This window comes from Chrysemys picta, chromosome 25 (genome assembly GCF_011386835.1).
Source record: "Chrysemys picta bellii isolate R12L10 chromosome 25, ASM1138683v2, whole genome shotgun sequence".
Lineage (NCBI taxonomy): Eukaryota > Metazoa > Chordata > Testudines > Emydidae > Chrysemys > Chrysemys picta.
Genome location: NC_088815.1, coordinates 11,057,997 through 11,173,927, shown reverse-complemented (window position 1 = coordinate 11,173,927; position 115,931 = coordinate 11,057,997). Strand labels below are relative to the sequence as shown.

General features: G+C 54.6%; 2 protein-coding genes across 3 annotated transcripts; both read right to left on the bottom strand.

Annotated features, from left to right (window-relative positions):
- Positions 1 to 14,678: 14,678 nt before the first annotated feature.
- HCN2 (hyperpolarization activated cyclic nucleotide gated potassium and sodium channel 2) lies at positions 14,679 to 55,930 on the bottom strand. Its single transcript, XM_065578248.1, has 8 exons — positions 55,390 to 55,930; positions 44,315 to 44,738; positions 30,339 to 30,500; positions 23,618 to 23,836; positions 19,234 to 19,380; positions 18,820 to 19,060; positions 17,755 to 17,919; positions 14,679 to 16,099 (listed from the first exon to the last, which is right to left on the bottom strand). The coding sequence occupies exons 1-8, from the start codon at positions 55,845 to 55,847 to the stop codon at positions 15,216 to 15,218; spliced, it is 2,700 nt and encodes an 899-aa protein (XP_065434320.1). The 5' UTR covers positions 55,848 to 55,930; the 3' UTR covers positions 14,679 to 15,215.
- A 22,863-nt stretch (positions 55,931 to 78,793) lies between these two features.
- BSG (basigin (Ok blood group)) lies at positions 78,794 to 100,389 on the bottom strand. 2 transcript variants are annotated; one of them, XM_065578319.1, is made up of 9 exons: positions 100,220 to 100,348; positions 90,340 to 90,687; positions 88,491 to 88,650; positions 85,626 to 85,714; positions 85,007 to 85,143; positions 84,534 to 84,807; positions 82,364 to 82,388; positions 81,541 to 81,612; positions 78,794 to 79,986 (listed from the first exon to the last, which is right to left on the bottom strand). In XM_065578319.1, the coding sequence occupies exons 1-8, from the start codon at positions 100,293 to 100,295 to the stop codon at positions 81,555 to 81,557; spliced, it is 1,167 nt and encodes a 388-aa protein (XP_065434391.1). In that variant the 5' UTR covers positions 100,296 to 100,348; the 3' UTR covers positions 78,794 to 79,986; positions 81,541 to 81,554. The 2 variants fall into 2 exon arrangements, with proteins under 2 accessions (XP_065434391.1, XP_065434392.1); XM_065578320.1 differs by lacking the exon at positions 90,340 to 90,687 and having other exon boundaries at positions 100,220 to 100,389.
- Between the last annotated feature and the right edge of the window lie 15,542 nt (positions 100,390 to 115,931).

Sequence of the window (115,931 nt, the reverse complement as noted above, 5' to 3'; positions counted from 1 at the left end):
CCCCCCTCCCCCCCCCCCCCCGGATCTACTGCAGGGTGTGTATCCATAGGGGCTGCCTTTACCAAGCAGTGCGGGTACAGAGACACTGCACTAGGCCCGGACCCGAAGCCTCTTGCAATTAGAGCAGTGACTTACTCAGCGGGGGTAAGGAAGCCAGCCGAGGCTGCTCTCTGCTACGGTGCAAGGTACCTGGGCGCCCTCGTGACTAGACGTGAATCCGGGCTTTGGGCCTGATTCTCAGTTACACCCAGGCCTCTTCCCCCTTCCCCCCCACCAGCAACCTCAGGGGGCCTTAAAGCGTCATTACACCCACAGCCCGAGTGGCTTTAGACTCGCTGAGATTGAGGCCTGTGTCTGCCGATGGTTTGGGGCATCCGTTCAGCACAAACCAGAGGGGAAGGCGCCACCTCCCATGGCACCTGGCTTTTCCCTGGAGGTCTCCCATCCAGTCCCCTCCCCGCCCCCATCCCGTGGAGGTTGAGCTCAGCGCAATCTGACTGCAGCATGACCAGCCTTCGCTTTCAACCCGTCCCTCTGCCAGGCCTCTGATGAGCTGAGAGTAGGTCAGTGACGTTTGACATGGCCGCACTCTTCACATGTCCCTTTTCCAGGCACACCCTGCCCTTGTCACCTCTGTTCCGGTGCAGGCAGCTCGCTGACAGAGAATGATTGCACACCCCATGGCTTGGCTGCTGGTTAATTTCCCTTGCTCTTAATCGACCTGGAGTTGCTTTGTTTTTTCCTTTTCCTCCAAAAGACACAAGCCATCTGCCATTTAACGCCCTTCGAGTCTGTCTTTACAAGTGTGCAGTTTTGCGCTAATTAAGAGATTTGCACCTGTGGCTAATAACACCAGCGGCTCCGCTTCCAATTGGCCTTAGATACTGCCTAGGCTTCTAGGTGGGTTAATGAGAGATGAGTCCTGCTTCTTGGGATTCGAAAAAGGGATCCGACCCTGAGAGAACAAGACTATGCACAGAGACAATAGTGAGCATTCTGGAAGGGGATCTACATACTCATGCTTCAGGGCTTAAACCTACCTCTAATAGTGGGGGTCAGGAGGAAATGTTTCCCGGGAGCAGATTATTCCGTAACTGGCTACTACGAGGTTTCTGGAATCTGCCTCTGAATCAGCTAATATTGGCCATTATTGGCTCGATGGATTCCTGGTCTGATCCAGAGGACAGTTCCTCTCTCCTAATCAGCGGGTTAACCCCTCCCATCATGACCAGCAGTGGGCGCACTGAGTCTGCAGGCGTGTCAGAAACGGGTTAGGAGAGGCTGGTTAGAAACCGAGCTGTAGGATGCGGCTGCTTCTTGCCCTTGCCCGGGGAGGGCAGCCTGCCAGCTCGGTGCTTACAGACGAGAAGCTGAGTGCCTGAGAATCACGGTCTGCTCCTCAGCTGTGCAAGCAGCCGTGCGTGTGTTCCAGCCGCGGCAGCCGGGTGCATGGAGATCTGAGTGATGGAGGCTGTTGTTCCATTTGTTCTTTTGCTGGAGTGTTTGAGTGCGGGGGGGGGGGGGGTGCTGCAGATGCCAGCCAGGAGCCGGAGCTCGGCATCTCAGCAGGCTGCACTGAAATGGGAGCCGCGGATGACTGTGCTGGATGCAATCAGCGTGAATCTTGGGGGCGGAGGGGGATGCATGAAGAAATTAAGGGAAAGCACAGCTGTCGGCATGGAGGTGGTAGGAGAAGCCGGCTGGAGGGTAGTCGTGGGCCTCTCCCTTTCCGTTCTATGGAGAAAGGTTAAAGATAGTGGTGGGGGACCAGCTCCCAAATCCCCCCCCCCGAAGGGTGTGTGACTGAGCACATCTCCTCCCCCAAGGGTATTTATGCATCTGGCTGACCGCCCTCCCCAGCTGAGTGACGCAAGCCCTTCGCCGCCCGCAGCCCTGCTTGGGCACGTTCGCGGCTGGCACGGATCCCTCCCTCCTCTGCCCTGGGGCCATGGTAGCGGGATGCAGAGTTATCGCTTCTCAGCCAGCCGCTTGAACCTGGCCGGGGGCAGTCGTGGCCGCTGTGGGATGCGGCTTCGATGCTCTGGGTTGCAGCGAGCTGGGGGGCTCTTTAGGCCGTGGGGATCTATGTCGCACCCCCTAGCTTGGTTAGCAGCCTCAGCAGCGGGGACTAAACATCCCCAGTCAAGAGCGACCAGGGGTTAGGCCCCAAAGCCCTTGGAAGTCATTGGAAAGTCTCCAGCCGATCAGGCCCGTAGGCAGGAAGCTGTATGGGGCGAGGGGAGCGCCTGCTGCGGGGGCGGCGAAGACTTTCTCACGCTCTCCCTCCTAGCGTAGCAGCCTCGTTGCTCTTTGCACCTTGGAAATGGGCCTTTTCCAGGGCTGATCCCAAAGCCAAGCCAAGGGACCGGGATCTGCCAGGAACCCATTGTGAGGGGTTTTTTTTCCTTGAAACAGTCAGCTCTGATTCCATGCCCAGCAGCCCTTATCGTGTGGCTGTGAATTGTACGGGCTGGGGAGGGGAAGGCACAGGCTTGGGTTTAATTGTATCCATTTGGGGACCCTCACACCGCCTGGGCTCCAGCCCAATCCCCTGGACGTGTGCCCTGCAATGAAACAGCCCCTTAGTCTTCAGCAGCAGTGGAGACATGCCCTCCATGTCACTTTGGGTCCCACAGGGCCCTACCAAATTCACAGGCCTTTGTGGTCAATTTCATGGCCATAGGATTTTAAAAGTCATAAATTTCATGATTTCAGCTATTTAAATCTGAAATGTCGCGGTGTTGTAATTATAGGGGTCCGGACCCAATACAGAATTGTGGGGGAGCAGGGGGTCGCAAGGTGATTGTGTGGGGGGGTCACAGTACTGCTACCCTTACTTCTGCGGCGCTGCCTTCAGAGCTGGGCTCCCAGCCAGCCGCCCAGCTTTGAAGTCGGCCCAGAAGTAAGGGTGGCAATACTGCAGCCCCCCTAAAATAACCTTGTGACCCCCCCCTCGCAACTCCCTTTTGGGTCAGGACCCCCAATTTGAGTAACGCTGGTCTCCCCTGTGAACTCTGCATAGTAGAGGGTAAAAGCACACAAAAGACCAGATTTCATGGTCGTGACTTTGGTAGGGCCCTGCCCATAACATCTCCCTTCTTCCCAGGGGGGGTTGCGAGGCGAAAACCCATTGCTGACGGTGCGCAGCTCACTCCTGTGATGCTAGGGGCCAGATCAGCACCTCGGTAAGCAGCAGAAGCAAAGGCCTCTTGGAACAAGCTCTGTGTTTGGCAAGGGCGGTGCCCTTCCAACCCCCATGTATTACCCTGCTGGGTACATGACTGGCTCTCTAGCGCCTCCTTTCTCTGCAGCAGCCCCTGGCGGGGCAGGATCTGGTGTCAATGACTGAACCTGTGAGTTGATGAGACAATGCAAGCAAGGTCGTCGCCTTCCTGAAATGCTCCTTGTTCGTGTATCTGACAAACAAAGTGAAGTGTTAATTATTTACGGTGCTTCGGCATCTCCCGGCAAGCGTTTTGTAGCCTGTTTTGTCACAGGAAGGGAGATGAAACCTCCCTGTCGTGCGCTCTTGTTCAGTCGTAGCGCACACAGGTGGAGGGAGGCAGCTGATGAACTGAGCAAGATTCTGCTGCAGTGGGAAGGAAAGCGACTAGTGAAACTCCGTCTGTCTTCTGTCCCCGCTCCCCAGGGATGGGGTGCTGAAGGGAGACAAGTTTTGGGTGTAGTGATGATTAGGACTCTAAATTGTGGTTAATTACCCTGTGGGCCCCCCCCGAGAATTGTTCCCTTGCCACACAAGTCAGTATCACTGTCTCCATATTACAGGTGGGGAAACTGAGGCACAGCAGCCCCGTGCCTTGCCCAAGGAGTCAGTACTAGAGTGGGGAATTGACCCTGGATCCTCTGAATGCTGGCTCAGTGCCTTAACCGCACAGCCATCTTGCCTCTCCGTAGCTGGCGGCTTTCATTCAAAGCTGATTGTTCGAGCTGCAAACTCCAGCTGGGATCTGACAGTCCGGCTGTGGCCCGGTCATGTTCTGCTTCTAAGAGCTGCAGCCAGGCCGGAGCTCTGAGCGGCGTGAGCTCTGCGCCGCTAGCGGGAGGCAGGGGGATGGGCGTATCAGTACAGCCGGCTGGATAGGAGGTGAGGAGGTGGAGTAAGACGGTGAGATGGTTTATATATTTGTCACTTTTCTGGCTGGAACTGCCTCTTGAAAGGAAAACGCCCCCGGTGAAATCTCTTCTGAGCTGAGCTGGTACCTGTGAGTCACACCGGTCCACCTACCCACCCAGGCTCAGCGCCGCAGTGCTACTGAGTCATGCTTTTCCCTGCCACGCTCCTGCGCTGGGAGCGACTCCCCATCCATAACAAGAGCCTCTCGGTACCAGGTACCAATGAATCTTTTCTCTCCCCCCCCCCCGCTGCCCTCTGGGAGGCAGAGTAGAACCTTGCTAATCCCTGCGCCCCCTAATTCCCACACAGACTGACCAGCAACCAGGAGTGTGTGTGTTCTCCATTACAGCCCCTTTGGCATTGCTCTGGGCCCTTAAAGTGGGTGGAAATGACCCCCTGAGATGATCCCATGCCCAGAAGGCATCCCCAGCTGACCCAGAACAGGTGCCGGCCCTACGCCTAGGCTCTGGTGTAGCGGGTGTGTTGGGGACACGGGCAGAGGCTGTGGGCTGTGGTTATTCTCTGCTTCCCAGGGGAACATAGGCCGTAGATTGCAGCAGCCCCAAGGCTGCTCTGGTTTACGCTAGGGGCTGGGTAGAGACCTGCCCAGCTCCAGAAGATGGGGAGCACAAAGGAGGCTTAAAGATATCGAACCGTCCCCCAGCTCCTGTTCAGGGAATGGGTCACTGAGACTAGGCCGTAGGCCTCCACTGCTCTTGGGGGAGACTGGATTTGTCAGGTCTCAGCTCGCAGTGGCCAGAGCCGAGCCCACAGTGCCTGATCCACTACCCAGGAGACAGGTTGTTTGCTCGGGATGTGGGGAAGAGTCATGACATGAATAATTGAAACGAACCTGCGCTTGCCAAATAACTGAACAAAGTACATTCCAGGCTGCATTAGTCGGCTGTTCTTATTCTAATGGCTCGCTTGTTCTAGCCCGTCGATCGCAGTGGTGTGTCTGTTCGGTAGCAGGCGCTAGCCATGGTTTTCTGTTTGTTTTTTCCCAAATCCCCAGACGGTGTTAGCTGTCGAGCCCTGCTGCTGCTCTGAAGTGATACCCCTGCCCTCGCTAGCGCCTCACGGGCTGGGATGCGGAGCTGGGGGGCTTTGGACGCGATGCCCCCGCCCTCGTTAGCGACTCACGGGCTGGGATGCGGAGCTGGGGGGCTTTGGACGCGATGCCCCTGCCCTCGCTAGCGCCTCACGGGCTGGGATGCGGAGCTGGGGGGCTTTTGGACGCGATGCCCCTGCCCTCGCTAGCGCCTCACGGGCTGGGATGCGGAGCTGGGGGGCTTTGGACGCGATGCCCCTGCCCTCGCTAGCGCCTCACGGGCTGGGATGCGGAGCTGGGGGGCTTTGGACGCGATGCCCTGCCCTCGCTAGCGCCTCACGGGCTGGGATGCAGAGCTGGGGGGCTTTGGAAGTTCCCAGCTCAAATGTGTTTGCTGAAAAGCATCTCACCATGACGCCTTACAGAGATGGGCCTAGAGCCTCAAAGGTTCTTTAGGTGCCTAACCCACATTTATGTCCCTGGGAGCTGGGCACCTAAATACTTAATTGCTTCACCTAGTGCAAAGGGGGAGGATCTCAGAGCTGATCACTCAGCGCTGGGGTTTGAAGGTAGAGTCCAGGCCAGGTGGATCAGCTGCAGCCGAGGATGGCTTGTGGCTGTATCTTCGAGGGGGGAGATTAGCAGCAGGTGCTGACCATTCTAACAGGCCTAGCCTGGCTATGCAATCTTAAGCGGCTCTGAGAGACCCTCGGGGGGGGGGGGCGGGGTGGCCAGGGTTTTTTTTGTTACTCGCTGACCAAGTTCACAGACAATTTCTGTTTGTTCTCTTCCGAGGAGAGACTGTTGTGGGGGTCGCAGAGCTCATGTGAGCGGAATCCTTTGCACGGCCAGAAGGGAACGTCTCTCATGCAGCGTTCACCGGGCCTGAGCACAGAGACGGAGACCTGAGTAAGGGCTTTGTGTGGGGCTGGGGCCCAACCTTTCCACCTCCTCCTATGGGCTACAGAGCGACATCTTGTTCAGCAAGAGCCCCTTGCTCTCCTTCACACAGGATGAATGGGTTTGTACAGCACCTAGCGCGATCCTAGTCCAGGACAGGGGCACCACCGTGCTACTGCAATACACATTATAAACTGCATTCCTGCTGCCGGCATCGCCGGTGCTGCTCCCCCCTGCCCGCCTCTGCAGCCTCGCCAGCTTATCTGCATGTTTGCATGGGTGGGCAGGGGGGATTCGCCTTGGCACTTCAGCACCCCTCCTGCTGCGGGAAAATGTGTGTGGCCTGGGGGTGGGGAACCAAGACTGGAAATAAATGTTTAAGGGTGAGAGTAATTAACCCCTGGGACCAGGGGGCGGGGTGGATTTGCCGTCTCTGCTGCTTTTCAGCTCAAGATTGGCTGGTTTTCTAAAAGCTCTGCTCCAGGCGTTGTGTGTGGGCCGGTCTCTGGTCTGGGCCATGCAGGGGGTCAGACTAGATGAGCACAATGTCCCTTCTGCCCTTGGATGCTATGTGGCACCCTCTGCCATATTTGGGAGCAGGGGTGTGGTCTACTAGGAAAGGGGGAGAAGTGGGAGTCAGGACTCCTGGGTTCTGTTCCTGACACTGAGGGTGCGGGGGAATGGGAGCTGGTTTATCTATTCCCAGCTGCGTGTCCTAATTTAGAGACCTTGAGCAAGATATGTCCCCTTCTTCGTCCTGCCTTGATGCAGGGGACTGGCCTAGATGACCTAGGGAGGTGCCTTCCACGCCTACATTTCTGTGAGGCTCTTTGCCTCCGTTTCTCCATCTGCAACATGGGGATAAAAACCTTGTGAACTGTCATTAACCCTGGGGAAACATGTTGGCCTTCTATGGCAGGTGCTGGAGAAGGGGCGGACGTTGTGTGACAGGCAACAGGATGGCTGGGGGGCTACAGTGAGACACCCTTGGCTGGGGCCACCCCAGCATGGAACAGCCTGGTCTGCTTCACCATTGGGGGGGGGCAGGAAGCTGTGAGATAGTCTCTCTTCTGCAGCCCGGGAGGATGGCGACTCATCGGCCAGGGTGTGGCTGGCCCTTCAGGTGATCAACCAAAGGCCTGAATAGCTTCTGAAGAGGGGGTCCCATTTCCCAGCACTCCGTGAGGAAAATGGTGGGGTGGCTTGTTCCACAGCGCTGTCGTCTCCCTGGCTGCGTGCCCCATGCGGCAGGAGAGGCGTTAGCATTCTGCTGCCCTTGGAACGACCTTGCAGCTGAGCCGCATGGAGGCCGCTGCGGCCTCTGACACGTTCTGCGCACTGATGCGGCTCCTGCAGCTGGCTGGACTCGGCTGAGGGAGGGGGAATATTCAAACACAGAACTGCATGGATCCCGCGGGCTGGGAGGAGGGGGGAGAGCCGAGTGCTGGGACAGGATTGGATATTAATTACCTTCCCGGGCAGAGATAACACAGCCTGCTAAAAGCTTGGGTGAGCAGAAATGGGGGGGGGGGGGGGGGATAAAGGACCCACCAAAGCAAGTGGGTGTTAATAAGCCCGAGAAGCCATTAGGAACAAGAGCCCCGTTAATCACCTTTCGCTTCCTCAGGCTAGAGATTGCAGCTGCTGCTTTGCGATGTTTTTTTCCTGTCCTGCTGGAAGAACCAAATTGAACAAGCTGGGAGGAGGGTCAGACTAGTCCCTCAGCTTTTCTTAAGGGGGGCGGACGGGGGGAAAGGGGCTCGCGTCGCTGGGCTCCCCGCTGGAGACGGGGGCATTTGTCTTCGGAGAGCCACGCCCAGGAGTTAAGGCTCAACTTTCCTTTGCACTGGCGAGGCCATGGCCTCCCCCCGCCAACTGACTGCTGCCTTTGCGCTGGTTGGTGTTACCCTGCGGGGAGTCTGCCCAACAGGGCGCCGGGAGGAGGGTGGCGAGCCCGGCCGCAGCCCTGCTCTCCCCGGGTGAGCGCCGCCCCCCTCCAGATGCCGCCCCAACCACATGCTTGGAGGGCTGGTGCCTGGAGCCGGCCCTGCTGCCCAACCTCCCAAGAGGCTGCTGGAAGGAGGGGGGTGGCTGCCATTCTAGACAGGGTTTAGTTTGGTTCAGTGGCTCTCAGCACCCCCATGCTACAAATAGTTCCTGCCCCCCCTGGGACATAGGTGCCCAGGTCATAGGATCTGAGGCAAGACTTGGCAGGGAAGCGTGTCTGGCCTGGGCTTTGGAGGAGGTCAGACTAGGCATTGCATCTGGCCTTGGCATCTAGGAGCCGCGGTCTATAGGAGGGGTGAGACTGGCCTGCATAGCATGGAGTTGTGTGCCGGGGGGGTAGAGGGGGGCAGTGCCCCCCTGTGCGGGAGGAGGCTAAAGATGGTCTTGGACCAGTGGGGACTAAAACAAATGACACGTTGGAATGGGCTGGGCGGCTCGGTCACGTACCACGGCTGCACGAGCCGCCCTGGGGCTTTCTTTAGCTACAAAAATCCTCAACATGAGTCTGTTTAACATCTCCACCTGGCAACAGAGCTGGAGAGAAATGCAGAGGGACAGGCCCAGCTGCCCCTGGCTTCTGACAGCAGGCCCTACCGTGCCGGTGCCAGGACTGGAGTAGCTAGGAGCTCCTTCCCTGCCCCCTACAGCACCTCCTGCTGGGAAAGACGGCTCCTCTCCAGAGCCAGCACCCCCTGGGGGGAGAGGACCCACTGTGAGCACCCTACCAGGCTGGGAGTGATAGCCTTGATTTTTCTGAGCTGCACTTGGAGGTGGGTGGGGTGGGGACGTGATCATTCCTCTCTATTTGACATTGGTGAGGCTCACCTGGAGTACTGTGTCCAGTTTTGGGCCCCACACTACAAGAAGGATGTGGAAAAATTGGAAAGAGTCCAGCAGAGGGCAACAAAAATTATTAGGGGGCTGGAGCACATGATTTATGAGGAGAGGCTGAGGGAACTGGGATTGTTTAATCTGCAGAAGAGAAGAATGAGGGGGGATTTGATAGCTGCTTTCAACTACCTGAAGGGGGGGCTCCAAAGAGGATGGATCTAGACTGTTCTCAGTGGTGGCAGATGACAGAACAAGGAGCAATGGTTTCAAGTTGCAGTGCGGGAGGTCAAGGTTGGATATTAGGAAACACTATTTCACTAGGAGGGTGGTGAAGCACTGGAATGGGTTCCCTAGGGAGGTGGTGGGATCTCCTTCCTTAGAGGTTTTTAAGGTCAGGCTTGACAAAGCCCTGGCTGGGATGATTAAGTTGGGGTTGGTCCTGCTTTGGTCCTGAGATTCTATGAACCGTTGCAGCAAGCCTGGGGTGAGGAGAGGAAGTAGAAGATAGAAAGAAGCCGGGGCAGGCAGCCGGAGTGGAGACAAGGCGAGGCAGGGGAGGAGAAGGCCCATGAGAACGTGACAGGCGGCAGTGAAAAGAGACGGACGCCGGCGTAGCTCTGCCAGGGCTGCCATGTTTATTGCACAGGATGGTCTGGATGAAAAAAAGGTGGATTCTCCGACGGAAACAGCCGCCAGTGACACAATCCCGCCGTCTCCATAGCGCCGGGGCGCTTTGATTAGCTTGTGTCACCCCGCGTTCCGTTATCGGTTATACATTCAACATGAAAGGCGCAAGGATGCTAGGAATACAGGCGTTAGCACACACAGCTCACCTGCCTCTGCCTTAGAAAAGGTACCGGTTACACGTTAGCGTAATAAGGAGATTAGTAAGTAGTATCGATAATAAACACGTTGACCGTTTGCCCGCTCCTTGCCTTGTCCGCGGTGGATAGACGGCGAGGATTAAAGCAAGAACGCCTCATCGCCGGCCAGGCGTGACACAAATACTACTCACCAGGCCAAGGGGTTGTGCTGCCCCCCCCCCCAGCTTTTCTCTCCCTGTCCCCCATCTCATCAGTGCCAGGACAGGGCTGGCTTTCCAACAAGCCTCTGCCAGGAGGTCACAGCCCCCGCGGGCTGGAGCCTGCCGCACGAGCTTTTGCCTTTAAAAACGCTTACGAATGGCCGCCAGTGCCCCCCGCCCCAGGGAACCGTGCATAAAAAATTCACGCACGAAGCACTAACGCACCCGTGCGACAAACTCAAATCGAAGGCGAGAAAAGCACTAAAAGGAGCGTCCCCTTCCTAAAAGCTCCACTCCTGCTGGACTAGAAAAACAGACGCTCTTCCTACAACGCCAAAGTCAGTCCCAGCACGTTGCCCCGGACGTTAAGAAACCTCCCGGGACTGTGCTCTTCAGATCCCCTTTAAGGGGAGAAAAATGATCACCTGCTTCTGCTCAGGTGAACCAACCTGAGTCTGAGATTCCAGGGAACATGTACCGTAGGGAACCGTCACAAAATGCAGGAGGATGGGGACCCCCGGCTCTTTCCGGTCTCTCGAAAGCTTATGCTCAAATAAATTTGTTAGTCTCTAAGGTGCCACAAGGACTCCTGTTCTTCTTAAGGAGGGGAATGGGCTGGTTACTGGGCAACCCGGCTGCAAGTCCAAGTGCAACTGCACCAAGCAGTGTTTGCTCCCCTCCCCACAGCGTCTTACCTGGGAGGAATCCAGGTAACACAAGAGATTGGGGGGCAGGATCCCTTTCGCCCCTAGGCTCAGCTGGCTTTGGCAGTCTGGCCCCTACCTCAGCGGTGCTGTTTAGACCCGCATCAGGGTGGCAGAACACGTTTAGGGGCCCTCGCAGCAGGGGAGCGGGTGGGGCAAGGGCTGATGCCTGCACTGTTGGGAGCCAGATATAGGCTGATCGATCACACACCTCTGTGAGTGGCACCTTCAGTCAGTTCTGCCTCTGCTAGGGAGGCCAGGCTGGAGAAAGGAGCAGTCCTGATACCTCTCAGGGTGGGAAATCAGTGAGCGTGAGACCTTCCCCCTACCAGCCCCGAGCTGGGGCAGCTGAATTCCAGCCCTGTACATGGAAAGCAGGAGGGAGAGACACCCCCCTTCACACGCCCAGGGCTAATTCTCCCCCCCCCCAGCCCTCAAGCAGCTTCTTCCCCCCCCCACAACAAGCCCTGTCTTCCAGATGCGGACAATGCGGCACCTCCCCACATAGGCAGACGCACACAGGACGAAAGACGCACACAGCAGGCCCAACGGCGAGACAGACACACACATGCAGACACCACAGACGCTGGGGGGGCGCTAAACACTGCGAGGCGGCTGGAAGGGTTGGGGCAGCCGGTCCTGGCAAGACGTGGCAACCCCCCCGCCCTACACTCCTGGCGCTTCAGCTACAGCGATAGGCCCAAGCTGCCAAGTTCAGACCCCAAGCTCTCCCCAGTTGGGCATTTGGCTGTGGAGGGAAGGAGGGCGGGGTCATTTGACCCGGCCTCTAATGCTGTCCCCTTGGCTGGTGTAGCCCCCAAATCGAGGGGCTGATGGGAAGTGGGGCCCCACTGCCAACCCGCTCTGGATTCATCAATCACAAAGCCCTCGCCCCATTTCTTTTCTTACTAAGCTAATGGGGATTTTGCCCCCCCCCCCCCCAGCACGACAGAAGCTCGCTTAGGAATTAGCTTTTGTAGGACAAAACAGGAGCCCCCGGGGAAAGGGGCTTTGCTCCTGCACCCCACATACAGCCCCGGCAGCCTGCAGGCCAGGGGCCGGGCTAGAGGCGGAGTAGTCTCTGTGTCCGCTGGCTTATTGCAGTGATGAGGGTGGCAGGAGGGAATGGACGACGCTCGCCGAGCCCAGCGCTTTCCGTTTCAATATTGCACTTGAAAACCGAACAGCCGTCCAGGTTGCAAAGTGCCAATGTCAAGAGGGGGCAGCCACCCCCGGAGACGGTGCCCAGCCGCCTCCTGGAGCCTGCCTGCTCTGCCGGGAGTCCCCAAAGCCAACCCTCTCCTCGTCGCATCCCCGACCCCCTCATCCCCGACACTTACCTTCAGTGTCACCTAGCAGCCTCTCGCAGAGGCTGGTATGTGAATTGATGGCACTGCAGGGACGGCAGGGAAGGGATCCAGATGCAGGTTCTGCCAGGGGCTGAGCACACGACTCTCCCGCCAATGAGAGCTGTTGTGCCAGCATCCCGGAGGGGGCGTGTGGGGCCCACCGACAGAGAGAGATCAGAGCAAGTTTTCCCTAGGACCCTGGACCCTCCCATGGGAGAGGGGGTGTCAGTGCCCACGAGGGCTGGCTCCAGGCTTTCAAATGTTCTCAGTGCGCGTCCTGGTGTCTGCAGGCGCCCGCTGGGATGGGGTGCCAGGCAGCTGTGCCCTGGGAAGGTGAGGAGACGGGACAGCAGAGCGCAGGGATGCTAATAATAATAATCATAATAATACTTTGCCCATCTCTGTTGCAAGGCTCGCAAAGCACTTTGGTTCCCAACCCCTCATGCTGTCACGTAGGTAAGTATTATTATCCCCATTTTACAGATGGGAAAACCGAGGCACAGAGAGGTGAGGCGACTTGCCCAAAGCCACACAGCGAGTCGGGCCAGAGCCAGGAACTAGACCGCCGGGTCCCTTGCTCTGCCCGTTAAACTATGTGGGGGGAGGATGGGAGAAGAGGAGGATGGGGGGGTGGGTGTTGAGCAGCTTGACATTGATTTTTCTATTTAAAACATAGAAAACATTCAGCAAGCGAGATGGGAACTGGGGCCTCCTGGCCCGGGCCCCCCTCCCCAGGCCCCCGGGCCAGGCAGCAGGGGCTGGAGGCCGCTCCTTGGAACAGAGCGAGGGAGGTGTACGCCAAGGCAATTGGGGGGGGGGGCAGGCTGGAAGTGGGGCTAGGGATTGCACTAGCCCCTGGGGGAAGAGATCCCCTCCTCTCTGCCTCTGATGCCAAGGGGGTGGGGATGAGGCGACGCGCTGAGGGGGAGCAGAGAGCGGGGGGAGGGGGACGAGACGAGGCGGTGGGGGGAGCAAAGAGCGGGGGGAGGGGGACGAGGCAAGGCGCTGGGGGGAGCAGAGAGCGTGGGGAGGGGGACGAGACGAGGCGAGGCAGTGGGGGGAGCAAAGAGCGGGGGGAGGGGGACGAGGCAAGGCGCTGGGGGGAGCAGAGAGCGGGGGAGGGGGCAGGCAAGGCGCTGGGGGGAGCGGAGAGTGAGGGTGGGGATGAGGCGACACGCTGGAGGGGAGGGGGATGAGGTGACGCGCTGGGGGGAGCAGAGAGCGGGGCGGGAGGGGGACGAGGCGAGGCGCTGGGGGGGAGCAGAGAGCGGGGGGAGGGGGGAGGCAAGGCGTTGGGGGGAGCGGAGAGCGGGGGGATGAGGCGAGGTGCTGGGGGGAGCAGAGAGCGGGGGAGGGGGCAGGCAAGGCGCTGGGGGGAGCGGAGAGTGAGGGTGGGGATGAGGCGACACGCTGGAGGGGAGGGGGATGAGGTGACGCGCTGGGGGGAGCAGAGAGCGGGGCGGGAGGGGGACGAGGCGAGGCGCTGGGGGGGAGCAGAGAGCGGGGGGAGGGGGGAGGCAAGGCGCTGGGGGGAGCGGAGAGCGGGGGGATGAGGCGAGGCGCTGGGGGGGAGCAGAGAGCGAGGGTGGGGACGAGGCGACACGCTGGAGGGGAGGGGGATGAGGTGACGCGCTGGGGGGAGCAGAGAGCGGGGGGAAGGGGGACGAGGCGAGGTGCTGGGGGGAGCGGAGAGACGAGGCGAGGCGCTGGGGGGGAGCAGAGAGCGGGGGGAGGGGGACGAGGCGACGCGCTGGGGAGAGCAGAGAGCGGGGGGAGAGGGGAGGCAAGGCGTTGGGGGGAGCGGAGAGCGGGGGGATGAGGCGAGGTGCTGGGGGGGAGCGGAGAGATGAGGTGAGGCGCTGGGGGGGAGCAGAGAGCGGGGGGAGGGAAGGGAGGCGACGCGCTGGAGGGGAGGGGGATGAGGTGACGTGCTGGAGGGAGCAGAGAGCGGGGGGGAGGGGGACGAGGCGAGGTGCTGGGGGGGAGCGGAGAGATGAGGTGAGGCGCTGGGGGGGAGCAGAGAGCAGGGGGAGGGGAGGGAGGCGACGCGCTGGAGGGGAGGGGGATGAGGTGACGTGCTGGGGGGAGCAGAGAGCGGGGGGGAGGGGGACGAGGCGAGGTGCTGGGGGGGAGCGGAGAGATGAGGTGAGGCGCTGGGGGGGAGCAGAGAGCGGGAGGAGGGGGGGGAGGCGACGCGCTAGGGGGGAGAGGGGGAGGCGATGCGCTGGGGAGAGCAGAGAGGAGCCAGGGCACGAGGCAGGGGCAGCATGAGGTTTGGGGGGGGGGGCAGAAGCGTCCAGCCCCAAAGGCTAGCCCAGCAAGGGCAGAGGAAGTGGCAGCCCCAGGAAGCACCTGTCCTCAGGGGCCTTTGCAGACAGAACCACTCGGCCAAGGCGCCCGTCCCCTTCCAAATCCCCCCCCCCAAACACATCCCCACATGTGGCACAGGGCTCGGGTTGCGCACAGGCCAGTGCCAGGAGGCAGAACACGTTGGGTGGGGAACTTGGCAGGGCCTGGCAGGGGCTCAGCCCCCTCTGGCTACTCCTCCCTCTCCCGCCAGGCCCCGGGGTGGGCGACCCGTTCCACAGAGCCCTGCGCTGTCGCGGTGCCTGGCTATACGGTGCGTGTGGGCTCCCATGGGCGGCCCTACGAGGGGGGCCCTGCGCACACAGCTATAGTCATAGATATATATATAATATACAGATTTCATAATCAAGAGATTAACTAGTTATGGCTTCTATGGTGCAGTCAGTGGGTTCGGATGGACGATGCTCTTCACACGGGCGGTGGCAGCGGGCGATGGGGCTGGACTTTGGTCATAGATGATTCATCGGGGCGCGTGTGGGAGGCTCGACTGGACCTCCCCCGGCCCAGGGAACGGCAGGGGCCTCTGTCCACGCCCCTCCTACCCTGGCCTCTCCGGGCAAAGCGTGTGGAAGCGATGCCCGGCTGCTGTGCTCTGTACAGAAGGGGACAGGCCCCCGCTGGGTCACAAGCCCCTGTCGCAGGTTTAGAGTCAGGTGGTGGCGACCCCCACGGTCGGCTCTGGGGCTCATTAACCCTTTGATTTCCACTCCCCTAGGGAGCGGGCCAGGGTGAGGCCTTCGCCAGTTGGAAACAAGCAGGCGGGAGCGTGGAGACGGTGGAAATTGCTGCTGCTTGGCAGCCCCACCGTTACCCCCCCTGCCCGGGATCAGCGGGCAAGAAGCAAAGGTCACAAGTTGGAAGAGAGCCTGGATTTGGCTGGGTCCGTGTCGGGGGCACTGACCACCGAATCCTTCCGGGCGCCGCTCGAGTCCTGCTGGCTGCCGGCTGCCCCCGCGTAGACAGAGCCCGTGGACATCTGGTGGGATAGGGCCATGCGGGGCGGCACCGCCCCTCTGAGCCCGGCCTGGGGGCCCGAGCCAGGGGAGGCCGAAGCCTGGACCCCGGCGACGGAGGTGCTGGACTCGTGGGCCGAGGGCGGTGGGCTCTGGGTCATGGTCTGCGAGATCCCGTGTGGCAGGGAGGGCTGCGAGGCTGACAAAGGCCTCGACTCCTCGCTCAGGCTGCTCGTGTGCAGGGCCTGTGTGCTTTTGTGGACGGCCAGCCGCTGGGGCGAGCCAGGAGCCGTCTGCTGAGTCAGGGACAGCTGGGAGCCCGACTGACCCTGGGCGGCGTAAGGGAACGTCCGGCTGGCTCGGGGGCTTTGGGTCGGAGGGCTGGACACCACCGAGGCGAAGGTGCCGGCGGAGGTGGGCCGGGGCGGCGGCTGCTGCTGGAGCAGCACCGGGGAGACGGAGAAGGGGCCAGGGACGCCCTGGGCGTACTGCAGGCGCCGCATCATCCTGGGCGAACCGAGGGCCACGGAGCTCACCAGGGGGCTGGCCATCTGGGGGCAGAAGCTCATGGCGACGGCCTGCTGCAGGGTGGCGATGGCCGAGGTCACCTGGGGCTGGACGGGCGCGTATATGGCCGTGTGGTGCCGCAACTCCGCCTGCTGCACCATCTCCCGGTCGTACTTGACGATCTCCTGGATGATCTCGTTCTCCTGGTTGTTGAAGACCCCGGAGTTCAGGTCGTGCTGGACCTTGTGCAGCAGGATGGAATTCTTCTTCCCTGGGGGGTGGGGAAGGGGAAAAAAAGGGGAGGGGGTTAGTCACAGCCCCATCATTGTCCTCCTGCATGCGGCCCCCCAGCCCGGCTCTTTATCCCGCCCTGGCACAGCACCGACCCCCCTCCATGCCTCGCGCGTGCCTCCCTGTGTCCAGACCTTCTCCCCGTGACGTGTTTGACCGTTGTAGCTGGGTAACTTTAGCACCTCCCCGGCCACGGCAGACGCCGGAGTCCTGGCACCCGACGCGGCACGCTATTTTTCAGACAGTTTATTCGATGAAAAGTGCGGTTTGGGTCGACCCCAAACTGGTCGCGAATTTGCTGTGAATAGTTCGGCCGATGACAAAAGGGAGGAGTGGAGAGGGTGCGGCTGTGGCTGCTTCCCCCCTCATACCCTTTAGCCCAGGGAACCCATCGGGGATGTGCGAGAGCCAGGTTCAAATCCCTGCTCTGGGCACAGACCCAAAACGAACCTTTTCGATGGACCGAAACGTCTGGAAAATGGCAGAAGTGTCACCGAACAAAAGAATCGTTATTGACCCAGCTCTGGCCTATACATGGTCGGCTCGTCCTCCCCGGGCTGTTCCTTACCGCCTAGGTTTTAAATGCCCCAGTGACCATAAATCAGCCTTCACTGACAGCCCCTCTCGCATCCTCTGGCTCCCTCGCTAGCTGATGGGCACTCCGCCCCCGGCAAAGGGAAAATGCCCCACTCTCTCCTCCTGCTCCTCAGATTGGCAGCAGCTGGCTGCAGGGAAGGGGCCCCCCGTGCGATGGAGCATGGGGGAGTCTCGGCGAGCCAGGACTCCCCCAGGAAGGGCGGGACAGCGAGGACTGGGGCAGGCGGTGAGATTGAAGAGGGATTTGTGGGAGCGAAAAGGAAACTGATGAGCAGGTGTGCATGGCTGTAGCTAGGCCTCTCCCTGCCTCCTTAGTGCTCGGGTACCAAGGGCTGCCAATGCCCGAGTTGCCAGCTCTGCAGGAGGATGCGGGGCTGCCCCTGGGGTCCCAAAGAGGGGAAGGAGGCGGCAGGGGAGGAGGGAAATTGGAGGCAGGCAGAGGAGGCTCTCCAAGCCCAGCCTCTGCGAGGAGCTGACCGACCCCATCTCAGCACACAGGGGAGGGAGCGAATCTAACTGGCCATTCCCAGCAGGATTTGTGGGGCACGTGGGAAACCTCGTGGGGCGCTTTTAAAGAGGGGACAAGGCCCCGAGGTCCAACGCCTGACTGAGATCCAGAGAGGTAACCACCCGTCCCCTGTCCCGGGGAGAGAACCCGGCACAGATAGCAAGGACTGCCCCCTGCAGCCCACACGCTACACTCTCCCTATTAACCTCTAGTGTCCTCTATCCATCCCCCTCGCCTCTTATCTTTGCTCCTCTGATGCTATCACCGCTTCTTCCCACTTCAACTGCTGCCCGGGACATTCTGGTTACGGGGCAGCCAAACTTCTGCAGAGCTCCTGAAACTCAGCTCCTCAGCAGCAACTGGACCTCAGGAGTCAGCCCAGAGGCTGTCCCCCAGGTGGGTCCCCTTTCCATCGGAGGCCTGAGCCCAGGAATGCTTGCAGGGGGCCTGTGCGAGCCAGCGTGAGAGGGGATGGGCCCCGGGAGTGTCCCCAGCTCGTGGATCGGACCAGCGTCCCCGCCCCCCGGTACCTATGCGGTCGAGGCGGTCGATGGCGACGGTCTCGAAGGCCCGTCTCATCATGGGGTGCTCCTCCAGCACTTCGTTGAAGTTATCCACCGAGAGCGAGTAGAGGCGGCAGTAGGTATCGGCCCGGACGCTGGCCGTGCGGCGACCCCTCGTCAGCAAACAGATTTCTGGTGGGTGGGGGAAGAGAGGGACCCAGATGTTACAATAAAACGGTGCCCACGCTAGTGCCCGCCATCAGGAGACGTCACACACTAACCCAGCCAGCCTCACAACCCTCCCGGGAGACACGGAACAAGCACAGAGAAGGAGCGACCTGGCCAAGTCTATGGCCCAGCCAGGAATAGAAGCCAGGAGTTTTGGCTCCTGGTCACAGCTTTAAACACTAGCCCACAGCCCCCTCCCGTGGGAACCAAGCGCTGTCCTAGTGGGACTTGCACAGAAGGTGTCACAGAGTGTGGGGAGACAAGGCCCTGCACCCCCGGCTTCCTGGGATTGACCATGACTCTCAGCCAGCCAGTAAAGCGGCAGGTTTATTTAGAAGACAGGAACACAGTCCAAGACAGGTCTTGCAGGTACAGACAACAGGACTCCCCCAGTTAGGTCCATCTTGGGGTCCCAGGGGCACCACAGCCCCATTGGGGGGGTCAGAACCCCATCTGGGCTCCCCTCCATTACACCAGCCAGCTCCTGAAACCCTCACTCTCTCCAGCGTCTCTCACCCAGCCTCTCCCCGGCTCCTCCCCCAGCTTTTGTCCAGTTTCCCCGGGCAGAGGTGTCACCTGGCCTCCAACCCCCTCCCTGGGTTCTCACGTTACATGCTCAGGTATCTTCCCTCAAAGCCAGTCTCCCATCCCCCCAATGCAGACCGTCCCAGCCAACCTCCCCACTCAGCATTCAAAGGCCACATTAAGAACAGTCCCAGTTCGTCACAGAAGGTCGCTCCCACTTACCAGGGACGCAGCATCCAACCTGGAGAACGGCAGGGCCAGCCCGACGCTTACCATCCCCCCGCAGCCATATCCACGGAATAAGGCCAGCGAGCACGGGGGCCTCCCGCGGGCACTCACCTCCGAAGTAGGAGCCATCCGAGAGCTTCATCTCCTTGTTGCCCTTGGTGAGGACGCTCACCACGCCGTGCTGGATGAAGTACATCTTCTTGCCGATGGTGCCTTCGCGGATGATGTAGTCGCCCGGCTGGAAGACCTCGAACTTCAGCTTGGTGAGCATGGCCGTGACGAAGTTGGGGTCCGCGTTGGCGAAGAGGGGCATGGAGGCCACCAACTTGCGGCAATTGAAGTTCACAATCTCCTACGGGGGAGGAGGGGAAGGGGGTGAGCGGGGGAAGAGGCAGGCGGACAGGAGGCGGGGAGAAGGGGGACCCTCGTTTCCCTCGGGCTCCTCCCCCCAGCCTGGCTCTTGGGGTAGGGCAGCCCCTGCCTCACTGTAGGGGTGACACCTGCACCCCGGGGAGGGCTCCTCACCTCCCGCAGGGGCTCGTTCAGCTCGCCCAGGATGCTGTCCTCGTCGAACATCTTGCCCTGGTAGCGGTGTTCGTAGTAGTCGTGGATCTTCTGCCGGAAGTCGGCGGGCAGCTTGTGGAAGGACATGTACTGCTCCACTTGCTTGTACTGTCAGGGGGTGGGGGGGGGGACAAAACCAATCACAGGCGTTAGCTGCAGACCAGCCAGAGCCCAAACGTCCCAAGCGTTTGGGTCGGCCCATCGCAGAGAGCGGGGCTATAGCGGGATGTCCCAGCAGCCTGGCGGTGTCTGGAGATGGGGCTCGGGGTCAGGGCCTCTCAGTTATTCAAACAGTGTGGGTGGGAGCACTGTCATCTGGGGCCTTTAATAGAGATTGGTGCGATCTCAGATCCCCCCCCCCCCCCCCGCTGCCCCTGCCCCGCAAACCCAGGTGTAGCTCAGGCCGATCCCTACCTGCGCCTGCATCGCTGCGTCACCCATGGGCGCCAAACCACTGGCACCCGGGGAGCTCTGTGTGCACTGCTGGGGCCCTCATCCCTTTGCTGTCAGCTCCAGCCCCGAGCCCCATCCCAACAGCCACGCTCAGACCTCCCCCTCCCCAGAGAGGGCCACAAACAGAGCTGCTCGTCTTTGCCCAGCCGCGCTCACTCCCAGCCAGTGACAGGCTCCCGCTCCAAGGACTCCAGCCAGCCGTTGGCAGGTCTCTCTGCCCGCCTGACATTCTCCGCGGCTGTCTGGCTCCTCCACCCCCCACGACCTGTCAAAGTCCCCAGCACATGAGTTCTCAGCCCAGTGGCGGGGGGAAGTTGCTGCTTTTCACCAGTTCACCTTCATCAGAGACACAGCGACCTGATGAACAGCATCGAAGGGGATCATAGATAGCTGGAAAGCTACGGATGCAGGAAAGCGAGGGGCGGGCAGCTGAGGAAGGGAAAGGCCAGGGGAGCAGGGTCCGCTCGGAGAATCAAGGGGTCTTGATCGAGGCTGAGGTGCTCAATCAGCCGGTCATTCTGGCTCTAGAGCAGCGGATCGTTCTAGCTCAGCGAGATGTTTTACTTCTAGAGCAGCAGGTCGTTCTGGATCAGGGAGGTGGTTCTGGGGGTTCCAGCCGGGTAAGGCTCTGATCAGGGCTTCATTTGCAAGGAAAGAGGGGCCAGGGCTCAAGCAACTTTTTTTACTTTCACATCCTATGTGGCAAACAGAGGTGCCGGAGCTACGAACGGCCAGGCCTGGAGGCGCCGGGGCTCTGAACGGCCAGGCCCGGAGGCGCCGGGGCTACGAACGGCCAGGCCCGGAGGCGCCGGGGCTACGAACGGCCAGGCCCGGAGGCGCCGGGGCTCAGCCTTGGCCAGCTTTAGCACAAATCAAGCCTGGGCTGTGATAAAGCAGGAGGTCTCAGCTGCTGGGTGCCAATTTTTTTGACTCTTTCCCACCTCAGCACCAGAGCAGGGCTCACTTTCAGCAAGAATCTGATTGTTTGCCCAACATCAGGGTCCCAACGAGCTGGGAATACAAGGCCTGATCTCACCTCCCCCCATTTCTGAATATCTCCCCCCGGGCTTTTGGGGGTTTGAATCCCAACTTGGAGCTGCACCCCAATCTTCCAGCTTGGCCCCTCTTTCTGTTATGGGCTGTGACCCCCATTGTAGAGATGGGGGAAATGAAGGCACAGAGAGCCCCACGGTTAGACAGTGGGTCAGTGGCACAGCCAGGAACGGAACCCAGGCGTCCTGCCTCCCGCTGGTGAGGAGGGGTGAGAATATGGGGGGAAGGAAGGTGGATGGATGTGGGGAGTAGGAGATGGGGCAACTGCTTGGGGAGTGCAAGGGAGCATGGGGGGAAGATAGGGGGGTGATAGGAGGAGTTTGTATCCACAGCGGAGCTCTGTCGCCGTCACACGCTGCAGGTCTCTAACTGCTGCCCGTGAATTCACTCCCCTCCCTGCCACGTTCCGGCCAGGCCCCTTGGCTGCTCCCTGGCGCTTGGCACAGCTCCCTGGGCAGCCTCACTCCATTGCAGCAATTTGCCAGTGTCACTTTCCCAGCTCGAGGGGTGGAGCGGGGAGGTCACCTTGCAGGGAAGAGCACAGCAGCACCCAACCACACCGGCCTTGCAGCCCGCTCCCTTTGGCAGCTACTCCAATCACTAGCATCCCCGGACCTCCCGTCTCTCTCAACAGCAGACACCCATGCAGCGAGGGAGCTTGGTCAGGATGGCGACAAAAGGATCGAGTGAGCTGGAAACACCCTCTGGCAGAGGGTTCAGAAGAGGTGCTCTCTGTGGGCAAGATCCTGGAGTCCTCACTAAGGAGCTCAGGCTCTGGCCCTTTCTAAAGGGCGCTCTGCCTATGGTGCAAGGCTCCTGGGGCGCTCGCCATACAAATGCCAGCCCTCCCAACGAGGGAGGGGTCTGAGCCGTGAGCAGGGCGGTCCGTCTGCTTGAGCAATGGGGGCTGGGCAGGCTCCTCCGACGAGAATCTCTCCCCCACCCCAGGACCCGAGAAGCAGCTGCAGCCCTGGCTGGTGGAGGAGCGATTGCCACGCGCGCACAACCCCACGGGAGCCCTCGGGATTCCAGGCCTGTCTTGATGAGCTCCCCGAATGCTCCCCGGGGAGGCGCATATGGAGCAGGCCGCGTTCCGGCAGCGCAGGCTCCCCCGGGACACCGGCTAATGGAGGGAAACGGCAATCTGGTGAGGATGTAAACTCCGGGGTTGCAGCTCACAGACCTTCTGCCTCTCCTGCCAGGATGGGCCAGTCCCCTGCTACAGCCGGAGCCAAGGGGGATGCAAGTTTCCAAAGCCAAGCTCCGTCCCCCAAAATGCCATGCAGCCAAAATTCTCCTGCCTGAACCATGGGCCCGTTTGCCTAAATCTTAGGCCCTGGTAATCCCTCTCTCTAACACCAGGCCGCCTTCAGCCCGGCACACAGCCTGCCCCACCCACCCCTGCAATACGACAGTGCAGCTCACAGACCCCATGCTTGCCCTGGTTCATCTTGTGTGGCCCTGGCTTTGATCAGGATGCCCCATTGCACACTGGGATCTGAAGTCTCCAGGGGTTATGCCCGTGTTTTAAAGATAACGGGAGATGCACCTGCTCTGTGTTATTTAAGAGAGTGGCGTCCCTCGGGGGTCTGGTCAATTGCACTGTTCCAACAGGCCTCTTGGTTCCCCCTTAATAGAACAGCTCAGTTCCTGCACTCGGGGGCTGTGACGAAGTGGGACTGTTCTTAATGTTTTCCTCAGTTTCCCCTATGCAGTTCTTAAGTATCTAGGGGGTGGGATAAGGGTGTATGGTTGCTGCAGAGCAAAGGGCCAGGGTACATAAATGCCCAACACTTTGTTTCCTAGCAACTAATGGCCTGGGCCCCTCCTCTGCAAAGGTGCCAACTGAAGGTGTTGGAGACAAAGGGATCAGGTGATGAGCAGTTCCAGAGCATTGCCCGGGGACTCCGTGACAGGGTCATGAATCTGAAGATGGCTGGGGCTTGCGTCTCCGTGTGCAGGTCTGAATCCCCCTTGAGTGCTTGAACCTAGACTGTCCATGGTCCTGGACTCACCGCTATTAAGTGGAGGTGATTTGAAAGTCTCCCTGTCCAAAGTTCTCAGTTCTACCTCAGACAGAGTGTTGTCCAAGTGTCATGAAAACCCTCGCTTGGCACATTCTCCGAAGACAAGGGTCGCTCATTTACAGGGGACTTGAACAGAGTCAAAGTCTATCCACAGCGCAGTAGGACCAAGCCCCAGTTTGCGTCCATGCCCAGATTGCTGTCACAGCAATAAAATACATAATATCCTGTCTCCCGAAATGGTGAACAAAGGACACCTAGGGATTCAGTTCGCCTCCCCATGCAATGCAGCCACCTCTGGGGTGGAATGGGGCAGCTGTTTAACATCTGCTTAGGTCAGGGCTGGAAATGACGGAAAAAACCCTGTACCCAGCTGAAACTGCAGAGGGGGATTTCAGGGGGCAGAAGGTAATCATCCAAGCACATGGGCTAATATCCCTGCTCGCTCAGAATTCCCAGGACCTGGGATCAAGTGAGCAGGGCCTCGATGGGACATTTCCATGTGTAGATAGTGCCCCCAGGGCACAGCATCCCCCACTCCCCAACATGTGCTTTTGGGGCCAATGCTGAACAACCTGGACTCCCCTTGAAGCCAGCTCAGGGGGTGCTCACAGGATCGGGCCCAGCAGAGCACTCGTTCTGCAATCAACACGTCCTCCTCCCATGATCCCAGTACCCCCCAAACAAAGCGCCCCGCTCAGTCACGCAGCTTCCCAGCAGCCCTGCACCATCTCCAGGGTCAAAAATCTTCCAGGCTTCCCCCTCGAACGCAAGCCACAACCCCCGCCTCGGCGTGACACGCTGCTCCTCCCTACCTTTTCCTGGTACTGGCGCCGGGAGGAGTCCAGCGACTGGATGAGGGCGGTGGCGTGGCCAATGAACATGGCATAGCAGGTAGCGCCGACGATCATGCTGAGCATGGTGAGCCAGATATCCGTCATGCTCTCGGGGGCCTGCTTCCCGTACCCGATGCAGAGCATATGGCTCATCGACATGAACAGGGCAAAGGAGTACAGCTCGCTCCACGAGTCGTTCTGCAAAGACAACATCAGCAGCGACGAACAACTCGCATCACATGCATCACTCAGGGTGTGCGCGCACCTGCGTGGAAGGAGCTGCCCACACCCACCTCGCAGCTTCCTGGAGAGCGTGTGTGTGAGAGAGAGAGGGAGAGAGAGACCTGGAGAGCAGCTGATAAAAGACAACTGGTGTGTGTGTGTGTGTGTGTGTGTGTGTGTGTGTGTGTGTGTGTGAGAGAGACCTGGAGAGCAGCTGATAAAAGACAACTGGTGTATGTGTGTGTGAGAGAGACCTGGAGAGCAGCTGATAAAAGACAACTGGTGTGTGTGTGTGTGTGAGTGAGAGAGAGAGACCTGGAGAGCAGCTGATAAAAGACAACTGGTGTGTGTGTGTGTGTGTGTGTGAGACCTGGAGAGCAGCTGATAAAAGACAACTGGTGTGTGTGTGTGTGTGTGTGTGTGTGTGTGTGTGTGTGTGTGTGTGTGTGTGAGAGTGAGAGAGAGAGACCTGGAGAGCAGCTAATAAAAGACAACTGGTGTGTGTGTGTGTGTGTGTGTGAGCGAGAGACCTGGAGAGCAGCTGATAAAAGACAACTGGTGTGTGTGTGAGAGAGAGACACCTGGAGAGCAGCTGATAAAAGACAACTGGTGTGTGTGTGTGTGTGTGTGTGTGTGTGTGTGTGTGTGTGTGTGTGTGTGTGTGTGAGAGAGAGAGAGAGACCTGGAGAGCAGCTAATAAAAGACAACTGGGGTGTGTGTGTGTGTGTGTGTGTGTGTGAGAGAGAGAGACCTGGAGACCAGCTGATAAAAGACAACTGGTGTGTGTGTGTGTGTGTGTGTGTGTGTGTGTGTGTGTGTGTGTGTGTGTGTGTGTGTGAGCGAGAGACCTGGAGAGCAGCTGATAAAAGACAACTGGTGTGTGTGTGAGAGAGAGACACCTGGAGAGCAGCTGATAAAAGACAACTGGTGTGTGTGTGTGTGTGTGTGTGTGTGTGTGTGTGTGTGTGTGTGTGTGAGAGAGAGAGAGAGAGAGAGAGAGAGACCTGGAGAGCAGCTGATAAAAGACAACTGGTGTGTGTGTGTGTGTGTGTGTGTGTGTGAGAGAGAGAGAGAGACCTGGAGAGCAGCTAATAAAAGACAACTGGTGTGTGTGTGTGTGAGCGAGAGACCTGGAGAGCAGCTGATAAAAGACAACTGGGGTGTGTGTGTGTGTGTGTGTGAGAGAGAGAGACCTGGAGAGCAGCTAATAAAAGACAACTGGGGTGTGTGTGTGTGTGAGCGAGAGACCTGGAGAGCAGCTGATAAAAGACAACTGGTGTGTGTGTGAGAGAGAGACACCTGGAGAGCAGCTGATAAAAGACAACTGGTGTGTGTGTGTGTGTGTGTGTGTGTGTGTGTGTGTGTGTGTGTGTGAGAGAGAGAGAGAGAGAGAGAGAGAGAGAGAGAGAGACCTGGAGACCAGCTGATAAAAGACAACTGGTGTGTGTGTGTGTGTGTGTGTGGCTGCTCAGATCCAGCTCTGATCTTCCTCGGGACCAGCTTTTAAAACACAACCACTCTGCTAGAGTTTGGCTGGGGCGCCGGGAGACATGATTTTTGACACAGCATCATGAAGAAATAAACACAAGGCAGCTGAAGGTGTATTTCCAACGGTGCCCATAGAAATGCTGCCTCTCTACACGTCTTTCCTAGTATCAATGGAAACAAAGCACAAGCAGTCCTGCCCTCCCCCACCCCGTTTGAGTTATTTGGTTGTTTTTACGGGTTGATGAAAACGCCTGGATCCCCGAGCGCATTTTACAAAAATTAAAATATTATCCATAATTGATTAACGACCCGTCATCACCGCTTGATAGCAAACACTAGCTTTTGGCAAATGACGCTTCAGCCTAGAATACCACAATTCCGCGTCATCAGCCAAACAGATGGGGCCTTATCCTATTCTGGGTGACCGAGGAACGGAACAGAGCATAGAGAGGAGGGCTGGGCAGAGAGGGTGAGCAGCCCAAGGTCTAGGCACCACTACGAGGGGGATCCACAAAGGTAGTTAGGGGCCTAAGGCCCACTGATCTCAATGCGATTTAAGCACTGAAATACCTTTGTGAATTCCACCCCAAGTCCCAGTTACGCCCCACAGAGTAGCATCTTCCCTTCCACGCCAAGGGCCTGATCCTGCAGCCCTGTCTCAGGCACGACTCTCCTGAAGAGCATCTCGCGAGATGGCAGGATCGGGCCCAAGGCGCTAACCCAAGTCCCAGCTGCATGGGAGGGGCGGGAGTCTCCTCCTCTGATGGCTGGAAATGGGAGGGGGCACCAAGCCATGAGCCATAAACTCCAGGGCTGCCCAGCTTAAAAGAAGGAGAAAAAAGAACCCGTCTGTGTGTAGATTCAAATAAACCGGCTGGGTTGAAATCAAAGGGAAGCGGCAACCCCGTGGGCCGGGGTGGGAGGGGAGAGGGCAGCAGTTAGAGGCACCGTGCTGCGGGTGCTGTTGATTGAATAACACACCGATCATTCCTGACTCTTCCAGATTGGCTGGGGAACGCACACACCCGCACAGACACCAGTCACACCCGCACCGCCCTCACAACTCTCACACACTCACCATCAGCAGCTTGAACCCCCACTATTACCCCCCCCAGTATCTATACACAGATTGCAATAACAACTCTCCCACAATTAGCATTGGCATACACAGCTTAGTCACCACACACGTACACAACCATTACCACATGCACACACAGACACCCCCAAATTACCACGCACATGCTCTACCATACACCCGCCTCCCCCAGGGCAAGGCGGCATCTCTACACACGCCCCAGTGTTTGTGTCCGAGCAGCAGGGGGGAATCCTATGAGCACCCACATTCACGTGCAGACAGATCTGTGCATCACATTACCACGCACGCATCCCTGATAGTAACGGGGCCAATGGGGGGCACTGCTTTGCATCGGCAGCTGTCGGAGCTCCATCTTAGCCAGGGGCAGTGCTCTAAATGGGCAGGCAGCCTGCTCCAAACGCATAGGCCAGCTTGCAAAAGAACTGCTCAGTACATTTTTCCAGAGATTGTCCAGTTCCCAATCTCCGGTCTCCCTCTCTCCCTCACATAGATCCACCCCTGGCTTGGGAGCGTTTTGTCTTGACTCTGCCTGTCACTTGGCTCCCAGAACCAGGCCGACGTGACAAGGGCAGGTTTAGATCATCTGTCAGTCAGCTGGGACCCTGCCAAATCCTCCTGATGGATGAGGAGCTAACAGAAGCCAGTTTGGTTGGGAGGGAGGAGTGAACGAAATGAACTCAGACAGTCTGGAAAGCACCGAGTTTATTAAAGTACTTGTGCTGGGATACTCAGCTTGTGTGGCAGGAGAGAGAGGGAAGGCAAGAAATGAAAAGCTACCGGTGTGTAAGGAAAGGGGGGTGTACAGGGACACCCGTAAGCGGACACCAGTAATGCTGCTCTGGGGAAGGTGTGTTGTAATGGTCGGAGCACAGGTTTGGGAGGCAGCAATTCCTGAGTTCCATGCCCAGCTCTGTGCCTCAGTTTCCCTCTCTGTAAAACAGGCAGAACACCTGACCTGCTTCACAGAACAGTGTGATGCTCAATTAGTGCACTCCTCTACGAGGAGACGTACGTGGAATTAAAGCTTTGCACCAAACTATTGCTGCCGGTAGCGACATCTGTGATGGGTCCGTGAAGGATAGAGAGATCCCCTCGAAGACGGGAAAGCGTTATATTCCTTTTCTCTGTGATTACACAGTGCCACAGAGAGGACAAGCGACTTGCCCAAGGTGACACAGCAAGTCAGTGACAGAGCTAGAAAAAGAACCCAGGAGTCCTGACTCCCAGCCCTCAGACTGCATGCACTTCATCCCATTCACTGTAATGGAACCCGGAACCCGGAGCCTGAGAGCAACCCACACCTGCCAGCCTTACCTTGCCTTGCATATTCTATTCTGTTCTCACTAAAGTCTTATCTTGTGCCCATGAACGTAGTATCTGAGTCCCTTCCAATGGGGCATTAAGCTACTGGGCTAGCATCTGTCCCATGTGGTTTGTTCTCTCATCCTCTCCCGCGGGGGAGCAGTGTGCATGGGAGCGTCTTGGTTTGGATATTTTAATCCACAGGTTGTTCCATGTTGAGGTGAGAGAAGGCAGGTCAAAGAACACTTGGAGTAGAAGGTGGGGAGGTTTGGGATGGTCCTCGTTTCTTGGAGGAGTTCGCCCCACAGTCTCAAACCAGACCCCAGACAGCTCCGTCCTCCGCACAGTTGCACTTTCCCCTTATGGCAGGAAGTTGAGCTTTCCCCTTATGGCAGCCACTAAAGCCCTAACCTTCACCCCATGATGACCTGGCATTATCTTGCTGCTGATCGCTGGACTTTCCTAACCCCACAAATGCATCAGAGGCAACGGCAAAACTACCCTCGACCAACTGGGCCCCTATCTCGGTTGGGCCTCTTGTTAATTCTCACGCTGTCATGGACAGTGTAGGGGCCACCGACCGTGTTATGTGCCTCCATGATGTTCTGTCCTACGCCCAGTCTGGCACGTGACGAGGTAGGATGACTGTGATGGACAGGCATCTATCAACACCATCCAGCCATTGTGTTTCAGGTCTTCCGCGGGGGCTTCTCCATCCTTCTTGCATTAGGTAAAAGTCCAAGGTGGTTCTCGCCGGGAAGTTGATAGGCATTCGGAGAAACGGCCATACCACCTGAGAGTGCTGGGTGACCATTGGAGAGAGCGGGAGCTGTTTAGTTAGAAGCTGGATCTTTTCATTTGACTTGAATTCGAACCATTAGATGTTTTTGATCCTTCGGCGACGCTTCCCTTGGACGGTGTTCAACTTCTTTCCAATCTAGGCGCTACAGTAATTCATCTAACAACCGCTCCTTGCATTGGCCAGCCAGCATCTCTGCACACGCCCAAACGTTTGTCTCCGGGCAGCGGGGTGGGATCCTATGTGCACCCACATTCATGTGCGGAAACTTACGTGCATCACAATCCTACTGCACAACTCACACACACACACAGAGGCATGTACCCCCCCATCAATAACACAGACAGGGCATGACACTCACATACGTGATACGCCCCAAGACACACACAGGGCTTGTTGCGCTATTGGGTTTCGGTTTCAGGTCGATCCTCAAGGTCATGGGTCCTGCTAAGGAAATACCTTCCCCTCCCTCGAATTCCTGCTTGGGTTGGAAAAGCTTTACTTGTCTCTCAGTCATTGCAAGGAACAGGGGGTGGAGGGGAGAGGGAAGGAAACAGAAAGACACGGAGGAATGAAAGAGGAGGAGGTAAACAGAGAGGGGAGGAAGAGAGGGAAGGAAACAGTCAGAAAAAGAGGAAGGCAAGCGAGGACAGGGGAGAAAGACCTAGATGGAGAGAGGAAAACACAAGGAGAGAGAGAGGAGGAGCTGCAGACCGGAGAAAGCGGGTAGATGGAAAGAGAGGAAGGAAATTGTGAGGCGGGAGGGGGAGCTCTGTTAATGACGCTGCTGCAGGGCCGAGGTAGTGCAATTAAAAGCACGTCCCATTATTTATTAATAGCAGTTTTGTTGCTAAATGAGAAATGGAGGAGAAAGTGGGGGGGGGAGGGGAGGAAGCAGAGAGATGCCACAACATCTCTGCTCTGCCTGCTGTTGCTCCGAGGAGGGAGGGGGCCGTGTACTTCCAAGCCAGAGCTCTCTGCCAGCGGGACAGGGCCCGGCCTCATGCCATGGATTTGGCTTCCAGCCCCTTTGGCGAATGACGCACCCGAAAGAGAGAGGAACAAGCCCTGCTCCTGTGTCCATGACCGAGATGTATCCTCCTGCCTCCCTTAGCCAGGAGACTGGCTCTGCTCCCCGCTGCACCTGCTGGCTGGGGGGGGCGGGAGGGGGGTCCCGGCAGATTACAGCCAGGACTCCGGGAGCTGCCCCCACAGCAGTGGGGAGGGAGCGTCCTCCAGGAGGTTTGAGACTGCCTTATAGGGTTGCCGGAAGGGGGCAGGGATGGCAGAAGGCGAGCCTCTGCCCATCGCCTTAGCAGGGAGGAGAGGGGTTCTGAATGGGTCTTGGCTTCGGGAGATCCAGCTCCCAGCACCCCTTGGAGCCGATGCGACTCCACCCAGGGCTGCCTAACGGAGCCCGAGAGCACCCAGATGCCTGTGCGCAGCGCCCCTCGGGGATGAAACCGGAGGGAGCTCAGGATAAAAAGGCTTCGGACACAATGAAGAGGTTTGCAGGGTCTGTAGGACTGGACAGACCGAGGCTGGCTAAGCGAGGGGGACAGGACATACCCATCTACACACATGGGCGGGGTTAGGAGCCACTGGGGGGCGCTGGCCAGAAGTCCCGGGATGAAACCGACCAAAGGAAATTTTAGGCTGAAGGCATAAGGCTGGGGGAAAACCCAGCCCCAGGGGAACCGGCCTGCCCTGGCCGGGGAAGGGACCAGCACCGTGTTCTAGCTCTGTTTGCTCACCCCCCCCGGAGCAGTAGACGGCTCTCCCCCGGCACTCACCACCATGCCGTTGATGGAGACCCAGCAGTTGCTGGGGAAGTCCTGGAGCATGGGCACGAGGAACTGGAGGCAGCCGTCCCAGTGACACAGCAGCAGCATCATGCCGATGAGGTTAATGATCCTCATCACCGCGCTGGCCAGGTCGTAGGTCATGTGGAAGATCTGCCGGGGGGGGAAACAAACGGCGTTAGACCGCGGGTGCCCAGGACCAGCCAGTCCTCCCGCTGCTGTGCCAGCCTGCACCGGCCCACCTCCAGGGGAGCTGAAAAGCATTGCCCTGTATCGGGCGCACGGTAGCAGCTTCCCTAGCGGAGGGGAGTTGCAGGGTTTGATTGCGGCCTTTCACTCCACTCTGACCTGGGAGATTTGCAATCCCCGTCCCTGAGTGTCCTGCTCATCACCCTCGTGTGTCACCGGATTCCAAGCCAAACCTTGTGTTCTCCAAGGGTTCCCAAACCTGGGCTGAGCTGGGAGCTTGCAACCGAACCCGGGCGAGCTCCGCAGGGCACCGGCCGCACGGCTCCAGGCCCAGCTGTCCGGCATTAGGGAATCACCTGCTGCATGTTAACAGAGAGGGCTGCTTTCCTTCTGCCCCTTCTCCCTCCCCCCTCACATGCAGGACCAGAATCAGGGGGTCACACACCATGGGCAAACTGGTGCCTTGCGAGCCTGCAGCCACCCGGCTAAAGCGCTAGGGACATTTAGCTGCTCTCAGTGACGATCTGTACTGTCTCCATACGCCCGATAGCAATGCTGGGTCTCTGTCACTCACTCTCTCTCTCTCTCACACACACACCTCTTGCTTGTTATTTCCCCGGCACAAAGAAAGCCATTTCACGTGGGTTCTGATTCACAGCTGCTCGTGATGCTAACGAGCCAAGACGGCTGCTAAGCCAAAGAAGCATCCGCTTTGAAATGACTAGATGCTCAGGAACCGTGGGTTCAAATCCCAGCTGGGCACATTTTGAAGGGGAATACATTGACTTCAGCACAGTATGCCGTGAGTGAATCTTGAGAAGGAGACTTTAAAGCGCAGAGTTTCCGCATGGACATTAAAGACACCAGAGCCCTTTCTTTATGGGGATATTGGCGAACCGCTTGGGCCAACGGGGCAACAGATTCCTTTGACATGAGCGGCACTGTTTATATACAGGACGGGCCCGGCGCTGGACTATTCTTCTTTTCATGAATAAGAGCAGTAACTCTCCAGCCACCGGCCGTTGTGGGAGGCCCATCTTTTCACTGACATCTGTTCGTCTGAAAACAGTCTCTATTCCCGGCAGGAGCCTGCAGTTATTTTAAGGACCTGGGCTTCCCCTGCCTCCTTTGTCTACACTGCCACAGTCTGGCGACACGTTCTTTGCGTTTATTCTTCCTGCTCTTGGGTTCCGATCCAGCGAAGCTTTAATAACAACGATCCCTAGCTCTCCTCGGCAGACCTCAAAGTGCGGGCGGTATCATTACCCCCATTTTACAGATGGGGAAACCGAGGCACGGAGCAGGAAGGGACTTGCCCAAGGCCACCCAGAGCCTGAAACAGAGCCCAGGTGTCCTGAGTCTCAGCCACTGGGCCACCCTGCCTCTCTCTCCAGCCTGTAACGCGGCTGCCTAGAAGGGATGATTGGCAGGGTTTATGGAAGAAGTGCTCTCTTGTGGCCACTTCCCCTTCCGGTAACCTGGGCTCCTGATGGATTAAAGGTGTGCGGGCAGCACAGGATTAAATACATCGGTCTCTCAGCACTTTACAAAGGAGGGTCGTTACTCCCATTGTATGGATGGAGAAACTGAGGCACGGGGAGACGGGACTTGCCAAAGGTCAGCCAGCAGGAACAGAATCCAGGTGCCCCAGTCCAGGGAGTCACATCGCTGCTCTACTACTAACAACCACTCTAATGACTCCATTTGAGTTACGCTAGGGATGGATTTACCCCCCCCATGACCACCCAGAACTCCCCCAAACTGAACAGTACACAAAGTACTTGGATGTCCCCCCAATTCCAACCCCATTTTACCGCGCTTTTCACCCCTTAGGCCTGGCAGCAGGCGGCGTCAGTCTTGGCCCTCCCCAAATCAGAGGAGCCCATCCACCAAAACACCAGACCGACCCTTTCCTCTCCGTCCCCCACCCCCGCGGCCAGGTAACGGTGCTCACAGCCACCCTGAAATCAGGGCATGGGGGAGGGGGAGGGGAGAAAATGATACCATCCGAGTACCAGCCTCATTGACAGCAGAGATGGTGCAAAATTCAGAGCCAGATTTCCACCCTCAGGGCGGTTAGGAGCCTATTTGGCCTGTTAGACACACAGGGCTGAAAGACGAGCGGCCTGTCTGGCTCCGGGTTCGAATCCTGAAAGCCCCAAAGCACAGGGATGTTTGGTTTGGAGGGTGGCGACTGGGGAAGCTCTAACAGAACAGGCCAGCAGGGGACACGGACATGGAGGCGGGTTCTCAGCGCTGAGCTAGAGTCATTCCTGGTGTCGCTCCTGGAACATAACCAGGTGTGACCTATTCGGCATTGGTAAGGCCTCCTCCGGAGTACTGTGTCCAGTTTTGGGCCCCTCACTACAAGAAGGAGGTGGAAAAATTGGAGAGAGTTCAACGGAGGGCAACAAAAATGATTAGGGGTCTGGAGCACATGACTTATGAGGAGAGGCTGAGGGAACTGGGATTGTTTAGTCTGCAGAAGAGAAGAATGAGGGGGGATTTGATAGCTGCTTTCAACTACCTGAAGGGGGGTTCCAAAGAGGATGGATCTAGACTGTTCTCAGTGGTGGCAGATGACAGAACAAGGAGTAATGGTCTCAAGTTGCAGTGGGGGAGGTTTAGGTTGGATATTAGGAAAAACTTTTTCACTAGGAGGGTGGTGAAGCACTGGAATGGGTTCCCTAGGGAGGTGGTGGAATCTACTTCCTTGGGGGTTTTTAAGGTCCGGCTTGACAATGCCCTGATTTAGTTGGGGGTTGGTCCTGCTTTGAGCGGGGGCTGGACTAGATACCTCCTGAGGTCCCTTCCAACCCTGATATTCTATGATTCTATGACGGGGACCAAGAAGGAATCAGGCCTCTGGCGTGGAAATCCAACTGGTTAATTTCGGTCCTGGGGGGAAAACAGGGCTGGTGATGAGAATGTCCAAGTCTCCCACCCCCAGGACCTCTGCTAGGAGCCCCCACGGGCTGCGGTTAGCAAGCTGCTGTGGGTACAAGTCCCAGCAAGTTAATCCCACACCAAAGCTCCCCCTGCCAGATCATTGGAACAGGGGGGGAAAAGCCAGGAGGCCAAATTTCCCCTCCCACACCAGATGAGCCAGAAGGCGGGGGGCTGGGAACTGGGGGAGGGGGCTCATTGTAGCAGGTCTCAGGAGACAAGGAAGCAGTTCTTTGCAATGCTGGCATAACCCAGTAGTGTAGACGCAACCGATAGTGATAAAGGAGGTCGTGCTATAACCACACAACCTCCCCGAGCGATGGATTTTTCTCACCCCAGAGCGCCGTAACTATCAACCTAACCTGAGACCAGCCGAAATCTGCACCTTCCACAGACAGATCTTATGTTACTGCCCCGTTAGGGATGGTTAATGCAGAGCCCACAGCATTACCGGACACCCTCGGCTGCGCACAATTTTTAACCTGAGCGCGAGGCAGGAGCCAACGGTGTGAGCAGACCAGGGGTGCTGGGATCCTCCGTTGTAACGCAACAGCGCCCCCCCCACTTTGGAGACCTGGGGCACAGCATTTCAGCCACCGCTTTCCACCGCTGCCTTCCACTTTGGAATCCAGGCCGAGCGAGGGCCCGATTTTAAGGCATTGCGCTGAGCTGCCCCGGAAGTCGCCGGGAGTTGCAGGCGCACTGAAAATCAGCCCCTCAAGTTGGGCACTAAAAACATATATCACTTTCCGGAGTGTGGCCACTAGCCTGCCTCAGTTTCCCCCCCCCCCACACACACACACAGGGATAACAGCATCTCCTGCCTTGCCAGGGCTCTGCGAGAATGAGGTCGCATTTGCCAAGCACGTGGAGAGGTAATTAGCACAATTTTATCAATGAGGGCGACAAACAGAGCCACGCCCATGAATGGGCATCCTTGGGCTTCCCGGGTGCCCAAACCTGCGTTGGCTAAAGAGCAGTTGTGAGCAGGTTGATGGGGCAGCAGCCAGACATGCATCCGAAGAAGTGGGTATTCGCCCACGAAAGCTCATGCTCCTATACGTCTGTTAGTCTATAAGGTGCCACAGGACTCTTTGCCACATGGCGAGTCACTTTGGGAGGAGAGCTGAGCAGACTAGAAGAGGAAAGGAGGGGACCAACCTTGCGCACAGTGCAGGGACAGAGCCTGCATCCTGCAGAGCTCAAAGGATAAATCCTAGCCCAGGCTGACTGGGGGATCACTGGGTAGGACCGAGGCCCCCAGCCGGCTCCACACAGGTGCCTGACCACATGGATCAGGACCTCAGACTGACTGGGGGTCTCACACCCAAGGGCTGCATCTAGGGTGCAGCTCACAGGTGTTAACGCATTGATCGGCACAGCAGCCCCGGGAGTAGGGAAGGGCTGTTAACCCCATTTCACAGATGGGGGCTCCGACCTGCAAAGGGATTTAGGCGCCTAGCGATTTTGGAGCACTCGGCCTTCAGTGACTTGCCCAAGGAAGCCTGGGGCAGAGCAGAGAATTGGACCCGGGTCTCCCAGGGGCTAGCCTGAGCCGCCCTTCCTCTCTCATGCCCATACCTAGGTTTAAGACGTGATGCATCACAGAGGGTTTTAGCCTCTCGTCTGAGCCACTCAAACGAACAGATCTGTGGCTCTCTCAGCCAAACTGCTTTGCGTTTCACTCTCAGGAGCCGCTCGGCTTCCCCCCCCTATCAAACACCAGGGGCCGGGCCGGGCGACTCCCTCTGGACAGCGGATCCAGCCATCGCCAGGTCGGGCAGCAGCCCTTTCCCACTGGTGGCCGGACTCCCTCCTCCCGAGTGGAGCGGACGGGACAGAGACGCATTGGGGATGCCACTCCGAGGGGCGCAGGGATCTGCAGCTCACCCGTCGCCCAGAGCACCCCAGCAAAGTGAAAACTCAAAGCAGCTGCCTGGCTCCTAAATCCCACAGGGCTTCTGTTTCCAATGCCAATGAGACACGCTCCTCTCCTGCCTGGGGCTTTTCTAACACGGGACACTTTGTACACCACCGCCCGGCTGAGGAGCTCAAAGCAATTGACCAACAGGGCGCAATTAAGCTTCCCAATACCCCTCCCCCAGTTTTAGCCCTGTTCCACAGATCGGGAAACTGAGGCACAGAGCAAGGACGTGCCCAAGGTCACATAGTGAGTCAGTGGCAACTGGCAGAAAGTCAGCTGGGAATGGAACCCAGGAGTCCTGCCTACCAGCCTTGTGCTGTAGTCACCAGACCATCCTCTTCCTCCTTCTCATACTACAGAGGGGGTGCAGAGCAGGGGATACAACGCATCTGAGATCACGCAGCACGTCAGGGGCTGAGCTGAGAATCGAAGCCAGACTCTTGGGCTGGTGCTGTGAACACTTACCCCTGTTCCTCCCCAGCATTAGGTGCATCCTAGCAATTCCTACATGCTTCCTCTGCTGGATCAAGCACTGCCCCTGCCTGAATCAGGATACGGGACAGGACTGTCCATAGCCACACGACAATACACAGTGCATGAAAACATGCATGTCAATAAACTCGGAAGATAGGAGCCAGAAGGCAACAAAGGGGCAGGAACACACGTGTGTGTGGGGAGGGGGGGTTATGGGTGTTTCATAGCACTGTCTCCCCGAAGCTTGAGGGTAAAACTCCCCCGTCTCCAGGATCTGCAAGGAGGATCCCGCAGCTGAGATCTAAGATTGGGCTTTTCCATAGCACGCCCAGATGCAGGGGATTTTTGCATCACTTCCCAGCCCAGCTGTGCCCTGCACCCAGGATCTTCCACTGTTTCAAAGACCCCAGGAGGGAGATATTATTAAACGTGCTTCAAATCCTCTCACTCGCCTCTACCTAGTTTAATGCCCAGACCAAGGCAGCCCTTTTACACACACACACACACACACACACACACACGACATCGCTAGTGATATCTGGCACCCCCATCTCACTGCTGCAGGGCTGGACTCTGGAGCCATCCCCTCCTCAGCTGGCCCTGCGATCTCTCATCAGCTGCTTGCTACAGGCTTTTAACAGCCACGTATGAAATATTAACAGCGGGAGACGCCAGCCTCCAGGGCAGCCGCCTGGCGGGCCTGGGCACAGCCGGGCACTGGGGTACACGGACCACTCTGAAACCGGTGCCGGCCATGCCCCCACAAGGGCACCTCTGGGAGAAGCCAGAGGAAACACATTTTCTATCTAGCTTCTTATACCACCGCCCATCACTGTGGTATCTGAGCCCGCCCACACGCTGGCAGGACTGGCGGGAGCTGCACTGTGAGATGAGACCATCCAGGGGGTCTTTGACAACATGGGATGCAGATATACCTCTGAGTGTCCAAAGCAGGGCCTGGGGTAGGCCAGCATGTCCTAATGGGGGGGTGTTTAAACGGGAGGGCGGGGGGCAAGGACAAACCTCTCAATTGTTGGCCATCATCCAAACTTTCAGTAAAAAAACCCAAGTCTCTACCGGTTACAGCAAACCTTGCAAACACGAGCCACGGGGGACCAATGCAGCAGCATCTGCCTGAGTCTGCAGAGAGCCTGAAACAATTGCTCTGAAGTGGGAACGGTCCTATGTGTTTCCAGGGGTGACGACGATACTGTAAACGTCAACACGTCATGACGACACTGGGTCATCCAAGGAGAGGAAGGAGGAGTCCGGGCGGGGAGAGAGACAGGAGGGGAGAGGGATGAATGAAGACCTTGAACACAACACGGGGCGGGGAGGGGTCATTCTCCGGTTGTCGAGGCTCAGCTTTCAGAACGGTGGGACGGACACACTTGGTCACACAGCGCGCAGGGGATTGACTTCCCTGCCGAAGGACATAGGTACACTGCAGGTAACGTCCCCCCCCCCCCCCACACACACACACACGGCAGCGTGTCTCTGAGCCTGGGAACGCCTCCCAGCACAAACTACATTACTTGACCCTCAGCTCTGAGACTTGCTGCCCCAGGGTGGGGTTTGGTTTTTTTTTTTGCAGTGCAGACATCCCCTCCCTTTTCCATGCAATGTCCCTGGCCGCCCACAGGACGGGGCCAGGCCAGCACTCGCCCATCCGGCACATTCCCGCCTCCCCCTTTGTAGGGATGGCGTTATTCCAGCAGGCCCGTTCTGCAGAAGGAAGCAGGCGGCACGAAATTAAACCGTTTATTCCGAATGGCCGCCGTGGTTATTAATAGGAGCTATTTGCCGGGGAGGGAGCTGGCCACAGGCAGGGCTGCTCCGTCCACGCACGGCCCTGACAGGAGCGGAAGGAATTACAGATGGAAGAGATGGAAAAGAGCGAGCGGAGCAGCGAGTCCTGCCGGCCGAGGTTGGTTTCCTGCTGTCATGCTCCTGGCAGGTGAAGGAACGGGGATCCAGGAGGTGGGGATTCGTTCCCAGCTCGGACACCAACTCCCTTGGGCCAGTCACTTTCTCTCTCTGGGCTTCAGCTGTAAGCAGAGATAACGAGTCTTCCTTTCTCCCATTTCAGCTCGTTAGCTGGGAGCTTGAAGTAGGGGAAAGCCCCACTTGAGGGCTCCCAAACTAGTGAAAGGGATATTACCCAATTCCTATGTACTACCCCGTGGTTCTCAACCAGGGTACGCAAACCCCAGGCGGTGCGCACAGATCTTCCAGAGGGTACATCCACTCAGCTAGAGATTTGTCTAGTCTTGCAACAGGCTACATAAAAAGCACCCACAAAGTCAGCACCAATTAAAATGTCAACCAATGACTTGTTCACACTGCTCTGTAGCCTGTACACAGAAATGGAAGTACGGGATTTATATTCCAGATCCAAGTCGGCCATGGTTCAGTAACAATTTGCTGTGACGCTTTTGTATTTTTATGGTGGATTTTGTCAGCGAGTCGTTTTGCAGTGAGGTGAAAGACGAATCGGGCTCCTGAAAGGGGGACGGGAGTCTGGGAAGGTTGAGAGCCCCTGTACTACACCCCCCTGAGCCCCCACGCAGGGACTCAGGCGGAGGGGCAGGATGGGAGAGACAGGGGATGGTGACACAAAAGTGAGGCCCAAAGCAAGAATCTGAATCTTATGCCGAAGGAGCCTCCCGCATCCAGCGGAGCCAAGGGAACGACAGCGCTGTGCTCTCCCCCTCCTGAGTTGGGTCACGGCGCAGGGCCACGCTCCTCGCTGACGGCTCCACGGCGGTGAGCGGCTGTCAGCTCTGATCCAGTGTGAGCGGCGCTTCCCTGGCGCGATTCCTCACAGCATGGGGCAGCTTCTTGCCGGGGCAGCACGGGCTTTTTGGGGTCCCCTGCCGAGCGTTCCAGCAGCAACCCGACTCAGGGCCCCGCGTGTGGGCCAGGTTCAGCGGGAAACAAACCCAGAAGCCCATGCTGCCCTCAAAGCTGGGTGTGACCCCCAAATCCCAACCTCCCCTTAGGGATCCCAATCCCTGCCCAGCCCCAGCAAGGAATCACCAGGGGAAACACCAGGAGTGTGCCAGTGACCTCCCTCGGGCAAGGGTCGGGTGAGACTGCCCCTGCTCCTGACATTGTCACACCCACAGCCGGTGACGTCACGCTTGTGACATCAGAGGAAGATGGTCTCTGCAGCCCCAATCACTCCAAAGTTCCCTTGAATTCAAAGGCCCCAGAGTGCTGACGTCTCAGCCTCTGCTCTGCAATGTGTCGGGGAAGGAATCTAAGTGCCCGATCCCTTGTCCCCATCGACACCCAGAGAGGGTTTAAGGATTAGGTAAATGCCACCCCTATATTACAGGTGGGGAAACTGAGGCACAGAAACGTGGCGCAACTGATGCAGTTTGGCCCAGGAGTTGGGTCAGAGTCAGGTTTAGAACCTGGCAGCTCCTCGCTCTGGTCTCTGACCATCGGCCCCCCACTGGCCCCCGTTCCAACTCCCTTTAGACCCTCATCCCATTGCCAGGAAATCCCCAGTTCAGATGCCACTGTGAGCATGGAGCATAAGCACCGACCCTGGTGAGAGGCAGACGGATGTGCGTGAAAACACGACTGGATGTGCACAGATGTGCACAGACACATCCGCTGCTCTGATGGAGTTTAAATGCCTGGGCCAGTCTAATCAGCCACTGACAGCCAGTCTCAGTGAGGCTGGGGGGGGGTCACGTGTGTGTGGGGGGGTCCACGGGTGTGTGTGGGGGAGCATTTGGGGTCACCTAGGCAGAAGACAGCCAGGCATAGCATAGGTGGCACCATCCGTAGGACTTTGCCAAGGCTCCCTTCCCAGAGCCAAGCGTCGAGTGTCCGTGGAGCGGGTGGCAGGCTCTGGGTCATGGGAAAACTCCTCCTAAAGTCTGGGATGAGGCCCGGCGAACCTGTCTCTCCACAAGGCGATCAGGAGCCGGGCAGGGAGCCCGGAAGAGAACGGAGAGTCAGGGGCGACAGAGGCAGGCCCCCGTCGAGGAGCCCGGGTCGCTCGCTCCCCTTCCTGCTAGCGGCGAGGCAGCTGGGGATGGTTTTGAGAGGCCATCTTCAGACGGGAGGAGACGAGGGAATTTAGGGACAAAGCAGCCGCCTCTCACGGCCTCTCCCAGGCCCCCCGCCCACCCCGTGCACGGAGATTTGAGGGGTGAAGCAAGGGGGCTGGGCTCAGCAGCTGGAGGGCTTCAGAAATCAGCCCCAAGAACCAGGAACTCCCAAGTCCAAACCGTTTATTAGCACCCCCTCCCCCTGCCAAAACAACCACCCAGCAGGGGCAGAGATAAGGGCACCCACCGGGTGGCACTACCCCATCAGTTGGCCCCTGTTTAGATAGGCCGAGGCTGGTGGTTGACAGCCCTGGATGGCCGTGACCTTCAAAACTCAGTCTGGTCGGCTTCTCTGTGCTAGACGCAGCCTCAGGCCCTGGAGTTTCCAGCTGCAAACCGCCAGCCCAGAGCCCCCCGAGCTCGCCAGGCTGGACTGCGGAGGAGAGAGAGCGGCCGGCGGGGAGAGCCCAGAGACCTCCCGGGCTGATGTCGCCGTGCTCAGCCTCCGCACTGCAGACCGTCTCAGCGCTGCCTGGGCGGCAGAGCCATTACTCAATCCCATCCCCTCTGCCGCTCGGAGCCGGGCGCTGGCGCTGCCTTCGCACCCAGCCTCCCCTCGCCCGCAGACAGCGAGAGACGCCAGGGAGCCGCAGGCAGTTCATGGCCCATCGCGGTCCTGTGGCAGCTCAGGGAGCAGCGGGTGACGGGCCCTGCTCCCGTGCCACAGACAGCGCTCCCAACACGGCCAACAGCGCCTGCAACGCGGTCAGGAAACTAACTGACACACGCCGGCAACTGGTACACACCCCGCCACACACACAGAGAGGCTACCGATACACACACCAGCAACAGTACACCCAACACACGCAGGCAACTGGTACACACCCCGCCACACACACACAGAGGCTACCGCTACGCACACCAGCAACAGTACACACCACACACGCCGGCAACTGGTACACACCCCGCCACACACACAGAGGCTACCGATACACACACCAGCAACAGTACACACCACACACGCCGGCAACTGGTACACACCCCGCCACACACACACAGAGGCTACCGCTACACACATCAGCAACAGTACACACCACACACGCAGGCAACTGGTACGCACCCCGCCACACACACAGAGGCTACCGCTACACACACCAGCAATAGTACACAGACCACACATACCGGCAACCGGTACACACACCTCACACAAAGGCTACTGCTATGCACACCACCAACAGTACACACACCACACACATTGGCAACTGGTACACACACACACACACACTCACACACACAGAGGCTACCGCTACACGCAGCAGCAACAGTACACACTACACACACCAACAACTGGTACACACACCACACACACAGAGGCTACCGCTACGCACACCAGCAAACAGTACACACACCACACACAAAGGTAATCGGTACACACAATCACAAAGGCAACTGGTACTCACATCACACACACACAGGCAACTGATACACTACACACGCACACTGGCAACTGGCACACACACACCAACAACCGGCACACACACCGGCAACTGGGTACACACACCACACACAGAGGCAACCGCTACACACACCGCACATGCAGGCAGAGGGACATCCTAGCTCACCCGCACAGCCCCGGGTGTACATAACACCCCACAATACCCCATGCAGCGTAGTTGAGGGTAAGGGAATTTTCCTACTTCTCATGTGGGGACTTCGGGGTTTAATGCAGTTTACCCACTTCTTTTTTTACCGCTACACCCATCTACACAGTTACACGCCCAACCCTCACCTGCCCCATAGCACGTTCCTTAGCGCTTCGCGTGTCCTTAAGTGCCTTGGAGGTAAGAAAACACGACAATGAATCCTCCCAGCCGTCCTTGTGAGACAGCCTGTTTTACAGAAGGGGAAACTGAGGCAGGGGGCGGAAAGGGATTAGCTCAAAGTCGAGTCAGTGGCAGTGGTGCTCCGGGCTCCAGTTCACTAGTTCACACTGTCTCTGCGCACGAGGGGTGAATGTGCACACACAAACGCCCGTGCCTAGACACACGCACTGATGTCCATTCACATCTCTAGGCATACAAATGCGGATGATACCAAACTGGGAGGGATTGCAACTACTTTGGAGCACAGGGTCATAATTCAAAATGATCTGGACAAATTGGAGAAATGGTCTGAGTTAAACAGGATGAAGTTTAACAAAGACAAATGCAAAGTGCTCCACTTAGGAAGGAAAAATCAATTTCACACATACAGAATGGGAAAAGACTGTCTAGGAAGGAGTACGGCAGAAAGGGATCTAGGGGTTGTAGTGGACCACAAGCTAAATATGAGTCAACAGTGTGATGCTGTTGCAAAAAAAGCAAACATGATTCTGGGATGCATTAGCAGGTGTGTTGTGAGCAAGACACGAGAAGTCATTCTTCCGCTCTACTCTGCTCTGGTTAGACCTCAACTGGAGTACTGTGTCCAGTTCTGGGCACCGCACTTTAAAAAAGATGTGGAGAAATTGGAAAGGGTCCAAAGAAGAGCAACAAGAATGATTAAAGGTCTTGAGAACATGACCTATGAAGGAAGGCTGAAAGAACTGGGTTTGTTTAGTTTGGAGAAGAGAAGACTGAGAGGGGACATGATAGCAGTTTTCAGGTATCTAAAAGGGTGTCATGAGGAGGAGGGAGAGAACTTGTTCACCTTAGCCTCTAAGGATAGAACCAGAAACAATGGGTTTAAACTGCAGCAAGGGAGGTCGAGGTTGGACATTAGGAAAAAGTTCCTAACTGTCAGGGTGGTTAAACACTGGAATAAATTGCCTAGGGAGGTTGTGGAATCTCCGTCTCTGGAGATATTTAAGAGTAGGTTAGAGAAATGTCTATCAGGGATGGTCTAGACAGTATTTGGTCCTGCCATGCGGGCAAGGGACTGGACTCGATGACCTCTCGAGGTCCCTTCCAGTCCTATAATCTATGATTCTATGATTCTATGAAATGGACAGCGCACACTTATCAGACACACAATCCCAGAGGCACTCACGTCTCCCCGTGTGCGCACACAGCACACTGAATCCACACACACGCCGCAGACACCTGTGTATTAGACTGACACTTCTCTGGGACAGGGACTGGCTTTTGGTTCTGTCTGTACAGTGCCTAGCGCAACGGAGTCTTGATCCGTGACCCGGGCTGCGGGATGCGATCCCCTCCCAGGGCTGACCCAGGGCTGCCCTCCATTGGAAGGACCGGCCTGCCCAATTCAAAGGGAGCCTCAAAAGACACCACCCCCAAAAACACACACACACAGATGCAACATACGCCTCAGGTAACCACGTCCCAACTCCCTCCCGCTCCGGACACAGATACGGATCCACACAGGCGGGTGCCTGTGGGCTTAGCCTCCGGCTCAGCTGGGCGACGCTCAGTCCGGGGTGGGGAAGTGGGGGTGACGATACACACCCTAACCGACCCCCGTCACCAGCCTCTCCAGCTGGGGAGGAGCTGGCTATTCAGGCTGGCACCAAGGGGAAAGGGGACTGGCACAGAGGGGGCGGGGAGCTAAATCCAGGGGAGGGTTCGTGGGGTGAGACCTTGGCTCAGTGGCCAGGCTGGCACCCTTCATAGACTGGTGTCCCCAACCATGCCATCTCTGGGGTGCAGGAGGAGATGCAGGGGTAATACACGAGTGGGGTGGGAGGGGCTTAACAATAATCCAGGCTGGCCACAAGCTGAATGAAGGCGGGAGTGTGGACTAGTGGTTAGTGCAGGAGACTGGCAGGCAGGATCCCTGGGTTCAATTCCCAGCTCTGACCACGTCTTCCTTGGATGACCTCGAGCAAGTCATTCAGTGCATGTGCCTCGGTGTCCCCAGCTCTGGGATCCCAGGAGACTTAGTTTAGGGTTGTAAAGCGCTCTGAGCCAGCGAGACAATACGTTAGACGCGATCCCATTATTACTAGGATGACAGGAAAATCCAGGCCAGGCCAGTTGTACTAGGGGCAGCCAGTCATCACCAGGTGATGGCCTGTGTGAAATGAGTTTGCCAGGTCTCATCCATTCCTAGCGGGCAGGGGCCCCTACCAGCGAAACCCAGTGCACGTTTGGGAGCAAGAACCTGCTTTGCAGAGGGGCTGATGGCACAGGACTCTTTGGCGGGAGTTCTAAGCACCCAGCACCTTTGGCTACTGAGCCATAACCCGCCCCTTCTTAGCCATCTCCTCAAGCTGTGAGGCCTGAACTCATCCATCTCAGCCCTTTGGACTCTGGGCCAGAGCACCAGAAGAAGCTGCCTGTGCTCTGATGGAGGAAGGGAACGCAGCCCAGCCGGCCTCGGGGGCAGGCAGGTGCCCAAAGGCCAACGGGCCGAGAGACGCCCCTTACCTCTTCCCACTGGTGGATGTAGCGGATGAGCCGGGAAAGGCGCAGCAGACGTAACAGACTGAGGATCTTGGTGAAGCGGACGATGCGGAGGGCCCGGGCCGTTTTGTACACCTCCGAATCGATGCCCTTCTCCACGATGAGAAAAATATAATCCACAGGGATGGAGGAGACAAAATCCACCACGAACCAGGTCTTCAGGTACTTCTTCTTAATCCTCTCCGGGTCCAGGATGATATCCGTGTTGTCCTCGATGATTATCCCTGTGCGGAAGTTCAGCACCAGGTCCATGAGGAAGAACGTGTCAGAGACCACATTGAAGACGATCCAGGGGGCCGTGGTCTCCTCCTTAAAGAAGGTGATGCCCACCGGGATGATGATGAGGTTGCCCACCATGAAGAGAAGCATCGTGAAGTCCCAGTAGAACCTGGAGAGGCAGAGCAGATGGAGACATCACCAACAAGCCCTCCGCATTCCCTCTTGGTTTACTGTGCTCCCGCCCCTGACCATCCTCACAACGGCCTCCTGCAGGCGGGACCCTCCTGGGAAGCTGGGGTGGGACATAGAGCTCCGTGTGGGGCTCCAAGCAGCGCAGGGTGGAGTCACCCCGTAACGGGTCGATTTGCCAGCTCTACCCCGGAGGGGCGGCGTGGCAGCAGCATTTAGGCACAATGGGCAACATGCCATGTGGCGCCTTGATGCCAGATAATCCCTTGTCCCACTTCCCTCTCCTCCCCATCCCTGCCTCATACCTGCTGCCGGGAAAAGCTTCCCCGTGTGTCCGGTCCCTCCTCCCCTAAACCCAGCTCTCTGGAACCTGCCCCCCATTCTCCTCCCTTCCTTCACCCTCCTCCTCGTGGGGCTCTGTGCTTGTCTGGAGTAGGGCCTGACTGCAAACACGTGCAGTCCAATGGCTGGATGAGGTCACCCATGGTGGGGGTGTCTGCAGGGCCCCACGCTCTGCGGGGCAGGGGATTTTCTAACGCTAGGTCTGTGCACGTTCAAGGTGCCGGATCAGCATCGGGCTGGACGATAAAACGGGAGCTAAGGAGACGGAGCAGCAGGAAATGTAGCGAGCTCCATCAGCCTGAGCGATCTGCAACCCCCCATCGCTTGGGACAAACAACCAGGCTGGGGGAGGCACTGCAGGGACAAGGGGCACAGACCCCAATTCAGCAACCTGGGGCCTACTGGCCACCCAACTGCCTGAGCTTCTCACGGCTCCCTCGTCCTTCCTGGTCATGCCGGGAAGGCAGCGCTGGAGCTGGGAACAGAACCCAGGAGTCCTGACTCCCCGTCTCCTGCTCTAACCCCTTGAGAGCGCTTCCCTTCCGAGAACAAGCCGGATCGGTGTCCTCTGACCCGGAGCCATTCAGGGCCCAGAGGTGGAAATCTGTCCTGGGAAGGGACAGAGCACTGACCCCAGGAACCCCGTCTCCCCAGAGGCTCCACGTGGAAGGGGGGAAGTGGCGGGGAGGGGGAAGGGAGCCTCTCTCTCTCTCTCTCTCAGGGATTGCCTCCAGAGAGAGGCTGGGTTTGAATCACGTACAACTGCAGCTTAAGCTCGTGCTTCCTGCAACCTCTGTTAGACAGAGGGAGGGGGGGCGGATTAAGGTTTGGGGGTCTACTCTCGCCTCCCGAGTGTGTTTTCCACCCGGCCCCAACTCCCCGGGCCCTTCCCCGCCCCTTCAGGGCCAGCAACGACCTTTCCCAAGCGCCTGCAAGGTCGAAGCAGAGCCCCACGGCCCCATCCTAACATCAGCATGCTGCTCCCGTCTCCTCGTTAACATGGTGCTCACCCTCTCCGGGAACGCACCAACCCCTTGCAGCAGAGCAGTCATGTGTCCACGCGGGTGTGTGTGTGTGTGTGGGGGGGGACACACGGAGAGAACGCTGCGGGTTTAACAGCCTGATGCTAAAGAAAAACACGTGCACCCCCTCCTCTCGCCGTAGCCAGGAACGCAGCCAGTGCGCCCCTTGCATCCCCCCGGGGTCCCTCTGTCTAACCTCCAGGTGTCTCTGAGCAATTGGCTGGGGCGGCTAATTCCCAGCCTCTCGTCCCCGTGCACCAGATACCCTGCTCGATAAGATAACGACACGGGGCCGGGATGCGGTTTTTGTAAGCACTGGGTGATGCCACTGCTCCGAAGAGCCTCATTTTCTACATGGGTGGGTATTTCATCGCTTACTCTAATGATGGCAATTTATTCGTGCAGCTCCCGGGGGCACCTCGTCGCATAAAAGGTCTCAAAGCCGCAGGACCGAAGCAAAGGCAGGTGCAAGCCACAGAAAACCCAGAGAGGGGAAGCAGACAGATATACGTGGTCACTCCTGGCTAAGGAGCTAGTATATATTTGGGAGGGGGGAGGTTGGCTGTCCTCTCCCCCCTGCATTCTCTCCCCCATAAAGGCCGGCACATGAATAGAATTAAACCTGCATCTTTCAAAAGGAAACGCAGCTCTCCCTTTGCAGCCAGCCTCCTGACCTTTCTCCAGTGACAGCCTGCACCTGAGACGTTTCCATGGCAACAGCTAGTGATGTCACAGCTGCACAATTATGACTTCAGAGCACAGCACGGGGTGCGTCTCCAAGGTACCCTTCAATTATCCCCCGAGGATGCAGAGGGAACATTCGCAGCCAAGAGGAGAGAGAAGCAGTATGGTCTAGTGGCTTTGTATTGAGGGCCTGGGGGTCTATTCCCAGCTCCGCCACAGCCTTCCTGTATGACCTTGAGCAAGTCACCTAATCGCTTTGTGTCTTTGGGTCCCCCTCTAGCCGGTCAAGGAGGCAGCAACGGGTAGCAAGAGAGCTCCACCGGGACCTCCTCAGGGAGCGGGTAGGTGGTGGGGATTCCACCTACCCAGACATCACAGTAATCTGAGGGCCTCACCTGTATTAGTCAAGCTAGTCCTGTGACTCAAGTATTATCCCCATTCTACCAACAGACACCTGAGGCAGAGAGAGGGAATCGAACCCAGGTCTCCCACGGTCCCCTGTCGCACCTTAACCACAAGACCACTCCCCTTCCCTTTCAAAGTCGCAGGGGGGCGGGGGCTTAGAGTTCAAGGAACGCTGGAGTAGGGGGAGACTAACAGAGGAGAAAGGCCCCCAAATCTATTAACAACTGCACAAGCCATCTTGCCCCAAATTCAACAAGCTAGATCCCAAAACACCCCTACGACTCTCGAGGGTAGCTCTGCCCGACTCAGGGTTCCAGGGGCCCGGCCGAAGCAAAACTTTCTGTCCTTGCCTCCGCTACGGGTCTGCCAATGTCAGTGTAACTTCCTTACCACTATCTCCTGAGAACTTGTCCCAGACGCTTAAGAGTTCTAAACTCCCTCAGCGCAGAAGCCTGCTGCAGAAGTTTGCACTAATCCTTTTAAATGTTAACACTGGAATTTCAAGACTGCAGATGCAACAACAGGGCAAACAATCAGATCAACCCCATTCCTCCTACAAACACTACTTCTAGGATGTATTAGCAGGCGTGTCGTAAGCAAGACACGAGAAGTAATTCTTCCGCTCTACTCCTTGCTGATTAGGCCTCAACTGGAGTCTTGTGGCCCGTTCTGCGCGCCACATTTCAGGAAAGATGTGGACAAATTGGAGAAAGTCCAGAGAAGCGCAACAAAAATGATTAAAGGTCTAGAAAACATGATCTATGGGGGAAGATTGAAAAAAATGGGGTTTGTTTAGTCTGGAAAAGAGAAGACTCAGAGGGGACATGATAACCTTTTATGTACTTGAAAACTGTTGTTACAAGGAGAAGGGGGGGGGAATTGTTCTTCTTAACCTCTGAGGATAGGACAAGAAGCAATAGGCTTAAATTGCAGCAAGGGCGGTTTAGGTTGGACATTAGGAAAAACTTCCTAACTGTCAGGGTGGTTACGCACTGGAATAAATTGCCTAGGGAGGTTGTGGAATCTCCATCATTGGAGATTTTTAAGAGCAGGTTGGACAAACACCTGTCAGGGATGGTCTAGATAATACTTAGCCCTGCCATGATGGTAGGGGACTGGATTAGATGACCTTTCGAGGTGCCTTCCAATCTTACGATTCTATGATACGATTCCTCCTAGGCTGAAATCTTGAGTTCATTCGAATTCAGCACCACGGACAGCTCACCGCGGTCAGCGATTCAGAGCAGAGAACATTTGTAAACTAATCCCCAGCAACAGAATGCCAGAGAAAACGAAACAGTGCAACCATCAAATATTTTTCCAGCCCAGCCTAGAATATGCTTCATTACCAGAGTGCAGAAAGCAGAAAATTTAGGGTGAGTAAACAAGCAACACATGACTCGTGTAATAGCAGGGAAGGAACCGGCATCCCCCCTACCATTAACCAATTCCACATTTAATTAGTCATGATGCTGCTTGAAGGTTAAGAGCCATCGGGATAAATAAGGATTTAAAGACACAAAGAGCAAGGCCCTGATTTCCACATTCTACACTGCCACCCACTGGCTTTGTGGGTGCTCAGCACCTTTTAGACCAGGCCCTAAGGCCAAAAGTGTCATACCGAGTTGTCTAAGGTTAGGCTCCTAAATCAAGATTGAGGCACCTAAGTATAAACAACCTGGTTTTCAGAAAAGCTGCACACCCACATATCCACCGGAAGATCACGGGAGCAGTGGGCCATCACCGCTTTTGAAAAAAGGGATCGGGCCACTTATTTAAGTGGAAAGCAACAGAGGGTCCTGTGGCACCTTTGAGACTAACAGAAGTATTGGGAGCATAAGCTTTCGTGGGTAAGAACCTCACCTCTTCAGATGCAAGTAACGGTACAAACCAGGTTTGAAAAGTTTGGCCCAAGTGTTTAAGATCCAGTGAGACCTACGTTATTGAACCCAATCTCAAAGAGTCAAGTACGCAAGGATTCCAGCACAGCTGTGTGTGCCGTGGCCACCAAGGATTCCAGCACAGCTGTGTGTGCCGTGGCCACCAAGGATTCCAACACAGCTGTGTGTGCCGTGGCCACCAATGTCCTGTATGGATCCTTTGAGGGATTGCTTTGCAGCATTCTTAGCAGGCATCCAAAAAGATTCCCAAACCCTTAAACCATGTCCCTGAAGCAGCAGTTGCTAGTTTATGTTCCTGATGAACAAACTACCAAGCCTGTCTCCCATCTATCAAATATGAGCACTTTGCATTAATGCCCTAGCAAGGAAGAATCACCAGTAATAACCAGTTCATCAGAGCGTCTCTCAGCTCGCAGAGAGAGGGCATCAGATAAATACGGAGCTAAGGTGTCATTTTAAAAAACCACCCCCAGAAACAACAGGCCAGACATCCCAGGGAAGCAATACAAATTCTGGTAAAACGACTAGAGCAGGAGCTGCATGCGTTGCAACATCAAAAGCCACATGGGCAACTTGCCATGGGTCTAAAGGCTTCAGCTAAGTGGCACAAAAGTGTTTATCGAAAACACACACCTGCCATAACACTTGCTTTGACATATCCCTGCCTGGTAGCTCAGCAGCCATTGCTTCACCATCAGGACCTCACCAGAAATAAAAACCTGCACTTGCCCGGGTTTATTTCCCATCTGCAGTTGCAGAGAAATGGAGCCTTTGAGTCAGATTACAGGACTCCCGGCCATTCCTTAGGCACGTTTTGATCCTCAGCCTGAACTCTGAGTTTCTCAGTCCCAAAGCAAATACACAGAGACACACACACATTTGCAGCCGCAACGAACTGAGTCATCCACAGTGCATTGCTCTCGTTTTTAACGTTCCCGGGTCGTGTGCATGCTTCAGGGCTTAAACCAAGCTCTATCTACTAGAAATCAGGATGCATCCTAACGTGGGGACAGATTATTCCACATCTGTCTACTGTGGGGTTTCCTGCACCTTCCTCTGTAGCATCTGGCACTAGCCCCTGTCACAAACAGGCTACAGTACTAGATGGACCTTGTGTCTGCCCAGTACGTTTGTTCCTATCAGCTGGAAGTAAAACTCTTTTATAACAACACTTTGTGCTATTCTAGTGACTTATATCCACAGATCTCAAAGCATTTCACAACCATGTTTTGGTGTATTACATCTCCTCACCCTTCTATGTCTCAATTTTACAGAGGGATAAACTGGGGCTTAGAGAAATTAAGCAATTTGCCCAAGGCCACTGCCGAACTGGGAAAAGAACCCATGAGTCCTGACTCTTAGTTATCTGTCTCATCTTAGCTTTAAAGTTTAGCTTCAACCGGGGATAAAAGCGCTAACCAGACATTTTTAAAAAGGCACCAGGAACAGGAAATAAATGGAGTGGGTAACAGAAGACAGCTCATCACTGGGTGGGTCAATTCTGCATCGTATGTTTCAACATGTCATTCATAAGGTTTTTATCAGATTTGCAACTAGTGATACGAAACAGTCACCCTGTTGCCTCCTAGTAATTCAATATTTGTGTAAATAGGGACGTTAGCTCCTGCAGCATATCTCCCCCTTGCATTTTGCATGAATAATTATAGTGCTCTGCCTGTGATGAGATACATTCTGCAAATGGGTGCGATTATGAAGTGATGTCACATATGCAGATGGGCATGATTTTATCTTAAACTGAGAAAATGGATCTTGCAAGGAAAACATTGCTGGAAACACATTCCATTATCCTGATCAGATTTTGGGATGAGAAATATCATTTGGCATAAGCATTAACATGTAGAGTGGAAATCAAATAAAGCCAAATCCGTATGCACCTTGATATGATTTTTGAGATAAATTCTTCCCGGATTTTGCTCTCTCTGTGTATGTATTAAATCTGTGAATGTAACAGGATGGATTTGTTATGAATTCTTTTTATTCGGCACCTAAATGCCCCAGGTGATACTAGCAAATGAGTCCCTGTCTGCAAAGGGTTTATAGCCTAAATAAACAAAACAGTCAAAGGATGGGAGTGGGGGGAAAAACACAGAGAGGAAGTGACGTGCCCATGGTGGCACAGCAGGTTGGTGGCAGAACTGGGGACAGAACCCAGGGCTGTTGCCGTCTAGTTCTTTGCCCTCGCTGCTGCCTACCAGATGACCTTGTGATTGAAGCCCATCACAACGAATAACGCATGGATTTTGATTCCCAGTTCTAACACTGACTCACTGCGTAATCTTGGGCAAATCTCTTAGTCCCCAATTCTGCCAGGCGCTCTGAAAGAGCAGAGCCTGGTGCCCGGGCAAAACTCCACTGGCATCAGGAGTGTCTGTAACCAGCACATGGAGTTGCTGACACAGAACCTATTGCAGAATCGGGGACGTCAGTGTCTTGTCTGCTGTAAAACGGGATAGAGGAGGAGGAGACGTTTCACAGGGGAGTAGCGACGCACAATGGATAGCGTTTGCAGAGCCCTGAACGAACGCGCCACAAAAGTGCAAGGCACTGTCTGTTCTCGTCTCTTGTTACAACACAATTTAAAAGAAAGGCTTTGTAATGGTCCCACTATCTGCGAGAAGTAGCTCCTGGCCCTGGTAATTCCTAATTCTCTTAAACACAGCCCGAGCATTGCCACCGTGATCTCATTATGACAAGGTCAAGACAGACAATGGAGATGACACTACAATGTCAAGATGAAACAAACAGATGTCAATGCAAGTTACGCGCTAATACCATTTAAACGCACCACCCCAGATAACGTTAGAACAAAGCAACGACAAATGGAATGAAGAGGGGGCGGGGGAGAGACATTCGGGGCAGATTCTGACCTGAAACCACTGGGACTGAATTGATTTCTATGGAGCGGATCCTTCCTTTCTACGCTGGTGTGAATCACGCTCTTTATGCTAGCTGCTTATTCCGCATTAATGCCTCAGGACAAATGATGTGTGGTGGTAATTGACCGGGAGGGGAAAGGTAGAGCTGGCTACACCAGAGACTCATAGAAAAAGATTAACGACCCTACAGGTTGTTAGAATGGGATAGCTCAGTGGTTTGGCCAACTAAAGCCAGGGTTGTGAGTTCAATCCTTGAGGGGGCCACTTAGGGATCTGGGGCAAAAATCAGTACTTGGTCCTGCCTAGTGAAGGCAGGGGGCTGGACTCTATGACCTTTCAGGGTCCCTTCCAGCTCTATGAGATATAATATATGGAGATTTCCTGTGAGTATCTCGGTCATGTTTCAGCCCTGCAGCATATCTGGCCCCTTCCCTGAGAGGGACCCACACCATGGGGAGCGGGGGAAGGAGATCCACTGGATGGGACCTGCTGGAGAATTCCTGTAAGGAATCGCAGTCAGCGGACAGGAGCTAGAGTCTTCTGAACTGGGGAAACACTACAGAACCATTGACATGCGCTCCCGCAAGCATGTAACCAGAACAAGGAGCAATGGTCTCAAGTTGCAGTGGGGGAGGTCCAGGTTGGATATCAGGAAAAACTATTTCACTAGGAGGGTGGTGAAACACTGGAATGCGTTACCTAGGGAGGTGGTGGAGTCTCCTTCCTTGGAGGTTTTTAAGGCCCGGCTTGACAAAGCCCTGGCTGGGATGATTTAGTTGGGAATTGGCCCTGCTTTGAGCAGGGGGTTGGACTAGATGACCTCTTGAGGTCCCTTCCAACTCTGATATTCTATGATTCTACCTCCCCAGACAGTCTGTTCCTCCAATAAACACAGCCCGAGCCAATGGAGAGAGGGCACTGGGCTGGGAGTCAGGAGACCCCTCTTCTGACACTGACCTGCTGTGTGACCTCGGCCAAACCATTTCCCCCGGATTTGCCTCCCACCCCTTGTCTGGTCTATCTTTGGGGGCAAGGACAATCTCTCACTACATGTTTGTACAGCCCCTAGTACCACGGGGCCCTGATCTTGTAGGTGCTGTTTGGATACAGATAAGTAAGATCCCCCAAATTCCCCACACACCGCTTTGGAATTCAGTTCAATCCTCTATTGAAATGCCCATATAAACAGACAGAAAGCAGCAGCAAAAGCCATCAAGGGAATAAAACAGCCCATTGGTTCAGGACACAAGGTTAAGTGGCTACCACAACAGAGGGGCTGGAACTAACTGCAAGACTTTCTGTCCGCCGCATGGGTGCTCTGCATCGCCTACTCTCCAGAGGGGGAGACAGCCTGCATTGCTCCTTGCAAAACGCTGCTGGAGAGAGAGACACGCAGGTAGAGCAGGAACAGCAAGGGAAGGAGGAAGAAAATGGTACCCAAGCGGGCTTGAGCACCCAGATGTCTGGTGACAGCTGCATCCTCTGCAGAGTCTTTTGCCTTGGAGAGTGTGGGTGATGGGCAATCTTTCAGCCCCCAATAATCACCACAAAACCCCCCAAAGCTGTACCAGATTTGATCAGATCACACGCCTCCCCCCAGCAGTTTGCATTTAACTCTGCAAACACTGGGACCAGTCAAAGCTCTCCCGAGGGCTTGGCAGAGGAGGTTGGGGCGGCGGGGACGACAGACTACCGTGTGACACGCCAGATGGAAAGGACACAGACGCCGCTGCAGTAGCTTGCGTTCTGCTTGGTGAGTCCCAAGGGGCGCTAGTCCCATGGTGCCGGATGAAAATCTTGCTGGGAACCCTCAGCGCCGAGGACCTGGCTTCACCCACCCTGGAGAATTAAAGCTAGTAACACAATCTGGCCTCATTAAAACATCCTGTAGTGCAGGAGGGGAGAGAGACACACACAAAGCTGCTGCATCACTGAGGTTTAAATAAGGGGAGAGACCAGAGCCTCGGCCGCTGTTATGCCCACCCCACTTTCTGTTTACATGGCCAGCGCCGTGCTGGTGGCAGGGAGAAGCCGGTTGCTGTGGAATATTAGACTGAGGGGAGGGGGGAACCATTGCCCACTGGGCTGGGCCATATTTTATTCCCGCTCCTTGCAGCTGCCTTCCCATTTCTGCCTCTCTGGGAGTGACCCCCGGACAAAGCCGGGTCTCTGAACACTGCTGGGTCACTGTGATGGCTTCCTGTTTGGTTACAGGCACCTCGGCGGGAGGGCTAAGGGGTTCAGAGGCCTCCTAGGTGGAGGAAACGCCCAGCCCTGGGGAAAGGCTAAGGGATGCCCTTGTCAAAGGCACCCAGCTTGGGTTCCTCACTCCCTGTCCCCAAGGGAAGCCGGAGGCCTGGTGCCCGCTCAGATGGGGCTGCTGCTTCAGCTGGGGATCAGGGCTCCCGCGCCCCCAGGGCCAGACGGGAGGGGAAGGTGTAAGCAGAACCTGGGCTCCTCTCAGCCCCTCCATTCTCCAGGGACAGCTCAAGGTGCCCTCTTGCCAAAGCATCGCCCGGCCTCCCAGCCAGCCCTGGCCTCTCCCCCTGGCGCTCAGCCTCCTCCCCACCCTGGAGGGGCTGATCAGTGGGATGGGGTGGGGGAGGGGGGGAAGATGAGCTAGGTTCCCCTGCCCCTCTGAACTGGGGAAACACTGGCTCCCTCAGAACCTGAAGTCGCTGTAGGGGGGGATGGTCCTGCTCCCTCCTCCAACCTGGGCTCCCTGCCCCTCTCTTCCCCCCACCCATCCTGGGCTCACACGCACCCCCCTGGGCTCCCTGCCCTTCTCTTCCCCCCACCCATCCTGGGCTCACACGCACCCCCCTGGGCTCCCTGCCCTTCTCTTCCCCCCCATCCTGGGCTCACCCCCCATCCCGGGCTCCCTGCCCCCTCTTCCCCCCATCCTGGGCTCACCCCCCATCCCAGGTTCCCTGCCCCCCCTCTTCCCCCCATCCTGGGCTCACCCCCCATCCCGGGCTCCCTGCCCCCCTCTTCCCCCCCACCCTGGGCTCACCCCCCATCCCGGGCTCCCTGTCCCTCTCTTTCCCCCCATCCTGGGCTCACCCCCCATCCCGGGCTCCCTGCCCCCCTCTTTCCCCCCATCCTGGGCTCACCCCCGATCCCGGGCTCCCTGTCCCCCTCTTTCCCCCCATCCTGGGCTCACTCCCCATCCCGGGCTCCCTGCCCCCCTCTTCCCCCCCATCCTGGGCTCACCCCCCATCCCGGGCTCCCTGCCCCTCTCTTCCCCCCCATCCCGGGCTCACCCCCCCCCATCCCGGATTCCCTGCCCCTCTCTCCCCCCCCTCCCGGGCCTCCCTGCCCCTCTCCCCCCGTGTTTGAGGTCGCTGAAGGGGTGATCTAGCCCCCCCGGGGTCCGGCACCTGAAGTCGCTGTAGGGGTGGATGATCCAGGCCCCCGCCGACTTGACCCGCTCCTGCTCCCGCTCCACCGCCTTCTGGGAGCCGAACATCCGCAGCGAGAACTTGTTGACCCCGGGCTGGAGCATGGCCCCGAGCTGGCGCTGCATGAAGCTCGCCTGGCTGCCGCGGGGCTCGCCGCCCTCCTCCCCGCCGGCCCCGTCCGGCCCCCCGGGGGAGCCGCTCTCGGTCTCGGCCCCGCTGCACGAGAAGGAGACCTTGGGCTCCCGGGGGGGCTGGGGCTCGGCCTCCGGCTCCCCCCGCCGGCACTCCCCGTTCGGGGAGCCCTTCCCGGCCCGCCCGCTCATGCTGCCGCCCCGCAGCTGCCGCTGCCCGCGCTTGGCCCCTTGGCCCGGCCGCTCCTCCGGGCCCGGCGCCCCGCCGCCGCCGGCCGCCGCCTCCCCGCCGCTGCCCGTCCGCATGCTGCAGCCGCCGCCTCCCTCGCCCGGCCCGCCCGAGAGCCGCAGCCGGCGAGTGGCGAGCCCAGCCCGGCCGGGGGGCGGGGAGAGGGGCGGGGAGAGCGAGCGAGCCTGGAGAACCGCGGGGGCGGGGGGCGGATGGAGGAAGGGGGGAGAGGGGGAATGAGGCAGGAGGGATGGAGGGGGCAAGGATGGGGAGAGAGGGAAGGAGATAGAAGGAATGGAGGGAGAGACAGAGATTGGGAGAAGAGGGGGGATGTGGCAGGAGGGATGGAGGGGGGACGGATGGGGAGAGAGGGAAGGAGGGAGAGAGGGAATGAGATAGAAGGAATGGAGGGAGAGACAGAGATTGGGAGAAGAGGGGGAATGAGGCAGGAGGGATGGAGGGGGCAAGGATGGGGAGAGAGGGAAGGAGATAGAAGGAATGGAGGGAGAGACAGAGATTGGGAGAAGAGGGGGGATGTGGCAGGAGGGATGGAGGGGGGAAGGATGGGGAGAGAGGGAAGGAGGGAGAGAGGGAATGGAGGGAGAGACAGAGATTGGGAGAAGAGGGGGGATGTGGCAGGAGGGATGGAGGGGGGACGGATGGGGAGAGAGGGAAGGAGGGAGAGAGGGAATGAGAAAGAAGGAATGGAGGGAGAGACAGAGACTGGGAGAAGAGGGGGGATGTGGCAGGAGGGATGGAGGGGGGGACGGATGGGGAGAGAGGGAAGGAGGGAGAGCGGGAAGGAGATAGAAGGAATGGAGGGAGAGACAGAGATTGGGAGAAGAGGGGGGATGTGGCAGGAGGGATGGAGGGGGGACGGATGGGGAGAGAGGGAAGGAGGGAGAGAGGGAAGGAGATAGAAGGAATGGAGGGAGAGACAGCGATTGGGAGAAGAGGGGGGATGTGGCAGGAGGGATGGAGGGGGGGCGGATGGGGAGAGAGGGAAGGAGGGAGAGAGGGAATGAGAAAGAAGGAATGGAGGGAGAGACAGAGACTGGGAGAAGAGGGGGGATGTGGCAGGAGGGATGGAGGGGGGACGGATGGGGAGAGAGGGAAGGAGGGAGAGAGGGAATGAGATACAAGGAATGGAGGGAGAGAGACAGATTGGGAGAAGGGGGGATGTGGCAGAAGGGATGGAGGGAGAGAGAGAGACAAGGAGAAGAGGGGGGGAAGGAGGGAGGAAGGAGGAAGAGTGGGAATGAGATAGAAGGAATGGAGGGAGAGACAGACTGGGAGAAGAGGGGAATGAGGCAGGAGAGATGGAGGGAGAGAGACAAGGAGAAGAGGGGGAAGGAGGCAGGAGGGATGGAGGGAGGGGTGAAGAATGGGGAGGGGGTAGAGTAAGGCAGGAGAAGGGGGTAACACAAGGGGAGAGGGAGATGGATCAGACTGAAGAAAGGAACGGAGAGAGGGACAGAGACAGGAGAAAGGGAAATCAAGGGGGGGCAGATGGAGAGAAAGGAAAAGAGAAAGGGAATGCTGGAGGGAGAAAGAAAGGAGAGAGAGGAGGATAAAAAAGAAGCATGCGACAGTGAAATGAGGGCAGGGGAAGCATAAGGCAAGACAGGAGGGATGGGCAGAGGGGATAGAAGAGAGAAAAGGGGGGAGGGAAATGTGAGAGGCAGAAGTTCCACTGGGAAAAAGAATTCAGGTTTGAGCCTTCAGTCCCCCCTGGAGTCCCATCTTGCTGCCGGGTCTTAGCAATGCAGCACAGCCCCCTCCCCGCCCCCAGCAAGCAGCGAAGGTGTTGTGCATGAGTCCCAAACCCCGGTGGAGGCCTAGAATGCCATCAGTGTCAGAGCCCAGGATGGCCAGGTCCGGGGCTGCTAAGGATGACACCCCCCACCCCCACGCCTGCTATGAGTTGCCAGGGTCTCAGCGGCAGGCTGGGGGATTATGGAATTGCTGTCTGTGCCTCAACAAAGTGCATTAGCCTTGGCCCGTTCGTGCCGTACCTCACAGCGACTATGTTTGATTTTCTCTCCTGAATGTTTGTTTAAAACAACAGCTACATCATGGCAGTACAGGAGGCCTGAGAGGAGCTGCAGGGGCCGGAGGCTGTGCATTCTGTACCCAGTGTCTAGGTGATGGAAATATTCAGAGGAAAAGTACTTAACAGGGAAATGTACTTACTCTGCATGAGTAATAGCTTCCTATCTGGTCTTGCAGCTAAAACACTAAACTGAGATGCAGGAAATCTGGGTTCAGTTCCTGGCTCTGCCACAGTCTCCCTGGGCAGGTCACTTAATCGCCAAAGAGTTGATATCTTCTTAACTTTGCCATTTAAAACAAAAAACAAACCCAGTTTTGCAATCCACCAACCCAGAAAATTATAAAAATGACTCTCTGAACACCACCATGCTGTGGGAGTCCCATACAGTCTCTCTAGGCTGTATTTTCCTCCATTTAGCAACCCTAAATTACCATTATACCCTGCAAACTCAGCCTGAAACCTGGAGACTCTACAGTGTTTGACCTCACTGCCATGAGGAACAGACAATTCTGCAGCCAGAATTTAGGTGACAAGTTTTCTTGATGGTGCATGAAGCAAAAATAATGTTTTCCAGCCCTGATAAAGTGTTCATCTGTCATCTCGCAGCGCTTTACAAAGGAGGTCAGCATCACTCTCCCCATTTTACGGATGGGGAAACTGAGGCACAGAGCAGGAAATGGAAATGACGTGCTCATGACCACACAGGAAGTTTGTGACAGCCCAAGAGTCCTGTATCCTAGTGCAGTGCACGGTTCACTGCCTCTCTCCCTCTGCTCTGCAGGGCCAACAGGATTAGCAGCCAGTTCACGCTAAGAAACTAACCGTCTCTGGCGCACACACACAAACAGGGAGCCAATGTGGTCTACACTTTCATAGATAGATACACACCCTATATTGACCTTCCCCTTGTTTGACACCCTCGATGACTTAAAACCAGCCAAATCAGCCGGGAGCTGGGACTTCATTCACCATCACGTCAATTTTGGCAGCTGAGACCCTGACCCATAAAACCCAGGTCTCATAATGGAAGCCACTCGCAGATCCTTAGGCACTACCTGTTGGTGATCTGCTACACAGAGTTAATCAGAGCACCTGGGAAACAGCTAAGACTTGGGAAAAGGGTGACACTGGGGGAAGATTTCGTCTTCTGACATCTGGTGTTTTCCATGAATCCTTTGCCCATCTTTGCATGTGCGCTGAGTGGATCCAGTTCAGAAGAAAAGTGCATTTTATGGAGGATTGCTGCCATTTTGGGGTTGAACACAGAACGATGGGCATTAATCATCCACTTTATAACTCCCTGGGGAATCTGACTGTAGGCAGTACTCCTGATCTCACAGCCCTGAAATTGACAGCCCCACCTTCCGCCGCAGGTTCCCAACCTGGCCTGGGCTGGAAGGGAATAGAGATGAATAGCTTTCTTTGTGGTGCGATGTTCCTTAAAGGTTACAGACATTTTAAGAACGAGTAGGCCAATTTTCCCTTTCTCTAGATGGCCAGGAATAGGTAGGGTGAGGAGTCAAACTGGGCGGATCACTAGATATGCATGCACAGTTCCTGGTCTGTTTCCGGAACGCTATAGTCTTCTCATTTGTTTGTTACAGAATTATGTCTGGGTTGACACAGCTTCGTATCCACAATACTAAACAGTCAAAGCATTCATAGGAATTGCCTCACACCCACCATTGAAATACAGTTGCTTTCAGGGTGGGATGTAGCAATTCCCAAGCACAGCCTCCCACTGGGAATTAGAACAAGGAAGGAAGAAAAATACTGTCTGCTTGAAACTGCCATGGAGGGGGTGGGTAGTTAGAGATCAGGGGATCATGCTGGAATATTCAGAGCCAGAGCCTGATTTTGAACCCTCTGAAGATTGGCTAGGCCTGTCTCATTTTAAGGAGGCAGGCACCAGAATGGACTCAAGTGGTCAGGATCTTCGTTTTTACGTCTCATCTGAAAGACTCCAAATTCTCGTTCGGGTTTGGTTTGTGGAAAGAGTCTGAGCTTCCGAGAGGTCTGGACAGAGCAGTGGGGAAAGCGGCTTGAGGATTTCAGCTCCTCTCCTGGGATCGAGGCCCAGGCATGGAAGCTCAGGGGTCCATCAGCCAAGAGAAAGGAAGCCAAGTTGTGGCAGCATGTGGGAAGCCCTAGGGAGCTGCCTTTGCTAGACAGGGAAGGCTGAAAATGACTCAACACAGAGCAGGATCCCTGGTGTCTCAGGGCATAGCTAGTTCGCCCACCACCGTGGCACCTAGACACCAGCCTGCCTGGCCCTTGCATCACACAGAGACACAAAACCAGACTGGAAGCTGTGTGACAAAGTGGGAATAGTTTTGTGAGTCCTATGCGTGCCTCAGTTTCCCCTCTGGGGACTGTTTGCCCCCCAGTGGGTGGCTGGGGACTGTTTGCTCTCAGGGAAGGCTAGGAGACATAGGTGGGTGTCGCCTAGCTCCCTGGGCCTTAGTGTCCATATCAGTGGAGTACCTGAGAAGACAGTGGCAAATCCAAACGCTAGGACATTGGCACCTAGCAACCAAGGACCTAGAGGGAGATGGAGATCAAAGGACTGTCAGGTGTGAGGTGGGGGATAAGATCTGATTTCTGGAAGGAGCCAGAACTCTCCCTGGAGTCTGAGGAAGGTCAGATGGCACCAAGAGGTTCACTGCAGCTTGGCTGGGCTCTGGGCCAACCAGAATGGATTATGCTTTAACCTTCAGTTCTCGGTGCTACCCTAAGGACTTCCTATGCTGGGTTCCAGGTGACTAGCAAGCCCGTGGGAATGCTGGGTGAGCTGTTTTAATCGCTGACGAGTGGACAAATCTGTCTCAGTTGGAGTGGCTGAACGGAGCTCGCGGTGTGAAGCAGGGGCGCTGAAGGCCCAGAGGTCCAGGCCAAGGAGGTGGTGAAGCCGCACAGCTTACCCTGGAGGAAGAGGGACGCTCTTTGGGTGTCTGGCCCACTGAAGGGGTTCCTCCTAGAGACTGTTCCAAAGCTGGGGCTGTAGCACCGATCCTGTGGATCTGGGACAAGCTGCATTTCACACTAACCCTGCCACCTGCATGGCAAGGAGAGACCAACTTGTCATACCCCCCACCATATATTACACTTCCCCCTATGTCACACACAGATACAGTTACACACAGCACCAGGCATGAGCCCAAATGCATGCTCATGCATAGACCCCCAGGCTACACCCTGCATCACCCCATTACGGTCATACCCCATGCTACACCCTGCATCTCCCCACTACACTCATCTCCCTTGCTACACCCTGCATCTCCCCACTACAATCATCTCCCTTGCTACATCCTGCATCACCCCACTATAGCCATCCCCCGTGCTACACCCTGCATCTCCCCACTACAGTCATCCCCCTTGCTACATCCTGCATCACCCCAGTATGGCCATCCCCCGTGCTACACCCTGCATCTCCCCACTACAGTCATCCCCCATGCTACACCCCACATGACCCCGCTACAGCCGTTCCCCGTGCTACACCCTGCATCACCCCACTACACTCATCCCCCTTGCTACACCCTGCATTACCCCACTACAGCCATCCCCCGTGCTATACCCTAAATCTCCCCACTACAGTCATACCCCGTGCTACATCCTGCATCTCCCCACTACAGTCATCTCCTGTGCTACACCCTGCATCACCCCACTCCAGTCATCTCCCTTGCTACATCCTGCATCACCCCAGTATGGCCATCCCCCGTGCTACACCCTGCATCTCCCCACTACAGTCATCCCCCATGCTACACCCTGCATGACCCCACTACACTCATCCCCCTTGCTACACCCTCCATCACCCGACTATGGTCATCTCCCATGCTACAACCTACATCACCCCAGTATGGCCATCCCCCATGCTACACCCTGCATCACCCCACTACAGTCATCCCCCATGCTACACCCTGCATTACCCCACTACAGCCATCCCCCGTGCTATACCCTAAATCTCCCCACTACAGTCATACCCCGTGCTACATCCTGCATCTCCCCACTACAGTCATACCCCATGCTACACCCTGCATCACCCCACTACAGTCATCTCCCTTGCTACATCCTGCATCACCCCAGTATGGCCATTCCCCGTGCTACACCCTGCATCTCCCCACTACAGTCATCCCCCATGCTACACCCTGCATCTCCCCACTACAATCACCCCCTGTGCTACAACCTGCTTCTCCCCACTACAGTCATCCCCCATGCATCACCCCAGCTACACACATATACACTCACTATATGCTACAGCCAGTGTTACCCCCCCCCCCCACAGCTCTACACACACACACTGCAACTTGCATGACTCCCTCTCTCTCTCTCGCACACCAGTCTACTACCTGCACCACGTACACAAGGATAAACACACACCCGCGAGCAGCAGGTTGCCATCTCCATCACACACGCAGGGCTCACATGTGCCAGCAGCATCCTCTGTTTACAGGCTCATTATCAGGCCTGCCAACAAACACATTCCAGGGACAGACAGCCAAAGCAAACCAGACAGCAGGACACGCCACGCAGAGAAAACCATCCAAGGCTCAACGCTGCACTGCGAAGCATCTTTCGGACTGAACTCTGCGTCCACCTCATTAGCCATCTGGTGCGCGTGTGTTTGTGAGATGGAGGGGAAGGGAGGGGGAGGAGACCCTGAAGGTGATTTGATTTTATGGAGACTTTTGGGGTCAGTTGTCCCTTCTGGCAGCTGCAGATAGCTGTGTGTGTGTCACAAGACGACAGCCGGCCAAGGGCCCCCATGGGCTCAGCCCCTAGTGCCAGTGGTGGCTTGTGGACCTGGGTGTTTGCCTAGCAAAGAGATTCGCAAAGGATCACTGCAGACAGCCCTTGCTGAGACAGTTTGCATGGAGCAAAACATCCTGCTGCTGCATGTGGCAGTCTGGAGGGGTTTGGAATCATCTGACCTTTCCAGAGACAGGCCAGGTGAGGAGGGGGCAGGTTAGACAGCCAGGTGAGAGGCATTAGAGAGAGCTGCCTTAATCAGAGCCCTCCAGAATAAAGGAGAAGGAAAGGTAGGAGAAAGAGTGAGGGTGAGAAAGGATGGTCCAGAGATTAGGGCACTAGCCTAGGACTTCTGGGTTCCTTTCTCTGCTCTGTTTGATCTGGGGCAAGTCACTCAGTCTCTCCGTGCCTCGGTTTCCCATCTATAAAATGGGGATCATAGCCCTGCTGTACCTCACAGGAGTGTTGTGAGATGCTCAGTGCATCACCATGCTGATGGGGATCATATAAGACCGATGTGCCTGGGTGGGGGAGTGGTGGGGAAGTGGGCGGTGTCACGGTACGTGGAACCACAGGAGGCATTTAGTAAAGAAAACCACAACAGCCACAAACAGGCTTCCACACAGCTCGAGTGCCAGTTTTGTCTCCCTTGTGTACCAGGGACCATTGTCTGGAATTCTACACAGCACGCAGAGACATCTAGTGGCTGAACAATGTACTACAGGCACGCCTCTTGTGGCAGGTGAGAGCACAGAGAAGAGTGTGCACAGATGTACATAAGAGGAAAAAGGAGAAACTTGCACACATGTTCCTGAGGGGCGTAGGAGACACACTCTGTCTCTCAGCCCATCCCCTGACACTGCCAGCCTGGCTGGTCTTCTGGACACAGATTCACAGCTGACGGAGCCTCCTGCCTCCTCCTGCCCCATTTCCTTCCAATTTTTTGTCACACTCACTTGTTGCAGCTGATCTTAAACTATAGCCTCCTCGGGACTGGGCCTGTCTGCACAGCACCCAGCAAAGGTGGGCTCTTGTCCAGACCGAGGTCTCTGGGCACTACCGCAATATATGTACCAGAGAGAGAGAGAGTCCCGTTTGCTGACGACCGTCTGAAGCTGTGGGGAGAGTTGGGCTTGCGGTAATTCTTTGTTCCCCTCCCTCCAGCTGAAATCAGAACCTTTTAGCGTTAGATCCACCAGCACCAGCATCTCCCTGGGAAGCCGTACTCAGTGCCCGGTCAGCTGAGCGGGAAAGAGGGGACTGGCTGCGTGTGGCATGGGGTCAGAGCTGCCACCCCTCCCTCCTAGCTGACGCTGACTCTGCACCTAAGCGCAGCCTTCTGCTCATGAGAGGGTGCAAGCCCGAGCCCATCCTATGGGAGAAGAGACTCATTCTCCCCCATCACACCCGGAACTCCCTGCAGTGTGAGACAAGAGGATCCCATCTCTCAGGACAGTCAGGCCTGTTTCAAGCAGGCTGGGTGGAGATAGGGGAAGGATCAGAGTCCGTTTCCCCCAGGGCTGACACTACAGCCATAGGCCATGGCACAGCCGAGCAGGGAGTGGGACCATCACCGGCTTTAGCTGCTAGTTGGTACGAGCAGAGAGACTTCTAGTGCGGGAGATCGTCTCTTGACTCGGCCCCCGTTGGTGGGTACCTGAGCCCCTCCTGCTCGTGTATGGGTTTGTGAGCAGTGCTATTGTACAGAGAGGGAAACAGGCCTGGAGAAATGGATTAACTTCGCCAGGCAGTCTTCAGCAGAACAGGGAACTGAACCCGGATCTCCCAGGTCAGTGCCCTAACCACTAGTCCAGCCTCTCTCTCACCATCACCTGCATCAACACTGCAGATGGATGCAATGTTCATCCCCCTTGGGCAGGGGCCTCGGTGCCACTTGCTCCTCTCTTGGTTCCCTGAGCTCTAGACCTGGCTGCTTCCCCCGCTTCCTGGGATCCACCTCAAGCGCCCATGTCAAAGCCCAGCCCCTTTGAATCCACCACTTGGGTTTCTCCCCTGCGACGATTCATGCGGAAGAATTCCACTCCGCCCCACCCCGGAGTGTCCGAATGACTGACCCGATCTAACAGCCTGTTGGCTTTATCCTGTCCCTTCCAGCACTGCCTGGACCTCGGGAGATTCCCCTCCCCTCCTTATGTCTCGCCTTAGTCTGTTACAAAGGAGAAAACCGGCGGATCTAACCCCAGTCCCCCACCGCCCACACAGAGCGTAGCAACAGTTATAAAGGCAAATCTGGCTAATCTAAGCCTCCTTCCCTACACACACACACACACACACACACACACACACACACACACACACACACAGAGCCAACAGCATTTTGCAGCAGAGCTTTCATTATGCTGAGATGTCTGCTGGGCCCTCCGTGTCCTCGCATGGCTCTCTCTGGGCATATCACATGTTAGCATAAAGGGCAGACAAGGCGGGGGGCACTGCTTGCTCGCTCCATAACAAGAGGGCTGGAACAGCACAAGATTAGGCAGAGTACAAGGGGGATGCCAGGGGACCAGGGGGTCCAGACCAAGATAACTAGCCTGCTTTGGTGCTGGGTGCATACAGAAGGCCTGGCATGAAGTTCATGTCAGTTACCTGGTAGGAGTTTTTTCAGAAGATCTTTAGCGAGTTAAGAGTTCCGGCCCAGCCTGCACCTTTCTAAGCCGGATCGGGTGTAAACATGAGACAGATCCCCTCCTTGATTTCCGTGGGGCTATGCAGAGGATCTAGCCCCGGAGCACTGAGAGACTGAGTCTCCCAGGCCCTGCACCTTGTGTCAGTTACCCCGGTGTGAAATGTTACCATCAATGCAAGAGACCATCCTACACAGGTGGAAATGGGAACACAAGGTGGGGAACTTGGATCCTGGACTTCATAGGCAATGAAGAGGTCCTATTCCTGCTTCTGCTGCTGGCTCACTGGGTGACCGTGGGCGAGTCACGCCCCTACTCCCGCTTCCGTGCCTCAGTTTCCTCACCTGTACCATGTGGATGACGACATGACCTTTTGTGAAGCGCTTTGCTATCTCTGGATGAAGAAGGCTGGGTGATGACGATATCTCTCTGGATGATGAAGCATGTATCGAGTTAAACTTTCAGTGTTTTATTATTTCCATTTGTCACGGAGTGTGGGGGACTCAGGGCCCTGCACCCCTCTTCCTGAGATTCACCGTGACTCTCAGCCAGCCAGTAAAACGGAAGGTTTATTGGACAACAGGAACACAGTCGACAGCAGAGCTCGTAGATACAACCAGGACCCCTCAATCAAGTCCTTTTGGGGAGTGCAGGGAGCTTAGACCCCAGCTTGGGGTTCCCTGCGTTGCACCTCCCAGCCCAAAACTGAAAAAAAAAACTCCCAAATCCCTCCAGCAGCTCTCTCCCCCATGCCCCCTGCTCCTCCTCTCCTTTGTTCCATCTCCCGGGCAGAAGGTATCACCTCTCCCACCCCCCTTCCTGGCCCATGTAACTCCCAGGCTACATTCCCAGGTCAAATCCGCCTCGCTCCCTGCTCCATCACACCATGACTACAGGGCCAGAGACCCCAGCTGAGAGCAGAGCCCTGGAGGGAGAGACACCTCCTGTGCTGAGCAACTCTGGCAAGACAGACAGACATGGATGGGAGAGAGGAAAACAGAGACACAGAGAAGTGACTTGCCCAAAGTCAAACAGCGGGGCCATAAAAGAGGTCCTGCGTGCCAGGCCAGCGCCCGCTCCATTGCTCCACGCTGCCTTTCTGCTGCAAAAATGGCAGCTCACGTTGGAAGGAGCAGAGGTCTCAGTGGAAACAAACCAGCCCCGTTGTTAGCCGGTTGCCTCGTGAGCACGCACTGGCCTTTTCTGCCAAGCTCTGCACAGATGGCATCAGTTGGAGTGCGCGACGCACCATCACACCCAAGACTGTTTCCTGGCCTCTTGGGGATATTTCTGTCCCTTCCACTTTACCTCCGTGCTCGGGAGTGGAAGCAGCTTCCAAGAGGAACAGTCACTAGGTTATAGGAAACCTCCTTCCAGCCCGGGCTGTTTCTTTCCCGTCCTCCCTGATCTTTTCTCTCTTCTGGGCTGCAACCGCAGCAGGGCTAAACGGACACAGTTCTTCTATTTTAAAACCAGTCGGGGGCTGACAGAGGAGCCCTGAGCACAAGGCGGTTTCTCCACCTCCCAGCTCCGCGGGCTGAACCTGAAACCTGGGTTATAAATATCCACTTATTGTTTCCCTATTTAGCCCCGTTGCAGGATCCGGGCTCGCTGCTGGCAGGTGGGGCGGACAGAGGGCAGGCGGCGGCTGCAGAGCAGGAAATGGAGAAAAGAAGAGGAGGAGGAGGACGGAGGGGATGAAGGCCCAGTACAAATGCACGTGACACAGGAGATAGGGGCCCAGTCCTGCTTCCACATTCAAGTGGAGACCAGCAGAGGGGACGTTGGCCGGGCTCGTGGCTGGGCTGGGATTGTGCGAAAGCACATGGGAGTTTCACAGAGAAGTATCGGAGACACTGGCTGATAACGAGCGTTTGCAGGTCTCAGCACAAGGGGGTGAGGGGAGGGGCAGGAGAATCGGTGGGGGGATTCGGTGCCTCCAAACAGAGTCCCGATCTATGGACAGACACAGCGCTCTGAGCACAGCCATGGGAGGCCTGAATTCCACACCTCTAGCACAATGTGTCCCAGCTCTGTGCCTCAGTTTCCCCACCTGTAAAATGGGGGCGATCCCGCTTTGCCACCTGTAGGGTTGTGAGGCTGGGCTTGCTGGCGGCCACAGGGGGCCGAGCACCGAACAGCTCCAAGAAATGCTTGGATGAGCTGAAGGCAAAGATAACGGGGGACTGATTGGCAGCCTCTTCCTTTGCCCGGGCTCCTGGTAACAGACTTGAGCAGAGCAGGAAGAGGGGCAGCTCCCACAAGTCCGCCTTGTGCCCGGGCAGCCGCAGGAACCTGACGGCTGGGTGAGATCCAGGTGGGTACAGGAGACTCAACAGAAGCTCCTCCATCATTTGCCTTTGCCCAGCATCTGCAGGAGAGCAGTGCCCTCTGCTGCCCAGCGTGTGGATTCACAGACGGGTGGAAATTCGAATTCACACTGAGTAAGGGCGATATTCCCTGTAACCACACCGTCTTGTACTGCCAGCCCTTGAGTTCCCCCAAGCTAGACTTGGGTGCGGGGGGTCAAGTCTCCAATGCCCCGCGCTGGTGCTAGGGGGTACTGGGCTGTTGGCGTCACCGTCTTTCCCATCAACCTGAGTTCCTGACCACTGCGCCGTCTTTCGAACCCCCAAGGCGCAATTTGGGGAAGGAACCGTTGCCCCTACCATGACAATCAGACCTGAGTCCCAGCCCAGCTCCTCAGCGGCAAGGCCGGCCACCTCCCTAAAATGGTCCCAAGGATCTGAAGAGAGCCCTCTGCCCCCGCAGTGTCCGCTCGGCCAGAGATTTCACTGCAGCAGCCGTCAGAGAGAGACCAGAGATATTGGGCCAAGGGACATCCCAGGCATCAGGCCTTTCAAACCATACTAATGCTGTCAGGTAAAGCGAAACTTAGCCAATGTCACCAAGCGGCTGAAGAAAGAGCCTTCAGCCCTGGCATCCTATTGTAGAAAGGGCTAAGAGGAGAAGAGACATCAGGCCTCCATCCAGAGCTTGAAGGTGACATCCTGGCTCCACTTAAGCCAATGGCAAACTCCCATGGACTTCCGTGGGGGTCTAGATTTCACTTTTAGTCTGGTTTATCTGAAGTGGGCACGGACCGCAGGGCAGCGCTGAGACCTTGAAACTTGCCGCATGCAACAGGAAGACGACCTCACTGAACAGAGCTAGTTACGGCCTTAACAAGGGAGCAAAGCCCAGAGCGAAAGGTAAAGTCAGCACAGAGCGCAAAGAGGATGACCCTGAATGGATTCCAGGTCCTCTGAAGCTGAGAGACTCATAGAGAGGGAAGCGGTAACTCAGGCTGTGGGGCATGCCCCCCTGGGGGGGGCATGGAGTAATGTTTGCAGGAGGGGGGGAGTGGTGAGACCAGGTGGCTTATGCCAGTGCAGTGGGACCTGGCCCAGGTGGAGAGGAAGGGCCATCTCCACCCCAACTCATCTCAGCGGGCCACCCAGCCTGTGAGTCAGCGTCAACATCTGCCACGCCGATTTCCACTCCCAGCAGCCTCCTTGCCCAGCGCTGGCTCTGCCCCCCAGAGACCCTGGCACGCACCTTCCCCGACCCTGAACACCCAAGGGGGAAGGGGCAGAGGGGCACATGTTGACCCTGCCCTAGTGGGGCAGCCTGGCTGAAAGGTAGGCAGTGCCACCGGTAAGTAGCTGTGCATTTGAAACTTGCAGGCGTGGGGAATTTAATTCAAGCTGTGCGAAAGTCTCCGCTAGCTCTAGGGGTAGGTTATCAAGCCTACGTTTGCATGTGTCTATTTTGGTCTGGCTTGAGGGAGGGGTGCAACCCCAAAGTGTAACTCAAAGGGGGGGAGGGGTGGCTCAGCTCAAACAGTTTGCAAACCACTGAATTAGTTACCTTACCGGTGTGGTTATGCCCCAGTGGTGATCAGAAAAAAACTGCAAAGCAGGTTTTAGAATTATTCTGAGCATATCTGGGGTTTACAATACGCCAGGAGCCGGGAATGGGCGACAGGGGATGGGTCACTTGCCGATTCCCTGTTCTGTTCATTCCCTCTGGGGCACCCGGCATGGGCCATTGTTGGCAGACAGGACCCTGGGCTAGATGTTGGACTGACCCAGTCTGGCTGCGCTTATGTATAATATAGGAGCTGTACGGGGCACGTAGTTTAGAACCTGGAGTTTGGTTTCATTCACACCAGAGGAAATATTTTGCTGTGAACGGAAATAAAACGATTGTTCAGTTATTTGGATGTTTAACGTTGGAGTTGATTTTCGCACCTTGCTGCTCGTTCTCAGGATCAATGGGCAGAAGCGTGACCACACTTCAGAAGGCTCCGTACGGCACGTTTGGACCAGGGCTGCTGTCACAGAGTAGTGCCTTGCAGTGAAATAAGCGTGACGGCTTTAGAGTAATACCTGGAGGAACATTGTGCCTTCGGGTTTTAGTTTGTATGAATTCTGATCATTCCAAGCTCCATTTCAGACATTCATCACCTCTCATTTACCCAGCAGGTCGCTGGCTTTATGTTACTTCCTGTGGCTTTTATTTGTCTCTGAATGTCTTTGTTTAGTGAAACTTCTAACTGTGGAAGACTTCTTGAATCATCTCCTTTAGTCTAAGCCATGTGGACTCCAAATGCATGGGGGAGGAAGGTCTGAAATGGTTTGTTAGCGTTACATATCCCTGGTGGGTTGGGTTTGGTTTTGCTGGCTCTGGGTGAGAAGTCCCTAGGGGAGAGCCAGAAATAGAACCCAGGAGTCCTGAGTCTGAGCCGCCTGCTCCGACCACGCTCCCTTCCAGAGCTGGACGTAGAACCCAGGTGTCCTGAACTCCCAGTCTCCCACTTTAACCCAGCGGTCCCCCAAATTTTTACCTCGTGACACCCTCCCCTTACCCAGAGCCAGGGCAGGGAGCGAAGCCTCCGCTCTGGGAGTGGGGGACATGGACAGGGGTAAGGGGCCAAGGCTGGGGCCACCGCTCGGGGTGGGGCTAGGAGTGGAGCCTTGGCTGGAGGCCGAGGCCGGCAGCTGGGACCGGGCACAGGGCTGGGCTGGCAGTTGGGGCCAGGAGCAGAGCTGGGTGGCACTCCCTCCCCACCCCTGTGGGGGATGGTTTGCCCCCCCCCAAACATTCCTCTGTGTCCCCCCAGGGGGCGAACCTCACAGTTTGGGGATCTCTGTTTTAGCCATTAGACCCCGCTCCCGCCAAAGTTGGGAATAGAACCCAGGAGTCCTGGCTCCCAGTTCCCCACTCTGATCACACAATCCCATTCCTCCCTTTCGCGTCTGTTATTCAGCTACACTGGTGCCCTCAGATGCCGTTATACGTTTTCTCCTTGAGACACAATCCCACCCCAGGCTCACGCTCAGCTCCCTTTAGCGACCCCCTGGCGTGGAGGTCTTGGCTGCCCTTGGCCTTCCATGGGGAGCGAAAGCCGGGCAGGTGAGAGCAGAGGGAATCCTGCTCCAACTAGGGAACGGGGGTGCAGCACAACTCAAAACTCCCCTGCTGGGCTTTTCCTGCCACGCTCAACGGTCCACCCCCGTCCTCGCTCTTAATTAACCGTCAGCCTGGGGGCTTCTTTGCTTCTGCAGGTCCCACTACGAGGCCTCCTGTGGACCAACCAGCTCTCAGCCTGCAGAGCAAGCAGAAATGCAAGCGGAAGCCTCCTCTCTGTCTCCCAGCAGCCCCTGCGCGGTGACTCGGGGGCTGCCCGGCTGGACTGTTTCTGGCAGGCGGGGCTGGGCTGGAAACAGGTAGCGTCAGTGGCCAAGAAACAGGGAAGTCAGAGGGGTTCTCAGGGAGGTGGCACTGTCTGCCTCTAAAGGCGGATAAGCCTGCTCGCTACCATGGTCCCTTCCTCCCCCCAGGGGCGCTGGTGCCCCTCTGCCCATCACTCTTGTCAGCACACCCCCTAAGACCCTGCCTGGTCACCTGCATCCCTGCTCGATGCTGTTACAGCCACAGACCTTCCTGTCTGAAGACGGAAGCGGCCTTCCCGGGCCCCCTTGCGCTCACGAGCTGGCAACTGGCGCGTAATTAGGAGCATTCCAGGGACACGAGCCAGCTGGGTACCGCTGCCCCTTGGCCAAGCGGGAGCAGGTCGCAGGATCCTGTATGTTACCTTCCCACGGGAGCAGACGTCAGTGAGGCGGAGGCGAGATATTTGCTTAGGGGTCCCTGTTTCCTCCTGCAGCCGTGATCACTGAGCTCATGCCACTTTGCCCTGGCACCAGGCAGCCGCTCGATGGGCCCCGTCCCTCCTGGAATCTAAGGCCTGGACTACACTGACAAAGTGTCACTGGCCCAGCTGAAGGGATTTTACACGGACGCAGTTAGGCCGGTAAAAGCCATGGCACCGATGCAGTTGCACTGGTATAAAGCACTTATTTAATATCTGTATAAATGCCTGATTTGCGTTGCCAAACTGGAATAAGCGATACCGGTCTGAGCACCTTTGATACCAGTGTATGTATATACCTACTGGGGTCAATGCTGTCTGGGGAGACAGGGGAGCAAAACGTTTAGATGCAGACAATACACCGTTCTCTCTTCCTGCCTCGGCCGTACACCGGGAAACCCACTGTCACAGAGCCACGGGGTCTGTGCTTCTCCCCAGCTTTTAAACAAGCCCTGGGAGGAACCCCTCTTCCGCCAGGGTAGGCCAGGTGGTCTCATCACCTCCGAGACTGAGCCTTGGCTGGAGGCCGAGGCCGGCAGCTGGGACCGGGCACAGGGCTGGGCTGGGGCTGGGGTCAGGAGCAGAGCTGGTTAGCACAGTCCATTCTAGCCAAGCTGCTGTGGAATCCATTCCTGCCGTCTCCCTGCCCCGTAGTCAGTCCCAGGTGAGCGCCCTGCGTCTCTCCACAGGGCAGCCCGTAGTCCAGCCACCCGACACTTTTCCCCTTTGTTCTCGAGCTGGGGACCGTGCCCTTCATCGCTCAGTGGAGAAGCAGAACCATTGCCCCGCGCTTGGCAGCTCGCTGTGAATGTTCCAGCCATTGGGGTTCCCACTGTCTGCTTGGGTTCGCCCCCTTGATCCGAGTCGGTTTCAGCACGTTCCAGCCCGGGTCTTAGCGGCCCAGCCAGCGCCGTGACACAAACGCCCCGGGCTCCAGCTCTCAACGCTAGTACAGTACGGAGGCAAATGGAGAATTCATAAAAATATTGCAGAAAATTCTCACTTCGTCACCCCCCTCAGAGCAAAACTGCTCAGCTCCCAGCAGCCTCCAAAGGTAGCCTGGGTCTTCGCGCCTTTTGGGCACTCGATGCACTGCACAAAGACACCTTGAAACGCATTTAGCTGCCCCTTCCGAGGACACTTTAACCCACGCAAGCCCCCACCCCCGGTATGGAAAGCTTCATCTTATGTGCAATGACTCCTGACGCATATGACATTAGCGCCTGTTGCCATAACAACATTGATTTATTAGCTGGGGAAACTTTGAAGTTAAGGCCAACATTTTCGAATGGCTTCGGTTGGCAAAAGCCCTGTTTTTGATCCCCCCTGTCAGCCTCCAGCCTCCACTTATCAAAGCATCTCACCGTTCCCAAAGTCACTTAGCGTCTGGTTTACAACGAGCAGAGACATCTCAGTGCCAAGGCCGTCCTCTGCTGCTGGGTCCCTAGGGACTGGGGGGGAGGGATGCAGTGACTTGCCCACTCCAGAGGAGACTGGATTCTAGCGGACAAAGAGGGGATGTGACAGCGGCTAAGGCATTGGATAGACTGGGAGAAAAGAGACCTGAGTTCTGTTCTTGGGTCTGTTGCTGACTGGCTAGTCTCTGCCCGCTGCCCCATGCCTGTTTCCTCTCCACCCTTTATTGGGCTTGTCTATTTAGACCGGTGGTTTTTAACCTGGAGTGCATGCACCCCCTGGGGGTCATAGAATCATAGAATATCAGGGTCAGAAGGTCATCTAGTCCAACCCCTGCTCAAAGCAGGACCAATCCCCAGACAGATTTTTGCCCCAGATCCCTAAATGACCCCTGCAAGGATTGAACTCACAACCTGGGGTTTAGCAGGCCAATGCGCAAAGCACTGAGCTATCCCTGCCCCCCCCCCCCCCCAACTAAGGAGGAGAACACAAAGACAGCATTAGATGCCCCTTCTGGGAGTGTGCGCCATGCCAGATTTTTTTAGAAGGCAAATAATCGAAAACACAAATTAAGCACAGGCACGTAAGTACAACTACTCTGTTTCATCAAACCTATGTATTTATTAACATTATACATCTTTTAACAATTACTGTAACATACAAACAAAAATATATCTAGGTTTAAGGGGGCGAGAACATATTTTTTAGGTTTAAGGGGTGCGAGAACATATTTTGAGAACCAAAGGGGTGCAGGCTGCAGTAAAGGTTAGAACCACTGATTAAGACTAAGCTTTTTGAGGCAGGGACTGTCTCTGTACAGCGCCTAGCGCCTTGAGCTCAGCTGGGGGCTGTAGCTGCTCTTATAACCCAGATCCCCAGAAAGTAGCTGCCGCTGCGGTGGGACATGATTTGGGCCAAGCTGGCCTGCGGAGAGTTAAAAATGTCTAGTAAATGTCACCCCCCCACACACGCAATTAAATTAATTGTGACACTCAGCACTTCACAGAGCAGGGCACCTGCCGCCTTAGGGGGCACCCCGGAGGGAAGGGAGGTGATCTGCTCACCCAGCCCGGCACTGGCAGAACTGGCAGCCCCTGGGAGCACAGGGCCTCCACCCGCCGCCCAGCCAGGACGGGATCCTGGCGTCGCAATTGAAAGTGACACAGGCTCAGCCCAGCCTCGGCCACACAGGGCTGCTGCAGTGGAGCGAGCCCCGCAGAGGGCAGCACAACCACGAGTCTATTTCTCCCCCCTTCCTCGCCCAGCCCAGCCTGGGGTTTGTTTTGCTGGGGCCCAGCAGCGTGGAACAAAGACACAAACCGAGCGTTGTGCGGCTCCGCCAGACGGGGGCCCATCGTCTGGCCTACAGCCATCAGGCTTTGGCTGGGTTTGTGAACAGGACAATACGTACAACACCGAGTTCGGGCCAGGGTACAGGGCGAGCCAGAGACAGGCACAGAGACTGCCCTGCGCAATCCACTGGCAGGCAGCAGAATCCTGCAGGCCAGCTGCCACACCAGGTGCGGGGGCAAACGGGGCCACGGCCGCACCCCAGGGAAGGAAACTTGCCATGGTGCCAAGGCAAAAGTGCCCAACTACGGCTGATCGGTGTGTGTTTAAGCAACGGCCATTAGCGGTAAAGGATCCGAGCAGGCCCGGGAAGTGCTCAAGAGAACGTCAAGCTGTAACAAGGGGGGCAGGGTTTAATGGCAAAAGCCGGTGACTGGGTTCCCAGCCTCCTGGGTGCTATTTCTAACTCTGCCTTTGACTCCTTCTGCAAACCCCTGAACTGCCCTGTGCCTCCAATTGCCTCCTGGGACCAGGTGACACTTCCCGGGGCAGTGGGAGGTCTAGTTCACTGCTTGAGATCACGAAGACGGCCGGGGTGCAGCCCAGGGCATGGGCTGCCCCTTACCCCACCAGCAGTGGTTGGTTAGAGTCCGGCGCTGAAGTCAGCGCCTGGTGAAGATGATCTCACTCCCCCGACCGTAGATGGGCCTGCGCTGGTACTAGCACCGTACCCAGCCATGAACAGCCTAGCCAGGGAAGGAGCATTGGAGGACAGCTCCCCCATCCCGCCCTTCTCACATACAGCCTGCATTGCAGCATTCCCGAGGACGCTCACTACGTTCTGTCACCGCACAGGGCCCCTTCTTTCACTGCTTAATCAATGCAACGCCCGCTAGCTCCTGGCTGGCCAGAAAGCAGACTGCCTCCCCACTACTAAACGCTCTAATGCTTTCCCTGGCCAAGGGACGTGCAGCCATTCAACACCAAGCAAGGAAGGAAAATCTTCCGGCTGCGTCTACACGTGTAACCCTACAACGGCGCAGCCCCAGCGTAAACACGCACTGGAGCGATGGGAGGAGCTCTCCTCAGGGTAGTTAACCCGCCTCCCTGAGAAGTGGTAGTTAGGTAGGGAGGTTACATTGGCAGAGCTACATCTCTGAGGATGTGTGTGTGCACGTGTGTGGGTATGTTTCACATTCCAGAAAGACGGAGCTAGGCCGATGGAAGTTTTCAGTATAGACCAGCCCTTTACTACGGAGTCTGTGCCGGCAGAGCCCCCTAGTGTAGACGCAGCCTGCACCGACAGAAGGAGTTTTAGCCCCACCTGCCCAAATGCTGGTAGCTATGTGGACGGAAGCCCTTGTCTGTTGACACAGCTGCGTCTACGCCAAGGGTTTGGTCAGTGAAGTTACGGCGATCCGGGTATGGGGGTTTTCCCGTAACCTGACTGGCCGAGCTAATATACTGACAATCTCAGCTTGGATACCACATGCGTGCATGGTCCTCTTCACATTGAGGGAGAGGCAGACCGGGTATTAAACCCATAGACTGGCCATATACCAGGCTGGAGGTTAGAGAAGCCTGCATGTAACTGCAGCTGGGTGTGTCCTGACCTGTATGAATGCTGGTGAGAGTGCAAACGTGGAGGGCTTTGCAGACTGTCACAGCAGCACGGTGTGAGAGGGAGCCCGGGCTGGTGTGGCAGAGGGCTCAGTCATACCCAGGGCCGGCTCTACCATTTTTGCCGCCCCAAGCAAAATAAAGTTTAAAAAAAGCCGCCCGGACTGTGCCGCCCCAAGAAGGGCCGGAATGCCGCCCCTCAGGCACATGCTTCCTCCGCTGGTGCCTGGAGCCGGCCCTGGTGGTACCCCAGGGGGAACCCGTCACACGAATATGCTGATATAACTTTTAAGCATAGACTAAGCCTTACGTGACTGGGAGACTGAAGCAGAGCAGGGTTAAGGCCAAGAATTTCAAGGAGGCCCCTTGTTTTTGAATCACCCACAGGCCTGGTCTCCAGAGGGCTGAGCACTCACAGTTCCCATTTGCTTCTGCTGGACCTGGGCGTGCTGAGCACTTCTGAGAATCAGGCCTGAGAGGCCTAAAATTGGGTCCCCATAAATCAGTGCTGGGAATTAGAACAGCTGCAAGCCAGTCCTTCACTCTGTCCTTCACAGTTGACCTGCAAGGTCTCCTCTAGCTTTAACATCCATTTTCCTTCCTGCTGATATACAGGGAAGAACTAGGCAGTAGACATCACCTGGTTTGATTTGCAGTTGAATGAACCTGCCATGAGTTTTCTGCTCAGACTCATATGCAAATAGGCTCACGGACCTTTGATTCCCCCCTGGGCCCAAGCCTGCCCTTCCCCACTCTGCATGTGTGACCCTGATCACTCCTGGACAGAAGAGAGTTCCCTTTCTCCCCTCAAGACCGCTGGCACGGTTTGTGACAGGGTAGCCAAGGAGCTCGGGCACTGTGCTGGCAGTCAGGAGACTGTGGGTAAGTCCTGTAGCCTCATTTTACAGATGAGGAACCTCTGAATAGGGATGCATATCACTGCTTAAGTGATACAGAGCCCAGGCCTGGTGGCAGAGTAACTATTCTTCATACAATTGCCTCGTCTCAGCTGTGTAATGTCCTGTTTTCCTTCCTCCCTGCCCTCTCCTAGCCCAGCTCATCAGGGGGGCAGGGGTAATACCATTCTCCTCTATAAGTACTAGGTGTTAGGGCACTGTGGACCAGGGCAGTACGGGGGCTGGATTGTTTACAGCTGGTGGTTTGATATTTATACTCCCTCTGCGCTGTCCACCCCATTTTGTTAAGCTCCAGCATTACAGAGCCTTGAAAACATTGGTTTGGACGGCCTGATAACAGGCAGATAAGATTTCATAACAACGATTGCAGAGGCTCGTCAGCGCTTTGATCCTTGCCAGCAGGAGCGACGGACGGAGGCCGTTGAGTTAGTCTATCCTCCTCCTTTGCTTTCGGCTCCGTGCGATGGCCGTTTTATCAGCGCTTTGCAAAATAAAGAAAGAGGCACTCGCTTCTGGGGGGGAAAAGTTTATCGGCAGCAGCAGCTGCCTCCGGCACTGGCTGAGAAAGGCCAAGAGCCCAAAAGGGAGAGTTTACATGCCTTTGAAAATCCCACTCTAAGGGCGTTATGGCCCCAGCATCCATTGGTGCCCTAATCCAAGTGGATTTCAAACGACTGTAGGGCCCCCGTCTTTATGTTTTCATTTTAGATTTTCCAGGGGTGGCGAGTTAAGACACCGAAGGCACAGTAGGCCAGCTACCCCTAAGAACACGGCAACAAGGAAAAAGGGCTAAGTCTAGAAAACGGTGCTTATTTCTGTTACAGCAGCACCGAGCAGCCCAGCCCTGGACTAAGATCCCGTTGCGCTAGGCGCTGTACAAAGAGACAGTCCCTGCCCCCAATGAGCTTACTAGAGATGTGGCCTGGGTAGGAGAGTGCAGCAAGGAAAACTCAAGCCATTAACTGCTTTTGGTAACACTGCTACTGCTCAGCTGTGCCTTCGGGGTCTGGGGCCCTTGTTGCTTAAGCAGCATTCATCTACGGCTGCCCAGGACCCGGATCGCAGCCTATACAAACCGGGGGGGAAAATAGCATCCCCTTTGAAACAACTTTAACAGCAGGATACAGGCTCTATTGACCATTGGTCTGATGCTGCACGGCCATTCCTGTAGCTCATGCTAGGGGAATCCCCATGAAGGCCTCAATTCACATCTTGCGAGGAACAGCGAAACCCCCTCGGCTTCTTGTTTACAAGCAGTGAAACCTGAAACTAAAAATGTCTCCTTGCCCATTGTTCCGCTTGCTGGATGCATTACGGATCAAGCTTCTTGGGAGGGACGGTGCAAGAGAAGGGGGCAGGCCGGCTGTTGGAATAAAGGGGCTGCAAGGGGGATACCTCCCTCCCGGGTGACAGGAATGGGTTCCACCCATAAAGGGAAAGTGACTGATCACATATCAGACACCCCTGGACTTTAATCAGTTACGATCTTCACTTAGGCAGCATCCCTTCCACGCCAGCTGAAGTTGGTAGGGACAGACAATGGGTACTTGCAAGCCTAGACTTCTGCCGGTGCCTGTGCTGCACCCGCTCCATGGAGAGGGGCCTTCAGCCTCCAGCCATACTCATCAGAACTGTGCTCATACAGAACACCCACAACCCAGTGTTCGGTCACCCTCCGAGGGCCACATGGGCGCCACGGCTCCAGAAGAGGCAGGGGAGAATATGCAATTTTGGACCACTCAAAAGGAACCCAACACTTCACCTTACGTGGGCCTGTGGCAGAGGGGATCCCAGGAGATGGACTCAAGAAACCTAGGGTCTATTCCCAGCCCATGGGGTGAGCTTGAGAAAGCCGCTCTTCGTCGGTACATGCCTCAGTTTCCCCATCTATAAAATGGGGGATAATATGTACTTCCCTTGCTTTGCGATGTACCCATGAAAAGCGCTCTGTAAGAGAAAGGGATGATTATGCAGTGCAAGCCGTAAGCATTTGGGGATTCAAGTCCAACCAGCCCGAAGTCAAGGTCTGACCCCATGTCTCCAAACCACAGCGATCTCTTGAGAGGTGCCAGTGACTGATGCTGAAGGTGCCATTACACTGCAGAGCAGATTAGGCCTGCCGTGATCGCTGCTGGCCTACCAGGAGCTGAAAGCAGGAATCAGAATTCACACAAGCGGGACCAGAAAAAGGAATCATCTTTATTTGTGAAGTTTGTTAACAGATGGAATATTTCAATGCTAACCCAACAACACGGGTGATGAATACAGACTGCGTGGCGCATCCGTCCGCTCGCAGGCGCCTAGTCACAGAGAAACACTGAGATGGCTCGAGCACAAGGAAACGTGCAGTCAATCTGCTCCCTGGCAGATCTGAACATGAGCCCTGCAGCCCAGCAATCACTCCAAGACTCAGCCCCCCCCACCCCCCACCCCCAGTGTAGCGACATTTAAAAAGAGACTAACAAAACAGTGTGAAATAAGTTATCTAGTCACATTTGCTCAATTTCCAGCTTTAAAAGCTACCCCCTAAGTTGTCTTTGTTGTTTAAGAGGGTAAATAAAGCAGCCCTGCTGAGAGAGACAATGGGGCAGGAAGCCCATGAGAGTAGCTATGGCATTGATCAATTGCGGGGGAGGGAAAGGAGGGGGGGTTCCTGCAGATATCAGAGGATTTCCCACCCATTCCCCAAGGGACGGAGCCAGACACCCCCCTTGGTGCCACAGAGAGGTGGGAGCACACACACCACCCAATCCAAGCTCTGTAAAGTATCTCTTCTAGCCGGTACATAACTGGCTTCCCACCCCTTTGGGTCAGATCAGGTCTCCTCTGAAAGGTCATTGAAACAGTTTCTCCCTGACATGCACAAAACAGGGCAGGATGACAGGGCTCCTAGGAGGACACGGCATGCGGGCTGCGTCCAAGGTTCATGCTCGCCTATATGGAGACGTCAGTTCTCTCTTTAGCTCCCTGCAGGGCCTCGACCAGAAATCAGGAAAGCGGGGCAGAGGCACTTTGACTCTGCAGACACACTCCAACCCCTCCCCGCACACCTCCTTCTCCCCCAATTAACTTTACACACTGCATAAAGCCAGCAAGACACCACACAGGTCACGCTCCCACCTCACCCCAACACTGAGATATAGGACAGAAAGACAGCCAGTGACCAAAGACTACCAGCAACAAAGGGACTAAGTTTACAGGTAGAAAAACCCTCCCACCGCTCTTTTTTAAAAAAGTGTATATTTTAGAAGCTACAACTTAAGTTTGTTTCTTTAAAAAGTGAAGTAACTGAATTGCAAGGACGCCCTAGGATTTTCTTGATGCTACTTTGCAAAACAAAACATCCAGGTGATCTCCTCAGCTACACACCACCTGACAGGAGAGAGAGAAGCCAGTTAGCCATTGCTGGGACGTCCCCAACCCAGCAGGAGTTATTTTATGTGGTAGCTAAGCTCCCTGCTCCCCAATGTTTGGAGCCGGGTCTCTCCCCCGGCCCTGCTTGCCGCCCCCATGCACCTCCCCCGAGTGCCCCGGCCTCACCTCTGCACCCCCTCCTAACCCCAAACTCCATCCCAGAGCCTGCATCCCCACCCCCTGCCCCAGCCCGGAGCTTTCACCCAGCACCCAAACTCCATCCCAGAGTCTGCACCCCAGACCCCCCACCCCCACCCAAACTCCCTCCCAGAGCCTTAGGCAGGTGGGGGTGGAGTTTGGGGGAGGGCAGGTTCTGGGCACCACCAAAAATTCTACAAACCTGCCACTCCTGGAAGAGGTAGAGCAGTGGTGGTGCAGCCCAGTCCAGCAGGGGTCTTTAACAGAAGTAAATCTAGCTAAGTGCATGTTTTGTCCTTTGAGTGAGGTGCATTACTGAGTGTATATATTTTATTAAAACCGCTTGGAAATGACTGGTTGTAGGAGCAGCAGTGATCTGTATGCTCTGTATAATGCTTAGCACTTTCCAGGAGGGAGGGAAGGAGGAGCACGCTCAGGGGAGGGGGAAAAGAGACAGGGCAGGGGCGGGACCTCATGGAAGGGGTGGAGTGGGGGCGGGGCTGGGGCCAGCAAGGGAGGGAGGGGGGAGTGGGTGGGTGGGTGTCAGTTAATGCGGCCCTCGGGCCAATGCACTAGTCCTCATGTGGCCCTTGTGGTCATTTGAGTTTGAGACCCCTGGCCTAAGTCTTCGCTCCCTCTCCAAGATGGAGAGGATCATCCTTTCTCCCACCTTTTGTCTACTTAGATTCCTCAGGGCAGTGACCGCGTTACTCTGCCACTGTGCCTAGCACAGGCGTTGTTATAACTGGCAACTGTTAGAGTCCGTTTAAGGCCAGAAGGGACCACCAGATCATCGAGCTTGACCGCCTGGGTATCACAGGCCACCAACACCACCCAGCACCTGCACGCTAAACCCAACAACTGAAACAAGACCCAAGTATTATAGCCCATCAGAGACTAGATTATGACGTCACAGGCAGAGAACAGGAAAGACGGAGGCGCACCACTGCCTGAGGCCCTGCAGTTGGGCAAAGGAGCTTAAGTGAGGAGCCTTTCCCCAGTGTTAATGATTTGGGCTATTCACATGAGGGGCAAGGGGTTTTTGTTTTTGACCAGTGTCCCTTTGATGCAATGGCTCCAAATCAGCAGCACATGGACCCCTGCGAAGCCGTAAGTACCCGCTGTTTCCCATTTCCTCCCTCCCATTTCCTGCTGCCCATCTGCATCCACTAGCTCCCAATGGGCGATGGCAGACCCCACAATCCGTTACCCAGGGCTGGAGCTGCCTATGCTTCCAGCAAGAGGCGTTCAGCCGGTGGTGGGGAACACCGGGGGGCAGAGGCAAGGCCTCGGCACTGGTTGGGAGAGCAAACTACACCACGTTCCGCAAAGTGCAGACAGCCGAGGGTTGAGGTTGTTGCCGAGATGCCTCACCTGGCCGCCCGCTCCTAGTTAGCATTTCTCTGGCGGACGTTCTTGTCCTTGTGGTTTGGGGGATTGCTTTTCCTGGGAAAAGGGGGAGAGAGAAGGCAGTGAGAGGAGAGCCAGGACTTCCTAGCACAACAAAGAAGAAACTGCCTGGCTGCGTAGAGACCTAAGGGGCCAACTCTCTCCTCACTGATGGAGCACGGGTCTAAAGTGGACAGATGTAAAGACAGGCATCCAGGACACAGCGAGATACGGTTATGAGCCATCTGAACACCGTGAACAAAGACCACACTGAGGACAAGCCGCTGGAAGGCGTTTCTGGTAGCTGGTTGGCTCACTAGGGCAGCGGCTCTCAACCTTTCCAGACTACTAAACTCCTTTCCGGAGGCTGATTGGTCTTGCATACCCCAAGTTCCACCTCACTTAAAAACGACGCGCTTACAAAAATCAGACAAACATTCAAAAGTGTCCCAGCGCGCTAGTACTGAACCATGGCTGACTCTCTCATTTCTACCATACAATTACAAAATCAATCCATTGGAATATAAATACTGTACTTGCATTCAGTGTGCAGGATTCAGAACAGTATGAACAAGTCATGACATTTTAGTCTGTCCTGACTTTGCTAATGCTTTTTATGTAGCCTGTTGTAAAAGTAGGCAAATAGCTAGATGAGCTGATGACCTCTGCGGCCTGCCTGGGGTCCGTGTATCCCTGGTTGAGAACCACTGCATTAAGGCACTAGCCAGTTTGTTCATGCCCACAAGTACGCAAAGCACATCACTGCATCTGTGCCAACATGTCATATAATAAGAGAGCTGGTACTCACAGTGGTGCGGACCCTCCATCATCATCTTCAGGCCCAGGATCGCATGGTAAGAAAGAAAAAGAAAGGTCAGGATGCAGCCTTTAGCCAAACATCACGTCCTGTACACCCCACCCAGCCACCGGTCCCCGAACCTTAAGAGCCAGCGTTCTGAACAGGCCTTTCTATATAGGCTGCTGCATATTGGTGGAGATTACAGTTAAGATGCCATCCCACCCTGAGCTCCCAACAGGCAATATAGCTGTCACTTCAGCAGGGTCTAGGGATGTGAATTTAAGGCCAGAAGCAGCAAGAGCTGTATTGTTCCTAGGTGGTCACCTGTTTTTTGGCAAGTAGTGGGTTTGGCTGTCCCAGGGATGTCCCTTTCTGCCAAGGGCAACTAAACTTCACCCCCAACCCGGAGGAATTCTTGTACCACATTAACGGAGGTGGATCTGAAGGCCACACTGCTGGGGATCCATGACGCAATGGCTGGGCAGCTGTTTACTACTTCAGCATGCTGGGCATAAAAATCAACCCTCAGTCACTCCCAAGAAGTATAATTCCTCTTTGGCCCAGAGCTGGAGTGACTTGCGCAAGCCAACAGCAGAGCCACAATTACACATTTCCTGCCACAAATACCGCAGCCCCGTTGATCCGGCTGAACGTCCCAGAGCCCAAGCACTAACGCACACAGACCCTGACAGCAAGCGCAGATTGCATTAAATTAAACAGGAGACTTTCAGGGAAGTAAGGGGGAGCAGAGCCCCCGCCCTATACATTCTGCCAAACACCGTGCGCTGGCTACATCAACAGCACTGTAACTAGGGAAAGACATCTCTGCTGTCACCTGACTCGCTCAGACCTTTCACCAGTTCATTGGCATCTGCCACCCTCTAACAGGAGAGGGCTGTGTGCCATCGTTTCCATGGCCCACACTTCCCCCACGTGCCGCCCAGCGGTAAGGCCTCGGGGACTGCAGTGGGGCACTCTGAAGATTATACGCAGCTGGTGAGAGGACTGATGCAGAGGGACAGCTGGAGCTGTCTCTTCCACTTACCATGTGAGGTCCCACCCAGCAGCAGAGGAGGGAAGAGAGCGGAAAGATAATGCCAGCAGGGACATTGGTCACAGCCATGTTCTCAGCCATCCCAGAAACCCACCGCCACATAACCTTCCGGGGCAAGCCTTTGAGCTGGCGCGGGATAAGCTTCTTGCAAGTCCCTTCATCAGAGGGCCAGAGTTTGAGGCATCTTTGTACAGAGCCAGAACTGACTGGTCTGCAGCTAGTTTTTAGGAATCAATAATCCCCCTTTCAGAAGTTCTTGGTAACGTCTGCTCAAGGCTTTCCGATCAGATGACCCACACTACAAGTCGCTGAGTAATTCTTCTCAGGGAATTGATGCCGGAACCGGAAAAGGAAAAAAAGGATCGGGACCACTAGAGACATGGACCCGTCCGCCAGGCAGGCCGCCCTGGGCTCACCCTCCCCGGCCGCAGCGAGGGACTGCCTCCCGGCCGACAGAATCGGGCCCACGGAAGTCTGGGGGGAAAAAAATTGCCCCACGCCTCCGAGGAGTGCTGCCCGGACGGGCCGGGCCCCGGAGCTCGAAAAAGGAAAAAAGGATCGGGCCCACTAGAGACAGGGACGGGCAATGGCCTCCATCGCCCTCAGCCGATCGAAAGGGAGTTGGGTTCAGATCCCCGAATCCGGAGTGGCGGAGATCAATGGGTTGACCTGGTGGCCGGTTTGCTTTCCGGCCCGGGTGTCACCCCACTCCAAGGGCAGCACAGCACTGGTCCTGAGGACCACAGAGGGGGGCTTAATAGTCGAGACAGAGCAGGTCCGGGGGAGGCTTAATAGTCTTAGTGATTGGCTACTACCAACGTGACATCACTGTGTTAGGAAGAGATGAGGAGGATCTCAGCCTTCTGGCTATGATCAGGGATGAGTTTAGCCAACACAGGTCCAATCAGAGGCTGTATCTATCCCTGGCTGGGGCAGGAGGCACCGAGCAGAGCGGTTTTCCCCTTTAACATCTGATCAGAAACCCCCGCTTGCAGAGATGCTGCCGGAGGGAAGCCCCCTCTGAAATCAAGATACTTTCATCCCCACCCTACCCAGAACTGTTACACCCATATGCTGCAGAGTCCCTAGGTTAGACGCGACCCCTAAACTCCAGGTGAACCTTACCATCAAGGACCTCATCCGGCTTTCTCCTTTTCTCATAGATGAAGATGATGGTGACAAGAACCAGCACCTCGGCCACAATGCCCAGGAAGGGCCAGAGCGCTGCCAGGCGGCTACGAACCCGCAGTTCCACGTCGGTGCCGTCGGTGCCCAACTCGTTGGTGGCGTTGCAGACGTACTTGCCCGGGTCCTTCTCGATGTCCAGGTTAGCAACGCGCAGCTCTGTCTTGTTCTCGCTGGACTTGATGATGAACCGCTCTGTGCCATTGATGATGGGCTGGAAGCGGGGGAAAGAAGTGAATGATTGGGGCAGCCTCTTGTGACTGGACCACTAGCAACTCCACCCCACACAGACCTGCCTCGCTCACTGAGGCACCTCTAGAACTGCCTATCTCAGGATTACAGCTCCAGGTGAGGGATAAGCTCCACCCTCCCTCCCACTCCTCCGGGAAGAGAGGTCCCCCCAAAATGCTCACCTCATTCACATTGTTTATGATCTTGTACCAGGTCCACTGACTAACAGGAGGATAAGAGTTACTCTTGCAGATCATAACGCCGGTGTCCCCCTCGTTCCCATGTTCGGATTTCTTGTAGGCCGTCACATGTGGCTTAACTGCAGAGAAAGGCAGCTCAGACGAGGGATTTGACCAGCCTGATTGGGCTGCAAGTGCTGTAGGCCAGCTAGCCAGCATCATCGGCAAGGTAGCCATAGGCTTGTATGTCAGCCCGAGAAACAGGCCTCTGGCTCCCATCCCTTCTCTCAAAAGACTGAGCATTCGAGGCGCTTCCCAAGCAGGCGATGAGAGATTCATGGCTCAAGACCACCTGATCAGCTATTAGCTATCTTCACCCCCTGCCCATATGTCCACGGGGATCATTCCCTTTGTTCAGGAAGGCAGAGGGTTGATCCATCTTTGGTTCTGCTTCCCCAGGCGGCCAAACTGTTCTGTTTACAAGCCGCTTGATCCTAACTCTAGAAGAAGCTGCCTAGTAGGAATCTATCCCATTCCTTCCCGAAGCAGCTGTACATTGCCAGAGCTGAGCGAGCACATCCGCCCACCCCCCTTACCCGAGCGGAGATACTAAAATAGTTACCTGTCACGTACACAGTCCTACTCACAGGGGGGTTCGTTTCGAAGATACACTCGTACACCCCTGAGCTGTCTCCATTCACCTCCCCTATTCTGTAAGGAGAAAGGGACATAAGCAGGAAGATTTAGGGGACGTCACGGCCTGTCACGCTACCGGGAGCAGGGAGACCATCCCGTCAATAGCTCAGAGGCTGGAAAGGAACAGCCAGCTCCAGGCTGCAGAAAGCAGGGCTGAGCTTTCACCTATGGGCAAGAGAAATAGGCCGACTTTTCTGCTTTGGCACTTCAATTGGAGCTACAAAATATTAAGCCCATTCATATGTTTAGCAGAAGCCCACCTCCCCTGCTCCCCCCTGCCCTTAATCTGTACTGGGCCTAAGGTCTGTCAACACAGCATTGTCCACCCAGGCCAGATTGCTTAGTCTTAAGTTCCTACCCAGGCAGATGAATCTGTAAACCCACCATCCACCTTTCACTCCTTCCTAGCTCTGCCGCCGTCACCCACCGAGGGTATGCCTACCCTGCCATTAGACACTCGCGGCTGGCCCGTGCCAGCTGATTGAAACTCACGGGGCTCGGGCCGAGGGGCTCGGATTATGGTGTCGACATTCGGGCTCGCGTTGGAGTCCAGGGTCTAGAACTCTGCGAGGTGGTCCGAGCCCCTTAGCCACGCAAGCCGGAGTCAGCTGGCTTGGCCTGGGGGTGTCTAATTGCAGCGTAGACACATCCTAGGCAATGACGCTGCGTTTTCTTGACTCTGCAGTTCATGTGGAGCTGTGACTAACAGGACAAAAGTGGTCAGCAAAACCAAGGTTCTGAAGCACCAGAAGTGAGGTTGTATTCAGGGTAAACCATCTCCAGCACGCTCCTCTTTCTTTCAGGCAACAAAGGCCTCAGAGGCTAACTTAAAATGAACTCAGCAGAGCAAAGCTAGCACAAGACGTGCAACCAAAAAAAAAAAAAAAAAGTTAAGAACCGAGTTAGCCAGACTCCAGATATGCTGTCCCACCTCTCATGTGGGACATCAACCCCGTGACCGCTCTGCAAATCAGACAGCTAAAGCGGCAGCAGGATGGGTTTAAAAGAAAGTTACTGGCGGAGTGGCTGCTCGGCTCCCGTTCAGAAATACCCACCAAGCAAGGGCTGCACATGGGGCTATGCGGCGGCTTTCAAAAGTAAGAAAAATCAGATTAGGGCAGAATAATCCCGCCCGAATCCAGACCCTGCCGTTTGTGTCTTGGGGGGTTTGCAGCGACAGGATTTGATGGATTAAAGCTGCCTCACGACAAACGCTCGATTCTGCAGCGTGGTGATCCCCAACGTGGGGGGCCGAGTTTTAGTGCTGTTATTGCACGGACACAATGGGCGGTTTTGTTAGTTCTGCTGCGCTCGGAGCTTTCCCCCTTCTAAAAGCCACTCGAGCGAAGGAATTGAGGTCACACGAGGGAGGCTGGCTTAGAAATACTTTAATCCTTGTTCAGCTCCCTGTTGCTATGGGGAGAGAGGCACGTCAGCTCTGCCATACAAAAGGACATGATGCCGCTCCGGCTGGCTGGGCCAATGCCAGCAGGGGCTGATGGTAATGAGTCTGGAAAGCTCGTTGCCCCTTTACAATGGGGCTGGTATTCCAGTTCCCACTCAGCCATAGCCTGGGACTAGAAAGGCTGGGGCAGTGACCGTTGTAACTGGCAGGGCAGCTCTCTGGGGACAGCGGACAGGACCCTGGAAGCATACCAGAGGAGGACTGCGCAGGAAAATCTTTCCCGACTCAAGTGCAGACAAACAAAACATATCCTGGAGTCTCCTGCACCACATGTGGCCCTCTGCAGGAGCGGGACAGTTCACTTCCTGTCCAGAGAGTGGGAATGCTGGTTTGGTTTGTCTGAGTGCCTTCCAACACTTGATTTTCATCAAAGCCACTTCCCGAAGCTTATCACAAGGAACCTTGCTGACACAGTTCTGTCCAAAGTCAACACAGCAGACAAACCAGAAGGAACAAATTTAGGACACTAGAATACATACTTTTAAATATGCCTTTCACCAAGGGGCTCAATGTATTATTCCTACTGGGCAGGTCCCAGTCTCTCTATTGGTGTGAGATCTGACAGTTACCAAGTTGGGACCAGAATCCAGGTTCCTCATCTCTCAGGCCCCCTGACACACGCAGCACCTCTATACAAGGCTGGAGCACTAAAATCCCACCTGAACTCTCCCAGTCCTGCAGAGGACTTCCTGGCCTTCAGGAGAAGTTGTAGGACTCCAGGGCTGTATCTGAGCACCCCCCGACTGCACTCACGACTGCTGCTTCCGTCCAGGAAATCCAGCAGCGATCCTTTGAATTGTTGCATGAACTCAGTGCGTTTGATCACCAGCCAGTCCATCCCGCTGCATGTTCAGGAGGGATGGGGTGCAGAACTATAGCAGAGGCCAGATATGTAAATAGCCTGAGGCCATGTTACATCTTGTACTGCTATAGTTTAGAAGTGGGAAGGAATTGCCTCTCTGGGGCACACTGGCAGGGACCTTGGGTGTAATGGGGTTGGGGGAAAGGAAGTAAATTTCCCTGCTCAGTGCTTTAGAAGGCAGGCTTTTTGGTAGCATGAGTATGGTCAAGTTTTCTGCAAACAAGAGGACCCTGAGCCTCAATGAATCTTAGTCCTGATAGTCCAATGCTGTTATTGTCCCCAAGTTTGGATCCTTCTCTGAAGTACCTGTCCTATGTTCATAGTTAGTTCCACAACCTTGCCATTTGGGTCTGGCTGACCTGAAGTATCAGCTGCATTAGACAGAACTTTTCTTGGGACAGACCAGAGCAAGAACAATATCTCCCCCCCCCGCCCCCCCCACCTCAATGCCCTCGGACACCTACTTGTAGGCGGTGTAGTCAGATATTTCCTTATCGGATGTCAAGATCTTGTCTCCTTTCTTCCACATGTGGCCCATGATCGGAGACTGAGGTTCAGTTATGTTACAGGAAATCACAACAGCCGAGCCAGAAGTCACATTTGGGGAGGTTTCTACAATGGGATCTGCATTCATAACAAACCTAAGTTAACATGTGGCATTTATATATTTCAGCAGCCATTTCACCTGCATTAGGACCTTCAAAACAAAGAACATCTATATCACTCACCGCCTCCATGGCAGCTTTTCACTTACCCTCGCAACTTATAAGAAACTGATCAACGGTATCAGCAAGGGAGGTGCAGGAGGAGTCAGACAACCAAGTCTTGAGCACATTTGGCAAAAAGGCAACTATGTTCTCCGCACATCCCTTAGAGCAAGGCAGAATCATTCTCCAAACCGTCTCTAGACGGTTCGGAGCCTCCTGCACTCTCAGGAGCGGTTGTGTTTTATATTCCATCACAGCTAAGTGCCCATCAAAGCACTTCGTTTTCCATTGCATATCTGAGCAATTACAAGGGGAAAACCCTTTAAGCAGTGTTATCATTCACTCCATTTTTTCATACTTGAATCTGTCAGGGTTTAACAGATTTAATTTCACCTGGTGATTGAACAGAGACCACAATCCAGTCCCTTTTTTGGATGGAAACAATGCAAGTCTGAGAGACTGGAATCCAGCCTGCACATCTGAAATCAGTGTAGCTTCACTGACTTGGGTGGATTTACACCAGTTTAACAGGAAAATGAGGTCCTGACTCTCCAAAGTCTGACAAGAAAGTTGATCTAACCTGTTGTCACGCAGCTAAGAGATCACTAGAGGAAAAATTCTATTTACAGGGAGAGGAAAGTCTCTGGGAAAACAGTTCAATCAATGGAAACTATTAAGCAGCCAATATAAAACGTGACGTTTTCTACTCTCCCACCCCACCCCTCTCTGAAGGAACATTTCGCACAGGGCTGAAAAGCACTTAGGATGGTAAAAAAAGCTAAGAACTACTCCAGCAGTATTGTCTTCCACTAGATTTCTTTGCATAATCTAGAACATTTGCACTACCTAGAACATACACCACAAATGCTACAACCATTTAATTCCAATGACTTCAAGAGCCAAGATACCATCTTAAGTAGTGAGGTTAAATTTGATTTCCATGCATTAGTCCAAGTTTCAGCTACCGAGAGGAAAAAGATCTCGTCTAGCTCAAAAACTGGACTTTTAACTCTAAGTGAGAGAAAGTTTGGTCACTTCCACAGTACAGATAATTACAGTCACATTATCAGTGTCACACACAGACACATACGGCCATTTCAAAAATGGTTGCATCACCAGAAACTAAAAAAGAATTTGATGCCCACAGCTCATACTGCTAGCAAGGAAGAAAGCGTAAAGCAAGACTGGTCACAGGAGCAGAAGTTGGAAGGAACTGTAGGGAAGGGTTGGTTTGTCAGTGGTGGTTAAGGCAGAGTCTACCAGCAGAATCAAGACTCTGAATTCTGCGAGTCAGCATTGGGACACCGAGGCATCTTAGGACAAGCAGCACATACTAGTTCTTTGGGCTCTGAAAGGTACAGGATGGTCGGACGGTGTTTTGGTTGGGAAGTCACAACCCTTTTTGAGCAGGGCCACTGTGGATCAAATCACGGATGGTGAAGGGGATCACAGGAGGGTAGGAGTCTCTCAGTTCTACAGCCAGGACGGGAGGGTGAGGAGAGTTTTCAGGAAGTCACAGGACACAAGTGCGGGGGACAGGCCTGGCAAAACACTCAAGACATCGCCGCGTCTGAACAAGTGCCAAGGCCTCAGTGCGGCCACTCACGTTCGATGACAAAAACGTTAGCCTGGGAACGGATCCACTTGACTTTGGGGCTCTTCGACAAGTGGTTGCGGTCGGGGTCGTTGCTAGCCCGGCACTCATATGTGCCCGAGTCGTTGATCGTGAGGTTTGCGATGTAGATGGTGCTGGTAGAGTGCAGGTTATAGGTGGCGTTGATTTTGACACGGTCCTGCCGTGCACCATCCCAGAGCTGAGCATAGGTCTCGTTCGACTCATCTCCCTCAAACCACCATTGGATCTCAGGGATAGGGTTGCCAATCGCCTCGCAGTGCAATTCCACACTGTCCTCGGTCAGTTTCTTTTGAGACAGTGGTGACTTTATAAAGCCAGCTACGAGTTGGAGAGGTATTAGTGCAAAGCGTTAGTGCAAAGAGAGAATTCAGCCACACAGATTTTAGCTGTTTTAAGAAGGTGCAACATGTTACTGCGTCAGGTAAGCATACCTCCCCCTCACCGTGCGTGTGCTATATCCAGCCACGCTGTTAAGATATAGCGACCCAAACCAATGCTTTCCACCAGCGCTGCTAGTCTGCCTTTTACAGGCTACTACAGAACCAGAGCCCCCAACCAGCACTGAACAGGGAGCTCAAACACACTACTCAGAGTGGCGCAGGCAACACAACAGCCACTGTCTACACACTCCCGCATACTCCATCTGCCCTGCACAGCAATGCTACAAGCCCCTGTCAACTTAATGTTGAGCAAGGAGGCAAATAAAATCAACTGCCTGTGCAAAACGCCCAACGTGTGTGCAGAGCAGATAAGTGTTGCAGTAGGGGTGGAAGAGAAAGAAACCTGAAAGTGTGTTGGAGTTCTTAAATAGTCTGGAAGCTGAGCTGGCAGGACCAGGTATATATTTTTTGCAGCAGAATACGCCTCAGCCTCAGAATCTAAGCTTTGATTTTTAAGAGAGAAGCTACGTTTTTAGCCCTTACAGCTGTGAAGGACATCCCACACATGTGAACAGAGAAACCGAGGCAGTGCTATCAGCACAAGCATGCAGAGAACCTAGACGAGGGAAGCAACAGCTATCCCAATTTGATGGCGGGGACACAGACTCTGGAACCGAATGACAACATGGTTAACTACTTTGCTGTTAGTTCTGCACCTACCCCTCACTGTTAAATGCAGAGTTGGATATTTTGGAAGGAATTGGTTGGCTAGCATTGAAGGTTACACTGGAATTAAGAGTTTGACCCCCCCTCTGTGCCGGCCCAGAAGCAGGAGGTAAAGAGGAAGAGGTAGTCCCTTCCCCAGCGCCCAAAATACCAGCATCCTGGGTGCCAAGAGACCACCTCCCAAAGCTTCCAACCACCTTTCATTCATAAGGCTCAAGGCACTTTGAAGGTGGGGGGCACATTATCACCCCCATTTTGCAGATGGGGAAAGAGACGTCAGAGTTTCAGAGGTTTTTTGGGCAGGGGAGGGGGAGAAGTGAGAGAGAACATCACTAGCCAAGTTCAGTAGCACAGCTGGGAATAGGACTCTGGTCTCCTGCCTCCAGTCCTGTGCCCTCTTCACTGGACTGGGTGAATTATCTTTGTCACATTTAATTCAGTTACAAAACCACCCCATGTTTCTGGGAGTTTACTGGAAGCTGCCACAGAAGTTTCAATGTGCTGCTGTATGTAGCATAAGTGAGGGGGCCGTTCTGCAGAGTTTAGACCCAGTGTGCCACAAGCCAATTATACAGCAGGATGGCTTTAATACAGGGGGCGGCAGCATTTCCATTAGGAAAAAACCCCAAATGATTTCAGGTGATCCTAGGAGAGGCACTCTCTCTTTTACCGAGTCAGGAGCCTAGTTGTGCCACTGCCAGCTTCCACACTAGAGCTGGCAAACCTGATTTATAAAGCGACTTCCAAAATTCTTCCAACTTGGAGAGTGATTATTCAGACAGGCAAGTGAGATGTGTTATCACATTACCCTTTTGCTGTAGAAGGGCAAGAAAATTTTGAACCTGGGCTAGTGAATTACGTTGAGTCTGAAAGGCTACAAACACCCTGATCTGAGCCGTCGGTTTACATTTTCTTTTTACTATTACAGCATATGTGCAATGATATGGTCTCTCTTATCACAGTCCAGATTCTTCTCCTAGCTGATCCTGCAAAGAAGTCACAGCCCCGTGGGATATGACGACTATGGGAGTGAGGATGGCTGCAGGATCACAGAACCAGAAGAGATCAAACCCTTGATTAACCACAGATTTGGTAAGTCACAAATATGGTAGGAAAATGGATCAAAGGCATGAGATACCCATATGTAGGCACATGAGTTTGATTCAAACAGCTGAAATCCCTCCCATCCCCTTGAAGGTGATCTGGCGAGTGCCCCAAATAACTAGGGGAATGCATCAAGCATAATTTGCCATTAAAAAGATACGCTCTATTTTGATAACCAGGAAAGCAGGCACAAATCAAGCTATTCCTGGTATTCAGTTTTAAGCACGTTTGGATCAAAATGAAAAAAACCAAACATCTGTAGGTTAGACGAGATTAAGAATTTAATGTAAAATTCTGTTAGTCACTCTAAGCCTTCTAAACACTCTACAAACTAGCTAATCCCTACGTTACAATTGGGAAAAGCGAGGCAGAAAGGCTGAATGACTTGACCAAGGCTAGAACAAGGGTGAGAGTTCTATGAACTCAGACCACCGTTGGAGTATTAATCGATCACACGATGTGGTCTTTAAAAGAAGGTTTTTTAAAATGTGAGCTTTTCAAGGGTCAGGGGGGAGACAAGGATTCCGGTTGCTCACCACTTTTTATCTCTAAAAGGATCGTGAATCATAGCAAACACCTTTTTCAGGGAAGAAGGCTGGACACAAGCCCCTTTAAAACTAGAACCAATCAATAACACACCATGGGCTAAAAATCAGCACTGGTGTAAGCAGATTTAAATTTTATTAGGGAATATTTAAAAGAAATAAACGATACAGAAATTTGAAGCATTAGTTATTGGTCATTATTACTCTCAATCTTATGCAGCAGTTGCACCTAGTTATACCAGGGTGAATTGACCCCGTATGTCCACAAGTGACCCACTAGCCCCCAGTCAGACAGACTAAGGGTGAGGAACACAGGCAAGGGAGTCATTTATAATGTAGTAAACAAGTTTTTGCATAGAGAGTTCTGTGCTTTATAAAAAGACACGTCCCCACGTTCACCACGTGAGAGACGTGCAAAATTCCGTCCTTGCCTTCACACACTCCTAAGTCAGTTGACCACGGTTTAGAATTGGCCAAAGCCTGGCTCTCACCCCAGTCACGGTGACCGGGTGGTATTGTTCAGCATTCCCATTACTGCATCATCTGCCAGCCTTCTCAGTGCTAGCTGATCTGTTCTGGTTCAGAGATTCTTGCAAACTTGCTCTTAGTCACCCTATTGTGGATAGTTTCAGATATTTCAGCTAAGAAAAAAAGGGCAGTTACAATGTGAGAGTTAATAGCAGCTTTGTAAAGTAGTCATGCAAATTCACCAGCCCAGGCACGAAACTGACTTGCTAACAACTCAAGATACAGAGAATGAAGTAATTTTTACTCAGCACAGGCAAGCTCAACGTTGTACGGTTACATAAGTCAAGGCTACATAGACTCCAGGAGTGGTTAGAGGATAGGAACCTGAACATACTTGTTTCTATTGTGCTCAAGGTAGCAAAGTCCAGAGGAGTCACCTATTTCACCCTTTTCAAGAACTGGAAAGACGGCTCAGCACTGATGGATCTGTAAATCAATAGCCTCACAGCAGTCAGACCTGCCAGATACCGCACCACTCCTGATGATTTGCCTTTAAAATGGCTTACAGACAATCAGTTAACTGTTTGGAGCCAGCAGCTACTGTTCCACTTCAGAGGCAGGTATTGTATAAGGCCTGGTCTAAAATTAAAACATCAGATCGACCTGGCTACACTGCTCAGGGCTGTGAAAAATTTCACACCCCAAGCATGGTGGTAAGGTCGACCTACACAGTTAGGTTAATGGAAGAATTCTTCCACCGACGTAGCTGAAGCAGATTAACTACAGATGGAAAAGGCCCCTTCCGTCAACACAGGAAGTGTCTCTACTATGGCACAACAGTGGCAGTGCCACTGTAGTGTAGACATATTGCCCCCACCACCACCACCTCTGCCAAGGTCTATGAGTTGCTATGCAGGAAATAACCTATTTCTAGAGAAGTCATTTCTGGACAGTGAAGAAATACTGAGTGAAATCAGCTAAAACGACCGTGTTGAGTCAGCGGGTTTTCAGGAAGATTGACCAAAAAACTAGGGTTATTTGTGACATATGCATCCTGTACAGTCACTCCAGACTATGCAGCTCTCACTGCCAGGCCTCCCTACAGGAAAGCAATACACCCTTTATGTAATTAAGTAAACTCCTGAAAAGGGGGACGGGGGGAGAGAAGAGAGTGTACGTATGTATAACATACTGTGTGTGTGTGTGTGTGTGTGTGTGTGTGTGTGTATATATATATATATATATATATATATATAAAAAGCTCTTTCTAATATGATTTCTGTATGCAATTTTTGTAATAATTTTTGCTGCTCCTACATTTTTGATGCCTGAATGTGGGTACAGTGGAATTTTTCTCCCCTAAAAGGACTCCACAAGATGCATATGTAACAAAGGCATCAGAGGATATTTACTCTCTCCATACACCAAGCTTTGCATACTTCTAGCACTGAGGAACTAATGAGAATCCACTTCTACTATTAAATAAATAGAGAGCAATTTATACAACTTTGCAAGGTTTTATTCACCTGATCACAAGGGGTAAGTTCGTTCGTGTGTTGTGGTTGGCAATCTCTCTTGATTTTGCAAGACTGCTTGGTTTTGAATCCCAGTCCTGTGATTAAACATTCTTAACTACCTAATTTTGAAGAGTCAAGGAAGCGAACACCATTCTTGTGAGAGCCTGTCCCATTTTAACTACGGCCTGGTTTAAAGGGGGCCATTAAAATAAAGGTTACTGCTACACAGCCAAGTTGACTACTTGCTCAACTATGTGCTCGACAAAATAATCTGTTCCACGATTATCGGTCTTTAAGTTACAGAGCCCCTCATTCACAATTCAGACAGGCTAGAAGCTCAGCAGGTCTGCATTGCTCATGTGACACCCTTCAGTACTTGCAGTAACTAAGTATCGCCCCTCTTGCTTATGAAAGTAACAAAAACCCCTCCGAGCACAAACTGGATGAGTTAGAACACAAGATAGCCACCAAGGGAGTATATGGCATTCTCTGGAACTGATGAGAGTTCCTGCTGTTGTAGAACATACAGGTACAACTATCATCAACTCACTGGAATAGCAACGTTAACTGCTTGGTTTTCATTGGCCCTGGACTAGGAGGGGTAACAAGCAAGCAAAAGGACAGGACATTCTCTGACAACTGAGAGCTCACGTGTGTACCAGACTCTGCCATTTTACAGCCTGTTCAAACCCTGCTCTGCCCCACAGAAAAAACCCACAACGTGATAAATAACGTTCTCTACATGAAAGTCACCTTCATCTAAAAACAGACACTCCCTCTGAGCTGGGGGAGGAGCTGCTGCCTTATAACAGTCTGGCACATGTATCTGACTGTCCATCCCCCTTTGGCTAAGCCTAGCAGACATCTGCTAGCCTAGCAGCCCCTCCTCTCCCAGAACAGAATATTGTCTTTTCAGCACTGACGACCCCTTTGCTTATAGGGTTGACGCTTGTTTCGCAGTCCAGGAAATGAAATGTGAACGTTCCAGCTACTGATGGAGGCTCTGGTGGAATGTTTTATATAACATCAGTGAGCGTCAACGAGTAACCAAGTGAGAGGTGAGAACACTTCCGGGAGTCAGAATTGCTCAGTCTTCCCCATGAATCTGGCAGAGAACAGCAGGTTCCAAGCATGCACACAAGATACCTCTGTGTGGGATTAGCATTAGCAGATTTTAGAAGGGGACCACCAATCGTTCTGTCCAATAAGAACAGCCAAAAAAATATTTCTTGGCACTGCAAAGTTATAAGGAGAGTCACTATTAACATACAAAAATCTCATTTGTCTAAATCGGTTTTCTTTTAAACCTATCATTACACATGATTAAGGGATTAGAGAGGAAAAATATCTGCTTCCCCTTCCACCCTCATTTTGTTTACTTGGTGTATTGATAGCCCTTTATTTTCCTATTTGTTTGGGTCTCACACAGCAACAAAGGAGGGAAAAGATAAAGCGTGGTTGGAAAGCCAGACTTCGTCAAGGGGGCTCAGTACAGTATCCACACTTTTAAAAAAAAGTTAACAACATACTTATAAAATGTTTAGAGCTTAATTTTGTTCAATAAGGAAAGAGGGAAAGTTCTTCATACAGAATCATAAAGGAATAGGGAGAAGAAAAAACTTGTAAGCATTTGCCCAGATATGCTACTGGAGTTTGTAAGAGCAGCTAAATCCATGTCCTCAATGCAATCAAGATAGTTTTTGACCATTTTTTGTGAGAATCAATGAGTTAGACCTGAGCATTTTGAGTCATTTCTCTCACTTACACACCCATCACTACAGACCAGCAAACCAGCCTGTCAGACATTTCTATATTTGCTGCTTTCAAGTTAATGTCCCATTAACAGAATCAAGCCATAAATGGAAGGCTACTAAGCTCCATTTAAAGATTCTGTTTTGAGCCAGACTCACTCTGTAACCTTTAAAGTCCTAAGGAAAGAAGCCAGGAAGTAACGATACTGACACACCACACAGTTCTCAGAGCAACAAGCTACTGAGATGCCCAAATAGGGGCCTGAATTATCCTACTAAACTCTTTTTTTCAGGGCTTTGCCTAGCGCTGGCACCCTAGCTGACATGAGACGCGGTGGCCCATGGTCTCATTCCTTGGGAAAGAAGGAACTGGAAACACAAAGTTCAAGAAAATCCACATCATTGCAGAAACCCACTCTGGTTAAGGGGGCACTGCAGAACTGACTGGTTTGTTAAAGAATCCCCCTCAAAGCCTTCTTGAGGTTAAAAAATGTTAGCTACAGCATGAGGCTTTGATGGAGAGTAGGGAAGGAAAGAAGTTGCCTGTACAGAGACCCCTCTATTTAAGTAAAAAAACCAAAACAGCTGCACAGACAAAGCCTAATAGCGACAGAAAAAGTTTACAGCAAGACCAATACTTGACAAATTACATCAATGAATGACACTGGCATCAAAAATCAGATGTAAACTGACCAAAGGGACAGACATGTGACTATAGAAGACCAGCTGGGAAAGTTCCATACTACTGACAGGTTGCCTACAAGCGCCAGTTGCTTGCCAGGCCATTGTACTTTGAAGCACCTGAAAGAGGACAAATTCATCTGCAGGAGAGAAGATATACACTAGCCAAAGGTTACTGCTTTGCCAGGGTGGGGGGAGACGGGGACCGAGGGGTGTTAGTGTCTCAACTCTGATTTCTGAAGCATCTCATGGGAAATCCGATCTTTACATACAGCACAAACATTAGCCGGTCACATACTACATATGGGCCACAGACTACCTTAATTTTGAAAAGCAGTGCTAGGTATTAAAGTGTAGGGTTAGTGTCAGTCCTTTATAGAAAAATTCAAGCTCACTACAGATGCATACAACATGGGGAGGGAGGAATGCAAATACCCCATATGTAGCCCAGAACACCAGCTGTTCTAGTTTAATTTGTTGGACACTGTGTCACAAGCCTTAGGGGATGGAAGATTTTGAGGGGGGGGGGGGGGAGGGAAGGGGGAAGAACCACATACAATTTTCTGCCTTTAATCCTGCTGCGTAAACAAGATGCAGTTTTGCTGTGGGGCACTGTGAGAGCAAAGCCATTTTATTACTACTCATGCATTTCTCTCCCCCATATACTTGCCTCCTCTGATTTTTCATTAGGTACCAAATGTATTTATGATTTAGAAAAACCCACACACAGACCAAAGATCCCACAGCCAAGTGTGAAATGGGCAAGACACTATAACTGCAAGCCAACCCTGCAATCCCTGAAGGACAAAAGCATTTCCCATCATTCTGTGCAGCGTTAGGTTGAATTAGAGTCCTGGGTCTTATTTGTTCTCGAAAACCCCCTATGGCCTAAGGCACACCCGTAGCTCTGTGTAAATAAATCCAGCAAACTTCTTTGACAACAGCACAAGAGGTGGGAAACTGAAATGTCACAAAGCAGCAGGAAATGCCAAAGCCTGGCTTATTTACAGTCATATTGCTAGCCATGCCCACCGTCTCACTAGTGCACAGCTTTAACATGGCGACCATACAGGCATTCCTAGGTACTGCTGGTACATTATAAACACCTAAGAGATATATATGGCAGAATTGTTGCTCCATTAGCAGATTACCAAGTGAAGCCCCATGTACACATTTACAGGGTTTTAAAGTCTAAAGATCAGTTATTACTGAAAAACCTTTTGCGTTGATGAACTTATGCTCTGACAGTAACTAGACTGGCAGCAAGGAACCAGCTTAATTTTCTCTCTTTATTTTTTGCTTTATTTCAAAATGAACACAGAGAAATGAGAGAGCATCAAACCAGCTTCACATTAAAAACAGAAAATGCTCATTACAGATTAACCTTTTAAGGGAGAGTTTCCATCAGCAAGCACTCATGCTCCCAAGGGGAGATGATGGGCTGAGAAATGGCAGCTCACAGTACTTCTGGAGTGAATGGAATGGTCCTACACATAACCACTCATCCCATCCACCATTTCCTTGACAACCTTACTCTGGGGACCATCCCCAGGTGGAGAGCTCACCCTGGGGAGACTATGAACACCTGCCTCCCAACACTCCCTCAGATCAGATAGCATCCTGGGACAGCGGTCTCCGCCACACCCCTAATCCCACCCCCACCCTCTTATCATGGGAAATGGTGGTACATGTCCCTAGGGAAGGAGAGTAATCATCCCAGATCTCCCTGTGTTTGGGCACATCCTACCTTGGGGTGAAAGTAAGGAACAGTCCCATATACATCTCCTGCCTGCCCCCCCCCCAGTGGGATATGCCCTAGACACACACAACAGTCCCAGCCGCAGCTCCCCCATTCTCCTCCCCCAAGATGCCAGGACCCTCACCCAAGGACCATATGTGCCATGCCCCAGGGGGGACTCCCCCTGTTCACATGTGCCCCAGACAAGCTCCCACTCCTTCAGGGTTCCTCTATTCATGCTCAGGAAGTTCCCACCTCATCTTAGCAAGGGTGGGGGGATTCCCTTAAGCTAGTGTGCCTCTCATACCCGAGTTCCTCACCACAGTCATTCTGTTCCCAGCCCCCCCCCATACCTGCCACCACCCACAAGAGCTCCCACCACAGGAGTCCCAGTCTCCCCTCACCAGTGGGGGGGCGCCCTCATCAGAGCCCTGGCCGCCTCCTCCCCCACAAGTCTCCTTCCCCCCCACCCCCGGCAAGGTCCCCCACAAGCCTCCCTTTCCCCTGGATCCCCCCCGCCCTTCTGGGTCTCAGTCTCCCCCCACTGCAGGGTCCCCCATGAGCCTCCCACCAGGGGGTCCCAGTCTCAGCTCCCCCTACAGGGGGTCCCCCCTCCCACTACAGGGTCTCCCATGGGCTCCAACCAGGGGGTCCCAGTCTCCCCTCTCCACTCCCACCGTGCCCCCCCTCCTACTGCGGGGTCCTACATGGGCTCCCACTATGGGGTCCCCCACAGATCTCCCCCTCCCCCAGGCGGGGTCCCAGTCTCCCCTCCACTGCGGGGTCCCCCCCCAGCTTCAGGGTCCCCCCACAGGCTCCCCCCACAGGCTCCCAGTCTCCCCCCCTCCCGGGGCTCCCAGCGTCCCCCCCTCCCCCCGCGGGGTCCCCCCCAGCTCTCCCCTCCCCCCGCGGGGTCCCAGCCCCCCCCCTCGGCTCCTACCTGCCCCGGAGGCGCCTCTCCCGGCGCACAGCAGCGCTCCCAGCAGCACCAGCCCCGTGGCCCCGGCCGCCCCCATCGCCGACGCCGCTCGCTGCTCCACCGGCCCCGCCAAGAGCTGCCCCGCGCGCACGCCGCCGCGCCAAGTCACCTCACACCCCAGCCACGCCCCTCCGACGACCGCGGCGGCCAATCACAACGCCGAAGGGGGGGGAACGCCCCGCCCACTCGCCCAGGGGCGCTCCGCCCTCTGACCTTCGACAACAGCGAAGGACGGAATCCGGGAGGGGACATGTGACCGTCCGGGCAGTGTCCTGAAGGAGCAGGGAGGGGCGGGGCTGAATGAGGAGCGTCACGTGCGCCTGTAGGGACGAGGGAGAGGGCGCGGTGCAAATGGGGGGGAGGAAGGGCTGCTGCGGGGGAGGGGGAAGGGCAAAGGGAATGGGGGCAGGGGGATGGGGGAAGGGCAAAGGGAATGGGGGTAGGGGGATGAGACATGCAGGGGGTGGGGGAAGGGGGATGAGACATGCAGGGGATGGGGGAAGGGCAAAGAGAATGGGGGCAGGGGGTGGGGGAAGGGCAAAGGGAATGGAGGCAGGGGGATGAGACATGCAAGGGGTGGGGGAAGGACAAAGGGAATGGGGGCAGGGGGATGAGATAGGCAGGGGGTGGGGGAAGGGCAAAGGGAATGGGGGCAGGGGGATGGGGGAAGGGCAAAGGGAATGGGGGTAGGGGGATGAGACATGCAGGGGATGGGGGAAGGGCAAAGAGAATGGTGGCAGGGGGATGAGACAGGCAGGGGGTGGGGGAAGGGCAAAGGGAATGGGGGCAGGGGGTGGGGAAAGGGCAAAGGGAATGGAGGCAGGGGGATGAGACATGCAAGGGGTGGGGGAAGGACAAAGGGAATGGGGGCAGGGGGATGAGATAGGCAGGGGGTGGGGGAAGGGCAGAGGGAATGGGGGCAGGGGATGGGGGAAGGGCAAAGGGAATGGGGGTAGGGGGATGAGACATGCAGGGGGTGGGGGAAGGGCAAAGAGAATGGTGGCAGGGGGATGAGACAGGCAGGGGGTGGGGGAAGGACAAAGGGAATGGGGGTAGGGGGATGAGACAGGCAGGGGGTGGGGGAAGGGCAGAGGGACCAGACACTTATGTCTGGGCCTGTCTCCATCACTGCCAAGTGGCTGGTTACTTGCCCCAGGGACAGGGGGTTAGGGTTGCCACTTTCCAATCTCACAAAACCGAATATCCTAGCCCCACCCCCTTCCCCAAGGCCCCGCCTCCACTTTCTGCATCCCCCCTCCCTCACTTTCACTGGGCTGGGGGATGCGGGAGGGGACAAGGGCTCTAACTGGGGTGCGGGGGTGCTGGTTCCTGGCCAAAGGAAGTGCAGAGCCAGTGCCCCATGGCCCCCCTGTCTAGGAGCCAGATGTGCTGTCCCCTTCTGGGGCACAGCGCAGTGTCAGAACAGGTAGGGCCTAGCATGCCCTAGCCGGGCAGCACCACTGACTGGACTTTTAACAGCCTGGTCAAAAACTGGACACCTGGTCACCCTACAGGGGCTAGTCCCTGCCCCAAGACACTTCAGCTATGTCTACACTGGCACTTGAACAACAAAACGGTTGTCTTTCAGAGGTGTCAATCCCCTCCACCCCCAAAAGACAAAAGTTTTGCTGCAACAAGCGCCAGTGTGAACAGTGCGTTGTCAGCAGGAGAACGCAAACGCCGTTCGTTGGGGGTGAATGTTTTTTGTTGGCAGGAGCCGACAGCCGCTGCACTGCAGGACTTTTAGCGGCACAGCTGTAGCTACACAGCCGTGTCACTAAAAGCTGTGTAGTGTAGACAGCCTTATAGACAGTTCAAGTCACAGCAGCAAAGCCCCCTCACCCCCATACTTTAGAATGAGGCTGACTCAGAGCTCCCAAGGGGATAGGCCTCCAAGCAGCGCAACATCTATCCCCTGCCTTGGATGAGTCCAGAGGGAGCATGTGGGGAGAGGGAGAGAGTGGGGGGAAAGCAGAGACTGGGCCTTCACAGTTAGTTTCTCCCGTAGCTCACCCAGCCCACTGAGGCATCGGACTAGTGGAGCAGTCCTCGAACCCATGGGAGAATTTCCCTGCCAAAGGAGCAGCTCTATGCTCCCCCGTTCTTGCAGCTCTTGGCATAGGGGGCATGAGAGGGGTGCGGCTGAGGCCGGCAGGAGTGGCCTGGATATACATTTTGTGCTTTGGCAATGGGGAGGAAGCCCATAGCTTGACCTACTAAGGCTGCCGTGAGTTAGAGCACCACTGGGAGCTATTCTAAACTTAGAGAATTTCTCACTTGACCACAGCTCAAAGAGCCGGGAAGCGATCCTGCTGCAGGTTGAATACTAGCAGCACAAACATGGCCAAAAGTCATGTTCACCACCCTCTTCTCCTCTCGGACAGTATCTTCTGTGCTGACCAACTAACATGAGAAAGCACAGAATCTGTCCCATGGTTTTTAACATCATGTCAGAGGCAAGATTAGGCACTCAACATAGCAGATAACTGTTTTCCCTTCCAGCTGGCAATCTCATGCCACATTGCTCACATTAAATGAACAAGGCATCCAAAACCTTCTGTGATGCTTCTGAGGCATCATGTCCCTATGTTATAGATAGGGAAACTGAGGCACGGAGCAGTTAAAAAGTTGCCTGAAGTCACACAGTAAAAGTCATCGGCAGAGCTGGGAGCAGACAAGAGCAAACTGCAGTTGTCCTACCTCTCCTCCTCCAGCTCACTATATGCACTGCCTCCTACACCTAGAAGAATTGCTTAAGGCTGCAATAAAACTAAGACCCAGTACAGCACTTCGCTCCAAACCTGCTTATGTCCTGGATTGTTGGGCAGTGATTCATTTATCCAGCATATACCGCAAGTGGGCTTAAAATCCAGGATCTGTTCTCAACTCCGCCACTTACTCTCTGAACTTTTCATTTTTGTACCTCCTCTTCTACATCCCCGTTTTAATCATGGGAATGGAGACTCCCACCCACTCTTCAACATAGTTGATTTCGAAACTCTCCACCCCCAGCGTTTGAATTGTCAATGACACCAGCACTACATGAAGAAGCAAGGCCGGGTCTCTCTCCAGGAACACCCAGAGAGGCACTCCCTCTGCACCGCCTTTATATCCAGGTTGCCGCTAATTGGACCTGTTTGTCACTATGACTCAGCAGTACTTACCCTGCCTCTTTGAGCATAGGAGCTTCGGCTGATTTAACAGAAGAGCTGTACATTCCTATACAGGGCCAGAGTCTGCTCGCCTTTTACGGGGGGGAACATTGCCCACCTTCATAAAGTGCTTTGATACCTAGCTCGTTTCATCCAAAGGGAAGTGCAGAAAGTTCTACCAGATGGAACATCCTCTGCACCAATGCAGTCAGGGCCGGCTCTAGGCACCAGCAAAACAAGCTGGTGCTTGGGGCGGCACATTTTTAGGGGCGGCATGGCCGGCGCCAGAATGCCGCCCCTAAAAATGTGCCCCGGCCGCCCTAGCTCACCTACGCTGCTGCCACTCGCACGCCACGGCACGCGAAACAGCTGATTCGCGCGCCACTACTCGCCCTCCCTCCCAGGCTCTCGCGGCGGCTCGGGGTCTCCCCCTCCCTCCCAGGCTCTCAAACCTGGGAGGGAGGGGGAGACTCCGAGTGGCCGCGGCACGGCGCCGCTTCTCTCCCTCCCTCCCTCCTAGGCTTGAGAGCCTGGGGGGAGGAGGCAGGGCTGGGGATTTGGGGAAGGGGCGGAGTTGAGGCGGGGCCGGGGGTGGGGTAATTAAATGGGGGGGGGGGGGCGGCCAAAATTGTTTTTGCTTTGGGCGGCAAAAATCCTAGAGCCGGCCCTGATGGCAGTACCTAGGGCAATAGTACCGGGTGCTATTACAGAGTCACAGAAATGTGGGGCTGGAAAAGGCCACCTAGTCGAGCCCCCCAGGTATACTTAACCCCCCAGGTATACTTATCCTGGCAGGTTTTTATTAAGCTGTTCTTAAAAACCTTCACTGATGGGGATTCCACAGCCTCTCTTGGTAACCCATTCCAGTGCTTAACTATCCATATAGTTAGAAAGTTTTTCCTAATATCTAACCTAAAGCTCCCTTACTGCAGCTTAAACTGATTACTTCTTGTCCTACCTTCAGTGGACATGGAGAACAATTGATCACTGTCCTCTTTGTAACAGTCCTTAACATATTTGCCGACTGTTATCGGATCCCCTCTTGGTCTTCTTTTCTCAAGAGTAAACATGCCCAGTTTTTTAACCTATCTTCACAGGTCAGGCTTTCTAAACCTTTGATCATTTTTGTCGCTCTCCTCCGGACTCTCTCCAATTTGTCCACATCTTTCCTGAAGTGGGGCAGCCAAGGCTGCACACTATACTCCAGCAAAGGCTGAACAATTACGTCCCGTCTCACGTCCAAGACTCCTGTTAATGCTCCCCAGAACATTAGCCTTTTTTGCAACTGCATCACATTGTTGACTCGTATTCAATTTCTGAGCCACTTTAACTCCCAGATCCTTTAGAGCAGTCTTACCACTTTGCCAGTTATTCCCCATTTTGTAGTTATGCATCTGATTTTTCCTTCCTAAGGAAAGTACTTTGCACTTGTCTTCATTGAGGCCATGTCTATCCATACAGCCGTGCAGCTGTCCCAGTACGGCTGCAGCACGTCTGGTGAAGATGCTGTATGCCGACAGGCGAGAGCTCTCCCGTTCACATAAAAAAACCCACCTCCATGAGCGACATAAGCTATGCTGCTGGGAGAAGCTCTCCTGCTGACATAACGCTGTGCATACAAACGCTTATGTCAGTGTAACTTATGTTGCTCAAGGAGGTTGAATATTCACATCCCCGAGCAACGTAAGTTTTGCCAACATAGGCTGTCGAGCAACTGCATTGGCTTAATTGGGATTGCAAATGGGCATAAGCATCCATCCAGCTACATCCCTTTCCAGGATTGGGCCCCAATTCTGCACTCACTTAAGGCTTGGGGTACATCTACACTACAGGGGGGAGTCGATTTAAGATACGCAAATTCAGCTACGTGAATAGCGTAGCTGAATTCGACGTATCGCAGCCGACTTACCCCGCTGTGAGGACGGCGGCAAAATCGACTTCTGCGGCTTTCTGTCGGCGGCGCTTACTCCCACCTCCGCTGGTGGAGTAAGAGCGCCAATTCGGGGATCACTTTTTTTTTTTTTTTTCCGTTGATCAACGGGCTCACACTATCCTTAGCTTGAAAAGCTTCAGAGTAAGTGTGGCAAGTTTATTAGGGGTGAGCATCAATATTTATACACAGAAGTAAACAAAGTGATTAACAGATCATAATGGTCATGTATAATCAATCAAGATTCTACAGGATAAAACAGGTTAAAATGTAAATTCAAAAAGAGAAAAGGGGAGATGGCTACTTAAGGGGAGGGGGGTGTCAAATCGATCCCCGAGAGGTCGATTTCTACCCGCCGATTCAGGCGGGTAGTGTAGACCTAGCCTTGGTCTACCCTGAAAACTTAAATTGGTTTAGCTACGTTTGTGTCTCTGGGTGTGAAAAGTCCACACCCCTGAGAGACGCAGCTGTACCAGTCTAACCCCCAGTGTGGACAGCACTAAGTCGACAAAAATAATTTTTCCATTGACCCACTCCTGCCTCGTGGGGAGGTGGATTACCTATGCCCACAGGAGCACCCCTGCTGTTGGCGTAGATAGTGTCTACACTGAAGCGCTATAGCAGTGCAGCTACAGCTGTGTCATTTCAAATGTAGACAAGCACGTAGGCACCTGGAAGGCTCTGTGCATGTGGATGAGTTATCCCATAATGTTTAACGGGATGACTCATGCAGGCACGAATTCCCTCACGAGTTTAACAGCTGGCAGGATCGGGATCTGAGACTGTACATTCTTCTGGGCAAACCATTTGCTGTCAAGCCCCCAGCACATTCTTGGTGCTATGTAACAGGCAATAATCAGAGAGTGAAAACAGCGAAATCGACCAGCCTCGTCTAGTTTCAGTTGAACAAGGACAGTTGAAATGGGGCACTCGCGATTTTCAGTTTGTTCCAACCCAAAAAATCAGCTTTGAATTAAAAGACACACAGAAGGACTTGTAAAAAGAACGCGGCGTACTTGTGGCACCTTAGAGACTAACAAATTTATTTGAGCATAAGCTTTCGTGGGCTAACGCCCACTTCATCAGATGCACGCAGTGGCTTTAGCCCATGAACGCTTATGTTAGTCTCTAAGGTGCCACAAGTACTCCTTGTTCTTTATGCTGATACAGACTAACACGGCTACCACTCTGAAACCTGTCACCAAGAAGGACTTGTGTGTGGTTAAAGATTTCCAGCCCCTACGCATGTCACTTTCTAAACCGCACTAACAGCATCCACTATAGCATTTATACTATTCATTGTTGCCAGTGTACTTGGAGCTGTACAAGACATGACAGACGAGACAGTCCATGGGTAGGGAGGCTTAACGTGTAAGCAGATGGATAAAACAGTGAGAGCTCCAGAGACAGAATCTGCCTGAGACTAACCTCATCTACTCCAGTGGACTCAGTGCCAAAAATGCCAAACGTCTTAAGCTTAGTGACAAAGCATTTCAGATGCCCCAAAGTAGCCCCACAGATTGTACAGCTTGCCAGTTAGATACGAACGCCTAGGAGCAGATATATTCCCTTTGTATCCTGGATTCACTAGGGATCCCTCTATCACCATTATTTTGTTCTGTTTGTAAAGATCACATGCCAACTGTCAGACCTGCCTACAGAAGTCTGGAACGCCGGGCCGCTTTAATTGCCGGCTGCTGCAGGAAAAAACCACGTGATCTTTTTTTTCTCTTAATTAATTGGCCTCTCAGAGTTGGTAAGACAACTCCCACCTGTTCATGCTCTCTGTATGTGTGTATATATATCTCCTCAATATATGTTCCATTCTATATGCATCCGAAGAAGTGGGCTGTAGTCCACGAAAGCTTATGCTCTAATAAATTTGTTAGTCTCTAAGGTGCCACAAGTACTCCTGTTCTTCTATGTTGCTTGTGGCAGGCCAGGGTGGGTTCTTATTGGGGGTTGCCTCAGCAGTGCCTGTTACCACAGAAGTCACATGGGCAGCCGCATAGCTTCTCTGGGGCTTTGTGTACAAGCTTAGAGAGATATGACCTCCACTTAGGGTGACCAGATGTCCCAATTTTATAGGGACAGTCCCAATTTTTGGGTCTTTTTCTTATATAGGCTCCTATTATCCCGCACCCCCTGTCCCGATTTTTCACATTTGCTGTCAGGTCCCCCTACACTGTGACAGTATCTTCTCTGCAGCAGCCAAGGCCCTCACGTGCCAGGGCTGGTTGGTGAGAGGCTGCTGTAGAAACAGCCTTAAAAACAACCCCCCCCGGCCCCCACACACGTAAAGCTAGATATAGGAGATGATGCTCCATGTCACTGCACTTTGACCAGATCTGTATTTGCAGATCACTACTCTCTTCCTAAGGGCCCCCTACAGATTAGCATCCTGGCCAAATTCCAGCTCAGATCGTTACATTCTACCCATGTAAAAATTTTCCACCGCCTCCCAGTTTTTCCATTCGTCACTGTCAGCTGAAACTGTCCTCCCCATATTGATGCTGAACATTAATTGGATAAAAAACAGCCAAAAAGGCAGAACAAAAATTATGGAAACAGCATGATGGCTCCTCTAGCATGTTGCTTGTCATCCCATCTAACCTCTGTCTGTAAGCCCCTCCGAATAGTCACACTTGTCTTTAAACACGCGGTTGTTAAGACAAGCTTGGTCTTGCTGTGAGCACTTCAATAGCTGCGGTGTTCCACCCCAGAAGTGGCTGCATTTTAGTGGGGGAAGGGAGAGATGAGATTCCTGTATATAGAAGTCTGGATCCTGCAGGTTCTAACGTTGTCAATGGGAGTGGCCCGTGCAGGACCAGGACCAGTCATGCAGGATTAAAGGCAACACTGTTGGAATACAAGTTCTGGGGAAGGCTGGTTTGCTTCAGTAGCAAAAGCTTCCTGTTAATGATTATCCCCCTTTCTCCCCCCAAGTCTCATGCCTGGGGACTTTGTATCCCAGGTCAACAACAAGCCTGACTCCTTCATAGGCCACCTCCAGCCGTTTCTCTTATAGACACACATGTTAAACTTTAATTTTTATGGAAGGAACCTAGGTCAGCACCTCTTCTTGTAAAGGTTTTAAGAGATGGGTGTGGCCCTGAGCAAGTTTCTCACCCACACTAAATGCTGTATCCTTTCACCTGGGGCACTTCTCTAGGTATCAGCGCCTTGCCCTTTAACCGCACTAGGCCATTTCCTCAGTGAATGGCAGCACTGAACTTTCCAATGGCGTTCGAGCACAGCCTGAACGGTGACCGCACAGGACGGGATTCAGACAGCAGAGACGGCCAGCTCTTCTCGAGAACTCTAGCCCTTCCCCTAATGCCCCGCGCAGTGGAGCGTTGTTTACAGAAAGCAATCTGCAACATTCGATGTAATTGGAAGGAAGGGGAATGGAAGAAACAAGCTTAGATGAGCTAATTATACCAGTGTGATGATGTGCTCGTTAGCCAGAGGATCTAGGGGCTTCCAGCTGCAGAGAAGGATGCTTGCTTCTCAGATAGTGCCTCTCATTCCTCTACTTCCCCCATCTGCCCTTTCATTGGTCCTCCGAGCTGCTTTGGTCTTGGGCATCATCTGTCAGCCCAGGAGAGAATATTTAAACAGGAGGGGAGGCACTGGGGGGCCAGGGAAGAGAACAATGCACTGGCAGCATAACAAAGTCAAAGCCAGGGTTAAGTTGACTTCAAAGGCTAAGGCCATCCCTTGGGTTTAGGTCAACTGACATCAACCGCAGTGTTTCTCGAGCCACTAGGATCATGCCTCAAGACGAAGATGATTCGGAGGCAGAGGGCAGGATTAGGAAGGATGTGTCCACCCCTTTCAGTGTGGTTATCACACCAAGCAAACGGCCAGGGGCATTATGTGAGGAGAGGCGTTGACTTTCCGCTGAAGCAGACCCCTGTTGGGGGAAGGATACATGAAGCATTGGTCTGTTCTATGGTTGCATTTCCTGAGACTCAACTCGTTGGATTTGAAAGGAGCAAGCTACAGCGTCTGCCCTATCGCCAAGTCCCACATGTTTGACCATCATGAGTCAAGACCCAATAAAATCATGAGATTTTAAAAAATAATAGAAGCTGGGTTCTTTTACTTTGCATTCAGGCTTTAGAGTGTACTCGGGTTCTGTTTTCAGGCTTTTCTTTGCTACCATGAGGCTTGGAAACTGAAGCTGGTTTTAAAAGAAAAGAAAAGGTTGCATCCCCTGTGAAATTCTGAGATTTTGCAATATAATTTCACTCCGCATGGGGCCAGAGTAGAAGTTCTGAATTTTTCATGAAACAAAGCATTCCAGAACATTTAGCTGAGGTCAAAACATTTGTTTTGACTTATATATTTAAATTAGAAAACTAAAGGAAACATTTCAAGCTCATCAAAAGTAATGCTTTGATCATTTCCTACCAGGACTTTCAGCCACAAAAAAAATCCCAATACGTCCCCACCATGTTTTGATTTCATCCAATCAGCTTTTGCCAACAGAAACATGGTCCGCTGAAAAATCTGACCAGCTCTGTTAGAAACATACTTTCAAAAAAAGAAAGCCAAGATTCTCACTGAGTCACATGACTCCAGGAGCTGGAACTTTAAGAAAAAACCCACCACACATCTAGTGAGACCCATGGTAAAATCATGGGAGTGAGCAACCCAGTGTCTGCAGAACTGTGTCTGAACAAGATGTGAAGAGAGAGGGAAAAAAGTAGAAATATGTCTAGAAACCTGGATATTTCCAAAGATACAGGAAAGACATTTTAAAAAATTCCTAAGATAGTGTCTGTAAAAATAAAGCAAGAAAAAAAACACCTCAGAAGAGAAAGGCATCCCGGCTTTGCTCCACAGCCCATATGATGGGCTAAGAAAGACTGACCAAGGAAGAGAAAAATAAGATAATTTCATGGGCAGATCTCCAAGCAGTTTACACCCAAACTGTTTAAGTACTTCAGTTTACCATTTATTTGCTGCTATTTTTAGCATGCTGGCTTGCTCGAAGCCCTTGAATTTCCTGCACGTTATGCTTTTGTTGCATGGCTTTCTGAACATCCCACTCGAGCATTTAGGAATAGCATTATCCATTTCTCTCCAGCCTAAAGGCTCTCTGGACATGCCGGTGTCCGTCGGTCCCTATGGAATGATTCTAAAGTGCTTCACGAACAATACACATGCAGCACAATGCTGAAATGCAGCCACCTCTGGGGTGGCACGCAGGAGCCAGTTGTAGAGTAGAGTCCTAGTCAAGCCCCCAGCCCTTATGAGAGGAACTGTAGGGTCTGGTGCTCCTTCAGAGCAGACAGGACCTTGCGTTTTTTAAAGGATCTTCTCTGAAAAACTAAGAGCAGGGACTGTCTTTGTGTTCTGTGCAGCCCCCAGCACAGTGGGGTGGTGGTCCACGAGCCAGGGCTCCTAGGCACTAAGATAATAGAAGCAAGCAGTCACCTTCTTGAGACGCATTTTATCTAGGGAGGCAGGCGTGGCTGAGCCGACCCAGCTGAGATTGGACCTCAGCCATGTTCCCAGGACATCTGTTTATCCCAGAGCTGGTAGAACGCTCAGCCTAAACAACCCTCTTGGCTCAAAACACCAGAAGAGTCCAGGGTGGCAGCATCTCCTTGATCTTTATTTTTTCTATTTCTCTCTCAGCCACACCCCCTTCTTTGGCCTCCTCTCAGGGCCGCTCCGTGTTGGGCCAGACGACCTAGCAGAACAGGCAAGAGGCCAGAACTGTCCCCACTGATGCAGCAACAAGTGACAATGAACAGGCCCCTTTGTGCAGGGCCATAGATGGGTTTGCTTGTGTTCTCCCTGGGAAGCATGGCTCACCCACAGCTTGCTGGCTCTCCCTCTCCATGATTAACTTGGAGGAGGTATTTTAGTTCCAGCATCAGGTTACCGACTGGGTGGAGTCCAGGACAGAGGGAGGGGAGTTTTCAGTGAGAGGATCCAGAGAAGGGAAACTCCAGACACTTCTGGTTAAGGGCCAGGACCCGACTGTGTCACTCACACACACACAGACCACACGATTAGGACATCTAGTTTGCAAAGGAAGGGTGGGAGTTTTGTGGTTAAGGCACCGGACTGAGAGCCAGGAGACCTAGCTCCAATTCCCAGCTCTGCCAGAGCCTCCCTGTGTGAACCTTGGCAAATCACTCACTGTGCCTCAGTTTCTCCATTTGGAAAATGGCGATAATCCTGCCTTCCTCCCAGCATTTACCTGCCTTCTCCATTTAGTGTGTAAGCTATTTGTGGCATGGCCTGTCGAATGCATGTACTGGGCCTTCTACAGCAATCCCACTGCCTCCCCCCGCCCACGCTGGGTAGCTCAACGGGGCAGAGCCTGCACACATCTCAAGGCAGGCATGGGTCAGGGTAAGTGACACCTGAGCACTAGAGACAAAAATCAATTGGACCAAACTTGGAAGGAAAACCAATCAGTGTAGACAGTGGTGAGCTGGAGCTGGTTCGCACTGGTGCGCGCAAACCGCTTTTTAAATTTTGAAGCAATTTTAGAACCGGTTGTTAACCCGCTTCCCTGCGAGGAGGCGATGCTGTGGCTTTGATGGGCTCCGGCCGGGAAGTGTGTAATTCCTCCTCCAGCCACCGGGGGCGCCGCTGCCTGCCCCTGGGCACAGGCCCTGTTGCTGCTGCTGGTCCCGGGAAATTACAGACGTATTGTAGCCCTATTGGTACAAAAAATACGTATGGTGGCACATCCCTTAAATCAGAACTTTTTATAAGGAACCGGTGGTTAAGAGTTTGGCAGCTCATCACTGAGTGTAGACGCATTAGCCAGAGCCAAGGGGGATGGATTAGCCTAGCAAAAGGACCAGGAGCCGACAGGTTCTGCACCGTTGTTGTGCAGTTTTGGGCTGTGCTTGGGCAGGTTTCTGTTCTTGTTGAGAGACATGAAACGCTACCCTGCAGGACAAGACACGCATGCCCTTGAGTTCTTCCTTATGCCTTGGAGGGAGAAGGAGGCAGGACCCGTAACTGTGCCCACTGAGGAGGGCAGCGTGGGAGACAAGACACTGCTACTGACTTGCCACATAACCCTGGGCAAGCTACTTTCCCTCCTTGTGCCTTAGCTTAGCCCTCCGAGAGAGGGATACTAGCACATACGGTCCCAGCCGGGAGTGGGGCTGGGAGGTGTTCATTAGGGTTTGTAAAGTGTTATGAGATTCTCAGGTGGAAGGCACTAAGGCGGGGGCGGGGGGAGGAGAGCTGCGGGTGCGGTGCCTGTGGGCAGGGCAGCACGCAGAGCCACCTGGCCACACCTCCGCGTACTACATAGGAGCTGGAGGGGGGTCATGCCGGCTGCTTCCTGGGAGCCGCGCGGAGCGGGGCAAGCCCCCGACCCTGCTCCCCAGCTGGAGCGCCGGAGCGGGACAAACCCCCGACCCCACTGCCTGGCAGGAGCTGAGGGCCGGATTAAATGGTCTGACAGGCCAGATGTGGCCCGCGGGCCGTAGTTTGCCCACCCCTGCACTAAGGGATAATGCAGTAGGGCCCCATCCATTTCTAGAGCCAGCTCACTGCTAAAACAAGCACTGCCATTTCCCCAAGGGGTGTCACCCTTTTGTTCAGCCAACACACTCTGGACCACACACCAAGATAGATCATAATGGCCGAGAGGAAGAAACTTCCTCCCAGCCCAAGCTGATCTATCCTTCCAGCCCCTTGAGTCTCAACAGCTCAGATGCTAGAGACTGGCAACGCCTGCCACCTGCAGGACAGCACCGGACGGTTTGAGTTCTGAACTCCTGCCCCACGCTGAAGGGATGGCTGGTGCCTCTGCCATCCGAGACATGACGCTGAACCCAAACATTAAGCCAGGACTCGCATTTAATTCTCAATTCCAGCGCCTACATTGTCACGTCCAGACACTTCCCCAGCGGCTCGTGCTGCAAACACAGCCTGGGAGCCGAGAGATGTTGAAATCTTTCGGCCGATCATCTCCGGCATTGACGGGGCTGCGTTCAGACCAGAGGAGGCAGTTTTGCTGGGGACTCAGTGCGCACTGTAGAATCCAGTTTGCTCCATAATCAAGCCCAGGACTCAGTTGTTTTCAGCACCCAGCAGAAGACAGTCCCAGCACCGAAGAATCCGTAACCTAAGGCCCTGCTCAGCAAATACTTCTGCACATGCCTGGTCCCGCTGGCTAGAATTACTCAGCTACAGACACGTTCATGGAATTGGAACCAAGCGAAGTTGAGGAAAGCACAGTTGAGTTCAAGTTGTTGCAGGACTCCTAGCTAGGATGATCCTTTCTTAACAGGAGGTGAAGTTTGTTTAGGTCACGGCAATCAGCGGATCTGACCCAGCCATACCGAAAACAGGGCTGAGCAGGAACAAACATATATATATACACCGCCTAGCCCTAATACTCCCCATTTTAAGTTCCACAATGTAGACAGAGTCTACACTGTATCCTTCGGGTTTCATCCTGCTGCCCATCAGAGCACTTTGCATGTCAAATTAATAGCAGGAGTGAAGTGGTAAAAACTATGCGTAGGGAAAGATTTCTGGGTTCTTAGGATGTATTGGCCACATGGCGAGTGGTGTGTATTCACCACAAGCGCATCATACAACCACGCGTTTGAGAGAAGCTGCTACAGAAGTGACTCAGTGCTTAGCGAATAAGCCTCACACGCCCGTGCTGGAACAACTCTGATCCCTGTTTACACATAGGGAAGCAGTGGGTAGTCACGCAGAAACTTGGCAGTCAGTAATCGAACCCCAGTGACTCAACTCCCAGCCCTGTGTTTTCCAGCCAAGAACCCATCATTACAGTCACGTCAGAGCCCCAAAGCAAAGATCTTAAAACCAAAAAAGGGAAGTTAAAAGAGGAACAGCAGGGCAGGGACAGCGGCAAGACCCAGAGACCTCGCTGCAAGCATCAGCGGCTGCCCTCTCAAGCCAATAATGTTGATTGTAGCCCCTGGCTTGTGCTGATCGGTGTTAAGTGGGGTGTGGGGTCCCAGAAGTGGGAAGAGAAAGTGAGGAAGTGAAATGGAGGAGAGATTGAAAGGGGGAGGAGGAAAGATGGCCCAGTGGTTAGGGCACTAGATGAGGACTTGGGAGACCCAACTTCAACTCCCTGCTCTGCCCAGTGACCGTGGGTGAGTCACTTGGCCCTTCTGGGCCTCAGTTCCCCCTCTGTACAGTGGGGACAGTCACACTGCCCTGCCTCACAGGGTAGTCGTGAGAAGAAATGTTAAAGATTTTGAGGTGCTCAGATACTAGTGTTGGGGGCCAGGTAAGAGTAGGGTGACCAGATGTCCCATTTTTATAGGGACAGTCCTGTTTTGGGGGATTTTTTCTTATATAGGCGCCTATTACCCTCCCACCCCCTGTTCCGTTTTTCACAGTTGCTATCTGGTCACCCTACCTAAGAGAGAGACTGAAGTGAATTTAGCCCTGGCAAAACATACCAGGCAGCCCTTCAGACACACTGCCTCCTATTTACCCACTCAGTCCCACCAGCATTGCATCCCCCTCCTGTCGGTGGGAGGTCAGTCTAGGGTTGACTTTGTCCTTGGGCTCAGACTCCCACCCCAGGGAACCAGATGGTCCAGCTCCATTAGCCACAACTGGCACAGAGACCCAAGCCCATTCTACACCTCCCTCCCGTCTGGCTATCGCACAGCAGTGTTTAGTCACCAGTGGCATGAGCTGGATTTGAACTAGCAACACCACCAACAAAAGGACTGGCACACGGAGCCTTCCCCCAACTCCCTGAGCCAGATCTCAAGCCCCTTCTCCCCCTCTGTGGATTAACAGCTAGGGGCAATCAGAGAGCACATCACAGTCCCCCATGCAATGAGCTTTATCAGGCCAGTCACTCCCCCTTCTTCCCTCCTCCCTCAGCACATGCAGGCCCCCAAGAATCTCCCCACACCTAGGCTGCAAACGGGAGGGGCCCCTGCCAGCCGCTCTGCTCCATCACCGCCAGCGGGACCATCTGGAGGAGGGGGAGAGGACATGCCACCTTAGAGCTTGAGGGCCCCATGCCCCTAGCGGCTAAGGCTACCCGGAGTGGTTCCCGTGGTTACCCCCTCAGCTCCTGGAAGCGTTAGTTGGTGGGAAGACAGAGGGTAACTCGTGAATGGAACAGGACTGGCCTGACGAGGCACAGCCCTGCAGGTTCTTACCCTGGGAGCAGGCCCCCAAATCCAGATCAGCAGGTGGTGCATCTCAAGAACCATCTCCTTCTCCAGTGTAGAAATTTGACATTGACAGACTCCCCCAGCAGGAAGGTGAGATCGGCCCTGCTCCCCCGATGGCCCCAGCCACCCCCAGGCGATCCCTGATCTGAGCAGCGGCAGTGCAGGCTTCCGGCCTTCTCCCCCGGGGTACCACCTGTAGGCTGGGGGGAGGGAGGGGAAGCTCTCTGCCTCTTCTCATGAGGGCAGCAGTCGTGTCAGGCGGCCGTGGATTTTCCACAAGTGCCACGCACCGTTGGATTCAGCCACGGAAAGTTAGCGGGTGACAAGTGAACAGCAAAGTGCAATGCAGGGAACGCTCAGTGCCTGCAGGTTCCCCGGCAGCCCAAGAGACACTTGCACACCCGTTATCTAGCCTCACT

Bases quoted from the DNA above. Each gene is read 5' to 3' on its own strand.
- HCN2 (XM_065578248.1), bottom strand. From the start codon at position 55,847: ATGCGGACGGGCAGCGGCGGGGAGGCGGCGGCCGGCGGCGGCGGGGCG. The intron at 44,739-55,389 runs GTGCCGGACCCC...CTGCCTCTCCAG, and splicing joins CACCCCTACAGCGACTTCAG to GTTCTACTGGGACTTCACGA. The intron at 19,061-19,233 runs GTGAGGAGCCCT...CCTCCCCCGTAG, and splicing joins TGAACGAGCCCCTGCGGGAG to GAGATTGTGAACTTCAATTG.
- BSG (XM_065578319.1), bottom strand. From the start codon at position 100,295: ATGGGGGCGGCCGGGGCCACGGGGCTGGTGCTGCTGGGAGCGCTGCTG. The intron at 90,688-100,219 runs GTAGGAGCCGAG...TCCAACTCGTAG, and splicing joins GAGAGGCGCCTCCGGGGCAG to CTGGCTTTATAAAGTCACCA. The intron at 85,715-88,490 runs GTAGGTGTCCGA...TTCTCCTTACAG, and splicing joins TCTGACTACACCGCCTACAA to AATAGGGGAGGTGAATGGAG.